The sequence below is a fragment of the Coffea arabica genome, chromosome 6c (genome assembly GCF_036785885.1).
Source record: "Coffea arabica cultivar ET-39 chromosome 6c, Coffea Arabica ET-39 HiFi, whole genome shotgun sequence".
NCBI classification, from domain to species: Eukaryota; Viridiplantae; Streptophyta; class Magnoliopsida; order Gentianales; family Rubiaceae; genus Coffea; species Coffea arabica.
The window spans coordinates 54558490-54702668 of NC_092320.1; the positions used below are offsets into that span (position 1 = coordinate 54558490).

Consider the following 144179-nt stretch of genomic DNA (forward strand, 5'->3'; position numbering starts at 1 on the left):
CCTCAATAACTAATTCGGAAGCAATTCCAGCCAAAACAACCAATTACAGGCGCAATTCTCCAATTCGGGTAAAACCAGAATAGCAATAATAATTTCGACTTATGTCATTCTACAGTACTCCGATTGACCTGAAATTTTGTAGGCACCTATAAAATGTCATTCCCTACAACTTTCATGTTTTAAGCCAAGGCCAATTCGGCCTCTATCTAGGACCTAAAATTTCGGACAGAATGCTCCCTCAAGAACCCTAGTTTTCTGAAATTTCTTCCAAACCAGAAATTGGTTGCAATTAATCACTTTTCCCACCTCCTTAAGTCATTATAAACCATTTCCAATCATCATAGATAGCCACACAATCATGCTTATATTAAAACAGAAAAATCCCCAAAAATAATAAAACTTGATCATTTCAACCACAAATCAAGAATTAATCCATAAACTTGCATCTTCTACTACCACTAAGCATGATTTAAGCATCAATTAAAGGAGGAGAGTGGTTCTTTACAACTTACCTTAAAACAAGAGAGAGAAAGAACTATTGGTCACCTTAGCTTTCCAAATAATTCCACGCAACAACTCACCAACACTTCCTTAAGTGGTTTTATGGAGCAAAATCAAGGTTGGATGGTTGAGTAAGTTGATTGAAGCAAGATGGAAGCCAAAATCTTCAAGAGTTTTCTTTCTTTCCTTGCTTAAGAGATTCAGCCAAGAGGAAGAGAAGAATGAGGGATTTTTGGTGAATTTTTAAGATATTTAAGTCAATTGGTAAGACATGCAATAGTAGTCAAATGGTTCAACCAATAGCCAAGTGACACTTGTCACCTTTTTATTAAATACCTACCTAACTTGTCTCTTTCATATCAATCCAAATTGCAACCTCTACTTATCTCTTAACACCCGATAAATTAACTCCAGTATCTAAAACTTAACCTAGTTGGTCGAATTTTTCCGAACTTTTCGCACTAGTGGGTCCCACGTCCGGTATACGCTCTTTATTTCTCAAAATCCATTCGATACTAGAAAAAGCATCTAAAAATTATATCTGCTCCTTAAAATTATCTAAAAAATTTTCTAATCACGAAAATGTAGAAAACAAGCCATAAAAATACGAGAAATCTAGAAAATGAAAATTATGGGTTCTCACATGGAGCTTATTTCCTTACATAGTCTACATGGCAATCTAAAACAGGAGATTGCATATGTTAGTGGAGCCATTGTGATGGCTTTTAGAAAAATTTCCTTTCCTATAGCACTCAGCAACTTATTTTTCCAATTTCCTATTCTTTTCTGACAGTTGTTCCTAATGAACCCAAAAACATGTTCCTTTGATCTAGTGATAACTATTGGTAATCCTAGGTACTTTCCTTGACTCACTCTCTGTATACTCCCAAGCTTGTTGCACCATTCTTCATGCTTATCCTCAGTGACATTTTTTGCAAAAGAAAACTAAGGATTTCTCAAAGTTAATCACCTATCCAGATCCTCTTCCATATTCTTCCAGGATTCTCATGAGTTCCTCAGCTTGAGTCAAGTCAGCTTTGCAGAAGATTAGAGTGTCATCTGCAAAGAACAAATGGCTTATAGATGGTCCCCTTCTACTTATCCTAATCCCTTATATCGATTTATCCTCCTGAGCTCTTTTCAAAAGGTTGGAGAGACCTTCTGAGCACAGCAAAAACAATTAGGGGGAGAGAGGGTCTCCCTGTCTAATGCTACTTTTAGGAATAACATAACCTTACTGTTCGCCATTGACTTTGAAGGAGTATGAGACAGTAGAGATGCATTTTCAAATTCAATTTATCCATGTCTCAGAAAAGCCCATCTTCTGCATTATGGCTTTTAGAAAACTCCACCTCATCCTATCATATGCTTTTGACATGTCCAACTTTAAAGTCATATTTCCTACTAGGCCTTGTCTTTTATTTTCAAAAAATGGAGTTCTATTTGGATTAGTTATTTTTAGAAGTGTTTTAAAAATATTTTATTATAGCAGTGTATATGAAAAACTTTTATGTAAATATATTTTTTTGATGTTTTTGAAAGGCTATTTGGAATATATTTTGGAGTAATTTCTAAAATTAATATATTTTAGGGACCTTCTAATTGCTATTTGGCCGTCACCAGATCGCGGCCTCTAGTCTTGACAAGATTGAGAGGGGGGAGGTGAGGGTCGGGGTGGGGGGAAGGGGAGGGGAGGGGAAGAGTAAGAGGGAAGGAGAGGGAGGAGGAAGAGAAAGGGGGTGGTGTCGGTGATGGGTGGTGGTGATAGATTGTAGAATTTATTTTTTTAATTTTTTGTGTATATTTGTGAGATGTTTTTGATATATTGTATGGATGATATATTTTTTGAGTTATTTTTGTTTGTGTATTATTGTAACATTGTATTTGAAAAACTAGTTTTTGAAAAATTAGCCAATCCAAATAGAGCGGAAGATACTCATGAGAAATTATGACATTGTCAATGATTTACCTTCCAGGAACAAAGGCAGCATGGTTTTTGCTAATGCAGTGGTCCAAAACTCTTTGAGTTTATTTTGTACACCACATTGCATAAGCTTATAGGTCTATAGTGTTTAAAATTGAAAGGCACTTCAATTTTTGGGATCAAGGAAATTTTATTGTGATTGATAGATTTGAGCATGAATCTTGAGGAAAAAAAGCTTTTGATGTCCTGAACAATATCAGATTTGACAATATTCCAGAATTTTTGAAAAAATGGGGGGAGGGTGTCGTCCCATCAAGACTAGGAGATTTGTTAGGATTCATGGAGAATAATGCAGTTTTTATCACCTCCTCAGTTATTGATCTAGTCAAGTTCTCATTCATTTGGTCACTAATTGTGTGTGATATACTATTCAATATTTCTTCTAGGTTCACCTCTCCCTGACTAAAAAATAACTGTTGATAATACTCAACCACCTCCTCCCCCAGATCCTGTTCATTAGTTGTCCATAACCCATATTCTCTTTGAATGTTCATCATTCTGTTTCTCTTCCTTTTCCCTTTCACATTCGCATGAAAGAACTGAGTATTCTTATCTCCTCCTCTTAGCCAAGAGATTCTTGATTTTTGACACCAGTATTTTTCCTCCTCTGAGTAAGCTCTCTTAGTTGTTGCTTCAACTCATTCATTTCTTCCTTACTGTGCTGAGAAAGTTGCTTGAGGTTCTCCATCTGGCTTTTATATTGTTGATTTCCTTCCTAGAATTTCCTTGGAAACTATTCCTCCATTTTAATAGTGTCACCCTGCATTGTGAGAATTTTTTGGTGACCCTATACATGTTGGATCCTGCTATCTCCAGCTCCCAGGCTTCTGCAATGACCTGCTCAATTCCTTCTCTTTGCAGCCACCTCTTGTCAAAAATGAAATTTCTCTTCCTTTTTTTTCCTCAGAATCGTTGTCCACCAAGATTATACAATGATCAAAGCTGTAATTGTCTAAATGGATATATCTTGTCTTATCATAGCTTTGGAACCATGTAGTGCTACATAATTGATCCAATCTCTGTTTTACTTCCCATCCATTATCCCAGTTATTACACCAAGTCCAAGGATTCCCATCAAAGCCAACATCCATAAGTTCATTATCAGTGATGAACTCCATAAAGTCCTTGAATGTCCACTTCTCCCTCATTCTTCCTTCCCATTTCTTCTCATTAGAGACAATGTCATTAAAATCCCCAACTATAATCCATCTAATCCCTCATAGTCTCTTTCTCTCCTTCACCACTTTCCATTGATTCCTTCTTATATGAGATTCACAGCTAGCATAGATACCAATAAACCACCAATCAATCTGTCTGTTTTGATCTACTAAATGAGCTTCCATAGTGAAAAGCTATCTTGAGTACCTTAATAACTTTAACATCTTGGTTCCACATTAAGGCCATTCCTCCGGATCTATTCATAGACTTCACCACAGTACTATTCTCAAAGTGCAACTTTTTCGACACATTTTTCATGACCATTTCACTATTCGTAGTTTCACATAAAAAAAACATACTAGGGGAGAGGAGGTTGCAAGTTTTCATCAATTGGAGAATTATCAAGGGGCTCCCTGCTCCTTGACAATTCCACACCAATACTTTCATTAGGAATGTGGAGACCGGGTAAGGCTAATCTCTTTCCTTCCCTTGATCTGTAAACTGTTTCGTGAAGAATCTGTCATCTTGTTTCTTTTTGGCTCCAGATCACTAATCACCACATCCAACATCTCAATGTCAGTTTGGTTACTCTTTCTCTTCCCCCTTAGTTCTGGTTTCCTAACATTACCATCTATTTCACTCAAAGGAAGTCTCTTGATGATAAGTGATTTGAGTTGCCTTGTTATCCTCTTATTCATTTTCTAAATAGCTTCTTGCTTCTTCTCTTGGCTTGCTTCCTCCACTTGTATCGCCTCTTCTATTTCTGCAACATTATTAACTTCACTCCCAACCTCTGTCTGCTGGCTAATATTCCCTTTTTCCTCTTGCATTTGTTCCTCTTGTATCTCAATTACTATCACAGGGGTGTTGCAGGGTGTCTTGTCCTGTCCTGAATTTGAACATGTTTTCTTTCCACCAATGTTCAAGTTTTCCATATTGAGATTCTTACTTTTTGGGGTTTCATTGAGCTAGTGCCTTCATTTACCTTTCTTATTCGCCTTCCTTCTATTCTAGCTCCACCAACCTCACTGCCTCTAGCTTTATCTTGTCCGTTTACTAGAGCTGAATTGGATGTCTATTTTGGTACCAGCCACCCATCTCTAAATCCCTAGAAAACCTTATCTTGCCTTCCTTTCCCTGTATTCTGCTCCTTTTGTAGTGATCCTTTTCCCTAGTTTGCTCTAAGCCAAGGTCCATATTGGTTAGTTTAAAATCCTTTCTCCATTGTGATGGTAGCCTTGCAGTTCCTCTCACTGTGGCCTATTACTCCACATCTATAGCAGAAACCTGGGCATCTTTCATATTTAAAACTGATCCATTTCATTGATTCTTTCATCTTAATGGTAGTGCCTCTTAGTAATGGTGCTGATATATCTACTAGTATCAATAGCTTCAGATGCCTTCCTTCTTTTCCTCTCACCTGAGGAACTATTACCTCCTTAACTTCCTTAAAGACTGGGCCTAATTTCCACCCCACTTCTTTGGAGATCTAGTGCACTGTCAGGTTCCATGCCTGTACCCATAAAGGGGCTGTCATGAAAGCACTTTCATCCTCTTCTATGCCTTCATACCACTCTTCCATCACTAGAACTTCACTATCAATTATCCAAGGCCCTCTTTCTAGAATTCTTTCTCTATCATCCACTTCCATATCTGGCGTGCTAGCTCGTTTTCAGAAAGGGCGAATTTTTGCATAATATCTGCTAGCTCTTCTGCCATGGTGAACCACAGAGATATACCAGTATACCACACATAGTTATTAACTAAACTAAGAGAATTTAACTAGAGGATTTGAAGGGGAGGTGAAAACCACACCTTCTCAAATAGAGCATAGTACTATGCTAGATAACTAAAGCAAAGGTTGACAGAAAAGAGATAAAAACAAACAACTTCCTATAGCTTTCAACAAGATTCAGTAGTGAAATAAGCTTCCTCCATACCTGTCACTAGCACTGATAAAATCGAGTGGAAAGTTATAGTTCAAGTCACCAATAAGCTTGTTATTTGATCCTTTTAAAAGCTGCACTATAGTTCCTTTTGCTCATGAGTGATAAACGTGTCATGATGAAGGTCAGATATGAGCACTACAAGATCCAGCACTTTAAATGCTTTCTTAATTTTTATCATGAGCTTCATATTTGAGAGTTTGGGCAGGCAAGGGTTCAGATTTTCAAAGTGTGAGTTTTTGAAAAGTTTGAACTTCCACATGTAAGGTATCATGTGAACTTCCATAGGAGGACAAGCTCGACTCTTGAGAGGGAGAAAGTGGACTCTTGGTGACAAGAGAACTTTTTTTGTTGTGTGAGGGTATCATGTAAGGTTTAATCTTGATCGTTAGAAAAGGTTTTTGAACTTGATTGAGTTTTTGATAGAAGTGATTAGAGCATCCACAGTGGATTATACTCTTGTAATCCATATGCCATATTAACATTTCACTATCTCCTTTTTTATTATGCTCTTACTCATAATGGATTATACTCCATATGGTATAATAGTATGGGTCCACAATCAAATCAAACAATTATTTTGATAATGCACGACTCATATCCCATAAATAAATAAAGTAATTCATTATTTTTAAAAAATAAATTATTAACTTTCATTAAATTTTTTACCTTTTGGATTTTTATTTTCTAAAAAATAATATTATTAATTCTGATTTTGAACAATATATCTTTTTATATCTCTCAAAAAATAATATATTGTTATTTTTTGAAAAATAATTATGTAATTATTAAACAAATATGTGATACCTCAAATGTGAAAATATCATAATAATCCATACTTAATTAATAATTCTTTATGTAATTAATTGAACTCCATAACATAATATTACATAATTTAAATCAACTAAAATACAAATAATAACATAATAACATAATTTAAACAAATTTATCCGTTGCAAAAAAAAGGGCCCACTATTTCCTCTTTTTCAGCAGCATTTACACGTATCATTCTGACGATGCATGTATTGAGTCCGTGTTATGGGATGTATCATATCTCATGAAACGCCATTGGAGTTGCTCTAAGACTCCTTATAGATATGTCTTCTTTTCAAAAACTGTTTTTATTTGTGGCGTTTATAGTTAGAACTCCAAAAATACACAATTTTGAATACACCTAAAAGATAAATAAATAAATAAATTCATACCCTCTTTCTTATTCCACCCATCACACATCACTACCACTCACCACCACCATTACCTACCACTGCCACCAACTCCTTCCTCCTTCTCTTTTCTCCATCTTCTTTTTTCTCCTTCTTCTGCCTCCTTCCTCCGCCTCCCTCTTCTTCCCTTGCCCTCTTTCCTTTTACTCACTCCAATCCACTCCCTTTCCTTCCTTTCCATTCCCCTCCCTCAAACCCCCTTCTCTCCCTCTCCATCTTCTTTTCCTTTTTTGGTTGCGACTAAAGGGTTTGCCAGAGGGAATTTTGGGCACGACCCTCTGGTTGTGACCTTTCTCTGGTGGTGTCACAAATAGATTTGACCTCTGATCGTGACCAGAAAGGAGAAAAGGGAAACGGAAGGGGGTTCCAACAGGGGAAGGGAAGAGAATGGAAGGAAAAGGAAGGAAGGGATGGACAGAGGAAGAGGAAGGGGAGGGAAGGAGAGTGGAAGAGAAAGAAGGGGAAGGGAGAAAGAGGAAAATAGGAGGAAGAGAGGAAGAAAGAGAGAGAGGCAGTGGTGGCGGTAGTAGGTGGGGTCATTTTTAATTTTCAAAAAATATTCTAAAAAATTTTTAAATTCTAAAATATTTCAAAAAATATCCTCAAAAATGTGCCCAAAAATACCCTAACCCCATTTACAGTAAAAGTTTTTTTTTACATATACTGTTATAGTAAAATTTTTTAAAATTCTCTCAAAAACACCTAATCCACATGGAATATAAAACTTGATACCCAAGACATAAAATAAAAGGAAAATGACCATTTTGGTGTTTCATATTTTGGATTTTGGCCAATTTAATTCCTTATCTACCAGCCTAACCATTTTATTCCTTTATCTTCATAAAGAAAAGCCAATTTAGGATCTCAAATGAAAAATTGAGAATTTATAACCAAACTAGTCAAGTGTGAGGCATGTGAATTGTTACAAATGATTGTTTTGATCCATTATCTTCACAATCGCATCCAAGTCTGTTCTTTCAGTAATTTAAACTCACATTTTCACAAAAAAAAAGTCAATATTAGACTTTTAATAAGCAATTAGAAAAATGGGATGGACATATAACGAGTAAAACTGACCATCACCCTGAAGATAATGGATCAAAATCATCATTTCTAACAGTGCAAATGCCGTGTACTTGACTAAGTCTGTTAAAAATTTTTATATTCTATTGAAGGTCCTAAATTGGTATTCTTTTGCAAAAGGGACTAGAATAGTCGCGATGATAGATAAGGGAATAAATTGATCAAAACCCAAAAGATAAAGGATCAAAATGGCCATTTTGGCTCAAAAAAAAGGTAATTTTTTTGAAATTCAAGATTATCAATTTACTGATCCAGATTCAAAAAAAAAAATAAAATGGTGGAAAATTGGTGTCTACAATATGGAAAACTCTAATATCTAATTTCTCTTCGAAAGTTAACCTTGTTTATCAAGAACCATCACACAAATTCTTAAAACAAATATACACTGGATATCTACTTTTAATAGATCAAAACAATTGAATATCCTATCCATTCAAAACTTTCAATTTCTTTTTTTTTTTAAGAAAATGTCTATACATCATAAACTATAAAATGAAATCATAAAACTATTGAAACTGTACTAAAAAAAGCCAAGATTATGTAATAATACATTTATTTAACATTTCAATCCCATAAATGTACGAGGGATTTACTGTACTAACACGGGAATTGTTAGTCTATATTAACTGATATTTGTTTGTCTTTCATGAAAATATATTAAAAAAATTAAGAACACTAATAAAAAAGCCATGATTCAAAGAGAATATAAACATGAGACATGAGAAAAAAAAAGAGATACAATCAGTGTAAGATCATAGGGTTATTGGTTAAAAATTTGTTATAGGAAAATTTAAAAAATTAAGAAATTATTATATGGATTGGATCATATATTTGTAGGTTGCAAGAGTTGCGATTTGCATAACTTTTTGATTAGCATGTGATTCGATTTGCATATGATCGTTTGATCTATATATTTATTAACAAATCGAATATCTACTCAAGTAAATTGAGTACAAACTTAATTACCCAGTATTCGGATTTTCATATGTTTGATCACACTCATGAAATACAACATAGAGGCTGTTAAAATCAAATTTGGATTAGTAAAAAGGTGCACTAGGATAATTCATAAGAGGGTGTTATTTTAAGTTAATTACTATGAAGGACATTTGTACTAAATTCACTACTTAATACACTATTTGTTATATGGAAAAAGTGTACATTTCATGATTAAATACAAATGCGCTATATAATAAACTCTTTAAACTTAAGACATCTTTATTTATAATTATCTTAGCTTGCCCTTTTAACAAATTTTGCCATCAGAACGTTTTATATGACAAATTAGAAAACCATTGATAAAAAAAAAATTAGAGAACACATGACATACTTGAAAAGAAAATTTCTAAAACGGTATCCTATTATAAGTATGCTCACAGATCTCATGAATTTTCGACCTTTACCGATATGAATATTAGTCCTAAAAAAAACCACAAAGTATTTCCAAAAAAAAAAACCACCCAGAAAATCGACATAATCTTTAAAAATTTCTTGAAAACCTCAACCAGGATTTTGTAATTACATGAAACCTCAGGATAGGCTAGTGTAATTAATCCTGTCCTTGTTTTTAAACTATTAGAAAAGGAAACTACAAGAAAACACCGACCCGCTTCCACAACCCGAAAGGAATCAAAATCGCCAGCTCTGCATTTGTAATTAATCTCCATCCCCATCAAAATCCAATCCAAGGAACCCGTTTTAAAAAAAAATTTATTTGGCGTATTCTCTTAATTGCTACCACTAGTATTTAAATAAAACCCTTTTTTAATTTACGAAAAAAATCGGACCTTCAAATTTCATGATTTCCTCTGGGTGATTGAAGAGAAGAACCCTAATTTTGTTGTTGTTCTTCTTCTGCGAGATTGGGATGCTTTTTTCGGGGATTTCCGCCGATTAAGCTGTGCGGATTTGCCGTACACGCGCAATTTAACCATTTCTGTGTATAGTTTGATATTGTGCGTGAAAGGATGAAATTTGGTGAAGTAAAGAAGGCGGGATTGTGAAATTTTGGAAGAAGAAGAAGGAGAAGAAGAAGATCATGTGGTTTTCGTTCTGGAAATCCAGAGATCGTTTCTCGTTGGATGAACTGAGGTTCGCAATTTTGGCACGACCTTCAATTGTATATTTCCGGGGTTTTGTTTGGGTTTATTTTGGAAATTTAGTTATGTTTTTTGGATGAATCGTCATTTAAGTTGGAAGTAGTAAATTTAAAATGAAAAGTTATATTTCAGCTTAATTGATTGATGGGGAGTTTATTTTGAATGAAAAAGTAGTTTTCAGCTTAATTTTCTGTTGTGGGATTCTGTTGGAGTAGAAAGATAGATTATTGTTTTTGAGTTTTGTACAGAGGTGATTTATTAAGTACGTGTAATGAATTCATTCCTGATGATTTTGGTCCTTATCAAAGTTTGTTCTTTGTCCTTTTGAATTCTGTATCTGTGCCTTTTCTTTTTAATTCTTTTATTGCTTTTTGTTGAAAAAATAGATCTAAAAATGACCAGGGATTAACTAAGGCGTGGAGGCTGTTGTTAGGATGAATTGATTCCGCCATGATTAAACTAGATGATCTAGAAATCTAGATGATCTTTTCAGATGCATAAGCTTAGCTCAGACTCTGGAAACAGAATCTATGTTTTTAATTTGAAGTTTCTTGTTTAGTAGAAGAGATATACAGATGGTATCTGAAATAAGCGCATAGTCAGACTCATAGTTACAGGTTGCGAGGAGACCAAGAGATTCAAGTTCATTTTTACTCTTTGGACTGTAGTCTCTTGTGTGAGCGAAGTAAAGTTTGATTCCCATGAATCTATAGGGAGGGGAGACAATGTGCTGATGCACTTGATAAGTTAAGAGTTCAATTTAAAGCCTACCACATTTTTTTTTTAATCAATATTTCGCATTTTGTTTGAGAAACTGTTACTAGCGGACACAATGAGTTTGGCAATTTGAAAGGCTATATAGCATGTGTATGTTATCAACTGTATAAGATTATATAAAATTTCTTTGCTGCCAAAAAAGGATAGAAAAAATAGCAGCGACTGATTCCATTCTGGACTTTAAAGTATTGCTTATGCCCCAAAGTATTGTTCATGACATGCTGTCCTCAAACGGGAAGTTAATTTTGATTTTGGCTTAGTTCTAGACCATTTTAAAAGTTGGATCAATAAGTTTGGGGTCACTTGTGCCACAAACCGAGGTGCAATATGTACTGAATTAAGTGAAAAACGTCATATGGGTGGTATTTGAGATGCCAATTCAACATGAGAGATAAAACTCTCATTGGTGCAATGAATCATTGGTATGTGGCAAATGAGAATCATGTGGTCTTGGTTTGTTTTGATAGATCTAGGATTGATTGGGCTGAAACCAAACAGTCATCTGATCTGAGAATTGTTCTTATAAAGTAGTCTGAACATGAATTCAGATTAAGATATAATTTAGATACATCTCTTATTAACAACTAGATGTTCCATGACAAATGCTCATTTATTGTTTAGTTGTTTAGCATGCTGAACCAAAATCAAACTTCTGAAACTCATTTCTCCTTTTGTGTCTTCTTTGTGTGGGTTTATACATGGATCTAGTTATCTGTACCTAGTTGTAGGCTATATATACATTGTATGCACAACATATTTGTCTGTTTGTTGTTGTTCATATGCATGTGTTTGTTGTTCAGATTTCTCACTGAGCAACTGATGAAGGTTCAGATTGTTAATGACGTTAATAAGGTGATTGATACTTTCCATCATTTCATGTCTGGACTGCTTTCATACTAAACCTTTCCTGTCAAAAGTTCCTGATATTTCATTTTCGTTTAAAGGATTTTGTCATTGAGGCATTGAGATCGATTGCGGAGCTCATAACTTATGGTGACCAACATGACCCAGCCTTTTTCGAGTGAGACTTTGGATTGCATTTTCTCTTTGAAGCAAAGACATTCCTCTGACAGTTCACATGATTATATTCATCTGTTTTGGTTCTGCAGGTTTTTCATGGAGAAGCAGGTCATGGGTGTTTTTGTTCGTATACTAAAAGTTAGTAGAACTTTGATTGTTGCACTCCAGATGTTGCAGACGATGAGCATTATGATCCAAAATTTAAGAAACGAGCACTCTATATGTAATTGTCATTGTTAATTTTTTTTTCCTTGGAAAAAGGCTTCCTCTTTCCTATTAAAAATCATTTACTTGGCTTATCTTATGCTATTGCCTTTGGTTAACTTTGCAGATTATATGTTCAGTAATGAGCACATTAACTACCTTATAACTTATTCCTTTGACTTCCAAAATGAAGAGTTATTGTCTTACTACATATCATTCCTAAGGTTTGTTGCACTACTTCTGTCCATTCTTGTGAATTTCAAATTTTTGTTGCCAGAAATTTCGTTTTATCAGTAATTTTCTTTCACTTCCTAACATTTATTTTCTTGTGATATGGCTTGTCTATTCAAGAGCAATAAGTGGAAAGTTGAACAAGAATACAATTTCATTGCTTGTTAAGACTCAAGATGTGAGTTCTTTTATCTTGTATGATACTGTTGCTGTTCCATTATTTTATCGTTTTCCAGTTTTTGATTTCTGTGAAATTCATCATTTCATTTTTGTTTGTATCTTAGTTCATGTGAAACAAGGATTATATTTTAGCCCCCAACTACCTGAACATAGATTAATATTAGTCATTTCTAGTCCTTTTTTTTTGAATGTGAGGGATCTGAATACTGTTTCATATGTTAAAATTACAACAATGTAACTTGTATGGTTTGTGGGTCTAGAGCTCACAAACTACAAGAAAAGCTTTAACATCCTTCAAGCATGCACTTCAACACTCCCCCCCCCCATTCTGCAACATGCCCTTGAGGTGCCTTGGAAGAATCAAATAGACTTCTTAAACTGACTTAGATGTTGGTAAATGTATCTGTTAATCTGCTTCCTTGACAAATGGGCCATAATTATTTCCTAGAGAACCTTTTTTTGAACAAAACTGCTGTCAAATAGAGTTCAACACTCTCCCCTATTCTGGAACATGTCCTTGAGGTGCCTTGCTTCTTGAACTGACTTTGATGTTGGTAAATGTATCTGTTAATCTGCTCCTTTGACATAGGGGCCAGAATTATTTTCTAAAGATTACTTTTTGAACCAAAGTGTGGTCAATGTATATCTTGTATACCCCCTTTTGTAGTTAGATTTTGCATATTGTAAAGAAGAAAATGAGAAAGGAAAGGGAATGAGCATCATTTGCAATTTACTTGGAAAGTACAATCATGATTACCATCACTTGGAAGGAATTGTTCCTTTTTGTTGTCTGTAAACCAGTTTCTTGCTTAGTGGATTTTTTTCAAGCTGTATAATTTATCCTTTAGGTTTGCGAGTTGCATCTGAATTGCTCGAGATTTCCAGAGCACTTCTGTTTATTGTAGATTGACAATGGTTGTTTTTATACAATTAACTAAGCTGATGCAGAGATGGAAAATCAAAAGTAGATTTTGGTGGAGCTAGTGAGTTTTCGACTTTGGAGTCTGGTCATTGTGGCGAATATAGTATTCGTGGAATTTCTTTGAGGTTTTGATTGTTGTCAATCAATTACCCTGCATTTTTGTTGGATATTTTTGAGAAGGCTTAATGTGACATCCATGTCCTTTATTGTTCTTTTACTTTCCTTTACTACTGTTTTTAAATTCTGGTGTTATTTTCTTTGTTTATTTGCAAAAGGTTTTGACATTTCATGCAACTGGAGTGGTCATTGTTTATCAATGATACCCAATTCCAGTTTCCTAAGCTATGAACTATAACACTAGAAGCTAAACTTAAAGAAAATGGCAATTTGTTTGTAGCGTTGAGAAAGATGATCTTTATCTTGCTACTGTAAGCGAATAGGATGAGTATTTGAATCACTGAATGAGATGGATTGATTATACTGTGGTGATGCACCTCTTCAGCAATGAATTGTGGTTTCAAGATAAAAATATTCCACTGTTTCTTATGAGATATCAATCTGGCAGCTTGACTGACGGTTTAATTTTCTGCCTTTAGCTTTCTTTTATTTCTTACATTAATTTTTCTGATTGATGATTTTTCTTTTTCGCATTTACATAGGATGAAGTAATTTCCTTCCCGCTTTATGTTGAAGCAATAAAATTTGCATTTCATGAGGAAGGAATGATTCGCACTGCAGTACGTGCTTTGACTCTAAATGTTTATCATGGTTAGTTGCTATCTCATGTTTGTGCCTCCTGTTTGCACATCTATGTTTTGCTAGCACAGATTAACTTTTGGCTGGTCTGCAGTTGGAGATGAAGCCATTAATAGATATCTTGCTAGTGCCCCGCATGCAGATTATTTCTTAAACTTGGTCAAATTTTTCCGTGACCACTGCATCAACTTGAGTGGATTGGTGTTAAATGATACAAAGTAAGAGTTCTCGTTTTACTTCAGTGAACTATAATTGGTATTGGCTAGTTGCTGAATTGAATTAGATTTACAGGAATCTAGGTTCAGAGTCCAGTACTCATATTCTTTCAGCTGTGGATGAGATTGAGGATAATCTTTACTACTTCAGCGATGTCATTTCTGCCGGGATTCCTGATGTTGGGAAGTTGATAACAGACAACATCTTAAAACTTTTGATATTTCCATCAATCCTTCCTTCTTTGAGAATGGTAAGGTCATTAATTTATAAACCTTAACCATTAAGCACTTACCTGCAGCATCTTGATATTTCTAGTTTCATTTTCCGGTTAGTGATCTTTGTTAGTCGACATTTCAGGGAACGGAAACTGGTGTTGCCTGTTCTTTATATTTGATTTGTTGCATCTTGCGCATCGTCAAGATCAAAGACCTGGCAAATACTGTTGCTGCCGCTCTTCTCTGTCGAGTGGAGACATTCAAATCAAGATCTGAAGCTAAGCTAAATGGCTACTCATCTGGACAAGGTTTTCCAGTTGAATGTCAGAAGGCAAACGAGGATGAAGGTTTACAAGTTAGAATTCCAAACTTATCTGATTCCTTGCAGAGTCTATCAGAAGATAAATTGCACCATGATAATTGTGGTTCTTATGCCTTAAGGTAATTACTAAGAATTTAACTGATGCTATCTTATGATATCTTCTCATGCATCCTATTTAGATTTGTTCATTAGTTGTTAGTATGTCCTGAGTATCCTGTTAATAACTGTCTCGCAGCATCTGCCTCTTACTTGTCTCCCCTTTATGAAAATTTTATCATATGTTATTGTTGGAAAATAAATGATTTTAATGCTCTCTCTCTCTCACACAAAAACACAACACACACAGCAAGGAAAGGAGTAAAAAAGATAATTGATAAAGCAAACAGGAATCAAAAGTTTAATTGTGGCTTAGTTCCGAACCACAAACAACAAAGTTTGTAACTTACATGTACCTAGTCAGAAGTCTGTCACGTTTGTTATTTGCACATATGGTATCTACCTACAAATTTACACAGAAACTGAACCTCTTAAGAACTAAAAATATGAAAATCATGCAAAACGGATCTTGGGTGACAGCAAGGATGAGTTTCTTAATCTTTATAATTAGATGCACATGAACAAAGTAGATGGTTGGGATTTTGGATGTTGAAGTTAGTGTGTAGTTAAGAAATAATCATGGATTACTAGTTAACATCTTGACAGCACACCTCTCCGCTGATGTAGTTCGGCATGCTTCTTTTAGATGGTTATATTACTAGTGTCTTGATATTCCAAGTGCTCGGTAAAAGAACATCAATTGTGCCTAGCCCTTCGGTCTTGTTGTCAACTTATAACTGCATCTCCAAGTTGTTTTTGCTGATGAAGTGATAATTAGCATGTAATCTCATCTTTGATTCCTTGTTAAAGAATGGCATTTTGCTACATTTATATGGTCAGATCTGTTCTAATATTTTTAGACTTGCATCAAGAGACAATTACTTTCTGTTGAATGAAATTTTGAAATATATGAAACAGAAAATTAAGATAGTTTTCTTTGTAGCACATAGGTATAATGCAGCGGTGTTTGATCTGTCAAATTATTGGTTCTATTTGTTTAGCAATTTCATTTGTGTTGTAGGGAGTCCTTGCTTTCTTTCATTACAAATGGAGATGATATTCAGGTGTCAGGTTCTCTCAGCGTGTTAGCAACGTTACTGCAAACTAAAGGTTTTATTTCTGACCCCCTATAAGAGTTACTTATTGATGCATATGCACTTCTTCTTATCCGAGTTTTAATATTCAGAATTGGATGAATCAATGCTAGATGCTCTTGGTATTCTTCCACAAAGAAAACAGCATAAAAGACTCTTGCTGGTATGGTTTCTTGTAGTTGCTTTTTTTTCCTACTGAGTATTGTTCTTTTTCATTTTACTCTTGAAACATTTCTGTTATGTTCTTTTTCTTTTTGGGTGAATTTGAGGTCTACCTGCTGGGTTGGAGCGTGAGAACAATTAACTGTTGGCTATACTTGTCTCTTCCCTTTTCTCTTCCAAATCCCTTGTTTTTTTGCCGGCGAGGCCATGTAGGAGTAATATTTCATCTTTGACCGATGGCTAATATTACTCTTTTAAAATTCTCTAAAGCGTCTATTGAGTCTTGGAGATCTGATGGGCATTGTTGAAGTTGAAGTTGTAGATTTAACTTAAAATTTGTTGAAAAGGCTTGTGGAGACCTTTTTCGAGTAGTCAATGTTTGATATTATGGACGAACCTTTCAACTCTGAGCCTAGTAATTATGCATAATACATAGTGAGATGATGGATCAAGACTTCTGCAGACTGGAATCATCGGTGATGCTTGCAAAGTAGGGAGGATATCTCAACATTGCTATGCGGAATTACCTCTTTTATGTCTATCATTTTACTTTCTTCGCTTTCTACTTTTTGGTTTTTGTTTTCCTAATCCACTGCTGAAATTCATTATTTTGTTTTTCCTTCTTGTTCCTGCCCCTTTTTTCCTTTTTGAAGTTTAGGTTCTGCCCCCATCTCCAATAACACTTTCTTTTTTTAATTCAGTTTTTGTTTGGGGTTTGGGGGAGGGGGTTTTACCATTTTTGAGTGATTCATAACTAATTCAGAAGTGAAAACCATCTCTTTTATTCAGTTCAGACAAAGCTTAGAGAGAGCCTCTTGGGTGCTTTTGCTGTCTTTATTTATCTGAAGCTTGTGGAAAAAATATTTGAAAGCTAATCTGGCTGTATTGAAATATCCAGAATTAATAAAGAATAGCTACTATTAATGTTGGTTGCTGATCATGTTATCCTGTTTGACCTTGGTATTATTGCTTGTAAAGGTTTCTTCAGTTTTTCCTGTTGCTATGATTTGTGTTATTCAGCTGGTGGAAAAAGTACTTGACATTCTTTAAGCTAATCTAGCTGTATTGAGTATCCAAAATTAATAAGCAATAGCTACTATTAATGTTGGTTGCTCATCACGTTATCCTGTTTGAGTTTGGTATTATTGCTTATAAAGATTTCTTCTGTTTGTCCTGTTTCTATTATTTGCATGATATCATATGGGCACCTTATTTGATATGCCCTTGAAGGATGGGAAAAATGATTATAATTGGTTCATTCTAAGGATAAAACCCTATTTTATTACTGCAGAAAGCATTAGTTGGTGAGGGATCTGGTGAAGAGCAACTTTTTTCCTCAGCAAATAATGTAACAAAAGATGTGATTAGTGGTGAACTTGATAGCTATGTGCAAAGGATAAAGGTGAGCTAATGCTGATGCACCTTGTTTGCTCCCATGTAACATTTGTCTTGGTTGTTTGTTATTAATTCTTTTTCTAACTACTAACGCAAAAAGATAAAAGATTTTAATTCCATGTCTCTCACTCGTTTCATAACACTCATGATTATTGCTACAAGGAACATCTAAAAGACTTTTGATGGATTCTTCAATAGACTTTTCATGAGGGTATAGCTGATGATTGCTCTGGCTAAAGATTTGATTGGACCAGAGCAACAGATTCTGAAGGATCAGTATATGATCCATGGTCATTTGTCTATAACGATAATGAGAATGTTATTCCTATGAGTCTACCTCTTTAAAAGTTCATTCTTAATGAGATGTCAAGCCATCTTAAAGTTCACCCTTTTCCTTCTGTTTGGTGTTTGTTAATGACATGTCAAGCCGTTTTAGAGATCAAAGGGAGGCTGATTAAGCTACTACCTCAGCATTAGGCTCTGCCTATCTTATTCATTTTCTATTGTTGTATACTGTTAATTGTTTCCTATCAGAAAGCAAGCATGAGAAGATTGATTATCTTGTGCTAAAAATATTGAAACAAAGCATATTAAGTTGAGTCCATTGAGGGGTTTCCTATGTTGCATGCCTTCTATTTATAGTGTGTTCCTCTGAAGCCAGAGGGGAAAATCATGGTGTCAAGAAAATTGTACATGTTAGAGTGCTCCAGGACATTAAAACCCTTTTTTCACTATGGTATCAAATTGAGATCAAGTGGTGTGCATCTAGGCCTGCTAGTGTATAAATTGTCAGTGTAGGAAAGATTAATCCATTAAATTACCGACAGAGGCAACATGACTTTAAAATGTTCAAGCATCCAAAATTCTGCTTCAATTTTACTTTTCTTGCACTCTTAAAGCAGCAAGAATACAGCATAGAATCATGTGATTGAGGCCCGAAACTATATAGGGTGATATCTTGTTGGTACCTGGAGAAACCATTGATGGATCAAGTGACTGGGGAGGCTTGTGAGAGTGTTGATTAATGTATTTTAAGATTCTGCTCTTTGTCATAGTTAGTAATTGGTTACATTGATGTGTAGCATTAGAAATAGCAGTCAGAATTGTAAAGCAGGCAATTTTACATGATCCTTCATTTGGTTTTAATCTCAAGTACCTGTTTCTGCAGCCTCAGAACATTTATTTGTATGTGGCTACGGAAGCTATTCACTGCACCTGCTCTCTGTAATTTACGAGATGGCTTTTGTTAAATGATCATTTACAAACATCAAAGTGCCTGTATGCTCCCAAAATTCGGAAATTGTTATTGGGAGACAAGTATAAAAGGATGCCTTTCCTTAAAGTTCCCATTGGTTATGCTAATTTATGAATGTTGGTTCGGACTTATCAGGCTCAATATATGCCACGTTGAACTTTTGAATTTAGAAAACTATCTTGACTGGAAAGATGTGTGCATTTTGAAACATTAATTTTGGTGTTGGTGAACTATGCCCTCCCAATACATGCTTGTTTATTAAGGTCATTTGCAGGAATTAAATTTTCTTTAATAAATTTCCCATAGTTTTTTGCTTTTCAAGTCATATTTGTTGGATTATTTAAAATACATTCTAATTTTTTTTACTTCCTAAGAAAGTATGAATCTTATGAATCACATCTAAGTTGTTTACTAGACATTCTCTCTGAAAATTGGAAATATTCTGCAGCATATAAGGAAAAGTCTGTCAGAGCTTATATGAATAGAACATTTGGATTGTTGATTTTAATGAAAATTCTATTAGAGCTTCTTGTAATTGAGTAGATAGATTAAATTACTATTTGTTGTCATTTGGGTGGTTGAGTTTAATCACAGATTACCATCTAGTTAACAGGTATTCTAGAACTGCAATTAATTTATGACAGTGCTCATTGTGCTTGAATTTTTTTGACAAGCTACTAAGTTTATAAGATGCGCCAAGAGGGTACAGCTCAAGATAAACAAGTAGTTATCTTCTGCAATGATGAGCCATATCAAGAAGCTCAATAAAAGCTAGGCTGTTGGTTCAGTAGTGGGCATTTATCCAAAAAAGTATAGTGTCTCACAATTGACATTTAAGTTGTTTTTGATTGAGGTTCTTTATTGAAATGTGTATTGTTACCCCCTTTCTATCCTTAGCGTACAAAAGATACACAATGGGGCACAAATCCCAAATCTCTTCTGCTTTCCTCAGAGTAAAACTTCCATCCTAACAGTAGGTTCTCCATGTGTAACGGCATAATTCAATCTACTCAAGTGGTAAAGAACAATGACCACTGATCTGCTGCAATTGTGCAAGAGAAAAGGGCTTCTTCTTCATATTTTAGGCAAAAGCAACTAATTGGATGACCTGTTTTATTTCAAGTTGTACCATGATAGGTTCCTATCATGGTGGTTTTTCAAGCAACAAATGCCAATTCTGTGCCCTTAAGTTACTGAGTAATACTTTTCGGTGGCATTATCTTTGGGGAACCTTTCTGTATTATTCGAGTTTCCAATGGAAGCTGGAAGTAATTTTTTCGATTTTATTTAACAGGAACATTATGGTGTTTCATGTGTGTGGCCGGAGGTTGGAACTAGCTCTCAATTACATAGGTCTCAGGTATCTATCTGTTGCCCCTTCTAGATTGTTAAACAGATGTGGTTTTTGACTTGATTCTTCCGTCATGTGGTTGCATCTTTGCTACTTAGATTGTGTATTGGTTTGTGTATGAATATCAACCTAAATATGTGTATTGATAAAAAATACAAGCTTAAAAAGTGAACTCTTTATCAGCTACCATTTTCTGTATTTATTGTAAATTTATTTAAATTTGTGGATGAACCATGTTGAATAAAAAAGATGAGGCTATGTGAGCTGCTTTTGATGGTAGAGCAAGCAGCCAGCATCTCATCCATATGTGCCCTGTGCATCTTAAACAGATTGGATCTGATCAAAACTGGAAGTACATTATATCTTCTATCATGTTGCTGGCATGAAACTCATTTAGCATGTAAGGATAGATATCTCTTCTGGCAATTCATTCATAGCTTGTACTGTCTTAGTGCAAGAAAATCTCTAAATTTCAGTATGCTGGCAACCCATTTTCTGACCTCTTAGTTTCTGTTATCATAACTTAGACATGTCAGTGGACTTCATTTCTGTGCATTCCATTTATTTGGGAGGTGCTTAGGGTTCTAATACTACGTAGATTGATTAGGTTCTAGCAAGAATTATGAGTATGTCCAATGGCAATTCCTGGAGTTATTTTCACTCTCATTTCTTCCTTTCCTGCTTACTAGCTGTAATAAAGAGCAGAAAACCATTTCCAAAATTGAAAAACCAAAACTTTTGTAGTCTAGTAGAAATTCTCTGTGGGCAACTCCTCAAAAAGTTCTGGAGACTCGTACAATTAGACCATCTAATTTGCTACTTGATTAAGTAAAAGAATGTGCTTTGATTTTGGAGGCATGTCTGTACAAATACTGTGATGAGAATGCTTGCTTGCTGGTTGAGGCCATGGATGACAATGTACTATTTTTGTAAACTACTTATGGGTCTTTCCTTTTTGAATATATGGGTAATTGAATCTTGGGCAAGTCAATATGGAGTGGATGAGGTTCTTTTGTGCCTTGGCTGATACTTACGGTGTGTTAGATTAGTGAATTTGCTTAAGCATGATAAAGCTATTTATCACTGCTTAAGTTGGCTTAAAGTTAAGGAAACCTGTAAATTATTTACTATTCAGATGATGGGTTTCTTTTGTTATTAGGTGCTCGATGCATTGGTCAGTCTTTTCTGCAGGTCAAGTATCTCTGCAGAAACCTTATGGGATGGTGGTTGGCTTTTGCGTCAGTTGCTTCCTTATAGCGAAACAGAATTTAACAGCCACCACCTTAAATCTCTAAGAGTAAGTTGATTTTAGACTAGATGATATTTTTCTAGACATTGGTTCTTTGCTTATTATGTGTACGTTGATCTTTTTCATTGAGAAGTGTACCTAAAACTGATCCATAATTCAAATGACTGGAATAAGATATGCTAGTGCTGGGACTTATGATCATCTTTAAAATCAAGACCCTATGCATTTCTTTCAGTGGGAACTGGATAGTTTCGATGCTGTTTTGCAACATGTATACAGTAGCCAAGCAGAGCCTTCCAATATATTCCTTCTTTGCCTTAAATCACATCCAAATGTTGTAAAGACTCCTTTTAGTGTTATAATTGGTTTAGTATTTCATCATGTGAACTGCAGATGTCATCGTGTAACTCAAAATGACAAGTTATACACTTTAATTTTTTTCATACATTGAATCATTGTATTATTTGATGACTTTGTAGATTTTGATGGCCAGGTGTCATTCCAGAATTGTTGTGGCCTGATTCTTGAGGAAGCAAGAGGGACCTGGCCTGATTTCTTGATAACCGTCCTTTGTGATGAGTGGAGAAAGTGCAAAAGAGGTATGTGTGAAAAAAAATGGTTTTGATTTCTGAGCAAAGGGGAAAAAATTTTCAATATGCTTTGGCCATGTGTAACACAAAATATCTGCTTGTAGCAATTGAGGCTTCATCCCCCCGCAAAGATCTGAAGTGCATGCTGCTGCCACCTTATGATTCAAGTTCTGAAGGTATATCAACCATTACTGACCTTTTTGTTTTCAAATGTTGTCCAAATGCCAATTTCCTATGCTCTTCTTGAATGTAACAAACATTACACACTAATCTTCAATGATTTCTCTTGTCCCAGCAGAGGGTTTTTCTAGCGAATCATCTTTTGCTGCTGGTGGAAAAATGTGTGAGGTGGTTAAGGTAAGACTTGTGCCTATTTTTTAAAGTAATTTTCTTGCAATAATTTAGAGTTCCAGAAGATTCCTTTTCAATTGTCCATCTATATAACACTGGTGTGTTAGCAGACTTGTACAAATTTCCAATTATTGAAGTTTTTAATCTTTGTGATCCTCTTCATAGGTGTTTGTACTATTACATCAACTCCACATTTTCTCTCTTGGCTATGTTTTGCCTGATCAACCTCCAGTACATCCACCAATTGATGCTTCAGCAAACTCACGAGCTAAGAAGGCTGGTGTGGATAGTTTGGGTCCAAAACCAAGCGCTGAACTGAACCTTGGTTAGATGCTTGGCTCCTTTATTTTTCTTCTATATCCTCTGCCTCCTCAAAGGAGCACTTTTCCTGCCACTAGTTTTTTTTATCTATATATGAATAAGTTGTGTATGTTGACATGTATACAAACAGACATCCACAAATGCATAAAGTTTGTAGCCTGTGCAGTTATTAATTAACAATTATTCAAAAAAAGGAGAAATAAAAAATAAACTAGTAATTCTGAAAGATATTTATGTTTGCTTCGTATCATTTTCAGTTGATGCAGTGCCTTGTAGAATAGCATTTGAGAGAGGCAAAGAGCGCCATTTTTGCTTTCTGGCTGTCTCTTTGGGAACTTCAGGTTGGCTTGTACTTGCAGAAGAACTACCCTTTAAACCAAGTCATGGTATTGTTCGAGTGGTTGCACCTTTAGCAGGATGTAATGTAAGTTTCATTGTTTTCTTTTTTGAATTTCTGCTACATGTTGAATTTCTGCTACTTGTTTTTAATTAATTGGCCATTTGCTCATTTGATATTTTGTTAACTGGAACCAAAGATATCCTAACTCTGACTATTCTGGGAGCCGTCTACATTTCATGTTTCCTTCCTTCAGATCTCAAAGACAAGCACTGGAAAAATATGAATGCATCATTAAAAAGCATTTGAGAATTCACCAAAAACTGGGAAGAATAAGAGAGAACTTCTGAACTAATTGTCTACCCATTTGTCTCATTTCAAGACGTAGCAATTCAACTATGGCTGTGGTCGAAACAAATTCGCTCATTTGACAACCATAACTGAAGTGATTATGTATAACTGTTGTGGGCCACTGTATTTCGGTCGGCCAATTGGCAATCTAACCAACTTATTTTAACATTTTGTGCACACAGAGACAGTTCTTTGGAGTCTTTGTTCAAATCCAGTAAGCCTCTTCCCAAACATACAAACCTAGGAACTAAATGAAGGGGTTTTGGACAAAGTTGATGGTTGCTAATTACAATGGCAATCAACTAATTGGCTTAGTGTAACTTGTTTAAACTATTTAGCACAAAAGGAGCCTATGTGGCAATTCTTTCTCGTCTTGCACGTGTTGGTGCTTTTGAAATGTTCTGGTTGATGTGACTTACTGTGTAACACTGTTCTGATTGCATTCCCTCCTTTCTCCCTTGATTCAGCCTAGAGTAGACGATAAACACTCAAGATGGTTGCACCTTCGAATCCGTCCTTCAGCTTTCCCCTTCACTGACTCTGCTAAATATGCTTCTGGTGGAAAAGTCAAAACAAAAGCTTTGGTTGATGGGAGGTGGACCCTGGCATTTCGAGATGAGGGAACTTGCAAAGCTGCTTTGTTAATGATTCTTGATGAGATGCATCTACAAAGTAACGAGGTTCAGAGAAGATTACAACCTTTATTAGACCTTGAGACAGCTTTAGATTCTTCAAGTAGTTCCTTGCTGCTGGAGGCTACCATATCCAGAACGCTACCGCCTAATTCCTTGTGAGATGTACTATTTGTTTTGCTTTTTTTTTTTTTTTTTTTTTTGGGGTTCCTCGGCAATAATATTGTGTATACAATGGGTGAAATATGTTTGTCCATCCATCCTTCTGCATATGTCCACAGGAAACCCTAGGTATAGCGTTGTAGAGTAGAACATATTCTTTGTAAATTAGGTCACTTTGATTGCCCTCTCTTTGTAAATGTTACTAAATTGCCCAATTTTTTGACTGGTTAGGCAGCCTTTGCTATCCTTTGTAATTGTAAGCTCTGTAGCCTCCTGTATACTTGCAGAAAGTCGAAGTAGATTTGACAGCGGAAAAAGAAAATAAAACCAAAGAATTGTGATTCTGTTACATGTTTTACAATTCTACCTTGGATTTGGTTTGTTTTACAATTCATCCTTCTCCATCAGTGTTCCAAGCAAGTTGAAAAATTTTGCTGCTTGTTTTTCTTCTATTCTGGTACTATCGAGTGTGTGCTTGATTTGCTATAGGTGAAATGTCTTGCGTTTTTAGCCTTTCCATATTGGTTATTTTTGCTTCATCTTTTTTTTTTTCGTTTCTTTATTTTTAAAGACAAATTTTGCATTTCAATTATGATATATGTATATATCTCCTTGCAAAAATACATTTTTGAATTGTGTTGTAATCCAAAAAGAGGAATGAGTTTTTTTTGGAAGGGGGGGGGGGGGGGTGAATAAGAGGACAGTGGAACTTTAGAGATTTTATGTTGACTTGTCCGATACATGGCATTCCTAGGACGGTTAGACTAAATTTTTTGTTTTTGGTAAAAAAATTGTGGGTGGGTTCAAATTCGGTCATCATCATGCTCCGGAATCATATGTTATGTACAAGATTTCTTACAGATCGTCCATCACATGTGATTTTTGAAAATAATATTATAGATTGCAATATTTTATTCTTTTGCTGTCAAATTATTAACAAAAAATAGATATATAGCAACCAGATACCTATAGGTATAATCATATCAAAAATGGGGCATATGGACTGGCTTGAATCACTATGGGATTATCATATTACGAAGTGTAAGCATAGGTAAGAGAGTCCCTTTGAGTTCAAGAATATTTGATAAAATTAAAATAATAAGAACTACCAATTTTATTGAGACGAGAATTCAAAGGAAGAGCATAGATTAATGAATGGAACAAAAGATTATTAGTTTAAATTCAAATTCTTTGAGCACGGGCATTATTAATAAAAAGAAAAAAATCAAGTATAATTTTCTTTAACACATAAATAATGTAAACTCATAACATGAGCTTTTTCATGACATAAATAAATTCGAACACTCAACAAATCTTAATTTTGGATCAAAGCAATAAACCTATTTAAAGTAGTTCATTATATATTGAGAAATTCTCCATGTGTGAATTATGGACGTGTTATGACCCCATTGCAAAGTATGGAACTTAGATGCCACATCGGAAGAAGTATGGGCTTTTGATGTGAGATTTATATGACTTTAGATCCTCTCACTTCGATAGCTAGCTTTTGAGGAGGGCTTTCACAAGGTTCATATCAAATTGATATTTGAGCCCGCCCCAAATGGTGACGCCGGCATTGCAATACTGCCCAAGACTAGGTAAACTAGTGCAAAACCAACCCTTGTGAGTGGGGGTGGTAAGATCTTGTGCAAAGCCAACCCGTCCTGGGACTGCAGAGCTTGGTGGATTGTCATGACCCAATTGCAAGGTATGTGACTTGGATTCCATATCGGAAGTATGGGATTGTAGTGTTGGGTTTATATGACTTTGGATACTCATACTTCAATAGCTAACTTTGGTTTTATTGGCACCTTTCCATACCTTTTAAAGGTATTTACCATGAATACTTTTGCGCAATGAATAAATAATTCATGTATTAATTTTTCTTACACTAACAGTGTATATACTATCAGCGTTGGATAAATGCTAATTATGCAAAATTTGAATTTGAAATTCAATTTTTGCACATATATTATGGATCTAACGATGATAGTGTTTGCACTATCAATGTATATAAGATTTATAGTTTCTTTTTCTTATAAATGGGTCTTGAAAAGAGATTGAAACCTAAAATGCCTATTGGCATATGTTATTGAATTCAGTTAACCAAAATTTAGGAATGTCCATTACCAAAGTAACAGGATGGCCACCTCGCCAATCCCTATGTTTTAGCTATTAGTAAATAAATGTAAAGATTTGATTTGATTACAACATCCAATATTAGAATGTTTTATTAGATTCTATATTGATTTGGACTAGATGCTCGAAGGTTTGATTAGATTTTAAATTGATTTAGATTAGTTTACACACACACACACATATATATACATATATATATGTATAATGTACACTCTTAATGGTATGATTTTTTTTTTTTTTTTTTGTCAAAAGCATCAAGTTTCATTGAATATAAACCAATATTTACAAGTGGACTATATCATTTGAGGCAAATACCACGTACAGACTTACTGTATTAACCATAGTGGTAGTCTATCCAGCCACTCCATATCATGTTTTAGTTAGGTAGCATAATTTGCTATTCTATTTGTGATTACATTCCTATTCTTTTTACACACTTCAAAAGAACATGTGATGCAGCTTTTCTTGAGAGCTAAGATGTCCTCTAGAGTTGTAGTCAAGATAGCATCTTCAACAATGTTATTTTTGAATTTCTTCACTATTCCTATATTCTGAGTTTTAAACAGTATGTTAGCCCACCCTTTTTTCATAACGTTGACTATTGCAAACTTAATTGCTTATGCTCATCTAGTCCTTGTTGGCTTTTCTTCTTTTCCACCATTGTCCATGCAGCTGCTATCATTCCATTGCTCTTGACTGCTGGTGCTCCATATCCCACACTCTTGAGTCTTGAGCCCCTATCTTGTGTTATTGCTACTGATATTTGTATTTGATTTGTTGTTTTAAAACTTCCACATGGTTCTTCATACAATGTTCCTCTCTTCTGGTATTGTTCTTGGGCTTATACTGCTATACTGCACAACTATATCACATTCATTCCATTCTTCCCAGGCATTTTGTCACATATCTGTGAAATTTTTCTTTTATCTTTCAATTGGAAATTGTCTCTCTTTTCACAAAATCGACAATATATTGGCAGTGAATGCTATATGATCTTGTTCTTTATCCCTATTAGTGGATTCCATGATTCACTTCCACCATTTCTAAAAAAAAATGCCTTTATATCCTTGTAATCCATCCCATTGTATATGTGATGTCCAAGCCTCTTCAGCTTTCTAACATGTCAGGAGTATATACTCCATAGTTTCAACTGCTCTCCACAAGATTTGCACCAAGGTTTTATATTTCCTATCGGCTTGAAAAGCAATTCATTAGTAGGTAGAGATTAATTAAGGCATTTTCCAAAATAAGTGCTAAATCCTATGTTTGGCCTTCAGCTTCCAAAGGCTTGTCCAGATTTTGTTACTTTGTCCAGCCAGGCTTGACTCTTCAAGTCTTATCTTCCCTTTTCAGATTTTTCACACTCTATGCGCAAGCTATATCCCGAACTGACAGTGTAAATTCTAGTTGAACTTTCCTTCCAATAAATATAATCTTTCTTCCTATTAGGCTTATTGGAATTGAAGCAGTTCTTTCAGTGTCCTCTTGCCAAAATAGTGCATTGATTGACAGTTTGTTCCACTTATAGTTGATTATGAGTTCACTCACTTTGTTTACCTTGCATCCTATTGGTTTTCTTTTTGTCACTTTTTCTCCAGCATTAAGTGGTGTCCAATTTGTCCTCCAAATTTTAATGCTTCTGCCAGTCCCAACTCTTTTCATCAATCCATTCTATGATAGATTTCTTGCACTCATCATGCTTTGCCAAATCCAAGAGGCATTTTTGGGAAGTCGGCAATAAGCAAAGCTTTGTTGTGCAGATACTTCTTTTTTAGGACTTCACTAACCAATAGGTTTGCATAGTCATGATCCTCCAAAGTTGCTTGTCTAGTAAAGCTAAGTTGTAGTGGTCCAGATCTTTAGAGCCTAGGCTTTTTTGTTCTTCAGTCTTGTCAGTTGGCTCCAACTTACCTAGTACATCTTTTTTTTTTTTTTTGGTCACCATCAACTCCCCACCAATAATCAGCCATTTTCTTACTAATGTCCTTACAGAGACTTTTAGATAATGTGACCAAGACATGCAATAGGATGGTGTCGAAGATATTATCTCCTATGATTATGGGAGATATTATCTTCCATAATTATCTCCCATGATTATGAGAGATATTACCTCCCATGATTATGGGATTTTATTGCTTATGATCAATCAAGTTTGAATAGATAGGATATGAGTTGATTATGTAATCCCTAAAATCATGGTTCTATTACCTTAAGTGGTGGCAGAACTATGATAGGATTGTCCTATAAATGCTTACCTTGTAAGCATATTTAGGGTGTGGGAAAATAAAGAAAAACAGAGTTTTTTGTTCATTTTTTCTTTTCTTTTCTTTTAAAATTTACATGGTATCAGAGCTCCGGCTCTGTACCAATTCCTGCCATGAACTACCGAGCAGTCGTGACTGGATCGACTGCTCACACAAGAGAAGACTCATCCTCGTCTTCAGTAGTTATCCAAACTACAGATTACTCCGCTTCAAATTCTTCTTCCCTACAAATAACCGTTATAAATTAAATGGTTCCAATTATCTGGAATGGGTTCAATCCGTAAAACTGGCTATCGATGGCAGAGGTAAACTCGGCCACCTTACTGGAGAAATTCAACAACCAGCTGCTGAAGATCCCAATTTGAAGAGATGGCATTCAGAGAACTCTCTAGTTATCGCTTGGTTGATAAACTCTATGAAACCAGCGATAGGAAAGCCACACTTATTTCTGCTCACAGCCAAGGATGTGTGGGATGCTGTCCGGGATATGTATTCCGATATAGAGAATTCGTCTCAAATTTTTAATCTCAAGATGAAATTGTGGAAATCAAGACAAGAAGAGAGAGATGTTACAACCTATTACAATCAGATGGTAACTTTATGGCAGAAATTGGATCTTTGTTATGAGGATGAATGAGACTGCCGTGCAGACAGTGTTCGATACAAGAAACGGGAGGAGAATGACAGAGTCTATGTCTTCTTGGCCGGACTAAATCAAGAACTTGATGAGGTGCAAGGTCGTATTTTGGGCAGGAAGCCTCTCCCCTCTATTCGTGAAGTATTTTCTGAGGTCAGAAGAGAAGAATCAAGGTGTAAGGTGATGCTAAAGTCCAAGGCAGAGGATGAAGTTGAGACTTCAGCATTGGTTTCTAAGGGGACAGATTTGGACGGAGATAAAAGAAGGAAGCCTTGGTGTGAACACTGTAAAAAGTCGTGGCACACAAAGGACACGTGCTGGAAATTACATGGGAAACCATCGAATTTCAAGAAGAAAAATGGAGGTGATAGCAAGGTGTTGCAGACTGTGAATGAGGATTCTCAAAAGCAACAAACTGACTCTGAGACACCAGCCTTCACAAAGGAACAATTAAGCCAATTGTACAAACTCTTTAAGTCTCCACAATTTTCAGTCACTGAGCCAAAAAGCTTCACTCCTTTCTGTTCTTTTGCTAAAAATGGTAAACCTTTTACTATTGCTCTTTCATGTAAAACATCAAATGCATCTTGTCCACGGATTGTATGGGTTATTGATTCTGGGACCACTGACCATATGACTAGTTTGTCACAATTATTTTCTACCTACAGTCCATGTGCAGGCAATAAAAGGATCAAGGTTGCTGACGGATCATTATCCGTCATAGCTGGCATAGGTTCCGTTGTCATCTCTCCTACTCTAACACTTCATAGAGTTCTTCATGTTCTAAAGTTATCATGCAATTTGTTGTCCATAAGTAAATTAACTAGGGATCTCATGTATCGGATTAATTTTTTCCCCTCTTTTTGTGAGTTTCAGGAACTGACTACGGGGAGGATGATTGGATGTGCTAGAGAAAATGGGGGACTTTACTTCCTTGAAGATGGATCAAATATGACAACACCAATCAAAAACACATGTTACGGGTCTGTCTCTATTACTAGTAATAAAGAGATTATGTTATGACACTTTAGACTAGGACATCCTAGTTTTTATTACATGAAATACTTATTTTCAGATTTGTTTAAGAATAAAGATTCATCTTTCTTTCAATGTGAAAGCTGCAAATTGGCTAAACATCATCGGTCTACATTTTCTATACATCCTTATCAACCCTCAAAACCGTTTTTTCTATTACATACTGATGTTTGGGGTCCCTCTAGAATTTCAACTTCATCTGGAAAAAAATGGTTTGTCACATTCATCGATGATCACACAAGAGTTTGTTGGGTGTATTTGTTAAGAGAGAAATCAGAGGTTGCAAGTGTGTTTCAAAAATTCTACAGCATGGTTTTGACACAATTTCAAGAAAAAATCAAAATTGTTCGGAGTGACAATGGAAAAGAATATTTCAATAAAATATTGGGAAGTTTTTTTCTTGAAAAAGGGATTGTGCATCAAAGCTCCTGCAATGATACCCCACAACAGAATGGGGTAGCTGAAAGAAAAAATAAACATCTTTTAGAAGTGGCGAGGGCATTACTTTTTTCAAGAAATGTTCCTAAATATCTATGGGGTGAAGCAATTTTAACTGCTACATATCTCATAAACAGAATGCCCTCAAGAACCTTGAATTTCCAAACTCCTCTGAATTTTTTCAAAACAATTTATCCCATGTCTCGATTAGCATATGAAGTCTTATTAAAGGTGTTTGGGTGCATAGCCTTTGTTCACAATCATGAACAAGGTCGAAGTAAGTTAGACCCTCGAGCAAGAAAATGCATTTTTGTTGGATATGCACCCACGCAAAAGGGGTATAAATGCTTTGACCCCATTTCGAAAAAATGTTTGTAACTATGGATGTAACATTTTTTTAAGATAAACCTTTCTTTGGAGATCCTCTTCAGGGGGGGACTCGGCATGTAAAAGAACTTGTAGAAGATGATGATGTTTTTCGTATTGAAAATCAAATTCCTGATCAAAATTTTGTTGATAGGAGAATTGATTTTTCTGATTTTTTAGAAGAATCTGCAGCACAATTTCCTCAACAAGAATATTTTCAAGATAATAATCCTGAAAAATCAAATGACACTCTTCAATTTGCCCGTCAAAAGGATTTTGAAAAACGTGAAAAATCAGGGATTAGAAGAGGATCTCTTGTCTTTAGTGCCAATAACAGAGTCGAATTCTCTTAGTGAAAGAGATGGGAATGTAATTGAAAAAACCTTGAAAACCTATGTCAGGAAAAATCATCGAGGAAAAGATAAAGCTCCTCCTTCTCTTCACAACAAGGAATCCGAACCTAGGGCAGAATTTGATATTTTTGAGTCATCAGATAAAGTTTCCTCTGATTCAAAGATTGCTGATTTGGATCTTCCTATTGCACTTCGAAAGGGAGTGCGTTCTTGTACCAAACACCCTATGACTAACTATGTCTCTTATGAAAAGTTATCCCCTACTTTCTTGACATTTACTTCACAACTTTCTTCTGTGGAAATTCCAAAGAATGTACAGGAAGCATTACAAGTTCCAGAGTGGAGAAAGACTATTGAAGAAGAGATGTATGCTCTTGAGAAGAATCAAACATGGGAAGTAACAAACCTGTCACAAGGGAAAAAGACAGTAGGGTGTAAATGGGTCTTTACCATCAAGTATAATTCCGATGGGACATTGGAACGGTACAAAGCTCGATTGGTGGCTAAAGGGTTTACTCAAACCTACGGGATCGATTATCTTGAAACTTTTGCTCCAGTGGCAAAATTAAACACTATTAGGGTGCTTCTCTCAATAGCAGTAAACCTTGATTGGCCGCTCCAACAACTTGATGTCAAGAATGCATTTTTAAATGGTGATCTGGAGGAAGAGGTGTACATAGAGTCTCCCCCTGGATTTGAAGGGAAGTTTCAGTCTTGGAGTTTGCAAGCTAAAAAAATCGTTATATGGTCTCAAACAATCTCCTAGGGCCTGATTTGAAAAATTTACTAGGTCGGTAAAGGATCAAGGCTATACCCAAGCTCAGAGTGATCACACCATGTTTGTTAAACACTCCAAGGACGGGAAGATAGCAGTACTCATTGTGTACGTGGATGATATCATCCTCACAGGATATGACTTAATTGAGATGGAACGGCTGAAGAAAAGTCTTGCTTCTAGCTTTGAAATCAAAGATTTGGGAACACTACGATATTTCTTAGGGATGGAGGTAACTCGGTCCAAGAAGGGCATTGTTGTGTCCCAACACAAGTATGTTTTGGATCTTTTAAAGGAAACAGGGATGAGTGGATGTCGACCTGCAGACACTCCTATGGATCCGAATCACAAGTTAGCAGATATAAAAGATGGAACACCAGTTGATACTGCTCGATACCAAAAGTTAGTAGGCAAGCTAATTTACTTGGCTCACACTCGTCCTGATATAGCTTTTTCAGTGAGTGTTGTGAGCCAGTTTATACATTCTCCATATGAAGAGTACCTTGATGCAGTATATCGAATTCTGAGGTACTTAAAAAGTACTCCAGCAAAGGGATTATTCTTTAAAAAAGGAGATCGAAAGACTATTGAAGCTTATACAGATGCTGATTGGGCAGGATCAGTCATTGATAGAAGATCAACCTCGGGGTATTGTACCTTTGTATGGGGCAATTTGGTTACTTGGAGAAGTAAGAAACAAAGTGTTGTAGCTCGTAGTAGTGCAGAGGCAGAGTACCGAGCTATGGCTCATGGTGTGTGTGAGATGTTATGGCTGAAGAGAGTTTTAGAGGAGCTGAAAAGACCTATTGAACTTCTAATGAGGCTCTATTGTGATAACCAGGCGGCAATTAGCATAGCTCATAATCCTGTGCAACATGATAGAACCAAACATATTGAGATTGACCGCCACTTCATAAAAGAGAAACTTGAAGGAGGAATTATCTGCATGCCATTCGTTCCATCAGCTCAGCAGATAGCTGACATTCTCACCAAAGGACTCCTCAGACCAAATTTTGAACTTCTTACAAGCAAGTTGGACATGATAAATATATATGCACCAACTTGAGGGGGGTGTCGAAGATATTATCTCCTATGATTATGGGAGATATTATCTTCCATAATTATCTCCCATGATTATGAGAGATATTACCTCCCATGATTATGAGATTTTATTGCTTATGATCAATCAAGTTTGAATCGATAGGATATGAGTTGATTATGTAATCCCTAAAATCATGGTTCTATTACCTTAAGTGGTGGCAGAACTATGATAGGGTTGTCCTATAAATGCCTACCTTGTAAGCATATTTAGGGTGTGGGAAAATAAAGAAAAGCAGAGTTTTTTGTTCATTTTTTCTTTTCTTTTCTTTTAAAATTTACAGATGGCATGGCTAATGTGACCAACTTCAAAAGCACGTCTTTTCCAGCTAGGTTTAGTAATTTGCTCTTCCAGTTTTTCAGCTATCATTCCAAATACTTCGTCTTTGGTTCAGGATATTACCATTGCTAGTCCCCCGGATATTTTCCTTGTGTTACCTCTTTCATACTCCCAAATCTCTAGCAAATCTCGACCTTATAAGTTTGGGACAACTTGTTGCTATAGAACAGTGATGACTTCTGCACATTAATTAACTGACCTGATGTTTTTCATATTTTCTCAAGATCTCCGCGATAGCATCTGCATCACCTATACTAGTCTTGCAAAACTCAATGAATTATCAGCAAAAAATAAATGTGTAATAGATTGGTCGTTTCTACAAATTTTCACACCAAAAATTCTTTTCTTTGGGCAGTCTAGTTAAGAAAATCCTTTAGAAATTAATAAGAACAAATATAGAGATACAGGTCTCCTTGCCTAATCCCTCTAGTGGATTTCCCAAATTCTCTTTTTTGACCATTAACATTGAAAGCATAGGACACAGAGAATACACATTCCATAATCCAATGGATCCATTTAGCACAAAAATCCATGTTACCCATTATAGCCTGAAGAAATGGCCATTCAACTCCATTTCACAAATTCTCTTAATGGTATGAAGGCGATTTTTCTCTCCTTCTTAGTTTTCATGGTATCAAAGCTCTAGGCTCTGTTATCAATTTTTCTTTTGACTAACCTTGTTTAGTCACTTTTATGTCCTCATTGTGTTTGCTACATTAAAATTTCTTTTGTGAATTATAATGGCTGACAAGACAGGCAGTAGTAGAGAGATCAAAGCAGTAACCTTTGATGCTAATCCCACAACATAAAAAATTATTGAGCACAAACTTAACGAAAAAAACTTTTTGGATTGGAGTAAAACTGTTTGGGTATATCGTTGCAGCATTAATAAAGATGATCATCTTTAGCGATGAAGCACCTATGGATAGTAAAGAGAAGAAGGTTTGGCTAAGAGAAGATGCAAAAATATTTTTGCAGATTCAAACTTTATTGACAACGAGAAAATTAGTTTGATTAATCGTTGTAAGTTCACTAAAGATCTCATGGATTTTTTGGGTTTCTTATATTTTGGTAAGGGTAATCTAAATCATATACATGATGTTTGCAAGGAATTGTATAGTCTAGAAAAGCAAAAAGATCTCTTGCCGAATATTTTATGAATTTTGAATGGGTGTATTAGGAGTTAAATTCTCTCCTTCCTTATAGTCTTGATGTAAAAACTTAACGGTCTCAATGAGAGCAAATGGCTGTTATGAGTTTTCTTGCAGGATTACCAATTGAACTTGATGTTGCTCGAGCAAAAATCCCCTCTAGTCCAGAGATTCTCTCTCATTGTGACACATTTACACGAGTGTTAAGAGCTGATGACAACTTTACATGAGTGTTAAGGGTTGAGGGATCTCGATCTTCCTCGAATGTTATTAGTGCCCTTGTGGGCTGCCATAACTTAATTCGATAGGAAATAATAGTGGTAGTGATGGTAGAAATATACATGGTGGATTTGCTACTCATGGACAACATGTCCAAATCAACGGGTCTGTTATCACTATAAAAAAATCAGGCCACACCAAACGTACATGTTAGTTGCTTCACAGCAAATCTCATTAGAATCCTAGTTTGCTAATTTTGCAACCTAAGAGAGCAACCACATGCCTTTATTTTCTGACAAATCCATACTTGTCTTTGCTGATGAGTTTGCCCTCTTTACTGAGTAAGCCTCACAAAAATTTGCTAACCCATCATCTAGTACTAGTCTATTTTCTGCTGACCATAAGTCTCATAAAAATATGCTAATCCATCATCTAGCACCAATCTTTCTTCTGTATTCTTTTAATTCTAACATAAGCCTTTTAATTCTTTTAATTCTAACTTCAATTATCGGTTCTGGTGCAGTCATTTCCGCATTATCGATCTCTTTATCTTTAGTTTTATGTTTGCGTAATTTTTCTTTCAATCTCCTCTCAATCAGTAAAATTATAAAAGTTCTTACGTGCTTTGTCTCATTTTTCCTTGTGTTATACAGGATCTTATGATGAGCAAAATTATTGGTAGAGAATGTGAGTCTGGCGACCTTCATATACTTCAAACTCTTTCAATGAAAGTGACGAGACCCATTACATGTTCATGTACCTTGACATCTCTTAAAGTTCATTGTTGTTTGGGTCATCCATATCTATCTACTTTGAAGAAGTTGTTTCCGAACTTTCAGAATTTATCTCATTTAGTTTATGAGTCATGCTAGTTTGCCAAGGATCATCATTTGCCTTATTTGTCTAGAATCAATAAACAGGCTGCATCCCCTTTGAATTAGGGTACTCTAATATTTGAAACCCTTATCCAACAATATTTAAATATGATATTTGGGGCCTTTTGTTGATGATCATTCTTGTGTTACTTGGTTATATTTAATGAAAAGTCATTCAAATCTATTTAATGTGTTTTATTCCTTTTGTGCTGAAATAAAAGCACAATTCAATGTGCCTGTCTGCATCTTGTGAAGTGATGATACTAAAACAATACTTTTCTAAACCTTTTGATTCATATATGCCAAAAAATGGAATTCTTCACTAATCTTCATGTCCTAACATACCACCACAAAATAGTGTTACTCAAAGGAAAAATAGACGCTTATTAGAAGTTGCTAGAGCCCTTCTATTTCACATGAAAGTCCCTAAATAGTTTTGGGTAGATGTTGTTTCCACATCTTGTTTCTTAATTAATCATATGCTGTCGTCTGTTATTGCTAATGAGACTCCTTATTTAGTTTTGTTTCCAACCCAATCTTTATTCCCCATTGAGCTGCGTATATTTAGGTGTACTTATTTTGTTTATGATATCTATCTTCAAGTGTCTAAATTAGATCCTAAATCTCTCAAGTATGTGTTTTTAGGTTACTCTTATCTTCAAAAAGGGTATAGGTGTTATTCTCCAACTTTATATCGATATTTAGTTTTTGCTGATAATATATTTTTTGAGACTAGTCTATTTTGTTTTCCTAAGTCTAATGTCTGCAGCCATAAGGGGAGAGAAAGATGATATTATAGTTTACAATGTTATAACTATAGTTAGTTCATCTATTCCTACAAGACCACCTATCACTCAAGTGTATTCTCGTCACATAGACTCACATCCCCCACCGATACCTTCATCTACAGATCCTAGTCTTGATCTGCCTATTATTTTTAGAAAAGGTACAAGATAGTAAATTTATGCAGTTTCTTCATTCGCTTCATATGAACATTTGTTTCCCTCTTTGCATTGTTTTATTGCTTCTTAGGATTTTGTATATGTTCCTATACACTAGTCTGAATCTTTGGCACACCCCGATTTTGATGAATTGCTATGGAAGAAGAAATGATAGCTCTAGACAATAATGGTACCTGGGATTTGGTCTATCTACCAATAGATAAAAAAGTTATTGGTTGTAAATGCATATTTGCTACTATTAAGTAAATCCTAATGGCTCTATTGCTTGTCTTAGAGCTCATCTTATTGCAAAGGGAGAGCTTAAACATATAGAGTGGATTACTCACACACTTTCTCTCCTATGGCAAAACTTTCCTCTATTTGATTATTTATCTCTCTTGTTATCACTAACAATTAGCCTTTATAGGAGTTAGATGTTAAAAATGCCTTCCTTTATGGAGATTTACAAGAGAAAGTTTATATGGAGCAACCGCTTGGGTTTGTTACTGAGGTGAAGTCTAGTAAGATTTATAAACTTTGAAAATGATTATATAGTTTAAAACAAAGTCCTCGTACTTAAGGTGGGAGATTCAATGAGGTGGTTTAAGAGTTTAGCATGAAGAGGAATAATTTTGACCATTCTATTTTTGATTAGCAATCTGATGCTAGTCTAATCTTGCTTTTTTGTTTATATTAATGATATTGTTATTGCTGGTAGCAATAATACAGGTTTTATAGCCCTTGAAAATTTTCTTCAATCATGCTCTCAGGCAAAGGATTTAGGCATGTTGAAATACTTTTTAGGCATTGAGGTTATGAGATGTAAAAAAATGTATCTTTCTGTATCAAAAGAAGTATATCTTTGATCTTTCGAAAACAACAAGGAAGTTAGGTACTAAACCTTGCAGTGCGCTAATAATTCCCAACATGCAATACAATAGGTGATGGGGAGTTGCTTTAAGATCCTAAAAGTAGTGGAGATTAATGGGAAAGTTGAATTATTTTACTGTGACTCATCCAGATATTGCATATCTAGTTAGTATTATTAGTCAGCTTATATCTTCACTAAGGATTATCCATTGAGTAGCCTTAGAGCAAATCTTATACTATCTTAAAGGAGCTCCAGGACATGGTATATTATATAGTAATCATGGTCATTCTTGTATTAAATGTTTTTTATATGCAAATTGGGTAGGCCCTAAAATGGATCAAAGATCTACAACTGGATATTGTGTTTTTATTGGAGGTAATTTGGTGTTATGGAAAAGTAAGAAACAGAATATAAATCTCGTTTTAGTGTAGAATCAGAATACAGATCCATGGTACAATTGATTTGTGAGTTTATGTGGATACATCAATTATTAAGTGAGGTTGGAATTGATAATTCACTTTTCAATAAAATTATGGTATGACAATCATTCTGCCCTTCATATTACATGAAATCCGATTTTTCATGAGAGAACTAAACACATTGAAGTTGATTGTCATTTTGTTCATGAAAAGATTCAACAAAACTTGATCTCAACCAATTATATGAGAACTAAAGAGCAATAAAATGGCATTTTTACTAAATCTTTAAATGGTCCAAGAATTGATTATATTTGTAACAAAATAGACATGATTAACATCTATACTCCATTTTGAGGGAGAGTTTTATAGATATTAGTAAATAAACGTAAATGTTTGATTTGATTATAGTATTCTGATACTAGACATTAGATTCTAGATTGATTTAAATTTGATCCTACAAGATTTTATTAGATTTTAGATTGATTTATATTAATTTACACTTACACAAATGTTTATATTTACATTTAGATGAAGCAGGGGATTCATTTATACCATCGATAAAGTTTGAAAGACCACGACTGATCCTGAAAGGGAATGAATGGAAAAAACAGCATGTCGAATTGAGGGAGAGTTCTGAGAATGTTTCATTTTTACCGGATCAGTAGAAAAGAAAAACCCGGTTCGAATTTTTGGAATAGAAGGAAATAAAATTGGGTTGAATGAATAAATGAATAGGGCCTCACGGCTTCAATTAATTATAGGGAAAGATAAAGAAAGATATTGGGCATTCTCGAAAAACAATTGGTCTTTTTTTAACCAAAAAAATAAGTTTTAAATCTATTGAATTTCTTTCATCTTTTTTTTTTTTTTAGATGAAGTGCATCCACCGTTTCTTGTACTAATTTCTCTGGCATAAATGTTTATATACCGTACACTCTTGATAGTACGAAGAAGGCGATTTTTCTCCCCTTAGCCTTCACCCTAGATTATGTAATACCTTATTTGCTTGGTTATGTTATGAGCTGCATTTTACCATAGGTGTTAAATACAAGTTGAAGCACAATCTTGGGAGATAAGTGTAGGGCAAAGCAGAATCTCCATTCATCAGATGGAGAAGATCATTTGAAAATATATTCAAATTGGTTGTTATCGAACTTAAAAAGGAATGTATTTAAAATACATAAGAGATATTAATATATATATATATATATATATATATATATATATATATATATATATATATATATATAATCCAAAATGTCCCAAGATACAATTTAACTAATAGAGACATCAACCAATTAATTGCGAGGTCCTAGTTCAATTCTCAGTCCATCTCACCATCAATGCCTTCGGAAAATTGCTCTTTCCAAAGTCTCCACCATGTTATCAGTTTCATCATTGTCTCCTGTACAACATCTGTAGTCTTCTATCTTCATATATCTTTTGGCTCAACTTATCACAAACTTTTTCATCTCTGAGGGCAACCGTAAAAGAAACAGAGATTAAATATCACAAACTAAAAAAACAAGTATATCCTTAGTGATGTTGCTATCTTCCAGAAGAAAGAGACTAGAAAATGGAAAATGAAACTGCAGGTCCAAGAGTTGCTTGTCACCTAAGTACAGTCTTACTTTCCTTTGCACTTCCGATTAGATAGAAGATTTCTTCTCAGAGGGAGAGAGAGACTTCTGAGTAGATAGAATACTTAGTCTCAGAGAGAGAGAGAGAGAGAGAGAGAGAGAGAGAGAGAGAGAGACAGCTGCACAAGCCTTCCTAAAGAACTTTGCAGCACATCAGCCTTCATAAATAACTTTACTAATGTGTTGCTTAGCAACATGAAGTATTTGCATGCAAGAACATTCCAACAACAAAAAATATATAAATTGGTAAGAGTACCATAGCCATATTTGCTCAAAATCTGGCAATACCTTCTAATCTTAGTTTTATATTTTCCAACTTGCTACATTCTCTGTCCAGTTCCATCTGCAAGTCCTTTACTTCTAACTGACGACTTGCTTGAAATTGTTGTAATTAAATCATAAAATTGATACCAAGAGTTGTTTTGAGCTGAAAAAAGGCTCAAGTTTCTCATTAAGTAGCTCTCCTTCGGTACAGAGTACAACACCAAACTCAACATAATTCTTAAAAAACTTAAACTGAACAAAAGCAAAATATCCGGAATTACTTTTAACAAGTAACTTGACTTATTCTAGAGCTAAAAATCTGCAATAGAAGTAACATATAGATTGTTTCACATTTCTCACAATAATCATTTTGCGTGCTGCAAGTTACACTTCAATTTCATATGTTTGTAAGGGAATTCAACTTTGAAATTGCAAAGATGTTTTTATTTGGATGCATCAAAGTCATTGCTAGTTTTGGAGTTTGGCTCAAAATCAGTAGTAAAGGCAGCAAGGAGGAGTGTTGAGCAATGCAATTGTACTGCAAATTTTAAGCTCTACAAGAAGTAAAATTAGCCGGAATTGGTTCCAAAATTCAGTCTTTTGACTAGTTCAAGTTGTTTTGAATTCCAAGTATTGTTGTTGAGAATCTTTATGAGAGAATTATGTTGAGTTTCCTCTTGTACTCTTTATAAAATGAGAGTTGATTAATGCAACTTGAGTTTTTTTTCAGCCCTCAATACAAGTCTTGGTATCAATTTTATGCTTTAATTCCAACAGAAATGCTGTCAAACGCTAGAAGCATGTTGAGCTCCTAGAAGCATGTATACATCTATTATCCAGTTTATTCATTACCAACAGATAATGAAGGGCAGAAATGGGAAGCTAAATATCTGAACAGTGATATTAGAATAATGTAAGAAAGGACAATTAGTTCTACAGACAAATAGATGGCAAGTTGACAAACTTTCCCCACACCTCAGCTCCTGTACGTATTCACGACAGGTTCAATTATTATTCCTCTTAGCAAGCCAAAAAGAATTGCAAGGAGAGTCAAGTAACAATAAATTGTCAAAGTTGTAAAATTGCGTCTGTGAATTAGATGGTATGGCTAATACTTAATCAGGGCATCCAATTCCATTTTTTTGTCCATCTTGTTTAGGATACGACCATTCTGCAATATGCTTCCAGTTGCATGATTTTTCACCATGACTTACTTTGGTGGTTGGTGACTGCTAGTTCCTCGAACAGTTGAACATAACATCAGTCACAACAAAAGGCAGGTAAGAAGTTCCTCTTGACAACATTTTTAAGCATAAAACAAAACAAGGATAATAGGTATATAACAAAAAAAGGAATAAATAAGAAACTGGCACAAAGAGTCTACTGATTCAATGCAGTCATGTCCACTAATTAACAGTTAACAAGAAGACACACATACAGAAGGTGTTTGCAACTTCTAAAGATAATGAAACAATATGAACTCCATCATTGTAGGCATGGGAGGACCACCAGTTACAGTTTCACGTGCATCAGCTCAAAAAATAAAGGAAAAATTCATATATTCCAGGTAATCTGTCATGAAAATTATTATAAATGCTTAATACCTACCTCTGCAATACTGTCAACCAAAAGGATTACTGGATTTCAAACAGTACCCTGGCAGCCACCATAACTGGATGAACTGACATCATTCGTGTTATTAATGGTGACAATAAGTCGTACTAATTCCATTAGCAACACTCAGTTCCCATATGACCAAGAAAGATTAAAAAAAAAATCACTTACATAAATTTCACAAGTTTTCAGGTTTCCAAAATTGTACTCATTCAATTGTTCCCTGCTATATATTCCCTCTGGATATCAACACTCACCTTTGTGCTTCTAGATGCATTTACAGCAGCATTGTTGCACAGAGATTTTGCTTCAGTATTCCATATCTTCATTAAGCCTCATAATTCTATCCTGTCAAATGAAATCTTTTAGATGTAACCAACTGAAAAGTGCGTGTATATCCACCCTCCAAAACCATGATACTAGGAAACAAGGTAACATAACTTACAAACCCATACTGGAAAAAGCCAATCACCATAGCCTCAACCTATTAAGACCGTGAAGTATCTAACCACAGAATATCAATATTAACTTAATGACATAACAGTGACTAACTCCAAATAAGAAAGGCGCCATCTAGCTCGGGTAGGAAGCAGCCTAAAAGTTTCCCTTGACATGGGCATGAATATTTAAAAAGTTTCAAACACAGGGAACCCAGGACTAAAGAAAAAGTTAAAGAAACTGAAAAACAAGAGAGAGAGCAAAGCCAAGGAAATTGTAAATTATCAAACTGTTTTGCAAAAGAAACAGAACTTTGAATAAATCAGATTAAGGAAAATACTACAGCATGGTCATCGGAAAATTCTTGAATTGAACCTTCAGTTTCAATACAAAGTCAAATTCTCAATAGGACTCTCATGTTAATATAGAGCCTACCATCCAAAATGGCCAATTATCAGAACAAGAAGATTCAACAATTGAACAAAATTTGCTTCCTTAAACATTCTAACAATTGGACATTAAAATCGCAGAGCATGACTGTAAATGAGGTTGCCATAAACCCCTTAACTATGCACCAATCAACATTTTAATTCCAGTTTTTCCCCCAAGTCTGTGAAGAAGTTGGGGAGTGGGGTTGTCAAGGGCAAGGGAAAGGGAAAGATTCACTGAGGGTACAAGATAGAAGGTTTAAGAGTAAAGAATAAATTGTATAAAGAGAGAGGAGAGAGAAAAAAAATCTCTCAGCAATGCAGCATAATCATTGGACAAAGCTTTAATTTCTGCTTGAAACTGATCAATCTGCATTAAGAGTATAAAAGAAAACTTCTTTAAGCCACTGAATTATGTCAAGCCATCTTATTTTATCATAATATAAAACAAGAAATTCCAAATTATGATAGCAACATGTCTATATATCCCCACAAGATAAAAAAGAAGTTCTCTAATTCTGCCCCCAATTTCAGAATAAGGTTAAATAGTGGTAAGAAAAAAGAACGATGGCATAATTGGTCACAAAATTAATCTAACACTATAAGCAAGTTACTCAGTACCTAGCATGCAAAATTGTAAGCTGCATGCACGAAGAAACATTCCTGGAATCAATATCTACAACACTGTTCAAAATATGTAAATTGCAAATTTTAATGCCTGTTGCTTAAAAAGCTTCTCAAGCTAGTGTTTATTTAAGAGAGTTCCTGTTCTATTGGCAAAGCAAATGCAAATTGTGCCAGTGTATATTGGGACAGTTTCTCACATTGAGACTGCCATGTGAGTGGAATGGTAAATTTTGAAAAGGAAGAATTAATCTGATGATATAAAACAAATTCGCAAGAGTTTGAAGATATGAAGTCATGTTGATCACTGAGGTTCACACGCTACAACAAATTTGCCCCAATCAGTTAAAATTCTGCATCGAATCTTTAGCACTGGTTATCCATCGCCTAACTAAAAGTGCTGCATATTGACTCGCAACAGTTTGAACTTGCAACTAAAACACAAACGAAAATTAGAGAAACAGACGTTCCTTTATACAGAAACAATATATCATCTATTGATAATGCACATAAAAATGTTGCACAAGCTATTCATTTGAGTCTTCTAGCTCACGTCATTTAGGTTTCACCAGGTAGGATGCCCATGTTTCATCTGATGGGGGAGGCGGCTGAACCCAGTGCCCTGGTATTCGGCTGCATTGAAGTTTTCCAAAAGACACATAAGATGAGCTTTCAGGTTCTAAACAAAGACAAAAGCATATCAAACTTTCTGCTCAAAAACCAAAAACCATGAGCCCAAAAAAAAAAAAAAAATCATGGCACCAAAGGTAATACAAAGTCTTTGTGTGCCGCTTTTCCTCCCAGTAAATGATTAAGTGTTGGAGGAAATCCATCCACAACCAAACCACGAACCCCAATAACCCATCCTCCTCCATCACACCAAATGCACAAAAGTAGTGAATAGACCCCCCAGACAAAATCTACTTGTGTGTTAGTAGACACCCCTCCTGCCCAAATCCCTTCCCGAATACACGGAATTCTGAAACCCCGCCACCACCTGCCCCAATTTCAAAAACCAAGGCAGCTGACAATTCACAGTTGTTTCAGAGAATCATCGCACTTACCTTCCACCAGGTCTGATGTATGCATCCCATGTTCTCCTAACCTACATGGGATGAAACAACTAGTCAGCAAATCATATTGATGAATCTTTCAAATTGTATTTAATAATAAGCCTAGCGGCCTTTTCCATCATGGATATTCAAGAGATTTTAGCAATTATAAAACTAGGAAAGTTTATGTGTAGTTATCCTTATCTATGTTCAAACATACTTATGCTAATAGAAATGTATTCAAGGATGACATTATGCTCAATAACAGGTTTCAAAAAGTCTAGTTGAAAAAATTTGCCTAACTAGTGCTCAGATCACTCATTACAGGCCAGAGACTATCTCTTAACATATAAGATATCCAACAAGAATGCTGTGAGGTAAAGGGAAAGGAAAATGAAAATTACTTCAATGAGGGTGCCCATATCAGTTTTGCTGCCGTAATAGTAGTGATAAAATTCCATTGGCAAGTTTGCCATAGAATCATATGCAACAGTCGAACTTTGTCCTTCTGTTCCTCTTGGTCTGGAGGCATTGCCAGTGACTACAGTTGAATCTCTTCTATCTTCACTTTCCAGCATCATGTCTACAGTTTTGTTGTTTTTGCTTGGTTTTTCCGAGTCAGGTCCACGATTTTGAATTCTAGATTCCTCGGCAGTTGCAATAGCATCTTTTGCAGCTTCCGTATCTGCTGCAGCCATAGCTTGTCGTTCCTCTTCCTCAACAGCAGCTCTAACTCTTTCAAGAAACTTGTCATCCTCTTCGGGGAGAAAATGACCTGCACAACAGAGAACATGGAAATTTCTTACATCAGTAACGAGATAATTCATTATCTGAGCATTTCAAAACCTTTAAAAGAGAATATTGCAAAACCTTCGAGCCGAGACAGATTATTACTTGTCTCAGCAGCATAACCCAGAAAAAATATGCAATCAGAATGTGTTAAGAAGACTGAGAGTAAAACAATGGTTTTAGCATGTGCTGCACACTCTATATCATTAAGAAATGTTCATTAGATAGTCAGATAATGAAACTTCGGCACATTTTCTGCATAGAAATTGTTCGACTCCTTTCCCTCTATTGCACCTACCTCCAAATGTATGTAGAACAAAAGAGGAAAATGCTATCTACTTTTGTAAATGAAATTGTCATTACCACATAACAGTACCAAAGTCAAGAATCACTGAGACATCACCTTGTTTTTTCAGTTTTTGAATCCTAAGGGACCGCAACTCTTGCAGCTTCTCCACGATCAGCATCAGCTCAAGCTGAAATTTGAAACTTGTGAGCTGAAGATCTTGGAGCAAGGGCAGAGGTAATAAGAGAAACAAGACAATGAGCAAGGAGAAAAGTTAAAAGCCATGCAAACCAAACATCCTCATCCTGTATGGCTGTACACTACCAGGGGTACACATGACTAACAACTACGAGCTTTGACATTTTCTTCCTCCACTCCCTAATTATACTCCAATAGTAAAACTGAATCCAGTGTCCTTCCTAATTCTTATTGATGAAATGTTCTTGTGCTAAACAACATAGCTTCATAAGCAAGATCTGTTTATTCAACCAAGAGACAGGAAAAAGAAAATTATTGTTTCAGTAGCAGTTGCAGCCGCAGCAGGGCTAAAATATGGAGCCAAATGTTCTCAAGCCTGAAAATGAACACAAGCATATGGATTTAAGCAAATGACTAGCCAATGTTCTATTGATCTTCACCTTCAACCTGTAATGCAATTGTAGGAACAATTGCAAGCATTGCTTTTGTCAAAAAGGAAAATATAGACCAAATGATAAGCAAATTAATGTACACTTGACTCTTGAGAACAGTAGCCAAGATATTTACAATTAAATACAGAAATGGACTGAATTAATAATTTAGAGAATAGAATGGACTAAATCTAAATAATTTAGAGAATGGATTGCTAACATTTGAGTAAAAGAGAAGATGTTTATAGAAGATATTTCCTGAAAAAATAAGGTTTATATACTAGATATATTAGCCCCTATTTGATAACCCAATAACCCAATTCAGCACTTAAACTTAATAGGTTCAGATCTTAATATGTTCAGACGCGTTTGATAACAAAAAATAGAACATCTCAATTAATTAAATAGCATTGAGTTTTCTAGGCAAAACTTGCTCCAAAAATAAGTGATAAGCTGTTCACTTATCACTTAATTTGATATATACTCAAATGTATCAGATTTAGTACTTGACAATTCAATAACTTAACGGATTTAGATGTTAGTCTTCAGATTTGAGTTTTATCAAATGCACCCTTAGACACTCCTTTAATTTTAACCAAAAAGCCAGAGGACATGTCATCAGTCAAGGTGGAATTTTGCAATTTGAAGCATGTCAATAAGCGAATGCTTACCTCAGACTCTAATGTTTTCTTCTCCTCTTTTGCCTTAAGTTTTGCAATTTCCTTCAGCTTTTCTACCTGAATTCAATACCCATCTGTTAGCAAGAACACATTTAAAGATGTAACAGTACGAAAACAACTCTATAGAAGCTACAACTTCATCCACTTTTACAACACAATCAAGCCAAGACAAGGCAATATTAATTATACAAAAAAGGAGAAAGAAATTAGTCTTGAATTGAATGGTGCTTGCTTTCTGCCAAAAATTGAATTATATTAAAAAAAATGCGGCTTGTATCATAGCCATCCATCGAGTAATACCATGGTAAAAGCCATACACTAAATAAGTGACCAACAACTCAAAGTTGTAAGAAAATCAACTTCAATATATAAAGGAATTTAGTGTGTTAAGAGATACACAAATATCATTGATGGAACGAGATTATTGATATTTTGTGCCTCAAATTGTTCATATTGTTTCATTGGTCCCAGGAGAAGGCTGATAGAAAAGGTTTGTCTGAAAGTTTATATTCAGCCATTGAATTATTCCAAATGCGCATTAAGGTTGCGTCATAAAGATCCAGGTACAACAAGGATATTCCACAACGCCCAAAGAAAATGCTAAAAGTTTGAAAAAAAAAAGCATCTTATGACCTGAAGAGTCAATATACAAGGATGAACTACATTGGCTCAGGCTTTTTCAACTGCTTCAGGTTTTTTACCGCCTTACTACTGTTATCCAAGAGGAGATTTAAGGCAGCCGATAATTTGAAAGACCAAGAAAAAACAACAAAAATTACAAATAGGAAAACACCCAAGTTGCATAAGAAAAATTATGTCCTGCAACATCGGTACCTTACGCTTAGCAATTTCCTTTGCAATCTCTCCAGCCCTCCACTCATCAGCTTCTTTGTCAATCCGGTCAAATTGCTCACGCTCCTGAACTCATAAAAAGAGAAATGCACCAACAAAAATAAAAATATAATCAAAAAAGTACTGGTGATATAAGATATTTGGCTTCCTACTCAATGACAAAGTCATGGCACAATCAACAATAATGCAGGCACTCGTCATAAACCATAACCACCTTTGCCAGGTTCTCAGCAACCTGCATCCTCTTTCTTTTCCGCCAACGCTTATTCCTCTTATACTTGCGCAATTTATCTGACAGTTTTACCGCAGCAGATTTTTCCTCCCACGGAGCTTTCACATCAGCTACAACTCTAAATGGTTCAAGCTGAACTCTCAATCTTGATGTTAAAGCATTAGCAGCTTCCAATGCTATCATTTCTTGAGAATCTAAATCAAACCTATTCTCCTCCATCAACTTATGAAACCTGTCAATTGAACTATCACCCTCACTAGATTCTTCCTCATTTTTCATCATAATCAACATCTCTAACTCCTTTCCCCTGCTCACCAATCAAAATTTTAGATCAATAATATGTCAATCATTATTTTTCCCAAGTCTAGGGCTTTAAAGCAAGGATTACTTACAATGCTTTAGCTAGATTAACAGTGTCATGCAAATCTTTGAGGCAATCACGGACGTTACTGCTTTTCCAGAAGGCACTGGATGGTGGTGGAAACGGCGGCAGCACTGGAGCCCAATTCGGAGGCGCCGTAGGGTTGAATGGACCCGGAATCATTGGATTCATTTCAAATTAAAACTGTAAAAGAAGCGTGGAATAGTTGGATTCATATCATTTGTTTGAAAGACAGTAGTAAATAAAATGAAAAAAATTTAGCCCTACATACAGGTAAACCAGAATATAAAGACCAAAAAATACCTTGAATACTGGGTGTAGATTGGGGAGGAGTGGGGATGGAATCAACTTGACTTTTGGTTAGCTGGGTGTTTGGTATCTGCCAAACAATTTTGGATTGAGGAGTGGATGGGTCTGGCTTTGGCTTTGAAACGCACATTCAGTTCTTGTAACTTGGCAGCTGATTTGTATGGGAGCAGCTCTCCACCCTATACTTTCTGTCGACTCTCTCACCACCAAAAAAAAAAAAAAAAAAGCTGGTGTGTTTGCATTGAAAAGATTTGAAATAAAATAATTTGCTTTACAAATTTCAATCACCTTTTTATCTTCTCAACCATCTTTTTATCTCATATACATCACATCACAAAAAGTATTACAGTAATGATCTCAAATAAATCATCCAAATAACTTTCAGTAGCTCAAACATCACTTTTAGCAGTGTTTTGTAACTCGAACGGGAGAGTAAATCAAAAACCTTTTCATTTGCAGTTCGGCCGATTTAACTCTCGTTCAAAAGTTTAATATTTTTTAATTTATTTTAGTACTAAAAATTTTGGATAAAACTAAAATATTTATTTTTGAAAATAAAAACTTAATAAAAACCGATTGAACCTCCCGATTTTTACTAGTTTTTATCGATTTAACTGGTTCTTGACCGGATTTAATCAGTTCAATTGATTCTTAGAATTTTTTATTAAATTAGATAGGAGGTATGGCATGTTTGCAATTTAACTGGTTGAACCAGCTGGTCAGATCCGATATTCAAACCATTGACTTTTAGTAGGAATATTAATGAATAAAGTCATATGACCAAATCCACTCCAAATTTCGATGTGCCTTTAAAGTTTTAATCTATTAGTAAGTAATTTTGATTTTTATGATTTCTGGGTACATATGAACTTGGGTATGTTTTGTGAAGATTCGAAAATTTGTTTTTATATTTTTCTTATAATTTCCCTTATTTCGGAATAAGTTAATTTATACTTTCTTTTGGTTTCATTCACTTGCCCTATTTTCTTGAATACTTAACGATTGTGTTAAGAGTTTATCTTTTATACTTTGGTACATGTTAAGTTTCACAGTATTAGCGAGGTTGTAGCGATTTTTAGTGGGGTGTGTGAGGAATTTAGTGGGAGAAAAGGAGTTTAGTGTAATTGAAGAGAATTAAGCTAAATGAAGATAGACATTAAGGGAAAACTTGACAAGTGTCATCATTGGAACCAAGAGTTATTAGTTAAAGACTTCAAGGGCTAAGTTGACCTTATCATTTCTATTTCTTGTCTTGCAAAAAAGAAAACAAAAACACACAAGGGAGAGAGAGAGGGGGGCCGAAATTGAGGAGGAAAAGGGGAAGAAAACTTCATCCAAACTAGCTTCCATCTTTCTTAGTTTTGTGGGGGAAAGGAAGGAGATATCTTGGAGTGGGCAACAATCTTGGTATAAGTTTGGAAGGGTAGAAGACTTGGTTGGTTTGCATCTTGTTTTGGAGGCAAAAGAGGTAACAAAATGCTAGTTTTTCCTTCTTTCTTTGTCTTATGTTTAAGATAAGAGAATCTTGTGGTGAATCTTGAGAGTTTTCCAAGTTGATGATTCATGAACTTGATGTTTGAGTTCTTAGGGTTTGGATATTATATGCAAGTATGGTGGTTTTCTTGTTGAAATTTTAGCTATAGATATCTCTTGTTATGTAGGTGATAACACCTTATGGATTTACTTGGTAGGTTTGGTTAAACTTGAAAAATTGGTTGAAGGAATGATTGGAAAAACAATTGAGAAACCATGTGCTTGCTGGCCGAAAACAGGGGCTGGATGTTTAGCCTTGATTTCTAAAATTTCATGATGATTTTAAGTTCAATTTTACTCAAAACACCCTATGAGACTTTATACTATAAGTGTATATTGAACTTGAGTCAAGAGAGTGAGGTTTTGTTAGTGAAAGTAGCATTTTCTCACCATTATCAGCAATATGAAAATTTCTTAGGAAGCTCTGCGCAGTTTTGAAAAATTTGCTATAATTTTGTATAAAAAAGTCAAAATTGAGTTCCGTTTATTGCGTTTGAAACCAGACTCATAGAACTTTCTACTGGTATAAAATATGAGTTGTGGTTCATTTTATATACACACCAGAAAATCGATAAAGTTGACTAAAAATTCTGTTTTGCACAAGTAAAAACTGGAATATTGCAGTAGCTTGTGGCTCAATTTGGACCATTTTATGAACTGAATCTCTTTGAGATATCTTCTATCTTTTAAAGATTATTAGTGCTTCAAGTCTAGATTTTAATGGGGCAAGTTGTATGCTTTTTTGACACTTATAAATCAAGTTATGATTTTTCAAAGGAATGATGCTTGCTGGAATTTTTTTTATTGGAACTCGTGGGAGCTGAGATGTTTCCAACTTTACATCTAAAACTTTGGCTGTAAATTTACATATCTTGACTCCATATATCTTAAAACACTTCAATCTTAGTAGGCATGTGAGTTTTTATGGTGAAAATCTTGACTTTTGTGGCTTGACTTCTTATTTGGAGGACCGTATGGTTGCTGGAAATTTTCAGCAATAGAATGTAATGTGGAACTCTTTGGTTATTCATGTTTCTTGGGTCCAAATTCTTTCCTTTTACTTCAAAACCATAGTTGAATCATTGCCCTAATATTTATTTGGATTTTTCCTTGATTTGCACCTTCAAATTTGTCTTTGAACCCTTGTGAATTTAGGAGGCTAAATTGGATAAGTGTATGACTCATAGTTGACTCTAAAATGTGAACTTAGTTCACCTAAACTTTGGATGGTTGGACAATAATATTTTTGTCCTAGTTGCTCTTAGGGTTTGGCAGTGAACATGAGCATAACTCGGAAACAAATGTTTAACGTTCCTCTGCTTTGACTCAGTGGGTGTTTCAACTACTTGTTGCTAAAATTGCTAGGCACTTGATTTGTCATTTCTTAGGCGAGTGTGTATTTTATCGCATTTGACATAACTGGACTAACCTTTTGATATCTTGTTCATGCATATACAAGCAATTTGATTTACAAGTGACCTGTATCTTGATTTGAAATACTTGATCTTGCGTGCGGACTTGCATGTACATATGCATGATTGTAGACCGGCTGTATATTTTCTTGCAGCAGCTGAACTGGGTCTTTGAACCCTTATCTGAGACGTCGGGTAAATGGGAATTTGGGTTACTCTTATGTATGCGTGAATATAGGTCAATAACGGCTGAACTGAGCCCTCGTTAGACTTCTTACTTGAGACCAACTTTAGAGCGGGCGGGTAAGTTAGGTAACCTTGGGTAAATGATGAAATTCATAACCTGTTTACTCGTGACATACTTGAATATGGAATGTTAGGTAACAGCTAACGTCTCTAATCTTTACTTGCGTGAGCGTTGGGTCACAGCCAACGACTCCACTCGTAAATACTTGAATACTTGGGGCTCAAATCATAAATATTTGAATACTTGGGGCCCATATCATGAATACTTGAATATTTAGGACTATAAACCCAACCCATGACTAGTTGGTCGAATCGAACCGGCAAGGATTTGGTCGAGGAGATTAGCGAACCTTGGGTACTTGATTGGTGTTTGGGTCTGGTAGGGGGATGATTGGTGGACGGAAATTGACGTTTAGTGGTGATCTACGGACATTATAATTCCATGTTTGACACAGAGTTAATAGACTCTGGACAAGCTGCCGTGATACCTGCTCTTGAGAGCAGACTATATCCTTTGATAAGAATTTACTCTTTACTGTATATTATTGCATGATCTATCTGGTCACCTGTTTTGCTGTATATTATATCATGCATAATAGTTAACTTGCATGTTTTCTTGGAATCTTATTGGGCTTCTATCTCATTCCATAAATTTGTTTTTCTTATTGGGGCTAGAACGTGAGAGTGGGAATTGGAGAAGACATAAACTTTGTCTAAGTTTTGTTAGTTGCTCACGTAGGCACTCCTTAACTCTCTAGTGAGCTTGTTTGGTTTTATTTTGTAAGTTTAACTCCTCGGTTGTATTTAGAGATTGTATGGGCATTTGATGTTCACGATTGTATATGTCTAGGGTTGTAATTGATGTTGCTCTTATTGTTGAGATTGTTATTTTGTAAATTTCGTGACGGCGTGAGTGAGTCCTGGCGAAAGTTGGGCAGACGGTTCGCCAAACCCTTGGGTACGCCCTAGGAAGATGTGGGGTCATCACATGTTTTCCATCGGGTTAACATTTGGCGCTAATTGTTCTCGTATTGACCATAAGAATTTCCAGTCTATAGACATTTGTCTGCTATACTTATACCATCACAATATTAGACTTTGTTGGTGCATTTTCAACTATACTTTCTCTAATCAAGATTTTAATTTGGCAAAATGAAGGCTACTTCAACTAATTATTGACTAATCTAATACAATGACCTACTTGGAAACATCCAATAAAAAATTATTTAATAGAAAGGCTGGGGTTAATTACAACCAAAAAACATTTCAGCGAATGAAATTGCAACTTCCACAAAAATTTGTCTTTAAGGACTAATTGAAAACTTCTTAAACAAGGCTATGGGATCAAATGGTGAACCTTAGAAAATGAAGAATTGAAATTGAAGACAATGCAAAGTTTAGAGACTAAAGTTTCAATCTCTAAAACGTGTCTTGTTCTCCATTCCAATAGAATGTTGAGTCTGTATTTTTTCACTGGTAACCATTACTAGTTAGCTACGGCATTGAACTACCACCTCTATTCTTTTCCAAACACGCATACACAGCGGGCAAACATTACAATCTAAAAAATGTAATGGTACAGAACCATTTGTAGATAAATTTAAAAGTTGGTAATAATGAACAATCAAATTGTAACTTCAATTAGAAAATAAAAGGGTATCTCCATTTCCATTGACGAATATTTAGTAACACTTATAGGAGTAGAAAATATGAATTTAGCTAAGAAGGGAAAAGAAATAAAGGAAGCTTGGGGAAGGGGAAAACAACAGGGGTAATCTCCTATTCTCTCACAAGCAAAATCTGGAAAATGATCAAAAAGTTGCCTATAACAAAAGAGGCTCTATTTCTTATATTACTATTACTCTAACTAACTTTCAATTTGGCTAATAAAACTTGAACACATGACTATCTAGACTCATTAGCTGAAGTGGTCCATGGCTTAGGAGAACAATGTGAATTCCCAGTAAAGGCGTGTTTCTCTAATCGCGTCTTCATTCTGACTCCGTTGCTAATCTTCACACCTTCTCCTCCATCTTTCACGCCTTCTTCATTTCTCTTCCTAATTGTCACCTCAGAGCTATGGATTAGCCCTCCTACTCTATCACAGTGCCTTCCCTTTTAGGAAATATTGTCCTCAAGATTGAAATTGAGGGAATTGTTTTTCAATCTCTTCTCCATTCTTCCAAGTGGGTTTTGTAGGATCAATGCCCCACCAATGAATCAACCACTAAACTGCAGCAATATTCCTCCTCTTGAGTATCCTTCTGTCTAGTACAGCCACTGGTTCCACCCTCAAATGCCTTTCTCGTCCACATCAAGTAGTTGGAGGACGGGAGTAACCTTATCTCCTATCTTCTTCTTCATTAGTGAGACATGAAAAACTGGATGTATTTAGAGGTTGTTGGCAGCCTCAACTTGTGAACGACCTTCCTAATTTTTTCCCCCACCACATATGACCCATAGTATTTGGTAGACAATTTGGTGTTGTTTCTTTTGGCTACTGAACTTTGTCTATAAGGTTGCAACATTAGATACACCTAATTGCCCACTTCAAACTCCCACTCACTTCTTTTCTCATCAACATATTTTTCATCCATTCTTGAGCTTGTTTCAAGTTCTACTTCAAGGTGACATCCATCCTCTACTTGTCCCTCACATAATCTCTAATAGTAGCAACTCTAACTTGCAAGTATGGACCCATTGCAAGCTGTGGAGGTTGCATGCCATATAGAGCTTTGAAAGGTGTCATCTGTATTGCTGCTTGGTGAGTGGTGTTACACCACTATTTAACTAAAGATAACTATTGCTTCCAAGTGGAAAAAACACTTGAGATATATTTTCAAAACTTGGTTGACCCTTTTAGTTTGGCCATATGATTGAGGGTGATAAGCTGTGTTGAGATCTAGTTTAGTCTCCAATAAGGTGAGTAGCTCACTCTAGAATTGGTTGATAAAGATTCTGTCTTTGTCTGATAGCATGTTTCATGGAATCCCATGCAGTTTGGTAACATAGTCAATGAAGACCCTAGCTATTATTGGGGCATCAAAAAGGCTGTGACAAACTGATGAAATAAGCATATTTGGTGTACCTATCCACCACCACTATTATGGTATTTTTTCCCTCTAAGTTTGGTAGACCCTTAATGAAATCCATAGAAACATGGCTCCATGGATATTGGGGAATAGGAAGGGGTTGTAGTAGTCTAGGGTATGCAACATGTTCATCCTTGCATTTTCTACATACATCACATTCCAATACTACTGCTTTGATTTCGTTATACATCCCTAACCCATAAAACAACTGTTTGGCTATCATGAAGCTGGCTTGGATTCCACAGTGACCCCCCAGTTGTGAGTCATGCAGTGTGGGGATGAGTTTTTTTCCTTATATCTCCTCCTTTCTCAATGACCACATTGGCTCTATATCTCAATACGCCATTTTGGTTGCTGTAGTTAGGAATTTGTCTAGGTGCCATCACTATTTCCTTGATGGTGTTTTGTGCCCAATCATCTCTCTTATAGCTCTCCACTACTTCATTCATCCATTTAGGATTCACACTTGTCACAACTGCACACTCTATATCATCTCCATTCCTTCTGGACAATGCATTTGCCATTGTATTCTCTTTGTCCTTCATGTAGTGAATCTCATAACTCAGTCCTATAAGTCTGGTTAGCCATTTTTATTGCAGAAAAGTAGTTATTCTTTGTTCCATTAAATACTTAAAGCTCAGGTGATCAGTGTTGATAATGAAATGATAGCCTTCTAAGTAGTATTTCCATTTGGTAATAGCTGTAGCTAGAGCTAGTAATTCCTTCTCATATATAGATTGGCCAAGGTTTTTTGGCCCAAACTCTGACTAAGAAAAGCCAATGGCCTTTTGTTCTACATAAGGACATCCCCTATTCTATTAGAACTGGTGTCAGTTTCTATCACAAAAAGGTTGAGTGAAAATTGGGTGAGCTCCCACCTAAGGACATCCCCTATCCTATTACATGGCTATTTTTGCACTTTTGGAATGCTTTCTCAGCATCTAGCCCTCACCTAAAATTGTCTTTATTCAATAGCATAGTTAATGGTTTGGTTATGATCTTATATCCTTTGACAGATTTTCTGTGATAACCATTTAAACCAAGGAACCCTTTCAACTTCTTCACATTTTCTAGCCTAGGCCAATTCATCATGATTTCTATCTTCTTAGGATCAGCCTTCACCCCTTTTGCTAAGATGATATATCCCATGTACTCCACCTGTAGCTGAGCAAATGAGTATTTAATCCTTTTTGTATATAACTAGTGTTGTCTTAGGATGTTTAGAACCTTAGTGACATGATTTAAGTGACTCTCCATGGTTGGACTACACACCAAGATATCGTCAAAGAACACCAGTACATACTTCCTCAAATAGTCTTTAAACACCTGATTTATTAAACTTGGAATATGGAAGGGGCATTGGCTAGCCCAAATGGCATGACGTTAAATTCATTAAGGTTTTAGTGAGTTCTGAATACAGTCTTTGGTATATTTTCCACCTTGACTCTAATTTGAAAGTAACTAGCCCTCAAGTCTATTTTGGTGAAATATTTAGAACCATATAGTTCATCCAAAATCTCATTGATAAGACGCATAGGACATTTGTTCTTTACTATCAGTTCATTTAGCTGTCTATAATCCACACAGAACTTCTAAGAGCCATCCTTTTCTTTACTAACAACATAGGTGATGCAAAAGGGCTATTGCTAAGCCGGATTATCCCATTTTGCTACATTTCATGTACCAGTCTCTCAATCTCAAATTTCTGCACATAGGGGAATTTGTAAGGCCTTATTTGGAAGGTCTTGGCTCCGTTTTTAAGGGTGATAGTATGGTCTTGACTCATCTCAAGTAGTAAACCCTGTGGTTCTTTAAAAACATCCTCAAATTCCCAAACGCTTCTTTCATTTTTGGAGGTATTGCTTCTTGTTCCCTTTTATTTTCATCCATAGCATTCACTTGTGTCACAATCCCATAAGCTTGTTTTTTGACCCACTTATGCAGTTTGCTTCCTCTAATGAGTTTCAATTGCACCTTATTGTTCTCTCCATTCAATTCCACTTACTGATTCCCTTTCTAAAATTTCATGCTTAGCTTCTTGATGTCAAATTCTAGTGGGCTATATCTGGCCAACCAATCTACTCCTAACACCAGATCATAGCCACCTAATTTCAAGGCATAAAATTGATGCTGGAATTCATATCCTTGCATTTTCCATAACACCTGTTTAATCAACTCTTAGACTGTAGTTTCTCTCCATTAGCTACATGAACAGTCAATGTTGGGCCATTGGTACTCAACCTCGGACTCTTAGCCACCTACTCATGCATGAAACAGTAGGTGTTGCCACTATCAATCAGCGCAAAAACATCTTCCCTTTGATTAACCTTTTTAGCCTGATGGTTCTGTGATTACTACCTCCTGCTAGTGCATGTACAGAGACTTCCATTTGTTCATTCATCAATTCACCACTCACACAATCATGGAAAATATCAGATTCTTTCTCTTTCTTTCTTCTTCTTCATTTACTAATATGAAGTGTATGTGAGATTGTCAGCAAGTATGGCCCAGGGTATGTGATTCAACATGCTTGAAGTAGGGGTGATTTTTCTTAATTGGTTTTGATTACTTGTGGGATTTTTATGAGCCTTGGGAGAATTTTATATGGGGATTTGGAGCGAGATTAGTTCCACTTGGGGCTATTTTGGGGTTTAGATGGGGTCTTTTGACTGTAGGAAGAGATAGGTGGGGACTTATGTATTTTCTGCAGAGCTTTTAGATTCTTTTCCTACAATTTAGCTGCCTCTATGGCATCAGCTAAGCTCACTAGCTTGCCCATCTTAACCATGTTCACTATCTCCTCTTTCAATCCATTGAGAAAACATGCTTTGTAGTATGAATCAGTCAAATTAGGAAGAGAGGGAATTACCAATGCTTTGATCATCACAAACTTCTCCAAGTAATTTGCTATAGGGCCTATCTGCAGCAGTTTGTTGAATTCCTTAATAGCCTTTTCTAAGGTCCTATCTCTAAATCTTTCACACAATGCAGTAGAAAGCTCACTCGATGGGATTGAAACTCTACCACCGAACACCCCATGGAACCAAGTATTAGTTCTATCCCTGCAGTACAGTTCTGCAATTTCTAATTTCATGTCCTCTTCCACTCCATGCATCCTAAAATACTTGTTCACCTTTCTAATCCATTCCCTTGGGTTTTCCCCATCAAAATTTGGTAGCTCTATTTTGGGTAATTTGGTTACAGCTTTTGATTCTGTCTTGCCATGAATACCCTTTTGTACCTCTTATTTTTAATCCCCATCTTTTGATCCCATTGTAGAGCTCTTACCCTCTACTATTTTGCCCTTATCATTCAATTTGGCCATCATCTAGGCCATCAGGGATATCATACTCTCATTTTTTTTATCCAAGTTTTTGAAAGCCTTCTCAGTATTCTCCTGCCTATGCTCCATTACCCTCACTGCCTATTTCTCAACATTTCATCTTGTGATTTAGCCATCCCAATGGCTTGTAACTAAGCTATGATACCACTGTAATGGTACAAAACTAATTGTAGATAAATTTAAAAGCTAGTGATAATGAACAATCAAATTATAACGTCAACAAGAAAATAAAAGGGTAACCTCCATTTTCATTGATGAATATTCAGTAACAAGTACAGGAACAGAACATATATATTTAGCTAAGAAGGGAGAAGGAATGAATGAAGCTTGGGAAAGGGGAAAGCAAGAGGGGGAATATCCCTATTCTCTCGCAAGCAAAATCTAGAATGATCAAAAAGTTGCCCATTACAAAAGAGGCCCTACTTCTTATATTACTACTGCTCTAACTTTCAATTTGGCTCATAAAACTCGAACATATGGCTATCTAGAATCATCAGTTGAAGTGGTCCATGGCTCAGGCAAACAATGTGAATTCCTAGTAAATGTGTGCTTCTCTGATTGCACCTTCACTTTGATTCCATTTGCTAATCTTCAGGCCTTTTCCTCCTTCTTTTATGCATTCTTAATTTCTCTTCATATTTTTCACCTTAGAGATATGGACTAGTCCTCCTACTCCATCACAAGAAAAATTAAAAAGAAAAAGCAAAAAATAAAAGAGAAATAAACCAAAAAATCTCTCAACCTTTCTCTCTCATGTCCAACCAGCCTTGCTCTCTTACACACGCACATGAAGGATTTCAAGAACCCATCTTTCTTTTTCATTTTTTTAGTTAAGCATTTTATAAAAGTCTACTTTTCCTTTACCCAAATACGTTAATTGCTAGACCTAATAGCATATAAATCTTGAAACATTCAGCAAGAAAATAAAAATAGATGGAAAAACATGAATGATACAATAAAAAAGCAGTGGTGAATTGCTAAGTTAAAGTTAAAATCAAGGGAACAGAAGGAGAGCTTACAAGTGCTTCGCTGATGAAGATTTAGGTGGTAGTGGTGTTGAAATCGGGGTGTAGGTAGATAGCAAAGGCTCTTACTCTTCTTATTGGTCTTCTATTATTATGATGATGATCATTATCATCATCATCATCATCATCTTCTTGGCTCTTCTATTATGATGACGATGATGATCATCATCATTATTATTATTTTCCTTCTTGCTTTTTAAAAGGTTTAGGAAAGAGATCTTACATTGGCTAAAACATTAATGGGAAAATTGTAGGCCTTGGATTGCCCTCTTTTTAATAGACTAGAAAATTCCTATTGTGCATTGCGCGATAGTAGAAAATTTGTGCCTACTCATCTATGCAAAAATTATATGCCATTTTGCTATATTTATAGTATAATGTGGAAGTTATAACAAAAATTTTGGAAATGGGAAGATTGGGAAGAAATTTTAGTAGTATTCGATTGAAAATGAATGCGCAAAATTTGTATAATAGTACAATGGGTGTATAATTTTTTTACACCATATATTATAAGTATGCATAACTTTATATGATAAAAACAAAGAATTGTCAGTATACAAAATAAATGAATAAACTTCACTTATAATGAAAATTGGGTTTATCAAATTTTAGGCACATTTGGGATAATTGACGGGAAATCAATAATGACTAACGGTAAAAGTTAAATTGTCATTAGTTGATGGCTTTGGATTGTTATAATCCTTTAGATTTGAAATAGTTTTAATTAGCAATATTTAGATTAAATAAGATTGTGAATCTTTATTGCAAACTATCATTTTAGCATTTGAAACTTTAGTATTTGTCATATTTACATTTTACAAAATATTAACTTCATCACAAACCCCCTATGAAAGATATATTTAATTGAGTGTTTAGTTATCAATACAAGAGGAAAAAATGATTGAACTCATTGTTAATTAATTATTCATAATAAAAAACAATAAATATTTAAATTCCAAAATTTGAGATGATTTATGCAATAGAGAGCAAGATTATGAGAATTTAGTGGAATGAGTAAATGAAATACAAAAAAATGAGTTTAACTAGACTTTGCATGTTTTCTAACACAGATTCGCCTCCGGTATCACCATTATAATTTAGATCTCTTTTCATTTTAGTTAGCATCCATAGCGGAAATTAATTGAGTATGATTAATTATTATAAAAGTAGAGTATACATTTTTTGAAATGTAAGAACAGGGAAATTGTTTAGAGCAAAATTAAGAATAAATGCTAGACAATTACTAAGAATATCCAAAACTAATGCAGCACACCTTTCTCCTATCTCTTTTACTTTTGATTTAGTCACAAACAATTGCTAAGAATATAAAAAAATAGAATTTTAAGTAAAACAAATACTAAATTGAGGTATAAATTTTGAGGTCAATAAAAAACGAAGAGTTAAGACAAAAGCTTACAACTATATCATAACCATAGATATCTCTTTTTCAAAAAATTTAAATATCAGAAATTTGTCCGTGACTAATTTGGTTGGGCATACCAGCTCCTAACTAAACACTTGTTTCTGGTTTGCCTGCAAAATTTTGTGGGTTGAGATTTGTTGTATAGCTTTATGCAGTGTAGTCACATGGTAGTAATAGTTTGTATTTAAGGTTCACATGCATACACTAGGGTTTTGTTTGCTTCAAACTTTGGCAATGCAAGCGGTTTTCTGATGGGTTTATATAGGTGCAGGGCACTTTGGGTATGTGATGTTAACTTTGGAATAGAGGTAAGGTTTTGTTGGTTATATGCTTAGTCTCTTGTTGATAAGTGCTACTTTCTCTGAATTAGGCCTCGTTTGACAAATAAGTTTTTTGAGTGTTTGTTTAAAATTTTATTATAACTTATTGTAAAAATTGAAAAAAAAATTTTAAGTTGTAAAACTTTTTTTTGGTTTTTTCTTCTCTTCTCCCTCTTCCTCTCCTTCCCTACCCTCTCCCCCGCTACTTCTCTTCCCTCCTCCCTCCTCCTTCCTCCGCCATCCTGCCCCCTCCCCCTCCCCGAGTCGCAATCTTGTTGCGTGACTGGGGGAGGGGGAGAGGGGAGGAAAGGGGAAAGGAGGAGACGGAAACGGAGAAGAGAAAAAAAAAGAAACCTCTGCCGATGTCAGAAGAGGTGGCTAGCATTGGAACCGACACTGGAAGAGGTGCCGATCGACGACAGAGGTGGTGGTATGTTGAGGTGGGGTAGGAAGAAGAAGAAAGGAAGAAGAGAAAATATTTTGTGTGTTTTTGGGTATTTTGAAGTGTGTATTTTAAAAATTTTGAAATTTTTTTGAGATTATTGTAGTTAAAGTTGTTAAAAAACTTGTAGGAGAAAAACTAGACAAAAAACTCCCTTGCCAAACAGGGCCTTAGTTTTCTTTATGGTATATTTTGCTTAGATGGCAGCTGCTAATCGGAGGTTTTCGAATGTTCAAGACAATTATCTAGACTTGGAGGAAGAATTGAATTGATTGATGATTGGTGGTGCTTGTTTTTCTGTGGAGAATAATTGTTGGAATCATCCTACCAAACCTCCTGCTTGTGCTCAAGTGAATAGTATTTTGCTGATAAATGAGAACGATGACTTGTTTAAGCAGTTTTACAGCATGAAAGTTGAGGGACTATTTTTTAGAGTGTTCTGAGAAATGGTAGAAGTTGAAAGCTACATTTACCTAGTTCGCCTTCTTTTGATAGCTTTGATAGCCAGAATGACTAAGAAGTTTGTTGTTGTTGGCCTGCAATAGACTTGGAACTCTTTGTCTTGAAGTGTGGTACTAGTAATTGGTGTTATTAGTATGTACATTGTTACTCTATTTTTCAATGATTTGTTGCTAATATTCGTGTGTGGCTAAATAGATTGCTGAATAAATTTTTTATGTTTGTTGCGCTAGATTTTTTCATGAATTTAAAGTTGAGAAACTAAGGTTGTAATATTTGTAGCTTCTATTTAATGAAGAGCAAAAAGTAGGATCAATGAGATTTTTAAAACCTGAAACTTTCTAGCACTTGAGCTATGTAAAAGGATGAAAAGATCTTTTATTGTATAGATATATAGTATCCTAAACTGAATCAAGCGAAAATTTTCACATTTTCTAGGCATTATTTTATTTCTCTACGTACATTTTATACTTTCCTTTAAAATATTAATTTTCTATACATTTTTCTAAGTAAGTACAATTTTTAAATCATTTTTCTGGTATAAGTTAGTATATGTTAAATTTGAAGTGCATTATGGATATGGGACCCGCTAGTGCGATAAAATTTTTATGATTAGGTGAAAAGATATTAAAAAATATTATTTTACAAGGTGTTAGGAGATGATTAAAGGTTAGATAGATAGATTAATCATTGGGAGAAAGAAGATAGGTTTAAAACATTCAAGGTGCCACGTGTCGCGAACTCATTGAAAGTTGGACTTGACCAAGTTTTACCTAGCTTTACTAAAACCAATTTTTGACCAATTTCTTCCCATCTTTCCTTTGTCTTGGCCGGCCACTTTGAGGAGAAAACAAGGAGAGAGTTCTTCATTTTCTACTTCAATTCTTGCTCAAATCTTGAGTTTTAGCCAACCAAATTGGAAACTACTCCATACAAGTGTTCACTAAGAAAGTTTAAAGAATTTGGTGGAGTTATTTTGGAGGAGGAAAGGCTAAACTACCATTTTCTTTGAGGTTTTAAGGTAATTTGATAAGAACATCTCTCTTTGCTTCTAATAGTTGTAAATTAGTGGCTTGTGGTTGCCACTTTGGTAGATTTATGCAATATTTCGTGGTTAGAAGTGGTGATATGTGGATTTTCAGTTTTATAATAAATTTTTGCCATCATGTGATGACTAATGGTTGGCAATGATTTACTAGTTTTGATATGTGAAAAATCTAGTGTTTTGGTGTTAGTTTAATTTGCCTAAAAGAATTTCCAGCTTATGTGCTTCAATTTCAATTTTAGGGTTCCTAATTTGAGCATGATTAGGGTTAGTTTTAGGATTACCAATTGGTTGTATTTTAAGGGTGTTTAATAGCCTATGATATGTATGTGCAATTCTGGTCGATTGTTATGAGATTGGTGGTTGATTTTAGGATGGAAAAGTAAAGGAATTCAAGGGAAATGCTGTCCGTTTATTTTCTTGAAGTTTGAGTGAGTAAAAATGAGATTTGGAAATGTGATTTTATGACGCATTGGATTTACTTTGTTTAGACATACTTAGGTCCACTCTAGTGGTGTTAGATGAGCTACATTTTACTTGAACTTATACATTTTCGCTTGAACCATGATGTTTAGTTACAAATGTCAAGTTTTGAATTTCAAATATTTGCTCATTTTCTTCCCAAAACAAAGAGAAGTGGTATAGGGTTTTCTTGACCACAAAATCTATTTTTAACAAGCGAGGCTTTAGGTTTGAATTTAGGGTATTGTGTTTTCCTCTTGCATGTGATTTTTCCAAGATACTTGTTACACGTTATTTCTTTGCATATGTGTTATTTTCAAGCTAAACAAAGAACTTTACGAAAAATTAGAAAATGGTTTTTCATATCCGACCGTGTATCCAGCCAAATCTTGGCCGAATTGCTGGCCAGATTGACAGGGGAAGATGAAAAAAAATGGGGTTGCTCACTGCCTTGAATTCGGCCAGACATCCGGCCAAGTTCGGCTAGATTCTGACATGGCTTCCGTTTCAGTTGTTTTCGACGGAATTTTGTAAACCCTTTTGAGTTTAAATTTATGTTTGGTTTGGGAAACTCTTAGTTACTCATGTCATTTGGTCTAAATGTACTATTTTCACTTCCAAAATCATACTTATACCTTGTACTAGTAGTTATCCGGATTTTCTTTGGTTCATCTAAACTTTGGATGGTTGAACCGTAATATTTTCTTTTGGTTATTCTTAGGGTTTCTTGGTGATTAAGGGTGTTATCTGGAAGGAAACTTTGGACGTTATTTTGTTTAAATAGGTGAGTGGTCTTTGTACGTTATGCTATCAATGACTATGTGGATTGTTGTTTAAATAGGTGATTGATGTACGTTATATTTCCAATGTTTGCTAAAAATGAATTTTGCTAGGCAAGTGTATACTTTATCGCACTCGACCTAAATGAATGTGAAACTTTCGATGATTAAATGATTAAATACTACTTGTGCATGAATGTAAGCCTTTTGGCTTAATTGGACCCCTACCCTTTGTTGCCGGTCGACTTGAGTTAAAAGCGGACTTGGTTGGGGGACTGGTAACCCTGGAAAAATGTTTGGTATACTCGAGTATGACCATGAAGATTGGTGGAGACTGGCTAGTGAATTGGCTAGTAGGGGGAAATGAAATGAATGGATGAATGACAAGAACAATGAAGGGGTTTTCACTTGCAAATGTGTTTTTAATGATTGGAGGAATAAGGAAATGGTTGGTGAATGAATGAACAAATGGCTCCATGTGAGCATGTATTCTTTTAATGAATGTGTTACCATTGCTTTCATATTGGAAATGTTTTGTTTTCAATGATTAATGTCTTGGACTTAATTCTTTGATTATGTGTATGGAACCTCACTGGATTTTTAGCTCATTCTGTTAGCTTTGTTTTCCTTACAGGGGATGCGATCGAGGGCGCGAAACCTATACAGACTAACATGGTCTAGTTCTTTTGAAATTTTGCGATTTTACTCGCGCTAGTGATTGGATAGGGTTGAATGTGTTAGGAACTAAGAACTTTTGTCTTATTTGGGATTGTATTACTATTTGAGATAGAAATGTATGTAAGGATACGTTCTAAGTTTGGGAACTGTTATTTCACTTATTCTTGAGATTCTATCTTATTTTGTTTGATGAGAATGAAAGAATCCTAATGAGAGTTGGGCAGGCAGTTCGCCAAACCCTTTGATTCGCCTTAGGAGAAGGTGGGGCTGTCACAGATGATATCAGAGCTGTTTCGCGTGGTCTCTGCGCGGAGTGAGATTGAGCCAAGTGGTGTTATGGTCCTGATTTCGTGAATAAGTGTGAAGGACTAAGTTATCTTTTGAGCATAAGTTATGAATCATGAATTGTGATAGGTCTTAAATCCTTATCATGGTACTTGAGGACAATAGATATGTACGTCAGGTAGGAATCTCAATTGTAGATAATTTACTTTTGGAACTGGCCTGTTCGAGTGGTAAATTATCTTATTTCGTATTCTTGTACCTGAGTACACAGGAGTTGAGGGCAATACTAAGGACTTGAGATCTCTATCACGGGAAACGTGAACGGGCTAATGTTTGGTGAGAGCAAGTGCAGGAGGTCAACGGACGTCTAGTTTAGGGTAATAAGAAAAGTAAGAGATTGAATGGAGAATATTTTAACCGAGTATAGAACGACATGTTGTTTTGTCTTCTTGTTTTACCCCTGTATTGTTACTGTATGAATTTTGTTTGTGGCATGTCCATACCCATATGTATAGTACTTGCTGCATTTGATTTTGTCTAACTTGATATGTCTTTTGTGCATTTGAAGTGTTATATCTTGCCGTTTTAGTCAATTTATTTTGTTTGCATACTAAATCACCTTTTGAAAAAAAAGAGAGAAAATGATATGGAGGGGAGACGTAGTCGCGGACGTGGAGCTAGTCGTGGCCGTGGTGCTAGGCAAGTTCAAGAACCAAGAAAAGATAGAGAAACAGTAGTTGAGCAAGATTGTGGAGCAAGGGTTGAGGCAGGAGACCAAGTAGCGATGGCGATACAACAAATGACAAATATCTTAGCGCGATTGGTAGATCAACAAGGCCAAATGCCAGTGAATCAACCTCAGAATCCCGAAATAGGAGAGGATAGAGCTTTGGAGCGGTTTCAAAAGTTTGTTCCTCCGAAATTCCTTGGAGGGCCTGATCCGGAGATAGTTGAACAGTGGTTAGAGGCAATGATTAACATTTTCGCAACTTTGAACTACACGGAGCAATGACAAGTGAATTTTGCTGTATTTTAATTCGAAAGACTGACCCGAACATGGTGGAATATTATTTGGGTAAAGTGGGAGAGAGAACTGTGAGGACTTGCAAATTCCTTATATTTTTCTCAAAAATACCCTTTTATTTGGAAATTATTCATTTATTATAACCCTACTACCCAATCATTTCACAATAAGTGTAAATGAACCTAAAAAGTAGGGTTTCACTTTTCGTTTTCAAGTTGGAGCAAGTTAGGATTTTCACGTGTATCCGTAGTGTAATTATCCGGTACGAAGCGATGATCAAATTTGGTGCTTAAGAGTGACTTTTAGGTGAGAAATAATATTTGATTAGAAGCAATGATATAAAGTTAGTGAATAGGAAGTAAAAACCCTAGTACGTGTGATTTAAGGAAAAACGTTGCGAACCGACGGGTACCGTGCACTATCGATTGAACGCACCACTTGACTACCACTTTCTTACCATATAAGCTCATTAATACTTGAGCAAAATATCCTCATATTTCCAGCTGGCTTTGACCGAAATTTAGGGCCAAAAATGCAAGGAAAGAAAAAGAAATTTTGGTTGGCTTTGGTGGTGACAAGTGTCACTCACCTATGGTCACTTAACCAAGCCAAAAGTCCAACCTTCTTATCCTCCATTTTGCTCCATTCCCCTTCATTTTTCTGCTGGCTGGCCGAGACAAGAGAGGAGAAAGAGAGAGCAAGAAACAACCTTCCTTCATCTTGATTTTGAGCCATCCAAGTGAGGAAACAAAATTCTAAACCGATTAATTTGTGAGTTGTGACTTTGGGAAGTTAGGGGAACCAAAAATTTCAAGAGAAGGTGAAGTATTACTCTTGCAAGCTTCTTTTGTTGAGGTATAAGGTCTAACCATGGCTTTGGTCCTTTTATTTTTGCTTAAGTTGTTATATAACTCATATTTTGGTTAGATTAGTAGTTATCCAAGTTGTTGGGATGAATTTGAGGTGATGAATGTAAGTTAGGGTTTGATGATTTTCTGCCTAAACTTGTTGTATGGATAATATATGTTGTATCTAAGCTTATATAAGAGGTTGTGGTGATGATTGGAGCAAGAAATGAAGAAAGTTTCCATTAAAAACGAAAAATTCCAGATTTCTGGAAAATTGGACTTCAGTTCTGTCCGGTTCCAGTTCATGATGTTAGAGGCCGAATTAAGATTGGCACAAAGCATGAAAGTTGTAGAGAATGATATTTTATAGCTTCCTACAAAATTTCATTTCGATCGGAGCAACGTACCCTATAAAAAGACCAAAATACCCTCGCTGCCCTAGGATGTTTCCAGTGATCCGTTTTAGACAGATTCATCCAATTAACCGTGCCTATTCACTATGATCCATGCTGATTTAGCCATTTTCCAAAACATAAAAGTTTTATTACTCTGTCTTAGCTTTTTAATGCCTCCAAGAACACCTCAAACGGATTTCGGTAGCCTGAGATATGTCCATTTAAATGTAGTACGGTTAACTAGCCGGTTAGTTGGAAGTTGGTTCTGTGAATTGGGAATTTGATTAGGTTACACTGGAAATTTGACTAAGTGATCTTCAAGAAAGTTGTAGGCCTTCGTCTTAGCTTCGAAATGGTATAAGTTGTACACCAATCTGATAAGCGTAGCCTCGGATGTGTCCATTCCGTAAAAACACATCAAATCTGTCTTTTGTTAAGTTTCATTCCCGCACTTGTTATTGACTTGATTTTTATCCTTGTATTGTCTTGAGCCTATTGAACGGCTATTGAAATTAGATTGTTGTAGGTGTAACTTGGGTTTGATAAGGAAAATAATGAAGCCATTAATGGTTGGAAATAGGAAAATACAAAGGGCATGCTGCCCAAATTTACGCTCGAAAACTAGAGATATACACTTGCGACTTGGGTAAAGTTGATAAATGAATATCACTTGAACCATCTAGGACTTTTGCTCCTTTGGTTATCGAGGGTTAGACGTCAAAACCTAGCCGAACTTGTACCCTTACGAAAAGCGGTAATAATCACAATAAATCCGTTTTCCTTGCACTTTCGACTCAAAAAGTTATTTTCAAGCAAGCATGTTATCAAATTTTTCAGTTGGAAAAGCGAGCAACTGTTTCACGACTATTCTTCAAGTGAATTTCAATTTCTTGATTCTTATTGAACGAAACGTCTAAGTTTCGAACCTTAGTCAATTTTCAAAGTTTTTAAGTCAAGTTTTATCGCAGATGACTCCAACCCCGGAGTACCACCCGGACGTGAACACTAGAGGCACTACTTTTGGTGAGTGCTTCCAAATATCTGATTGAACTTGATATTTGTGATTTATCTTTTACCAACGTGATTACATGATATATAAGTGATTTGACAGGGTAAGGGTGTACTTTATCGCACTTGCCCTAATGAAACTTGTACTTGTTCATCAATTTCAATTGACTGGCTTTACATGTGTATGAATTATATCTTGCCTGGAATTCCAGAAACCCTGTGGTTAGTTAATCAAGTCAAGCTGGCAAGGGTCTGGTCGATTAGATAACGAACCCTGGGTAACTAGTATTGTGGAGTGGAGTGTTATCTTCTCGACTAATCGGTATACTCGAGTATTGCCACCCGTGTTTTATATGGCGTGCGGGTTCGGAAAAGGGGGTTGAGTGGTGGACGGAGACTGGCGTGAAGTGTGGTTTTCTTTCTGGACTAGTTGTTACTTGAAAGTTGACGGAGTGTCAACTATCAATCGATCAAGTTGGGATGGAGCCGAGACATGAGCCACTGTATCCTTACATGTGAATTTGACCCATATATTTCTTGACTACCTGAAGTATTATCTCTCTGATTGGACTTGTTTGCTCGTTATTTCATTATCACACTGTTATTATTTTGTTTGATGGTCAATTTGATATTTGGAACTTCACTGAGCTTTGGCTCACCCCGTTAGTTTTGTTTTCCTTGCAGGGGTACGAGCGAGGCGTGAGACGTGTAAAGACTAGCGTAGTCTAGTTGTTTTGACTTTTGACTTGTACTCGCGCTATTTCTCGAATAGAATATTTTGTATCTGGATTGTATATATTTTGAACCAGTTTGGGTATACTGAGGCTTTGTATCTTGATTGTTCATTAATGTAAATTATAAGCTTGAATTGCGATGTTATTTCTGGTCCATGGATGTATGCACGTGATACGAGTGAGTGAGTCCTGGCAAGAGTTGGGCAGGCGGTCCGCCAAACCCTTTGGTACGCCTTAGGGGGAGGTGGGGTCGTCACAGGTGGTATCAGAGCCTTGGTTGTGAATTGGTTTGGATAGATTGAGTGCTTGATACGATAGGCTAGGGTTTTATTCTTGAGATTAACCTTTAGCATTGTTTTCTACATGTTGTGTACTTACTTTTGTAATGTTACTTACAAACCTAGGTTATGGCGGGTACTAACGCCTCTGGGAGTGCTGGACCGTCTCTGCTCGTGTCCACTGATGTGCCTACCGACATACCTACTGACGCTCCTATTGACGAGCCACATCTAGAGGGGCCTGTTTGTCGCGTGATCACGTACCAGGAGAGCCCCGGTGGACCTGTGCAGCGGTGGTCCCCAGTGCGCAAGATCCGACGCTGCGACTGCTAGAAGACCTACTCCTACCCTGATCGAGTAGTGCTTGTCGTGGACGACGAGCGGAGAAGATTGGGTAGCGCCAATCGTAGGTGCCAGTCGGAGATTGAGCGTCTCCAGACTACTCTCCGAGTCCAGGGAGCTAGGATCCGAGAGTTGGAGGCTTCGGTGTTGGAGGAGCAGCAGCGGACTGATGCCTTCCGCGAGCAGGCTCTGGAGACGACTAGACACCTCATGCGAGTAGTTGAGGATATCAGAGATCGGACCGGCCATATCCTGACTGAGTGCGAGGCACTAGTAGAGGGTGTGATACAGGACTTGGCCGAGGAGGGTCAAGCGCCTGCAGCCCCCGACGTTCCTGGTGCTCCGGAGGAGGATCCTGAGGAGGATCCGGAGGAGGAGCCGAGTGCATCCTCGGAGTCGGTTGGGTCGGTGTCTAGCCGGACGACTTGTTAGAGTTGAAGAGGTTTCTTTTGTGGAATAGTTAGGAATATAGTAGGACGACACGTTTTCTTTTGTTTTTGACTTTGACGTGTCACGGTGGTTGTAAATAGGGTTTCTTTTGTTCTATGTTCCTTGGCTAGTATAGCTTTTGACTTGCCTAAATTGGCATGTATATGTGACTTGTTTGCTATGTATATCAAGTACCTGTTTATTATGTGTTCTGTTGCCTCTATTTATCCTTTTGCAACGAGTTATACGAGCCATACCTTACTTTGTTTATGTATTTATAGTTGCTTAAATCCGAAACATGAAGGGTAGAAGAAGTCAAATCAGGGGAACTAACTGAGGACGCGGTCGTAGTCGGGGTCGTGGGGGTAGACAAGTGTAGGAATCGGTACCAGAACCGAAAGAGGAAAGAGAGGCAACGATTGAGCTACAACCTGAACCACAAGCTGTAGGGGGAGATCAAGTGGCAACTGCCATCTAGCAGATGACTAATATTTTGGCCCGTTTAGTGGAACAACAGGGTCAATCCCCTGTAAATCAACCTAGGGATCCCGATAATGGGCAAGATATGGCCTTAGAGAGATTCCAAAAATTCTCTCCACCTAAATTCCTGGGAGGACCAGACCCGGACGGAGCCGAGAAATGGCTGGAGGCCATGATTAACATCTTTGCCGCCTTAAACTATACAGAGGAGAGGCAAGTACAATTCGCTGTTTTCCAGTTAGAGGGGCCAGCTAGACCTTGGTGGAATGTAGTAAGGGCCAAATGGGAGAGAGAAGGAACTGCATGGACTTGGTTAAACTTTGTACGGGAGTTTAATGAGAAATACCTTCCGCCTATCGTCCAGGAGAAGAGAGAGGACGAGTTTATCAAGCTCCGACAGGGAACTTCTAGTGTAGCTGAGTATGAGATTCAGTTTACGAAACTGTCAAAATTTGGTCCTGAACTGATCGCTACGGAGCAAAGAAGAGTACGAAAATTCGTGCAAGGGCTTAATGTGGAGTTACAAGAGGCCTTGACGGCAGCCCAAATTAATACGTTTACGGAGGTGTTGGAGAAGGCCCAAAGGATAGAGACTGCCAGGGCACATGTGAGAAATTTCCACGCTAAACGGAAAGGGGTACCTAGTGGAAGCCAAAGATCAGTGCGGAGTGATCGGAGCATGCCACCTGCCAAGTCCGGTCGTGGGGCTGGAGGTGGACGGTTTTTGAGTGCATCTGGGGGAGGTGCTTAGAGAGGAGGTGCGTAGAGGGAAGGCCAAAGTGGTAGGGGGCAAGGTAGAGGAATGCCACAGGGAGGCCAGACCTCCACTCCCTGAGTAACATTAGGGTATTGTGGAAAATCGAACCATACAGAGGATGAATGCTGGAGAAAGGCTCGGAAGTGCCTAAGATGTGGAAGTGTGGAACACCAGATAGTCAACTGTCCGTTGATTAGTGATACTCAGTCGACTGCCAGGTCAAATCCAAAGCCGACCAATGTTGGAGGGACCAGGTCGAGGGTACCGGCCAGAGTGTATTCGCTGGACCAACAATCCGTGCCTGAACCAACGAAGGTAGTAGAAGGTACGATCCCTGTTTTTCACCGGTTAGCCAAAATTTTGATAGATCCCGGTGCTACTCATTCTTTCGTTAACCCTACATTTTTGCTTGGAGTTGACATGAAAGTTAAAAGGCTACCTTATGATTTAGAAGTACGAACACCTAGTGGTAATCAAATTTTGCTTGCAAATGAGGTGTACAGAAATTGTGATATTTGGGTTGGTGAACGGAAGTTAGTAGCCGACCTCATTACCCTAGCCATTAAGGGGTACGATGTTATCTTAGGTATGGATTCACTAGCTCATTACCATGCTCGGGTAGATTGTATAATGAAGGTGGTAGAGTTTTGCATACCAAGTGAGGTAACTTTGAAGTTAGACGTAGAGGGTATGTTAGCCTCATCTGCGCTTATTTCGGGAATAAGGGATAGGAAATTGCTTAGTCGGGGGGCACGCAGTTATCTAGCTTTTCTAATTAACAATTCGGGAGAAAAGATTAAGTTGGAGGACATGCCGGTAATCAGTGAATACCCAGACGTATTTCCAGAGGAGTTGGAGTTTCTGTCACCCGAAAGGGAAATTGAATTTAAAATTGATCTAGTACCCGGAACTACTCCCATCTCTAAAACCCCTTATCGAATGGCACCTGCTGAGCTTAAGGAGTTAAAGGTGCAATTGCAGGATTTGTTAGAACGGGGGTTCATACATGAGAGCGAGTCCCCGTGGGGAGCTCCAGTGTTATTTGTTAAAAAGAAGACCGGGAGTTTAAGGTTATGCATTGATTATCGAGGGTTGAATGCAGTAACTGTTAAGAATAAATATCCTTTACCCCACATCGATGAGTTGTTTGATCAGTTACAAGGGGCTGTGGTGTTTTCGAAATTGGATCTCCGACAGGGGTACTACCAGTTGAGAATCAGAAAGGAGGATGTACCAAAAACGGCGTTTAACACTCGGTATGGCCATTTTGAGTTTGCGGTAATGTTTTTTGGTTTAATCAATGCCCTGGCGGCATTCATGGATTTAATGCATCGAGTGTTTAAACCTTACTTGGATAGGTTTGTGGTGGTGTTCATTGATGATATCTTAGTATATTCAAAATCAAGGGAGGAGCATGAACAACACTTGTGAATAGTGCTGCAAATCCTAAGAGAACACCAATTGTTCGCTAAATTCAGCAAGTGTGAATTTTGGCTGGAAAAAGTGGCGTTCCTAGGTTATATAATTTCGAAAGATGGGCTTGCTGTAGACCCGGCGAAAGTAGAAGCTGTAGCCAAATGGAAGCGACCAGAAAATCCTACAGAGGTGCGAAGTTTTCTAGGTCTAGCAAGGTACTACCGCCGATTTATAAAGAATTTCTTTAGAAATGCGGGACCCTTGACTAACTTGACCAAGAAACAATGAAAGTACATTTGGAATGTTAAGTGTGAGAGTAGTTTTCAAGAGCTTAAGAAACAATTGACTAGGGCTCCAGTGTTAGCTTTGTTCAATGGGAACGATAGCTATACGGTTTATACCGATGCTTCAAAAGAGGGGTTAGGGTGCGTGTTGATGCAAAATAGGAATGTGATTGCCTATTCGTCTCAAAAGTTAAAGTCTCATGAGCAGAACTATCCAACCCATGACTTAGAACTTGCAGCTGTTGTGTTTGCCTTGAAAAAATGGCGACATTATCTATACGGTGTGACTTTCGAGGTATATACGGATCATAAGAGTCTTAAATATCTGTTTTCTCAGAAGGAGCTAAATCTAAAACAACGTCGGTGGGTGAAATTCTTAGAAAATTACGATTGTACGATTAACTATCGCCCCGGAAAGGCCAACGTTGTAGCCGATACTTTAAGTCGAAAGGCTCAGGTAGCAAGTTCCATTGGTAAGAGAGTGGAGCTTGTTGGAAGATGTATGTGAGTGGAAACCTCGTCTGGAACCGAAAAAGATGATATTTGGAAATATTGAGGTGAAATCGACACTGTTGGATCGGATCAAAGAGGGCCAAGTGAAAGACCCAATGGTGCAAAAGTGGGTGGAAAAAGTGAAGAAAGGGGAATTGCCTAACTTTAACCTAGGTCCTGATGAAATCTTAAGGTTCCGAAATCGGGTCGTCGTACCTGGGGATGAGGAGTTAAAGAGGGAGATTTTGGAGGAATCACACCGCACTAGGTATACGGTGCACCTAGGGAATAATAAGATGTATCAAGATCTCAAAAGTCTGTATTGGTGGAAAAATATGAAGGCGGAAATTGCCCAATTTGTACAAAAGTGTCTTACGTGCCAACAAGTGAAAGATGAGCATAAAAAACCGTCAGGTTTGTTACAGCCTTTAGAGATCCCTGAATGAAAATGGGAACACATAACGATGGATTTTGTATTAGGGTTGCCACGAACACAAAAGGGGCATGATGCGATTTGGGTAATAGTGGATCGATTAACTAAGACTGCACATTTTCTACCAGTAAATATGAAATATTCTTTGGAAAAACTTGCTAAACTTTATATGGATGAAGTGGTAAGACTACACGGGGTACCAGTAAGCATTGTATCCGATAGAGATCCTAGATTTGTATCTCGATTCTGGCATAAATTACAAGAGACTCTAGGAACTAAGTTGAACTATAGTACAACATATCACTCGCAAACGGATGGACAATCTGAGAGAACTATTCAAACTCTTGAGGATATGCTGAGAGCCTGTATTGTGGATTTTGGAGGAAGTTGGAGTCAATACTTAACCTTGGTTGAATTTGCATATAACAATAGTTATCATTCCTCTATTCAAATGGCCCTGTATGAAACCTTGTATGGACGACGATGTCGATCCCCAATCCATTGGGATGAAGTAGGAGAGAAAAAGATTATAGATCCGGTTACAATACCATGGGTTGAGGAAGCCTATGAAAGGGTAAAGGTGATCTGCCAGAGACTTCAAACAGCCCAAAGCCGACAGAAACGTTATGCCGATCATCGGAGGAAGAATTTAGGGTTTGAAATAAGGGATAAGGTGTTTCTTCGGATTACCCCGTTAAAAGGAAAGATTAGAGCAGGAAAAGGAAAAAAGTTGCAACCACGATACATAGGACCTTTCAATATACTTCAGCAAATAGGAAAGGTGGCTTATAGACTTGAATTACCAGTTAGTTTGTCTCGGATCCATGACGTTTTCTATGTTTCTCTGCTTAAGAAATACCATCCGGATCCGACTCACATTTTGCCACCCGAAAATGTTGAACTAGACGAGTCCTTAAACTATGAAGAACGACCTATTCAAATATTGGATCGAAAGGTGAAAGACCTGAGAAGCAAGCAGATTCCATTAGTAAAGGTTCTATGGAAGCATCACGAAGTGGAAGAAGCAACTTGGGAACTAGAAAAAGACATGCAAGAGAAATATCCTGACCTGTTCACGACAAAAGATATGAATTTCGAGATCGAAATTCTTTTAAGGGGGAGAGAGTGTGAGGACTTTCAAATTCCTTATATTTTTCTCAAAAATACCCTTTTATTTGGAAATTATTCATTTATTATAACCCTACTACCCAATTATTCCACAATAAGTGCAAATGAACCTAGAAAGTAGGGTTTCACTTTTCGTTTTCAAATTGGAGCAAGTTAGGGTTTTCACGTGTATCCGTAGTGTAATTATCCGGTACGAAGTGATGATCAAATTTGGTGTTTAAGAGTAACTTTTAGGTGAGAAATAATATGTGATTAGAAGTAATGATATAAAGTTAGTGAATAGGAAGTAAAAACTCTAGTACATGTGATTTAAGGAAAAACGTTGTGAACCGACGGGTACCGTGCACTATCGATTGAACGCACCACTTGACCACCACTTTCTTACCATACAAGCTCATTAATACTTGAGCAAAATATCCTCATATTTCCAGCTGGCTTTGACCGAAATTTAGGGCCAAAAATGCAAGGAAAGAAAAAGAAATTTTGGTTGGCTTTGGTGGTGACAAGTGTCACTCACCTATGGTCACTTAACCAAGCCAAAAGTCCAACCTTCTTATCCTCCATTTTGCTCCATTCCCCTTCATTTTTCTGCTGGCTGGCAGAGACAAGAGAGGAGAAAGAGAGAGCAAGAAACAACCTTCCTTCATCTTGATTTTGAGCCATTCAAGTGAGGAAACAAAATTCTAAACCGATTAATTTGTGAGTTGTGACTTTGGGAAGTTAGGGGAACCAAAAATTTCAAGAGAAGGTGAAGTATTACTCTTGCAAGCTTCTTTTGTTGAGGTATAAGGTCTAACCATGGCTTTGGTCCTTTTATTTTTGCTTAAGTTGTTATATAACTCATATTTTGGTTAGATTAGTAGTTATCCAAGTTGTTGGGATGAATTTGAGGTGATGAATGTAAGTTAGGGTTTGATGATTTTCTGCCTAAACTTGTTGTATGGATAATATATGTTGTATCTAAGCTTATATAAGAGGTTGTGGTGATGATTGGAGCAAGAAATGAAGAAAGTTTCCATTAAAAACGAAAAATTCCAGATTTCTGGAAAATTGGACTTCAGTTCTGTCCGGTTCCAGTTCATGATGTTAGAGGCCGAATTAAGATTGGCACAAAGCATTAAAGTTGTAGAGAATGATATGTTATAGCTTCCTACAAAATTTCATTTCGATCGGAGCAACGTACCCTATAAAAAGACCAAAATACCCTCGCTGCCCTAGGATGTTTCCAGTGATCCGTTTTAGACAGATTCATCCAATTAACCGTGCCTATTCACTATGATCCATGCTGATTTAGCCATTTTCCAAAACATAAAAGTTTTATTATTCTGTCTTAGCTTTTTAACACCTCTAAGAACACCTCAAACGGACTTCGGTAGCCTGAGATATGTCCATTTAAATGTAGTACGGTTAACTAGCCGGTTAGTTGGAAGTTGGTTCTGTGAATTGGGAATTTGATTAGGTTACACTGGAAATTTGACTATGTGATCTTCATGAAAGTTGTAGGCCTTCGTCTTAGCTTCGAAACGATATAAGTTGCATACCAATCTGATAAGCGTAGCCTCGGATGTGTCCATTCCGTAAAAACACATCAAATCTGTCTTTTGTTAAGTTTCATTCCCGCACTTGTTATTGACTTGATTTTTATCCTTGTATTGTCTTGAGCCTATTGAACGGCTATTGAAATTAGATTGTTGTAGGTGTAACTTGGGTTTGATAAGGAAAATAATGAAGCCATTAATGGTTGGAAATAGGAAAATACAAAGGGCATGCTGCCCAAATTTACGCTCGAAAACTAGAGATATACACTTGCGACTTGGGTAAAGTTGATAAATGAATATCACTTGAACCATCTAGGACTTTTGCTCCTTTGGTTATCGAGGGTTAGACGTCAAAACCTAGCCGAACTTGTACCCTTACGAAAAGCGGTAATAATCACAATAAATCCGTTTTCCTTACACTTTCGACTCAAAAAGTTATTTTCAAGCAAGCATGTTATCAAATTTTTCAGTTGGAAAAGCGAGCAACTGTTTCACGACTATTCTTCAAGTGAATTTCAATTTCTTGATTCTTATTGAACGAAACGTCTAAGTTTCGAATCTTAGTCGATTTTCAAAATTCTTAAGTCAAGTTTTATCGCAGATTTAGACTCCAAACCCGGAGTACCACCCGGACGTGAACACTAGAGGCACTACTTTTGGTGAGTGCTTCCAAATATCTGATTGAACTTGATATTTATGATTTATTTTTTACCAACGTGATTACATGATATATAAGTGATTTGATAGGGTAAGGGTGTACTTTATCGCACTTGCCCTAATGAGACTTGTACTTGTTCATCAATTTCAATTGACTGGCTTTACATGTGTATGAATTATATCTTGCTTGGAATTCCAGAAATCCTGTGGTTAGTTAATCAAATCGAACTGGCAAGGGTCTGGTCGATTAGATAACGAACCCTGGGTAACTAATAATGTCGAGTGGAGTGCTATCTTCTCGACTAATCGGTATACTCGAGTACTACCACCCGTGTTTTATTTGGCGTGCGGGTCTGGAAAAGGGGGTTGAGTGGTGGACGGAGACTAGCGTGAAGTGAGGTTTTCTTTCTGGACTAGTTATTACTTGAAAGTTGACGGAGTGTCAATTACCAATCGATCAACCTGGGATGGAGCCGAGACATGAGCCACTGTATCCTTACATGTGAATCTGACCCATATATTTCTTGACTACCTGAAGTATTATCTCTCTGATTTGACTTGTTTGCTCGCTATTTCATTATCACACTGTTATTACTTTATTTGATGGCCAATTTGATAGTTGGAACTTCACTGAAGTTTGACTCACCCCGTTAGTTTTGTTTTCCTTACAAGGGTACGAGCGAGGCGTGAGACGTGTAAAGACTAGTGTAGTCTAGTTGCTTTGACTTTTGACTTGTACTCGCGCTATTCCTCGAATAGAATGTTTTGTATCTGGATTATATACATTTTGAACCAGTTTGGGTATATTGAGGTTTTGTATCTTGATTGTTCATCAATGTAAATTATAAGCTTGAATTGCGATGTTATTTCTGGTCCATGGATGTATGCACGTGATGCGAGTGAGTGAGTCCTGACGAGAGTTGGACAAGCGGTCCGCCAAACCCTTTAGTACGCCTTAGGGGGAGGTGGGGTCGTCACAAGAACAGACTCAATGGACATGGGCGAACTTTATGAGGGAGTTTAATGAGAAATACCTCTCACCTTTGGTTGAGGATAGGATAGAGGATGAGTTTATTAAATTGCCTTAGGGAACCCAAAGTGTAGCCGAATATGAGACGCAATTCACTAAATTGTTTAAGTTTGCTTCCAAATTTGTAGTTACGGAGCGGAGGAGGGTGAGACGATTTATACAAGAATTAAATTTGGAAATCCAGGAAACTTTAGCGGCGGTTCAAATTAATACTTTTACGAAGGCTCTTAAGAAAACTCAAAGAATTGATGATGCGAAAACACAGGTAAAAGCTTTTCAAACACAGAAAAGAGGTACTTCTAGTAGTGTACCTGAGGAATCTAGAGAAAAGATAATGCCTTCCAAAGTACAAAAAGTGAACCATTTTCCTCAACCATCATCGACAGTAGGAGCACTAGATGAAGGATCTACAAAAGAAAGTCAAATAAGACAAGAGAAAATTTCTCGAGAAAGCAAAAAAGTGGCTTCTCACTTAGCCTGTGGATACTGTGGGAAGGCAAATCACACTGAAAATGAATGTTGGAAGAAAGGATGAAAGTGTTTGATTTGTGGGAATAACAATCATCAAATTAGCAATTATCCGAAAAAACAACCACGAGAGAATAGTACTCAACAAGTGGATGGAACCAAATCGAAACAAGCTAATGAAAAAGGGAACCGAACAAGAGTACCAGCACAGATATATGCCGTAGACAAACCATAAGCTCCGGAGTCATCCGAGGCAACGGAAGGTAAAAATTTCGATAACGAAATTTCTTAAGGGGGAGAGAGTATGAGAACCCGAAAATTTTCACATTTTCTAGGTATTATTTTATTTCTATGCATACATTTTTATACTTTCCCTTAAAATATTAATTTTCTATACATTTTTCTAAGTAAGTACAGTTTTAAATCATTTTTCTGGTATAAATTAGTGTACATTAAATTTGAAGTGCATTATGGATGTGGGACCCGCTAGTGCGATAAAAATTTTACGATTAGGTGAAAAGGTATTAAGGAATATTATTTTACAAACTGCTAGGAGATGATTAGAGGTTATCTAGACAGATTAACCATTGAGAGAAAAAAAATAAGTTTAAAACATTCAAGGTGCCACGTGTCGCGAACCCATTGGAAGTTGGACTTTACCAAGTTTTACCTAGCTTTACTAAAACCAATTTTTGACCAATTTTTTCCCATTTTTCCTTTGTCTTGGCCGGCCACTTTGAGGAGAAAACAAGGAGAGAGTTCTTCATTTTCTACTTCAATTCTTGCTCAAATCTTGAGTTTTAACCAACCAAATTGGAAACTACTCCATACAAGTGCTCACTAAGGAAGTTTAAAGGATTTTGTGATACCCCGAATTTTAGGACAATGTTTTTCCCCCGTTCTTTTAAAATTTTGAAACTGGACATTTTAAATTTAAATCAAAACTCTAGTTTTACTTGTAACTAAAAGGTTATTATGTAATTGAGTTTAGGTATGACAAGGCATATTTTATTATTGGTAATTATAATGGTTGGGTGGTTAGTAGATTAATGTGGTGTAATTAAGCTTGTGAGTTAGTGATCTATGGAGTTAATTACAAAGATAAAAAGTTGTTGGGATCATAGTGTGAGAATTAGCAAAGGAAGTGTATTAGTAACCTTGAAGCTTCTAAGGTCTTCCTAAACTTAAATTTGATTGGTGGAGGAAAAGCAACCTTTGACCTTAGTTTAAATATCTAAGTTGTCAGTAAATGAGAAGGAAAACAAAGCAAAAACTAAGAGAAAATATAGAGAGAGGGCCGAGAGCTTCTTGGAGAGAAGAAGAGAAATGCCTCAACTTTGGGGTCTTGATTTCTTGCTCAATCTTGCAAACTAATCAAATGATTCACCAAATAATTCATGAAAATTGCTTAGGAAGGTGGGGTGCTATCTTGGAGTGGAGAGTTTTGGTAGTTCAAGTTTCCTAGGGGTTGTTGTGCTTCTCCAATTCTAGGTAAGGTTAGTCTTAGTTCATGGTTGTGCTTATTAGTATACAAGCGAAAGTTATGGCTTGTTTAGATAGATTTCATGATTTTAGTAGTGGTTATAGTAAATTCCAGATTTCTAGTGTAATTTTCAGTTTTGGTTGTTGAAATGGATGGTTGTTCTTGGTGTTCATATTGTAGTAATGCTTATGCTTAGTGTATGGAAGTAAATTCATGGTTAAAAATTGTTGGGTTGTAGCATATAAAATTTCGGTCAGCAAGAAAGGTGATTTGTAAGAATTGATTTCCAGTTTTAATGCTGCAATTGTCCTGTTTCTGACCGTGTCTTTTAGTCCATGTTAGAGGCTGAAGTAGGCCTAAATTAAAATATAAAAGTTGTAGGAAATGATGTTTTATAGCTGCCTGTAAAATTTCAATTCAATCCGATTATTGTAGCATGTGAAATGATAAAAATACCCTTGATTGCCATAGGAATAGTTTTGCGGACAGTTTTGACATTTCACCATTCTGGCTTCATTTTTTCACCTTGATCGGTATCAAATTAGCCTTTGGCCAAAACACAAAAGTTGTAGTCCTTTGTCTTATCTTTCCAACACATCTGAAAACACCCCAATCAGATTTTTGTAGCCTACGTTACTATCATTTGAATTCAGTGCTGACAACCAGACTGACAATAAGATTCTGGTTCTGTAATCCACAAATTCGACCTAGATTAGTTGTGAACTAGGTCGAGTTGTCTTCATAAAAATTGTAACTCTTTGTCTTAGCTTCGAAATAGTATAAATTTTACCCCAATCCGATACACGTAGCTCTAGTTGTGACCAAAATACTATAAGATGTCGAATCTATCATTTAGCCTTTTGGTTTCAAAACTTGATTTCCGATTGTATTATTAAACTTGTGTTGTATCTGGATGATTTTGGAGCCTCTTGAATGGCTATTGTGATAAGATTATTTGTATGTGTTTTGGGACTGAATTGAGAAAAATAATGAAGTCATAAATGGCTGAAAAATAGGTAAACACAAAGGGCGTGCTGCCCAAATTTACACTCAAGGGTCAGGTAAAGGTACTTACGACTTGAGTACGAATTCGGGAACGAATATCACTTGAATCGTCTAGAATATTCAAGTTTTCTCTCATAGAGGTATATAAGTTAGAATTTGGCCGAAACTTGTACCCTTGGAGACTGAAAGTAGTAATCAATAGAAATACGTTTTTCTCGTCCTTTCGACTCAAATGGGAGCTCTAAAGTTTTAACCGATTCCTTACCGAAACTAAACGAGCGAGCATGAATTTTTCGATGTTTGATAAGTATCTTGAATACTTCTTAAACGAGTTGCATTTACTTGATTTTCTTGAAGCGAAACTCCTAAGTTTCGAACTCTAGAGAGTTTTACATTCGTCAATGTTATTCTATAGCAGATTTGAACTCCAACCAAAGAGTTGGACCTGAACGTGATGTTTGAGAGGCGCTAGACCTTTGGTGAGTGCTTCCAAATACCTGGATGAACTGGACATTTGTTTTCAATACTTGACCAATGTGATTAAATGTTATATGATTGGTTTGATCGGGCAAGAGTGTACTTTATCGCACTTGTCCTAATATGATATATACTTATTTATTGTTGCAATTGATTTGATATACTTGTTTATGATGTGCACACTTCCTGAAATTTCAGAAACCCTGTGGCGCGTTACTCGAGTCGAGCCGGCAAGGGTTTGGTCGATTGGATAACGAACCCTGGGTCTCTTGTTTTGTCGAGTGGAGTGATATCTCATCGACTAATCGGTATACTCGAGTATTACCACCAGTGTTTATTGAGGATTTTGGGCCCAGTAGGGGGTTTGAATGGTGGACGGAGAGTAGTTTAAGTGGTGCTCTACTAGATTGGTTCCTTTACTTGAAAGTTGACAGAGTGTCAACTATTACGTGATTAAGCTCCAGTGATGCAAAGGGGATTTGGCTCCTGAGAGCCATTCGTATCCTTATACTTTGGAATGATTAGTACTTATCGTGCTATTGTTTCGTTTTGAAAAAAAAACTTTACACTCGCTCATTTTGAGATTTACTACTTGAAGTGTTATTCCTCATTTTTATGAACTTTGCTACGTGATACTTGCACTTTTAAATAATGGTCAACTTGCTATTTGAAATCTCACTGGATTTTTAGTTCATTCCACGCTATTTGTTTTCCTTACAGGGGTACGAGCGAGGCGTGAGACTATTACAGAATAGTCTAGTTTTGAAGTTTTGAAATAGTACTCGCGCTAGCACTTGCCTAGGGTTGATTGTATTCGAATTGTAAACACTTTGAAATATTTTGGTGTGTAGGAGCTTCGTATTTGAATTTGAGTATCAATGTATATATTAAGTTGAAGCGGATGTGTTATTCATTTTCTATGAATGTACGTTATTTTTTTTCATCATCCATGAGTGAGTGAGTCCTAGCGAGAGTTGGGAAGGCAACCCACCGAACCTTGGGGTACACCCTATGGAGAAATAGGGGCGTCATATTTTTGGTGGAGTTATTTTGGAGGAGGAAAGACGAAGCTACCATTTTCTTTGAGGTTTTAAGGTAATTTGGTAAGAACATCTCTCTTTGCTTCTAATAGTTGCAAATTAGTGGCTTGTGGTTGCCACTTTGGTAGTTTTATGCAATATTTCTTGGTTAGAATTGGTCATATGTGGATTTTTAGTTTTATAATAAATTTCTGCCCTCATGTGATGACTAATGGTTGGCAATGATGTACTAGTTTTGATATGTGAAAAATCTAGTGTTTTGGTGTTAGTTTAATTTGCCTAAAGGAATTTCCAGCTTATGTGCTTCAATTTCAGTTTTAGGGTTCTTAATTTGAGCATGATTAGGGTTAGTTTTGGAGTTACCAATTGGTTGTATTTTAAGAGTGTTTAATAGCCAATGATGTGTATGTACAATTGTGGTTGATTGTTATGAGATTGGTAGTTGATTCTAGGATGGAAAAGTAAAGGAATTCAAGGGAAATGCTATCCGTTTATTTTCTTGAAGTTTGAGTGAGTAAAAATGAGATTTGGAAATGTGATTTTATGACGCATTGGATTTACTTTGTTTAGACATACTTAGGTCCACTCTAGTGGTGTTAGATGAGCTACATTTTACTTGAACTTATACATTTCCGCTTTAACCATGATGTTTAGTTACAAATGTCAAGTTTTGAACTTAAAAAATTTACTCAATTTCTTCCCAAAATAATGAGAAGTGGTATAGGGTTTTCTCAGCCACAAAATATATTTTTAACAAGCCAGACTTTAGGTTTAAATTTAGGGTATTGTGTCTTCCTTTTGCATGTGATTTTTCCAAGATACTTGTTACACGTTATTTCTTTGCATATGTGTTATACTCAAGCCAAACAAAGAGCTTTACGAAAAATTAGAAACTGCTTTTTCATATCTGGCCGTGTATCCAGCCAAATCTTGGCCAGGTTGCTGGCAGGATTGACGGGAGAAGATGAAAAAAAATGGGGTTACTTACTGCCTTGAATCTGGCCGAAAATTCGGCCAACTTCTGGCCGGATTCTAACGTGGCTTCCGTTTCAGTTGTTTTTTGACGAAATTTTCTAAACCCTTTTGAGTTTAAATTTATGTTTGGTTTGGGAAACTCTTAGTTACTCATGTACTTTGGTCTAAATGTACTCTTTTCACTTCCAAAATCATACTTATACCTTGTACTAATAGTTATTCGGATTTTCTTTGGTTCACCTAAAATTTGTATGGTTGAACCGTAATATTTTCTGTTGGTTATTCTTAGGGTTTCTGGTGATTAAGGGTGTTATTCGGAAGGAAACTTTGGACGTTATTTTGCTTAAATAGATTAGTGTTCTTTGTACGTTATGCTATCAATGACTATGTAGATTATTATGACAATGTGGATTGTTGCTTAAATAGGTGATTGATGTACATTATATTTCCAACGTTTGCTAAAAATGAATTTTGCTAGGCGAGTGTGTACTTTATCGCACTCGACCTAAATGAATGTGAAATTTTCAATGATTAAATGATTAAATGCTACTTGTGCATGAATGTAAGTCTTTTGGCTGAACTGAGCCCCTACCCTTCGTTGCCGGTCAACTCGACTCAGAAACGGATTTGGTAGGGCGACTGGTAACCCTGAAAAAATGTTTGGTATACTTGAGTATGACCACGAAAATTGGTGGAGACTGGCCAGTGAATTGGCTAGTAGAGGGAAATGAAATGAATGAACGAATGACAAGAACAATAAAGGGGTTTTCACTTACAAATGTGTTTTTAATGTTTGGAGGAATAAGGAATGGTTGGTGAATGAATGAACGAATGGCTTTATGTGAACATGTATTCTTTTAATGAATGTGTTACCATTGCTTTCATATTGGAAATGTTTTGTTTTCAATGATTAATGTCTTGGACTTAATTCTTTGATTATGTGTATGGAACCACACTGGGCTTTTAACTCCTTCCGTTAGTTTTGTTTTCTTTACAGGGGATGCGAGCGAGGGTCTGAAACCTGTACAGACTAGCATGGTCTAGTTCTTTTGAAATTTTGTGATTTTACTCGCTCTAGTGCTTGGATAGGGTTGAATGTATTGGGAACTAAGAACTTTTGTTTTATTTGGGATTGTATTACTATTTGAGATAGAAATGTATGTAAGGATACGTTCTAAGTTTGGGAACTGTTATTTCACTTATTCTTGAGGTTCTATCTTATTTTGTTTGATGAGAATGAATGAGTCCTGGCGAGAGTTGGGCAGACGGTCTGCCAAACCCTTTGGTTCACCTTAGGGGAAGGTGGGGCTGTTACAGGTGGTATCAGAGCTGCTTTGCGTGGTCTCTGCGCGGAGTGAACTCGGGCCAAGTGGTGTTATGGTCCTGATTTCGTGAATAAGTGTGAAGGATTAAGTTCTCTTTTGAGCAAAAGTTATGAATCATGAATTATGATAGGTCTTAAATCCTTTTCATGGTACTTGAGGACAACAGATATGTACGGCAGGTAGGAATCTCAATTGCAGATAATTTACTCATGGAGCTGGCCAGCTCGAGTGGTGAATTATCTTATTTTGGATTCTTGTACCCGAATACGCAGGAGTTGATGGCAATACTAAGGACTTGAGAACTCCATCGTGGGGAACATGAACAGGCTAATGTTTGGTGAGAGCAAGTGCAAGAAATCAATAGACGTCTAGTTTGGGGTAGTAAGAAAAGTGAGAGATCGAATGGAGAATATTTTAACCGAGTATAGAACGGCATGTCGCGTTTTCTTCTTGTTTTACCCCTGTATTGTTACTGTATGAATTTTGCTTGTGGCATGTCCATACCCATATGTATAGTACTTGCTGCACTAGATTTTGTCTAACTTGATATATCTTTTTGTGCATTTGGTGTGTTATATCTTGCCATTTTAGTCAATTTACTTTGTTTGCATACTAAATCACTTTTTGAAAAAAAAAAGTGAGAAATGAATATGGAGGGGAGACGTAGTCGCGGATGTGGAGCTAGTCGTGGCCGTGGGGTTGGGTAAGCTCAAGAACCAAGAAAAAAAAGAAAAACAAAAGTTGAGCAAGATCATGGACCGAGGTTGAGGCAGGAGACCAAATAGCGACAGCGCTACAACAACTAACAAATATCTTAGCGCGAGAAGATAGGGTTCTGGAGCGGTTCCAAAAGTTTGTTCCTCCGAAATTTCTTGGAGGGTCTGATCCGAAGATAGTTGAACAGTGGTTAGAGGCAATGATTAACTTTTTCGCAGCTTTGAATTACACGGAGCAAAGACAAGTGAACTTTGCTGTATTTCAATTCGAAAGACCGGCCCGAGTATGGTGGAATGTTATTAGGGCAGAGTGGGAGAGAGAACAGACTGCATGGACATGGGCGATTTTTATAAGAAAATTTAATGAAAAATACCTCCCACATTTGGTCCAAGAAATGAGAGATGATGGGTTTATTAAATTGCGTCAGGGAACCTAGAGTGTTGCCGAATATGAGACGCAATTCACCAAACTGTCTAAGTTTGCTTCCGAATTAGTAGTTACAGAGCGGAGGAGGGTGAGATGTTTTATACAAGGATTAAATTTGAAAATTTAGGAAACTTTAGCGGCGGTTCAAGTTAATACTTTTACGGAGGCTCTTGAGAAAATTCAAAGAATTGAGGATGCGAAAGCACAGGTAAAAACTTTTCAAACACGAAAAAGAGATACTTCTAGTATTGTACCTGAGGAATCTAGTGAAAAGATAATGCCTTCCAAAATACAAAAAGTAAACCGTTTACCTCAACCACCACGGACAGTTGGAACACTAGATGAAGGGTCTACAAAAGAAAGTCAAATAGGACAAGAGAAAATTTCTCGAGAAGGCCAAAAAGTGGCTTCTCACTTAGCTTGTGGATACTGTGGGAAGGCAAATCACATTGAGAATGATTGTTGGAGGAAAGGGCGAAAGTGTTTGATTTATGGAAGTAACAATCATCAAATTAGCAATTGCCCGAAGAAACAGCCACGAGAGAATAGTGCTCAACAAGTGGATAGAACCAAACCGAAACAAACTAATGAAAGAGGAAACCGAACAAGAGTACCGACACAGGTATATGCCATAGACAAGCCACAAGCTTCGGAGTCATCTGAGGCAACGGAAGACAAAAATTTCAATTTCTTAAGGGGGAGAGAGTGTGAGAACCCAAAAATTTTCACGTTTTCTAGATATGATTTTATTTGTTTGCATACATTTTTATACTTTCCTTTAAAATATTAATTTTCTGTACATTTTTCTAAGTAAGTACAGTTTTTAAATCAATTTTTTGGAATAGTATACGTTAAATTTGAAGTGCATTATGGATGTGGGACCCGTTAGTGCGATAAAATTTTTACGATTAGGAAAAAAGATATTTGGGAATATTATTTTACAAGGTACTAGGAGCTGATTAGAGGTTAGCTAGACAGATTAACCATTGGGAGAAAGAAGATAAGCTTAAAATATTCAAGGTGCCACGTGTCGCGAACCCATTGGAAGTTGGACTTGACCAAGTTTTACCTAGCTTTACTAAAATCAATTTTTGATCAATTTCTTCCCATTTTTCCTTTGTCTTGGCCGGCCACTTTGAGGAGAAAACAAAGAGAGAATTCTTCATTTTCTACTTCAATTTTTACTCAAATCTTGAGTTTTAGCCAACCAAATTGGAAACTACTCCATACAAATGCTCACTAAGGAATTTTAAAGAATTTGGTGGAGTTATTTTGGAGGAGGAATGACTAAGCTACCATTTTCTTTGAGGTTTTAAAGTAATTTGGTAAGAACATCTCTCTTTGCTTCTAATAGTTGTAAATTAGTGGCTTGTGGTTGTCACTTTGGTAGTTTTATGCAATATTTCTTGGTTAGAATTGGTGATATGTGGATTTTCAGTTTTATAATAAATTTCTGCCCTCATGTGATAATTAATGGTTGGCCATGATTTACTAGTTTTGATATGTGAAAAATCTAATGTTTTGGTGTTAGTTTAATTTGCCTAAAAGAATTTCCAGTTTATGTGCTTCAATTTCAGTTTTAGGGTTCCTAATTTGATCATGATTAGGGTTAGTTTTTGGGTTACCGAGTGGTTGTATTTTAAGGGTGTTTAATAGCCTATGATGTGTATGTACAATTGTGGTTGATTGTTATGAGATTGGTGGTTGATTTTAGGATGGAAAAGTAAAGGAATTCAAGGGAAATGCTGTCCGTTTATTTTCTTGAAATTTGAGTGAGTAAAAATGAGAATTGGAATTATGATTTTATGACGCATTGGATTTAATTTGCTTAGACATACTTAGGTCCACTCTAGTGGTGTTAGATGAGCTGCATTTTACTTGAACTTATACATTTCCGCTTTAACCATGATGTTTAGTTACAAATGTCAAGTTTTGAACTTCAAATTTTTACTCATTTTCTTCCTAAAACAAAGAGGAGTGCTATAGGGTTTTCTTGGCCACAAAATCTATTTTTAACAAGCGAGGCTTTAGGTTTGAATTTAGGGTATTGTGTCTTCTTCTTGCACGTGATTTTTCCAAGATACTTGTTACACGTTATTTCTTTACATATATGTTATTTTCAAACAAAACAAAGAGCTTTATGAAAAATTAGAAACTGCTTTTTCATATCCGGCCGTGTATCCGGCCAAATCTTAGCCGAATTGACAGGGAAAGATGAAAAAAAATAGGTTTGCTCACTGCCTTGAATCCGGCTGGATATCCAGCCAACTTCAGGCCGGATTCTGACGTGGCTTCAGTTTCAGTTGTTTTCCGACAGAATTTTCTGAACCCTTTTGAGTTTAAATTTATGTTTGGTTTGGGAAACTCTTAGTTACTTATGTCTTTTGGTCTAAATGTACTTTTTTCACTTCCAAAATCATACTTATATCTTGTACTAGTAGTTATTCGGATTTTCTTTGGATTACCTAAAATTTGGATGGTTGAACCATAATGTTTTCTCTTGGTAATTCTTAGGGTTTCTTGGTGATTAAGGGTGTTATCCAGAAGGAAACTTTGAACGTTATTTTGCTTAAATAGGTGAGTGTTCTTTGTATGTTATGCTATCAATGACTATGTGGATTGTTGCTTAAATAGGTGATTGATGTACGTTATATTTCTAACGTTTGCTAAAAATGAATTTTGCTTGGCGAGTGTGTATTTTATCGCACTCGACCTACATGAATGTGAAATTTTTAATGATTAAATACGACTTGTGCATGAATGTAAGCCTTTTAGCTGAATGGGCCCCTGCCCTTCGTTGATGGTCGACTCGAGACAGAAACGGACTCGGTCGGGCAACGGGTAACCCTGAGAAAATATTTGGCATACTTGAGTATGACCACGAAGATTGGTGGAGACTGGCCAGTAAATTGGCTAGTAGGGGAAACGAAATGAATGAACGAATGACAAGAACAATGAAGGGGGTTTTCACTTAAACATGTGTTTTTAATGATTGGAGGAATAAGGAATGGTTGGTGAATGAATGAACGAATGGTTTCATGTGAACATGTATTCTTTTAATGAATGTGTTACCATTACTTTCATATTGGAAATGTTTTGTTTTCAATGATTAATGTCTTGGACTTAATTCTTTGATTATGTGTACGGAACCTCACTGAGTTTTTAACTCATTCCGTTAGTTTTATTTTCCTTACAGGGGATGCGAGCGAGGGCCAAAAACCTGTACAGACTAGGATGGTCTAGTTCTTTTGAAATTTTGCGATTTTACTCGCACTAGTGCTTGGATGGGGTTTAATGTATTGGGAACTAAAAACTTTTGTTTTATTTGAGATTATATTACTATTTGAGATAGAAATGTATGTACGGATACGTTTTAAGTTTGGGAACTGTTATTTCACTTATTCTTGAGGTTCTATCTTATTTTGTTTGATGAGAATGAATGAGTCCTGATGAGAGTTGGGCAGGCGGTCCGCCAAACCTTTTGGTTCCCCTTAGGAAAGGTGGGGCTGTCACATGTGGTATCAGAGCTGCTTCACGTGGTCTCTGCGCAGAGTGAGTTTGGGTCAAGTGGTGTTATGGTCCTGATTTTGTGAATAAGTATAAAGGACTAAGTTCTCTTTTGAGCAGAAGTTATGAACCATGAATTGTGATAGGTCTTAAATCCTTATCATGGTACTTGAGAACAATAGATATGTACGTTAGATAGGAATCTCAATTGCAGATAATTTATTCTTGAGACTGGCCAACTCGAGTGGTGAATTATCTTATTTCGGATTCTTGTACCTGAGTATGCAGGAGTTGAGGCAGTGCTAAGGACTTGAAATCTCTATCATGGGGAACATGAACGGGCTAATGTTTGGTGAGAGCACGTGCAAGAGATCAACGGACGTTTAGTTTGGGATAATAAGAAAAGTGAGAGATCGAATGGAGAATATTGTAACCGAGTATAGAACGGCATGTCATGTTTTCTTCTTGTTTTACCCCTGTATTGTTACAGTATGAATTTTGCTTTTGGCATGTCCATACCTATATGTATAGTACTTGATGCACTTGATTTTGTCTAACTTGATATGTCTTTTTGATCATTTGGTGTGTTATATCTTGCCGTTTTAGTCAATTTACTTTACTTGCATACTAAATCATCTTTTGAAAAAAAAAAGAGAGAAAAAGATATGGAGGGGATACGTAGTCGCGAACGTGGAGGGGAGACGTAATCGCGGATATGGAGCTAGTCGTGGCCGTGGTGTTAGGTAAGCTCAAGAACCGAGAAAAGAAAGAAAAACAATAGTTGAGCAAGATCGTGGACCGAGAGTTGAGGCAGGAGACCAAGTAGCGACGGTGATACAGCAAATGACAAATATCTTAGCGCGATTGGTAGATCAATAAGGCCAAATGCCAGTGAATCAACCCCAGAATCCCGAGATAGGAGAGGATAGGGTTCTGGAGCAGTTTCATTCTTGGAGAACCTGATCCGGAGATAGCTGAACAGGGGTTAGAGGCAATGATTAACATCTTCGCAGCTTTGAACTACACGGAATAAAGACAAGTGAACTTTACTGTATTTCAATTTGAAGCACCGGCCCGAGTATGGTGAAATATTATTTGGGCAAAATGGGAGAGAGAACAGACTGCATGGACATGTGCGAACTTTATAAGGGAGTTTAACGAGAAATACCTCTCACCCTTCGTCCAAGAAAGGAGAGATGATGAGTTTATTAAATTGCGTTGGGGAATCCAGAGTGTGGTCGAATATGAGACGCAATTCACCAAACTATCTAACTTTGCTTTCAAATTAGTATTTACGGAGCGGAGGAGGGTGAGACGATTTATACAAGGATTACATTTGGAAATCCAGGAAGCTTTAGCGGCGGTTCAAATGAATACTTTTACGGAAGCTCTTGAGAAAACTAAAAGAATTGAGGATGCGAAAACACAGGTAAAAGTTTTTCAAACATGGAAAAGAGGTACTTCTAGTAGTGTACCTGAGGAATCTAGAGAAAAAATAATGCCTTCCAAAGTGCAAAATGTGAACCATTTACCTCAACCACCATGGACGGTAGAAGCACTATATGAAGGGTCTACAAAAGAAAGTCAAATAGGACAAGAGGAAATTTCTCGAGAAAGCCAAAAAGTGGCTTCTCACTTAGCCTGTGAATACTGTGGGAAGGCAAATCACATTCAGAATGACTGTTGGAGGAAAGGGCGAAAGTATTTGATTTGTGGGAATAACAATCATCAAATGAGCAATTATCCGAAGAAACAACCACGAGAGAATAGTGCTCAACAAGTGGATGGAACCAAATCGAAACAAGCTAATGAAAGAGGGAACCGAACAAGAGTACCAGCACAGATATATGCCGTAGACAAGCCACAAGCTTCGGAGTCATCCGAGGCAACGGAAGGTAAAATTTCGATGACGAAATTTCTTATGGGAGAGAGTGTGTGAGAACCCGAAAATTTTCACATTTTCTAGGTATTATTTTATTTCTCTGCATACATTTTTATACTTTCCTTTAAAATATTAAATTTCTATACATTTTTCTAAGTAAGTACAATTTTTAAATTAATTTTTTGGTATAAGTTAGTATATGTTAAATTTGAAGTGAATTATGGATGTGGGACCCGCTAGTGCGATAAAAATTTTACGATTAGGTGAAAAGGTATTAAGGAATATTATTTTACAAGGTATTAGGAGATGATTAGAGGTTAGTTAGACAGATTAACCATTGGGAGAAAGAAGATAAGTTTAAAACATTCAAGGTGCCACGTGTCGCGAACCCATTGGAAGTTGGACTTGACCAAGTTTTACCTAGCTTTACTAAAACCAATTTTTGACCAATTTCTTCCCATTTTTCCTTTGTCTTGGCCGGCCACTTTGAGAAGAAAACAAGGAGAGAGTTCTTCATTTTCTACTTCAATTCTTGCTCAAATCTTGAGTTTTAGCTAACCAAATTGGAAACTACTCCATATAAGTACTCACTAAGGAAGTTTAAAGGATTTTGTGATACTCCGAATTTTAGGACAATGTTTTTCCCCCGTTCTTTTAAAATTTTGGATTATTTCTTTTGTTTTGTTTTAAAAACATTGTTTTTAAAACTGGACACTTTAAATTTAAATCAAAACTCTAGTTTTACTTGTGACTAAAAGGTTATTATGTAATTGAGTTTATGTATGACAAGACATATTTTATTATAGGTAATTATGATGATTGGGTGGTTAGTAGATTAATATGGTGTAATTAAGCTTGTGAGTTAGTGATCTATGGAGTTAATTGCAAAGATTAAAGTTGTTGGGGTCATAGTGTGAGGATTAACAAAAGAAGTGTATTAGTAACTTTGAAACTTCTAAAGTCTTCCTAAGCTTAAATTTGATTGGTGGAGGAAAAGCAACATTTGACCTTAGTTTAAATATCTAAGTTGGTAGTAAATGAGAAGGAAAACAAAGCAAAAACTAAGAGAAAATAGAGAGAGAGGGTCGAGAGCTTCTTGGAGAGAAGAAGAGAAAAGCCTCAACTTTGGGGTCTTGATTTCTTGCTCAATCTTGCAAACTAATTAAAAGATTCACCAAATAATTCATAGAAATTGCTTAGGAAGGTGGAGTGCTATCTTGGAGTGGTGAGTTTTGGTGGTTCAAGCTTCCTAGGGATTGTTGTGCTACTCCAATTCTAGGTAAGGTTGGTCATAGTTCATGGTTGTTCTTATTAGTTTACAAGTGAAAGTTGTGACTTGTTTAGATAGATTTCATGATTTTAGTAGTGGTTATAGTAAATTCCAGACTTCTAGTGTAATTTTTAGCTTTGGTTGTTGAAATGGATGGTTGTTCTTGGTGTTCATATTGTAGTAATGCTTATGCTTAGTGTATGGAAGTGAATTCATCACTAAAAATTGTTGGGTTGTAGCATATAAAATTTCGGTCAGCAAGAAAGGTGTTTTGTAAGAATTGATTTCCAGTTTTAATGTTGCAATTGTCCTGTTTCTGACTGTGTCTTTTAGTCCATGTTGGAGGCCGAATTAGGCCTAGATTAAAACATAAAAGTTGTAGAAAATGATGTTTTATAGCTGCTTGTAAAATTTCAACTCAATCCGAGCATTGTAGCTTATGAAATGACAAAAATACCCTTAACTGCCATAGGTATAGTTTTGCGAACAGTTTTGACATTTCACCATTCTGGCTTCATTTTTTCACCTCGATCCGTATCAAATTAGAATTTGGCCAAAACATGAAAGTTGTAGTTCTTTGTCTTAGCTTTCCAACACATCTGAAAGCACCCCAATCAGATTTTTGTAGCTTGAGTTATTATTATTTGAATTCAATGCTGACAACCAAACTGACAATGAGATTCTGGTTCTGTAATCCGCAAATTCGACCTAGATTAGTTGTGAATTTGGTGAAGTTGTTTTCATAAAAGTTGTAATCCTTTGTCTTAGATTCGAAACGGTATAAGGTTTACCCAAATCTGATAAATGTAGCTCTAGTTGTGATCAAAATACTATAAGATGTCGAATCTGTCATTTAGCCTTTTGGCTTCAAAACTTGATTTCCAATTGTACTATTAAACTTGTGTTGTACTTGGATGATTTTGGAGCCTCTTGAATGGCTATTGTGATGAGATTATTTGTATGTGTTTTGGGACTGAATTGAGAAAAATAATGAAGTCATAAATGGCTGGAAAATAGGTAAACACAAAGGGCGTGCTGTCCAAATTTACACTCAAGGGTCAGGTAAAGGTACTCGCAACTTGAGTACGAATTCGGAAACGAATAACACTTGAATCGTCTAGAATATTCAAGTTTTATCTCATAGAGGATATAAGTTAGAATTCGGGCGAAACTTGTACCCTTGGAAAATAAAAGTAATGATCAATAGAAATACGTTTTCCTCGTTCTTTTGACTCAAATGGGAGCTCTAAAGTTTTAACGCTTCCTTACCAAAACTAAATGAGCGAGCATGAATTTTTGGGATTCGATAACTATCTTGAATACTTCTTAAATGAGTTGCATTTACTTGATTTTCTTGAAGCGAAACTCTTAAGTTTCGAACTCTAGAGAGTTTTACATTCGTAAATGATATTCTATCGCAGATTTGAACTCCAACCAATGAGTTGGACCTGAACGTGATGTTTGAGAGGCGCTAGACCTTTGGTGAGTGCTTCCAAATATTTGGATGAACTGGACACTTGTTTCAATACTTGACCAATATGATTAAATGATATATGATTGGTTTGATCGGCAAGAGTGTACTTTATCCTTGTCCTAATATGATATATATTTGTTTATTGTTGCAATTGATTTGATATACTTGTTTATGATGTGCGCACTTCCTGAAATTCCTGAAATCTTATGGCGAGTTACTCGAGTCGAGCCGGCAAGGGCTTGGTCGATTGGATAACGAACCCTGGGTCTCTTGTTTTGTCGAGTGGAGTGATATCTCATCGACTAATCGGTATACTCGAGTATTACCACCAGTGTTTATTGAGGATTTTAGGCCTGATTGTATTCAAATTGTAAATAGTTTGAAGTATTTTGGTGTGTAGAAGCTTTGTTTTTGGATTTGAGTATCAATATATATATTAAGTTGAAGTGGATGTGTTATTCATTTTCTGTGGATACACGTTATTTTTTTCTTCAGCCATGAGTGAGTGAGTCCCGGCGAGAGTTGGGCAGGCGACCCGCCGAACCTTGGGGCATGCCTTAGGGAGAGGTGGGGGCGTCACAGATTTGGTGGAGTAATTTTGGAGGAGGAAAGACTAAACTACCATTTTCTTTGAGGTTTTAAGGTAATTTGGTAAGAACATTTCTCTTTACTTCTAATAGTTGTAAATTAGTGGCTTGTGGTTGCCACTTTGGTAGTTTTATGCAATATTTCTTGGTTAGAATTGGTGATATGTGGATTTTCAGTTTTATAATAAATTTCTGCCCTCATGTGATGACTAATGGTTGGTCATGATTTACTAGTTTTGATATGTGAAAAATCTAGTATTTTGGTGTTAGTTTAATTTGCCTAAAGGAATTTCCAACTTAAGTACTTCAATTTCAGTTTTAGGGTTCCTAATTTGAGGATGATTAGGCTTAGTTTTGGGGTTACCAATTGGTTGTATTTTAAGGGTGTTTAATAGCCTATGATGTGTATGTACAATTGTGGTTGATTGTTATGAGATTGGTAGTTGATTCTAGGATGGAAAAGTAAAGGAATTCAAGAGAAATGTTGTCCGTTTATTTTCTTGAAGTTTGAGTGAGTAAAAATGAGATTTGGAAATGTGATTTTATGACGCATTGGATTTACTTTGCTTAGACATACTTAGATCCACTCTAGTGGTGTTAGATGAGCTATATTTTACTTGAACTTATACATTTCCGCTTTAACCATGATGTTTAGTTACAAATGTCAAGTTTTAAATTTCAAATATTTACTCATTTTCTTCCCAAAATAAAGAGGAGTGGTATAGGGTTTTCTCAGCCACAAAATCTATTTTTAACAAGCGAGGCTTTAGGTTTGAATTTAGGGTATTGTGTCTTCCTCTTGCATGTGATTTTTTCAAGATACTTGTTACACGTTATTTCTTTGCATATGTATTATTTTCAAGCCAAACAAAGAGTTTTATGAAAAATTAGAAACTGCTTTTTCATATCCGGCCGTGTATCCGACCAAATCTTGGCCGGATTGATAGGGGAAGAAGAAAAAAAAATGGGGTTACTCACTGCCTTGAATCCGGCCGAATATCCGTCCAGATTTCCGGCCAACTTCTGGCCGGATTCTGATGTGGCTGTCGTTTCAGTTGTTTTCCGACGAAATTTTGTAAACCCTTTTCAGTTTAAATTTATGTTTGGTTTGGGAAACTCTTAGTTACTCATGTGTTTTGGTCTAAATGTGCTCTTTTCACTTCCAAAATCATACTTATACCTTGTACTAATAGTTATTCGGATTTTCTTTGGTTCACCTAAACTTTGGATGGTTGAACCATAATATTTTCTCTTGGTTATTCTTAGGGTTTCTTGGTGATTAAGGGTATTATTCGGAAGGAAACTTTGGACGTTATTTTGCTCAAATAGGTTAGTGTTCTTTGTATGTTATGCTATCAATGACTATGTGGATTGTTATGACTATGTGGATTGTTGCTTAAAAAGGTGATTGATGTACGTTATATTTCCAACGTTTGCTAAAAATGAATTTTGCTTGGCGAGTGTGTATTTTATCGCACTCGGCCTACATGAATGTGAAATTTTTAATGATTAAATGATTAAATACGACTTGTGCATGAATGTAAGCCTTTTAGTTGAATGGACCCCTGCCCTTCGTTGCCGGTCGACTCGAGACAGAAACGGACTCGGTGGGGTGACGGGTATCTCTGAGAAAATATTTAGCATACTCGAGTATGACCACGAAGATTGGTGGAGACTGGCCAGTGAATTGGCTAGTAGGGGGAAATGAAATGAATGAACGAATGACAAGAACAATGAAGGGGATTTTCACTTAAAAATGTGTTTTTAATGATTGGAGGAATAAGGAATGGTTGGTGAATGAATGAACGAATGGCTTCATGTGAACATGTATTCTTTTAATGAATGTGTTACCATTGCTTTCACATTGGAAATGTTTTGTTTTCAATGATTAATGTCTTGGACTTAATTCTTTGATTATGTGTACGGAACCTCACTGAGCTTTTAGCTCATTCCGTTAGTTTTGTTTTCCTTACAGGGGATGCGAGCGAGGGCCTAAAACCTGTACAGACTAGCATGGTCTAGCTCTTTTGAAATTTTGCGATTTTACTCGCGCTAGTGCTTGGATGGGGTTTAAGGTATTGGGAACTAAAAACTTTTATTTTATTTGAGATTGTATTACTAGTTGAGATAGAAATGTATGTAAGGATATGTTCTAAGTTTGGGAACTGTTATTTCACTTATTCTTGAGGTTCTATCTTATTTTGTTTGATAAGAATGAATGAATCTTGGCGAAAGCTAGGCAGGCGATCCGCCAAATCCTTTGGTTCACCTTAGGGGAAGGTGGGACTGTCACAGGTGGTATCAGAGCTGCTTCGCGTGGTTTCTGCGCTGAGTGAGATCGGGCCAAGTGGTGTTATGGTCCTGATTTCGTGAATAAGTGTGAAGGACTATGTTCTCTTTTGAGCAAAAATTATGAATCATGAATTATGATAGGTCTTAAATCCTTATCATGGTATTTGAGGACAATAGATATGTACGTCAGGTAGGAATCTCAATTGTAGATAATTTACTTTTGGGACTGGCCAGCTCGAATAGTGAATTATCTTATTTTGGATTCTTGTACCCGAATACGCAGGAGTTGATGGCAATACTAAGGACTTGAGAACTCCATCGTGGGGAACATGAACAGGCTAATGTTTGGTGAGAGCAAGTGCAAGAAATCAATAGACGTCTAGTTTGGGGAAGTAAGAAAAGTGAGAGATCGAATGGAGAATATTTTAACTGAGTATAGAACAGCATGTCGCGTTTTCTTCTTGTTTTACCCCGGTATTGTTACTGTATGAATTTTGCTTGTGGCATGTCCATACCCATATGTATAGTATTTGCTGCACTAGATTTTGTCTAACTTGATATGTCTTTTTGTGCATTTGGTGTGTTATATCTTGCCGTTTTAGTCAATTTACTTTGTTTGCATACTAAATCACCATTTAAAAAGAAAAGAGGGAAAAGGATATGAAGGGGAGACGTAGTCGCGGATATGGAGCTAGTCGTGGCCGTGGTGTTAGGTAAGCTCAAGAACCAAGAAAAGAAAGAAAAATAATAGTTGAGTAAGATCGTGGACCGAGAGTTGAGGCAGGAGACCAAGTAGCGACAGCAATATAGCAAATGACAAATATCTCAGTGCGATTAGTAGATCAACAAGGCCAAATGCCAGTGAATCAACCCCAGAATCCCAAGATAGGAGAGGATAGGGCTCTGGAGCGGTTTCAAAAATTTGTTCCTCCGAAATTCCTTGAAGGGCCTGATCCGGAGATAGCTGAACAGTGGTTAGAGGCAATGATTAACATCTTTGCAGCTTTGAACTACACGGGGCAAAGACAATTGAACTTTGTTGTATTTCAATTCGAAGGACCGACACGAGTATGATGGAATATTATTAGGGTAAAGTGGAAGAGAGAATAGACTGCATAGACATGGGTGATTTTATAAGGGAGTTTAACGAGAAATATCTCCCATCTTTGGTCCAAGAAAGGAGAGAAGATGAGTTTATTAAATTGCGTCAGGGAACCCAGAGTGTGGTCAAATATGAGACGCAATTCACCAAACTGTCTAAGTTTGCTTCCGAATTAGTAGTTACGGAGCGGAAGAGGGTGAGATGATTTATACAAGGATTAAATTTGGAAATCTAGGAAGCTTTAGCGGCTGTTCAAGTTAATACTTTTACGGAGGCTCTTGAGAAAGTTCATGAAATTGAGGATGCGAAAGCACGGAAAAAAACTTTTTAAACACGAAAAAGAAATACTTCTAGTAGTGTACCTGAGGAATCTAGTGAAAAGATAATGCCTTTTAAAGTGCAAAAAGTGAACCATTTACCTCAACCACCATGGACAGTAGGAGCACTAGATGAAGGGTCTACAAAAGAAAGTCAAATTGGACAAGAAGAAATTTATCGAGAAGGCCAAAAAGTGGCTTCTTACTTAGCCTGTGGATACTATGGGAAGGCAAATCACACTGAGAATGATTGTTGGAGCAAAGGGCGAAAGTGTTTGATTTGTGGGAGTAGTAATCATCAAATTAGCAATTGCCCGAGGAAACAGCCATGAGACAATAGTGCTCAAAAAGTGGATGGAACCAAACCGAAACAAGCTAATGAAAGAGGAAATCGAACAAGAGTACCGGCACGGGTATATGCCGTAGACATGCCACAAGCTCCGGAGTCATCTGAGGCAACGGAAGATAAAAATTTCGAGAACGAAATTTCTTAAGGAGGGAGAGAGTGTGAAAACCCGAAAATTTTAATGTTTTCTAGGTATTATTTTATTTCTCTACATTTTTATACTATCCTTTAAAATATTAATTTTCTATACATTTTTCTAAGTAAGTACAGTTTTTAAATCATTTTTCTGGTATAAGTTAGTATACGTTAAATTTGAAGTGCATTATGGATGTCGGACCCGCTAGTGCGATAAAATTTTTACGATTAGGTAAAAAGGTGTTAAGGAATATTATTTTACAAGATGTTAGGAGATGATTAGAGGTTAGTTAGACAGATTAACCATTGGGAGAAAGAAGATAATTTTAAAACATTCAAGGTGCCACGTTTCGCAAACCCATTGGAAGTTGGACTTGACCAAGTTTTACCTAGTTTTACTAAAACCAATTTTTGATCAATTTCTTCCCATTTTTCCTTTGTCTTGGCCAGCCACTTTGAGGAGAAAACAAGGAGAGAGTTCTTCATTTTCTACTTCAATTCTTGCTCAAATCTTGGGTTTTAGCCAACCAAATTGGAAACTATTTCATACAAGTGCTCACTAAGGAAGTTTAAAGGATTTGGTGGAGTTATTTATATATGGGCATTTTGACTTCGCGGTCATGCTCTTTGGACTGACTAATACCCCTGCTGCCTTCATGGATTTGATGTATAGAATTTTTAAACCCTATTTGGATCGATTTGTGGTAGTATTTTATCGATGACATTTTGGTTTATTCAAAAACTCGAGAGGAGCATGAACAACACTTAAAACTTGTCTTACAAACCCTAAGAGAGCACCAGTTGTACGTCAAGTTTAGTAAGTGTGAATTTTGGCTGAAAAAAATTTCTTTCTTAGGGTATATAATTTCACGAGAGGGCATCACTGTCGATCCAGCGAAAGTAGAGGCCGTGACTGAATTGAAGAGGCCAGAAAATTTCACTGAAATTCGTAACTTTTTAGGTTTGGTTGGGTACTATAGGCGTTTTATTAAGGACTTTTCCAAACTTGCTGGTCCTTTAACCGATTTGACAATGAAAAATGGCCGTTTTGTGTGGGATGTTAGGTATGAAACTAGTTTTCAAGAATTGAAGAGAAAATTAACCATGACACCAATTCTAACTTTGCCAAATGGAAAAGATAGTTTCACCATTTATACCGATGCCTCGAGGGAAGGATTGGGGTGCGTGTTGATGCAAAATAAGAATGTGATATCCTTTGCCTCTAGCAAATTGAAACCTCACGAGCAGAACTACCCAACCCATAACCTGGAGCTAGCCGCCGTTGTTTTTACTCTGAAAAAGTGGAGACACTATCTATACGGGGCAACTTTCGAGGTTTACTCTGACCATAAGAGGCTTAGATACCTCTTCTCGCAAAAGGAACTGAGCATGAGGCAGCGGTGATGGATGAAATTTCTGGAAGACTATGACTGCACCATCAACTACCAACCGGGAAAGGCTAACATGGTGGCTGATACCTTAAGTCGAAAGGCTCAAGTGGCGGGGTTAATGATTAAGGAGTGAGACATGTTAGAATCGGTTATTGAATGGAACCTTTGTCTTGGCAATCAAAAGGTGATTTTTGATAACATTAGAGTAACATCCACTTTACTGTAACGAATTAAAGAGGCCCAAAAGGAAGACTTGATGGTACGGAAGTGGAGGGAGAAGGCGGAGAAAGAAGAAACGCCTGATTTCAATCTAAATCCCGAGGGAGTTTTGAAATATCAAAACCGAGTGGTAGTGCCCAAAGATGAAACATTAAAAAAGAAAATCTTGGAGGAACCCCATCGATCGAAGTATACAATCCATCCGAATAGTAGTAAGATGTATCAGGATTTAAAAGGGGCATATTAGTGAGACAACATGAAAAAGGAAATTGCCCAATACATGCAAACTTGTCTCATCTGTCAACAAGTTAAGGCAGAATATAAAAAATCATCTGGATTGTTACAACCCCTTGAGATAGCTGAATAGAAATGGAAAAACATTATGATGGATTTCATCTCAGGTTACCATGGACACAACAGGGACATGATGTCATTTGGGTGATCGTCGATCGATTGATCAAATCGGCCCATTTCTTGCCTGTAAACATGAAGTATTCCATAGACAAGTTGGTTCAGTTGTATATGGATGAGATTGTGAGATTATATGGAGTTCCAATAAGTATAGTTTCGGACAGAGACCCTCGTTTTGTGTCTAGATTTTGGCAAAAATTTCAAGAAATCCTAGGGATCAAACTCAACTTTAGTACCACTTATCACGCCCAGACGGATGGACAATCCGAACGAACCATTCAGACCCTTGAAGATATGTTACGAACTTGTATCTTAGATTATAGGGATAGTTGGAGCCAGCATATGACGTTAGTGGAGTTCGCTTACAATAACAGTTACCATTTATAAATTCAAATGGCACCGTACGAAACTCTTTATGGGAGAAAATACCGATCACCAATCTAATAGGATGAAGTGGGAAAAAAGAGAATTCTAGATCCAACAACCATTCTATGGATGGAGGATGCGCAAGAAAATGTTAAGTTGATACGTTAAAGACTTCAAACAACTCAGAGCTGACAAAAGAGCTACGCGGACAATCGAATGAAAGACTTGAAGTTCGAAATTGGAGATCGTGTTTTTCTTAAGATTATGCCATTACGAAATGTCACGGTGAGAAAAGGAAAGAAACTTCAACCAAAATTCGTAGGACCCTTCAAAATTCTCCAAAGAATTGGAAAGGTGGCGTACCGACTCGAATTACCCTCAAGCTTGTATAGAATTCACAATGCCTTCCACGTCTCGATACTCAAGAAATACCATCCTGATTCGGCTCACATCCTACAACCAGAAGAAATTGAAATCGATGAGTCACTCACCTATGAGGAGAAATCAGTACAGTTACTTGATCGGAAGATTAAGGAACTGAAAAATAAACAAATTCCATTGGTGAAGATCTTGTTGAAAAACCACGGAGTAGAAGAGGCGATTTGGGAGGTGGAGGAAGAGATGTAAAAGAAGTACCCTGAGCTATTTGATAATCAAGGTGAGAAATTTCGAGAACGAAATTCTTTTAAGGAGCATTATTTTATTTCCTTGCACACATTTTCTGTACTTTATTTACTAGACCAATTTCCTGGATACTTTTATAGGTGAGTATAGGTTTTAAATCATTTAGTGGTACTTATGAGACGTGGGACCTGCTAGTGCGTAAAGTGCGATAAATTTTGATGATTAGGTGGAGTTTTGCAGAAAAAAATATTACTGTACACAGTGCTAGGGGATAATTGGTGGTTAGGTAGGTTAATTAGTATTGGAGACAAAAGAATGAGATTAAACATTAAAGGTGCCAAGTGTCGCGACATGAGTGGATGTTAGACTTTGACCACTTTCTTCCATCTTTACCAAATATCAATTTGACCCAAAAATCATCTTCATTTCCTAGCATCTTGGCCGGCCATTGAGAGAGAAAAATCAAGAGAGAGACTTCACTTGTTCTTCAAATGCAAACCCAAATTTTGAGTTCCAACCATTAACATCTCAAATTACTCCATAAAAACTCCTTATTAGGAAAGATTTAAGAGGTTGATGGAGTTGTTTTGAAAAGAGAAGCACTAAGCTACCAATTTTCTTGGGGGTTTGAAGGTATCTTGTCAAGAACTTCCTCTTTACTTCAATAAATTGTTAATTAGTGGTTTTTAGTGGCTAAATATGCTATTGTATAGAAGATTTTATAGTTTGAGATAGAGTTAGCTAAATTTCAGATTTATTGGGAATTTTTCTGTCCTTATATGATAATTCTTGGTTGGCTTTGGAATGATAACTTGATATGGTGCAAAATGGAACTTTTATATGTTATTTATGGTTGTTTGCGAAAAATTTCAGTTTCTAGAGTAAAATTTCAGTTTAGGGTTTTGATTTTTGGGCTTTATTACGGTTAGATTTAAAACTTTTAATTGGCTAAGATTGAAGGGTATTGTGACCCTATTGAAGTGTGTTAACTAGCCTAGCAAGTCTATGTGCAATTGTGGTGGAATTGGGTTCACGTTGGTGTTTGATTGTAGGGTGGAAAAAGTAAGGAACGTCTAAGGGAAATGCTATCCAATTTTTAAGTTTATGTGATTTCTTGAGTTGGGATGATTGTGAGTAGAAATGAGAGACTTTGGGGTTGTCTAAACTTTTGACACACATTGTTCTTTATTTTCACTTCCGAGTTCTATTGGGCCTTGCATTAGTAGTTTATTAAATAGGTAAACAACATGTAATCTAGTCTCAATTGTTTTCTTGGTTGTTCGTAGGACGCGCCGGTAACTCAAGGCGTACCTCGGGTGGAAACGCTTAAAGTGCATTTTATTTGAATTGGTGAGTGTACTACTCACAGGATTGTTGTTTCTTTACTCTATTTGTACTTGAAATCTGTGACTAGAATGTCTGTGATTACTGTTTATGCTAGATGAGAATAGAGTGTATTTTATCACTCTCGTTCTCTATTGCTTATTTGACTGTGTACTGTATCACTTGAAAATTCTCTTGGTTGTGCCAGAATTGGCGTCGTTTGGATATTTATCCAACGACCTTTACAGTTAAATATGAGTTCAATCTCATTGGTAGTCGTTTGAATTGAGCTAGCAAGGGCTTGGTCGAGGATGATTGATAAGCCATGGAGACTGTTCCTGAGGAATCTTTGGGTATTGAGACTCTTGATTCCGGTATACTTGAGTATTACCATCTCTGTTCTGTTTGGTGTTCGGGGCAGGTAAGGGGTATGTGTGGTAGACGGAAATTTGGGTAAAGTGGAGTCTACGGTCATGTTTGCACTTTAAGTGTTGACGGAGAGCCAACGAGGTGGGATCAATTATTGCAAAAGAGGAAAAGGGCTCTTGAGTGTCGTCTGTATCCTTTTACTCCCTGTTTACATGCGATGTTTCTTACTCTTATTTGATGGCTATATTTGGATTGAGTGCTATTGTACTTTCGTGATCCTTGAATAATTGGTGTGATGGTACCTCATTGGGCAAAAGTTTACTTCGTTACCTTTGTTTTTCTTACAAGGAACAACCTTTTGGAACTATGATGTTTTGAAGAGAGAGTTGAGCTAGCGTAGATATTCTTTTGTATAGCTCCTTTGTAGTTGGAAAATCCTAAATGTACCTTGAATCAATGTTTTCTTTTGAATTGTAAATGTATCAAAATGTGTATATATAAAAGTGTTTAGTCATGTCTATGTGTTATATTTGACTTGAGAATGTTCATTCTCTAGGATGGTATGAAGTTACTTGTACTTGATTGGGATTCGGATAAGTACGGAGTTCGAACGAGGAAAGAAAAAATTTTGGCAGGAAACTATGCACCAGAATTCGGCCAGTTCTTGGCCAAATATGTGGCCGGATTGACAGGGGATTTTGAAAAAATTTCAAGTTGCTCTCTGCCTCAAATCCAACCGTCTTGGTCGAATTGTGACGTGGCAGTCACTGTTCACTTCCATTTTCGTTTTCGTTCTTTATTATTTGATGTCTTTTAATCGAGTGGTTGCTGTGATATCTTTCGAGATAGTTTGTCTTTCGAGATAGTCCTGACGACAGTTGGACAAGCAATTCGCTAACCCTTAGGGTACGCCCTAGAGGAAGGTAGGGCTGTCACAACTTTACACCAAATTTCGTCCACCAAACATCCCCCTTACCGGGCCAGAACACCAAGTAGAAACAGTGATTGTATACTTGAGTATACCAAATATCAGAGGGTTTCAGTATTCAGATCATCAGTAACAGTATTCTCATGGTTCGTCAATCTACCTCGACCAAATCCCTTGCTGGCTCGATTCGATTAACTACCAATAAGGTTGAACTCAAATTTTCACAGTAAGGTCGTTGGATGCAAACCTTCAAATGATATCAAATCATGCACAAGTAACTGATCCAAATTTATACTGTAACCAATCAAATAGGCAAGAGAGAGACGAGTGTGATAAAGTACACACTCGTCTTATCCAGAATAAACGGAAATCACAATCTTTCAAGTAATAACTTTCAAGCATAGATAAATCAATTAAGCAATAAGTCATGCGAGTGGTACACTCACCAGTTCAAATAAAAATAACTTCAAAAGTTTTCTCCCGGTTTATGCCCTTGGTCACCGGCACGTCCTAAGAACAACTAAGATAAAACAATTATGGTTTTCACATCCAAAACCTAGTGAATGGAATTCACAATTGAGACTCGACTACGAGTCATATGCCTATCCAAGTTAACCACTAATGCAAGGATGCAAAATGTAACTTTAGAGTGAAAAGGAAACATTGAACCTAAGGACACGAACAACCCAAAAGTCCTTCATTTCAATCAAAATTCAACTCAAACTCGAAGGAACCAAATGGCCTAAAAAATTGGACAGCACCCCCCTTAATTTCTTTACTTTTCCATCGTAAAATCAATCACCAATCTTATCTCAAACAACCTCAATTGCACATACAAATCATAAGCTATTAAACACACTTAATTAAGGCCACAACACCCTTCAAATATAGCCAATTGATAACTCTAAAATCCAAGCACAATCAAGTTAAATTTGGAAACCCTAAACTGAAATTTATGCACACAAGTTGGAATTTTTTTTAGGCAAGTCAAACTAGAACATAGAAGTTAGATAATTCACATGGCAAAACTACCATAACATGGAAAAACTCAAACATCATATGAGGGCAGAAATTTCACCATAAAAACTGAAAATTTCCATATCACTACTTCAACCATGAAATTTTCTCAGAAACCTACCAAAAATTAGAACGCTAAACCATTAGTTTACACATATATGAAGTAGAGAGAAGTTTCTTGCCAAAGTTACCTTGTAACGTCAAGAAAGATGGAAACTTAATACTTCTTCCTCCAAAATCACTCCACCAACACCTTTAAACTTCCTTAGTTAGCACTTTTATGGAGTAGTTTGCAAAGCTGTTGGCTAAAACTCAAGATTCAAGCAAGAATTGAGATGGAAGATGAAGTGCTCTCTCTTGTTTTTCCTCTCACAAGTTTCGGCCAAGCAAGGAGAAAAATGAAGACAATTTTGGTCAAAATTGGTTTTTAGTAAAGTTAAGAAAAGTTGGTCAAAGTCCAACTTCCAAGGGTTTCATAACACTTGGCCCTTCCTAGATTTATTCTCATCTCTTGTCTTCTAATGGTTAAACTATATAGCTAACCTCTAATTATCCCTTAACACCTTATAAACTAAAATTCCTTTATGCAAAACTGCACCTATTCGTCAAAATTTTATCGCACTTACCGCACTAGCGGGCCCCACGTCCATAATGCGCTACTAACGTAACATGATCTAACTTATACAAGAAAAATAATTTAAAAACTTAACTCGCTTATAAAAATATCTAGAAAATTAAGGTAATAAAGTAAAGTAAGAAAAATGTATGCAAGGAAATAAAATAAATAATATAAAATAAGAAAAATTTTCGGGTCCTTACATTGGTAATCTGTGACAGCCCCACCTTCCCCTAAGACAAACCAAAAGGTTCGGTAGACTGTCGCTCAGCTCTCGTTGGGACTCAGTCGTTCACTACAATTCTCAAATAAATTACAATATCAGTCTCAAATATACATCAGATGTTCCACAAATTTACATATCATAAGCGAAGCGGAAACTAGTTCCCAAGCGTGGAATGTATACATACATCCGATCGATTCCAAACATTCATACAATCCTTGATACCAACTATTATACAAGAGGAATTCCAAATTCAAACTATACATGAGATAATCCATCCGATCACATGAATAAGTACTACAAGCCCTTCCTTCGCCTCGAGCCCTGTGGAGGGAAATAAAATAGCTTTGGGATAAGCTAAAAACTCAGTGAGTAACCAATAAAATCAGTAATCAAATATATTTCACAATCGTTCATTTCAATTATGTCATGAATCAGTAATCAAATGTACGTTTATTACTCTCATGAGCCAGTGAAATCAATGTACTTAAACACCCAACGCTCAAATAGATTACTTAACGTTAAACAATAAGGGTGAGCAACGTTGGTGCTCCAGATCATGTCATGAACAATAAACAGGAGTGGAGACGTTGGTGTTCAGCACAAGACTCCCCAAGAACTCATTTAAGCCAAATCATGTCAGGAGCGTTGGGTGTCAATCGTTCATTTCAATGATGTCATGAATCAGTAATCAAATGTACGTTTATTACTCTCATGAGCCAGTGAAATCATTGTACTTAAACACCCAACGCTCAAATAGATTACTTAATGTTAAACAATAAGGGTGAGCAACGTTGGTGCTCCAGATCATGTCATGAACAATAAACAGGAGTGGAGACGTTGGTGTTCAGCACAAGACTCTCCAAGAACTCATTTAAGCCAAATCATGTCATGAACTCACATGCGCGCACACATGATCTGCAGTCGAGTAAATAATGCAAGAAACATTTCAAAAGTACTTTGGAAACAGTTTAGGGTCACTCACCTCCACGGCTCAGAAACCATCCATCATATATCATTACCTTGCCCGAGTCCAAGCCCTAAATCACAAACTCAAAGCAATCATATATTCTCAAAGTTTGGACAGCATTTCCGCAACGATCGCAGTTAACGTATAAAAGTTCCATTTAACACCTTTCGGCACAATATCCATAACTGAAACTACCCTTATCGGATTGAAATGAATCTTATGGCATTTCGAAGCCAAGACATATACCTACATTCCTTATGAAGACCTCCAATGCCAAATTATACATTTTCATGATCAAAAATGGAAATTTTCACGAAAACAGAAATCTGGGTGCGGAATAGGGTTCATGGGCAGTCAAGGGTATTTCGGTCATTTCATATGCTACAGTGCTCGGATCGAGGTGAAAATTTTCAGGCAGCTAGCTAACACCATTTACTACAACTTTCATGTTTTAACCTAAGCTTGATTCGGCCTCTAACATGCTCGAATAAATCCGGTCAGAACAGGGCAGATTTGAAACCCTAACTTGAAATTTCCGCACAAAACTGAAATTTTCCGCAACCAATCGTAACTAACATATACAAGCTTCATTTTACACCATTACAAGCCATCATACCATGATTAAACCATAATCATCATATAAAACAGAAAAATAACAATAATAAATCAAAATCCATCAAACCTTCACTTCCAACCATAAACAAACCATAATCACACCATATGTCATCATATTAAACCACTAAAGCCACCAATTGAACATTATCAAAGCCAAAGGGAATAATTCTTAACAACTCACCTTGTAACCTCAAGACAAAAAGCAACTTAGCACCTTTGCTTCTCAAACCACTTCACCACTCACCTTAATCCTACCAAGAGAAAGGTTTTTATGGAGCAAATCAAAGTTTTAATGGTTGGTTTGTGAGATCAAGGCAAGAAATGGAGGAAACAAGTTGAGAGCTTTTTTTTCTTTTCTTGTTGAGAGGGCCGGCCAAAGGAGCTAAAAATGAAGAAATATTTTGATCAAAATTAGATTTAAGATGGTAAAATATCTTGGTCAAAAGTCCAAGGGTGAATTGAATGGTGACACTTGTCACCTTTTGCTTAAAACTTATCTCTTTGTCTCTCTAATACTAATCCATATAGGTAATTTCTAATTATCTCTTAGCACCTTGTAAAATAATATCACTTAATACAAAACTCTAACAAGTTGTCAAAAAATTTATCGCATTTACCGCACTAGCGGGTCCCACGTTGATAATACACTTCAAACTTAACGTGGACTAACTTGTATCAAGGAAATGATTTGAAAACTATATTCCCTTATAAAAATGTATAAGAAATTAATATATTGAAGAAAGACATAAAATTATAGACAAGGAAACAAAATAATGTCTCGAAAATATATAAAAATTTTCTCGTTCTCACACTCATTCTTTCGGGGCGTCACATAATCAAAAAAACATGAAGAATCACTATATACACAATGATTATCCCGGCCATAAATATAAGAATTACTCCAATTAGGTCCATTTTGATCAAAATAAGGATTGTAATGCAGTAATGCCTCAATTCATAATAATAGCGTTCATTTTGTGCTTGCCTACATAGATAAATAGCATGATCACCTCCACACAAGTCACAAATCTCATGATAAGAATCGAAAGTATTAAAATTCCTCTTTTGTTCAAGTATATTTGTAATGGTATCCAATTAAACTTTAATGTTATAAAATCGAGTTTAGTTTTTAAGCTCCGTAAACCATTTTCAAAAGACATACCTTCGAACACATCTTGATTACCTCTATTGAAGGAGTTTTGTATTTAGTAACCATTCATTACCGAACTTCCACTTCTCATACATTATTTTTCAAATTGACCTACCCTCCTCATTACCTAAAATTGCTTTTAAACAACTTAAGAATAAGATTAGTAAAAAGAATAGGTGATAAAACCCATACACACATTAAACACAAAAATAAAAGAAAATAAAATTCAAGACTAACTCGACAAACACACAACAAACTAGACTCAATTAATGCATAAGAAAAACTATTAAAATATCTAAACTAATAAAGTTGGTCTACACACCGATATTGCCACAAATCTTTCCCGAAAACCATGCCAAACTTAACGAGCGCGGGGTAAGTATATAATAATTAAGTTCAATCCACAGTCAAGTTCTAGATTTATAAATTCTAAATAGCCTACACGTGATTTTTCGCAAGTATACGAGTCGTTTATTGAGTATAGGGGTATCAAGTGTTGATCCCTCAAAGAAGATGGGCAAGTACCGGTACTACTAAAACTTCTCTATTATTTAGATATCAATGAATTAAAATAAATAAACTAACATATAAATGGATAGATAAATACAAATAAAAGCTCCTTGGGTAATGGAATTCCTACCTATTCATGTTAGTGCAACTTCCTAACCAAATGAGTACCAAAATTTTGGTTAAGTTCTGGCATAATTTCCTAATATATGTGATACCCCCTTTCATCAGCGTACCAACTATACCTATAGTTAATTCATACCTACTTTCGTGGTTATGAATTCAACTACAAGTTCATTAATTTCTATGAAATTATATGGAACAATGCCACAAAATCCACAAAGGTGTACCTCTACTTTCGTAAGTGTACTCCTGAGATTTAACACTTCTATAAGCTAGTGTCAAATTTCAATTCTCATTGCAAATCTAACACTTTTATATGATCATAATCAATGGCCAGTTAATCATGATTATAAGAGCAAAAGTGCTAAATAACACAATCACGATAATAGCATCAATTAGCAAAGAAATCAACACCAAACAATCATAGAAAGTTCAACCAAATATCCAAAGCATATACTTTAAAATAACATCACAAACACAAATTCTAAATCTTGCATTAACAAATTTGGAGTTCAATACAAAGACAAAGATATGGAAAGAAGAGAACTGTTGTCACTAGAGCTTCTTGGTCCTCTCCTTCTTCATCTCCCTTGACCTCCTTGTTGAACCAATACAAGAATGGATAGCCACAACTAGTTTATACTACACTAACCTACACTAAAACAAGAGAAAATAAATAGAGTTACATTTGTTAAGAGTTTGTGTCTTGCCTCAAAGGGCAAGACACAACCCTTTGGTTGTCCTTTTTCTTTCTCCAAACTCTCTTTTTTCTCTCAAGCTAAATTGAACCAACACCCCCTACTCCTCAAATTAGAAAAACTAGATAGTATATATTCTTCGTTTTCAAAAGCCAATCTCTCTCCTCAATAATGTGTTTCTTTGTTGTTAAGAGTCAACAAAAGAAGCTCTTAGATCCTTCAAAAGTTGGTACAAATTATCCTTTTTATGTATTGTCCAAGAAAAAGAAAGAAGCAAGAAGCATGCAAGTTGACAAGTTGCAGCCACCATGAATCACTGGATAGGGATTCTCCAAGGGATTGAGCAGAGCAACACGAATTTAAGTTCTAGCCACAAACTGCGGGAGTAACCGCGGACGGTTTCTACCACAGATTCATCTTCTCTCCTTTTGTTTCCTTTTTACCTTTGTACCACTTCACATAGCATTTGTTGTGACTCCTCAGCTTCATATCCTTGCTCATTTCACTTCCAATTCCATTTAACTTTGATCATTTCATCTACAAAAATAAAGAAGCTTTGCAAGTAAAATGATAAAAATCACATATAATTCATTTATCAAGTGAAGATGCAATTTAGTGACATAAAATGGACAATTCATACCAAATATCTTACAAGTCAATTCAAGAATAATACGAAACAATTAAAAAAGATAGCAAATTTAACCATTATCATTTCTCAATTGGGCTTTTTGTCCTACTATTATTTTTGCTCTGTTATTACTATCCAACTCCTATGCCATTTTTATTTCCTGTTTGAGCCTTCAGATGTCCTAGTTAGCATTGCCTTTAATCTTCTTGTTCCAACCTCTTAGTGCCAATTTGTATTCCTTTATTTTTTTTTATCAAGTTGAAGACTCTGGTCCTTGCTATTCTTTATCCGATGTAGTTTTGATTACATTTTTTAATTTCTGAGAACTGTAGCCGTCGCTAGTCAAATTGGAACCCACTTATATTGCCCCTATACTTTTGAGGTTGAGTGTATAGGGGGAGCATAGTATGGTCTGATGCCTGGTCCTCCAAAAGAATTATTTTTGTTGAATGATGTTCATTGATCCATCCTGCACTTGCCATTGCTCTATCCAATCTTTACTTTATCTTACTACTATCATTTTATAGACATTTCCAAATCCATTGGAGTCTCTTATACCCTAAGTCAATGAGTTCATCTCTTTGTATAAAATCACTAAAGTCCCTAAAGCTCCAATTGCCTCTAACTCTTCCTCCCCACTTTTCTCCATTCAAGATCAGGTCATTGAAGTCACTTATATAAACAAAACTATTTCTCCACTAACCTTTCCTCTTGGCAAGCATGCCTCATTATTGTTTCCTTATTTTTTTCATTAGCATTACCATAGAGACAGATGCATCACTAATGTTTTACATTATCATTATTCTTAACCTTTATTTCAATAGAGTAATCCGTGAACATGATTTGCTCAAATTTCTGATGGTTTCTTCATAGAATAGCCGAGCCACTGGAATTTTCAATTGGACCTACTCCAACTAATTCATCATAACTTTTTTTTAATTTCCCCATAAAATGGGACAATACATTTAATCTGGCAACGAAAGCCAGCATCAGGAGAGTGGAGTCAAATTACCTCCTTGAGTTGGGGAATTGTCAAGGAGCTCATTACGCCTCGAAAATTCCATGCCACTCTTATTAGTAATAGGGAGACCCGTTCAGGTTGGTCCCCTCCACCTCTATATCTATCTTGAAGTTGGTCTTTTTTCCATTCCTTGATCTTTTTCAATTGCTTGGTTCATCTAGTTCTTCTCTCAATTTGAATTTCCTTTGCTATTATCTTCATAGTGCATTGAGGTCCAAGATTGCTAAAGGTTTCCAAGTAGTATTTAACTTATATTATTGATGGAATATTTTTGTAATTTTTTTTTGTTTTGATTGTAGCTTCTTAGTTGTTTCCTCATCTCTTCTCCTAGAGTCAACTTCCAAGTCGGTGCTTACATGTCTTCATAAGGTGTATTTGTTGTTTTCAGTTCTGGATTGTTATCCCTTTCTATGATTTCCATCATAATTGACGTTTTTCCTCCATTTTCGTCTATCATTCTAGCCTACTGATATGTCCTAGATGGATTGGTCCTTGATCATTAAATTATAATCAGTAGAAGCTGCCTATTCTGTTTGGTTCTGCTGTATCCCACTGTACCTCTAAACCTCTCCAAGCTCTCTGATTTTGCTTCTATATTCCTCTTGAATTTGATTAGGTTCCTCACCATCCTATACCCTTGATATGCTTGCACTCTTCTTTGCTGCTGGCAAACTTAGTTTCCTCTGTATTTAAAGCTCCTTTGGGTACCTTAGTCTGATTGTAATGGGCGTTGGCTTGCATCTTCCGTGGTGAAATTCAAATGCCCTAAACTCTCATCCATACCCCATATTGTTTTATCCTCTATTGTTGTCTAACAATTTCCTTCCCCCGGCCTATAATGCCACGATTGTAATAAAATTTGGGTGCCTTTTCATATATAAATTCAACCCAGTTGATCTTGCTATTCAGGTTCAATATCATACCTCTAAGGAGTGGTTGACTTGTGTTGACCTCACATGGTATCTTTATGTACTTCCCCTCTTTATTGCTCCCTTAAGGTATGATAGTATTTATCACCTTTACAAATATAATTCCAATTTTCCTACTAAATATGAACCCATAGGGGTGTTATAATGAAGATATATGGGTCTTTATCTTTACCTATTTTCCACCTTTTAAGATTCAAAATTTGGTTGTCAATTAGGTATAGCTTTCCCCCTAAGACCCTTAGAAGATGTACCTCATCCATGAAAGTGAATTGGAAAATGTTCGATCCTATTTCCACCACTTCTAGTTTTCTTGGGTAATTCCATAGGTGGTTTGTGACAATCCAGACCCACGTATAGTTAGTCTTTTTTTTCACCCAATACCTTCCAACATAAGCTTAGCTTGCATTCCTCAAGTCCCACCAATTAGATCTTTCCTTGCTATCTGAGCTTCGCTACACTCCTTGGACAGTGTGAATCTTTTTAAAACTTTAGCCAATTCATCTGCCATGATGATCGAGAGTTTAAGTGGAGTTCCTAGAATTTAATTATTGGATTGAATAAATCCTTTACAGATCTACAAGAGAAGACAACAAAAAGAAGTTAATTCAATGCTCTAATAGAAATGGTAACAGAAAAGGACTGGAAAACTATGGCTAGGTTATAAATCTCCCTCTCTCTCTTTTGGATGTTATGGTTTGGGTGGGTTAACAAATAGTGGTCAAGGAATGATGATATGGATTCATAATTCTAGTTTTGTTGATTTGTGGTGGTTTGATGGAGTGCGCAGTAACAGAGATTTAGTAGGTTTGTATCTGTTGAATGTATAGCTCCTACAAGAAAGAGATAATGCTTTAGTTATTTGCAAATAGAGAGAGAAGCTCTCGATTGATGAAACTAGTGAGAGATTGATACGAACTGTGTTCTGTCTCACACACAACCCATAACATATAGACACACGAATCTAGAAGTTGTATCAAAGTTTGGAACGGAAGATCTTAACCAGTTGATCACACAGTCAACGAACTTTGATATGGTAGCAAATGCCACAATCAAACGCATTCTTTGATTAATAAGTTATGAACACTTAAAGAAATTCTCTAAGTTGTTCTGTGAGGACCCGTAAATTTTCCTTATTTATTTTATTTTTCGCGTGCATTTTTCTTACTTCATTTTATTATCGTAATTTTCCAGAGACTTTTATAAATGAGTATAGTTTTTTAATCATTTTTCTAGTATAAGTTAGTTCATGAGAAATTAGGAGTGTATATTGGACGTGGGACCCGCTAGTGCGCTAAGTGCGATAAATTTTTGGCAATTAATTGAAGTTTGGTATTGATGGGTATTATTTTACAGGGTGCTAGGAGATAATTAGAGATTACCTAGATAGATTAACCATTGGAAGAAAGAAGATAAGGTTGAACCATTAAAAGTGCCATGTGTCGCGACTCGATTGGATGGTGGACTTACCTAACTTTCTTACCTTTACTAAAACCCCAATTTTGACCAAGAAGCCATCTTCATTTCCAACCTCTTGGCCGAACCTCTCAAGGAGAGAAAAGAAAAGAAAGCTTCAACTACTTCTTCCATTTCTTGCTTAAATCTTGAAATCCAACCAATTAAATCTTGAATTTGTCCACCAAAGTGACTTGCTAAGGGAGTTTCAAGGTATTGGTGGAGTTGATTTGGAGGAGAAACCCCTAAACTGCTACCTTTTTTGAGGTGTCAAGGTTTTTTGTTTGGAAACTCACTTTTGTTCCTAATAATGGTCAATTAATAGTTTGCAGTGGCTAAATATGCTATTTTATGGAAGATTTTGTGGTTTGAGGTAGGGTTAGTTAAATTTCAGATTTTATTGGTGATTTTTCTCATTTTATATGATAGTTATTGATTGGTCATGAATGATGGCTTAATATGGTGTAAAATGAAGCTTTTATATGTTAATTGTGGTTGTTTGCGGAAAATTTCAGTTTTGTGCGGAAATTTCAGTTTTAGGGTTCTAATCTGCCCTGTTCTGACCGGCTTTCTTCATGCATGTTAGAGGCCGAATCAGGCTTAGGTTAAAACATGAAAGTTGTAGAAAATGGTGTTAAATAGCTTCCTGCAAAATTTCAACTCAATCCGAGCACTGTAGCATATAAAATGACTGAAATACCCTTGACTGCCCATGAGCCCTGTTTCGCGGACAGATTTCTATTTTCGTGACGAATTCCATTTTTGACCATGAAAATGCATGATTTGGCTTTGGAGGTCTCATAAGAAATGTAGGCATATGTTTTGGTTTCGAAACGCCATAAGATTCGTTTCAATCCGATAAGTGTAGCTTCAGCTGTGCTTATTGTGCCAAAAGGTGTATTTGATAGTCTATGATGTATATGTGGTTGATTTGAGATGAATTGGTGTTACTTGTAGGATGAAAAAGTAAGGAAATGTAGGGGATATGCTGTCCAAATTTTGGGAGTGTTGGATTTCTTCGAGTTTGGTTGGGTTTGGGATATATATAAGAAAGCCTTTTGGGGTTGTTTGAGCCCTAGGTCTTCATGTTACCTTTTCGTTCCCAAAAATCATGTTTTGCACCCTTGCATTAGTAATTATTTGGCGAGGCATACGACTAGTAGTCGAATCTCACTTGTGCATTCCGTTTACTCGATTTTGGGATGTGGAACCTTCAATTGTTTTACTTTGGTTATTTTAGGGTTTCTTGGCGATTAAAGTCACTATGGCGTGAAAACTTTTGAAGTATCTGTACTTGAACCGGTGAGTGTACTACTCCCCTGAATTATTGCTAAAATGGTTATCTATACTTGCAAATTACTATTTGAACGTCTTTATCGACTGTTTATTTTGTACGAAACGAGTGTGTACTTTTATCACACTCGTTCTCTGGCCTGTGTGGCTTGTTTCCTGTATATACTTGAATTTGTTACCTGTGCCTGTTATAATGTCGTTTGGAAGTGTATCCAACGACCTTCCTGTTACATCTGAACTCAACCTCATGGGGAGTTAATTAAATCGAGCTAGCAAGGGTTTGGTCGAGAAAATTGACAATCCATGGATGCCTGTTCCTAGGGAATCTATGGGTATTAGAGACTCTGGATTTCCGGTATACTCGAGTATTACCATTCCTGTTCCTGTTTGGCATTCGAGACCGGTAAGGGGTGTGTTTGGTGAATGGAATTTTAGCATTAAAGTGGTGTTCTATTGGACTGGTTCCTTTATTTGAACGTTGACGGAGGGTCAACGAGTCTGTATCAAGTATTGCAACTGGGATTTGGCTCATGAGAGCCACCTATATCCTTTACATTGTGGTGTTCATTCATCTCTCGTATTTGATGTGAATATATGCCTTAAAAGTGATTTCTCATGAGCTCTACTGTTTCTACTGTTTATACTTTTGGTACCTCATTGAGCTTTTAGCTCACCCTTTCCTGTTATCCTTATTTTCCTTACAGGGAACCATCTTTTGGAATTTCGATGTTTTGAAGAATGAGTGGAGTTAGTTAGAAATTCTTTTGTTCTTTTGGTATAGCTCCTCGACAATTTGGAAACCCAAAATATATCTTACTAAAATGTTTCTTTTGGTGTGTAAACTTACTAATATGTATATTGTAAAATGTTTCCTCATGGTTATGTGGCATATGTCTTTGGGAATGTACATTCTCTCATGTCAAACAATGGTTACTTGCACTAGGTTGGATTGTGACGTGGCAGCGGCCCTTCCATTTCGTTTTGATTTTCGTGGGAACGTCATACTAAAGATTGATCGTATCTTTTAGCTCGGCTCAATTGAGTTCTGAATGTTATCTTCTCGAAATTCTTTTGAGCGGTTGGTAGGGTTTACGTTTGTTCCGGATCCGTAGTCCCAGCGAGAGTTGGGTAGGTGGTCCGCCGAACCCTTTGGTTCGCTTTAGGATGAGGTGGGGCTGTCACATGTTCAAAGTGCTTTCATAAAAGCCAAGATATAGATTCTCATTATTTGTTCTAAAAAAATGCTCTGTCTTTTTTTGTTCCAATGAGTTAGGCGTTTAATAACCTTTACAAGCCACAAAAGTCCTACAAATACTTGGAAACTACAAACAACACTTACTCCTACCACTAATCTGTCTCACAATAGTCTTGATTTGACCAATTGGCTAGACTAAATACTATTAATGACAACTAAGACAACTAAGCAATTGAACCATTTAATCACACTTTGGACCACTAAGGCTCAGTAATCTGAACTGGCTTCATTTGAACGATCCAAACCCTCCATGACTTGAATTAGGTTAACAAATGATAAAGCGTCACCCTCAAGACCTTCAATATCTCTTGAAACAATCTCTTGATCTTGGACAGCACGAACTAACACTTGAAGTGCATCATGAAACTTCTTAACTCAAGCTCTTGGAATAGATCCCAAAGGTACATGAACCTTCTCAACTTGTATGGTTAGTTGTTGACCATGATCTCATCATTCCCCTTCTCTTGAAAAGGATTTGCCCTCAAATCGTCTTCAACATCTCTAAGCATCTCCAAGAAAAGGAAAAAGATCAAACATATTAAACATTGCACTTACATTGTAGTCACCAGGAAGGTCAACTTGTAATCATTATCATTGATGCGTTCCATAACTTGAAATAGTCCATTTGCACGTGGAAGTAGTTTGTTACGCTAGTGGATAGGAAACCTCTCCTTACGCGAGTGCAGCCACACTTAGTATCTAGGCTCGAAAACCATATTTTATCGACCCTTGTTTGCTTACTTAGCAAATTGTGCATTCCGGTGCTCAATATTCAAACAGACTTTTTCATGCAACTTCTTCACATAATCAGCCTTTTTAGCACCATCTAAATTAACACACTCAAACAAAAGTAAAGGTAACAAATCTAATAGTGTTAAAGGATTAAAACCGTAAACAATTTCAAATGATGAATAGTGAGTAGAACTATGCATAAAACGGTTATATACAAACTCAACATGTGGTAAACACTCTTTCCATATTTTAATATTTTCATAATAATAGAACGTAAGAGTGCAGATACAGTTCTATTAATGACCACAATTTATCTAACAGTTTGGGGATGACTGGAAGTAGAAAAGAGCAGTTTAGTGCATAACTTACCCTACAAAGTTTTTCAAAAATAGTTCAAAAAGTTTACATCCCTATCAGAAACAATTGTCCTCAGCACGTCATGTAATCTAATGGTCTTTTTAAAAATTAATTTGCAACATGAGATGCATCATTAGTTTTATAATAAGGAATGAAGTGTGCCATTTTCTAAAACCTATCAACAACAACAAAAATACTATCATTCCTTTTCTTAGACCTAGATAGTCCTAAAATAAAGTTTATAAAAATATCAGACCAAGAAACACTAGGAATTGATAAAGGCGTATAAAGACCATAGGATTGAAGATTAGATTTAACTTTATGACAAATGATGCATTTGGCCACAACTCATTCCACATTCTGTTTCATCTTGGACTAATAGAAATACTCTTGAAGGGCTACTAGAGTCTTGAAAACTCCAAAATGCCTTATCAACCCACCTCTATGTAATTTCCTAATAAGCAAAAATCAAATAAAACAATTAGGAACACACAACCTAGTGAGATCGAATAGAAAATCATCATGGATGAAGAACTTACCATGTTCGGTTGCACCACATGTAGAATAAATTTTAGCAAAATCTAAGTCATTAGTATACAATTCCTTAACTAGTTCAAAATCAAGCAATTTAACAGCAAACACAGCAAATAAGGAATGTCAACGTGAAAGTGCATCAACAACTACATTGATTTTTTCTACTTTGTACTTAATCACATAAGAAAATGTATCTATGGAAGTTATCTACCTAAAATGATGCTTACTCAACTTCTGTTGTGACTTAATGATCTCAAGTGACTCATGGTCAATGTGGATAACAAATTCTCTTAACCTTAAATAGTGTTGCTAAGTTTCTAAAACTCTAACTAATGAAAACAGTTCTTTATCATAAGTTGAATAATTTAATGCTACCCTATTTAGTTTTTCACTAAAATATGTAATAGGTTTACCCTCTTGTATCAAAATAACTCCAACACCAACACCTGAACTATTACACTCAATTTCAAAAATTTTATCAAAACTTGATAGTGCAAGTAGTGGTGCGTATGTAAACTTGTGTTTAAATAATTGAAAGGTTTTCTATTGGGCTTTACCACATGCAAACTTTTCATTCTTTCTAACAATAGTGGTTAAAAGTGCAGCAATAGTATTAAAGTCTCTAACAAATCACCTATAGAAAACTTGCTAAACCATAAAAGTTGTGTACCCCTCCTACCGAATTAAGTGTTAGCCACTATTGAATGGCCTTTACCTTAGCTTCATCCACTTTAATACCCTACTCATTCACAACAAACTTTATAAATACAAGATGGTTAGTACAAAAAGAGCCCTTTTTGACATTAGCATATAGTTTTTCTCTTCGAAGTATTTCAAGAATAGATTTCAAATATTCAACATGCTCCTCTAAAGTTCAACTATATACTAGAATGTCATCAAAAGAGACAACTACAAATTTTCTTAGGAATCGATGAAATACATGATTCATTAACTGCATGAATATGTTAGGTGCATTAGTTAACCCAATTGGCATTACTAACCATTCATACAGTCCATATTTAGTTTTAAAGGCAGTTTTTCATTCGTCACCCTCTTTCATCATAATTGGATGATAACCACTTTTTAAATCTATTTTTGTAAAAATAACAGCATCATAAAACTCATCTAGCATGTCAACTAATCAAGGAATAAGGTGTTGATATTTTACTGTTATCGCATTCATAGCCCTGCAATTGATGCACATCTTCCAACTTCCATCTTTCTTGGGAATGAAGATAACAGGTACCACGCATGGATTTAAACTTTCCAGCACCCATCCTTTAGCCAAGAGATCATCAACTTGCCATTGAATCTTCTTGGTCTCTTCTGGTGACATTCGATATGGTAGTTTATTCGGAAATGCAATATTATGTACCAAATCTATCTAATGTTTGATCCCTCTAATTGGTGGTAGTCCACTTGAAATTTTTTTTAAGGAAGACATCTTTGAATTCCTGCAAGAGAGAAGCAACACCAGAAGGTAAAGTGTTAGTGAGTTCACTAGTAATTAACATTACCTCTTTGCACAAAAGTACAAATAAAGGCGTGTTGTTGCTAAAGCTCACCTTACTTCTTTAGTTCTCACTATCATAGTGTGTTTCCTACTCTTTTCTCATTTGGCTGACTTATTTAACACTTTTTTCCTCTCATTTTGTTCGGTCTTTTCACTCTATGATTTTTTTTCTTTTTCTTCTTGGCCTCACACTCTCTTTGAAGTTTTTCTTGATTTTCATGAAGTTGACTCGGCGTTAATGGTACAAAGAATGACTTTTTGGTTATCATGCTCGAAAGAGTATTTGTTGCTGATGCCATCCAAGCTGGCTCCTTTGTCGAATTGCCACGATCTACCCAACAAAACATGACACGCCTGCATCGAACCACATCACACAAGACCACATCTTTATATCATCCAATGCAAAAAGAGACTTGAACTTGCTTGGTTACTCTGACATCCCCACTATCATTCAACCATTGCAATATGTATGGTTCAAATGTCATAATGTGAGGAGTGCTAACTTATCTATCATCAAAAGGCTTGCGACATTAGCAAAGCTTTCCCCACTAACTATCAAGCTACACACTTTGTCGTTAAGGTGGCATCGAGTGTAGAAGATGTTTTCTCTCTACAAGTCATTCACTTCCTTTGCTTGAGTAGCTAAGGCTCATCTGATAACAAGGCCGACTTGTTCATCGACTGGGAATTCTTCCCCATCCACCTCTTCAGTGAGTGGGGCATATTCTCATACTCCACTTCATCATCCATGACTATTTCTCTATTAGGTAGAATAATCATGATCGGTTTTGTACTGGCTGGCGATATGTCCTCTACCCTGACATCTAAAAACTTCGGTGTCACAATTTCTGCCCCTAATTGAATCCACAAGAGGTCTAGATGCTAATTTCAAATCTCCTTTTGGACCTTCTTGTCTTGGCTTTGGAATATGCAAACTAACCGATCCTTTGTCTTCTTTCTTTGGCTATGAAAATCGTGTAAAAGAAGGTGAGGACTGACTGTAATTTCTTGATTGACCCCTCCTCTTATTTCTCCTCTCGATTTTGATGGCCTTCTCCACAAAATCTCCAAGCCCTACGTAGTGTTGTAGTTCCATTTGTTCTGCAATTTCGGTAAACCTCCAAGAAATCGAGCCATTGTTGCTTCCCTGTCTTCCACAACATTAGTACACAACATTAATACTTCCATCTCCTTGTGGTAGTCCTCAACACTTTGATCCCCCTACTGAAGATGTTGAAGCTTATGGAACAAGTCATGTAGTAGTAACTTGGGACAAAACTGTTCCTCATAAGATGTTTCAACTCAGCCGACATTTGAATAGGTAGTCCCCCACATCATCTTTGACTGGTTAAAACTTGGTCTGATACGAACCTACCCGAAGATATGAATTTGTATCCCACAAAACCCCAAATCTAAACGAAACCCCAACTTTATGAATTGAGATAAATTTTCAACCTACAAACTACCGATTTAGTGAACCAAGGTGTTTGGTAGATGACACCACAACCAATGATGATTTATTGGTTGATAAGTCGCGAATACTTAAGAAGAAATCTCAAGTATTCAAGTGAAGATCTCTTGGGCAAGAGAGATGCAAAAACACAAGTTTTCGACTGCAAATTTCATTATTCATAAGCTGAAATAACGTTCACTTTGGCTATATTTACAGCTTTTACAAGACTCAAGTAACCTAATCAAATTTGGAAACAACTTACTACCTTCCAAAAGAAATCCTAATCAGCTATAGTCTTCTTCAATACGACCTGGATTTTATTTCCTAATTCAAATGACGAACTTAACTCTTAAAATAACTCCTAGTTAACGACTAACAACTTGGAACTCAAACTAAACAAAACGCCATAAAAGAATGAAACTTGAAATTGGTTCGATTCTTCATTAATCATGCAACCCGTTTTTTGTACTTCACCATCTTGAGACTAAGTAAATGAAATCTTCATGGAGTTGAATGGAGATCTCGGATCTTCATTTTCATATTCTCATCATTCCCCTCCTCTTGAAAGTGATTTATTCGCAAATCGATGGTGCGCTTATAGGACAGCAACATTAGAAATAGGTGAAAGACCACGAGCCATGTTACATGTTCTTCGGACAACTTCATGATGCTTTCGAACAAAGACATTCTCCAATATAAGAAATAGCTCGTCCAAAGCTTGTGAAAATTCTAGATTGCACTCCAAAACTCCCTAATCAACCCTTAATCATTGAATGTCAAATTAGGACCTACATAACAAATCACACAATTAGTATATGTAGGTTTAAAACTATTCGACCACTTACGATTCACATTCACAAGACAGGGATCCTCATAATGATGCTCAATAAGACTAGAAGAATCCCGAATCTGGTTGTGCAAGATTACAAAATTCTCCATAAATTATTGTTGGTGTGGCCTATCTTGCATGGATGGAATAAGACCAGAATATGCAACTTGAATACCTTTAACTTGAACAACAAAATCAGCATGTAATGAACCAGAAAATTCACAAAGAAAGGTCGGAACATTATTATCAAAATAATAAAGATGGTTAGAACAAGTTTCAAGTGTTGAAACTCCCGTTGGAATGGTACTTGGCTGCTCAACAAGTAAACTATCTTTAACTTGAAGTGTGAGCATATGTTGATAGGAACAGGGTACCACACTTAAGACACAAATACCATGAAAACTCTTAAATTCTCCAATGGATGTAGGAAGGGAACAACTCAACAAGGCAATTGCACTTTGCTTTACTTGCACAAGATAAGAAACACTAAACAAGGCAAACTTAAGTGCATTAGTACAACCATAACCTCTTCTATCATCATTGGCTTTGGCAATAAGTGATTGTTTTCCCATAATAGCCGATTCACTCATAGGCTTGACTTCAGCCTCATTTTTTTCCTAAACTCTTGAATTTTTTCCTTTCTCATTCTCACTCAATTCTAGCTCGAGTTCACTCAACTCTTTTGATTGTTTACTCTCATTTTTCACTTCACACTTCTCAACTTGCTTTACCTTGTAGCCATTTTGCTCAAATTGATGTTTCAGATATGCTAGGTCAACACAAAGTTGCTCAGAATTAAGCAGCACAAGTCTGGTACGATGGCAATTAAATGTGAAGGAATACTTATTAGTATATCCATCACATTTGATTTCTCGATTAAACATCCACCATTGTCCCAACAGCACATGCATCACTTGAATGGGAACTACATCAACAATACTCCATCCACCTGTTGGCTAATATGAAAAGGAACAATTGTTTATTTAATAACCCAAATATCACCACTAGTACTTTGCAACTTGTAAGGTCGAAGATAATCAATGGTTGGAAGATTCAATTTCTCAACTAAAATAGTACTTGCGAGGTTGATTTCACAACTCTTATCAATGGCTAAGCTTCAAACTCTATCCTTGGCATGGCAATGGTATAGAACTAGTCATTTTGTTGAGCTTTGACAATTTTCAATTGCTCAGTTATATCACGCAATGCCACAGCATTTACTCCTTTAGGCACAAGATGGTGAAACTCCAGATGAGCATTCATTTGTTTCATACTTATATTACCTGCAGAGAATGAAAGTTAGTGGTAAAATACCTCACTTTACTCCCTTATGTGTTTCACTCACTCTCATGTTTCATTCAAGTATTTAAAACACTCTAATGATCTCACCTAGCAACTCTCAAAGTCGTTGATCTCCTCACTTGAAGAAATCAGAAATTTCTCAAGTGGTTCAATGACTTATAACCAATAATTCACAAAGACCAGTGACGTTTATGATGTGGTCCACTTGGCTTAAGATGGACACGAAGTTGGGTTGATTTTAATGACTCAAATTTGCAGAAACTTGCAGGAAATTTTCCAGGTTTAGTTTGAACAATAATGGAACTCGAAAACCCTAGCAAAATTTTGATGGAACCCGAAAAATTTGGTGATGTTTAGGCTCGGGTTTTGGACCAGATTTGACTCACTTTAGCATGCAAATAACTTTTAGAATTAACAGAAGGAAAATCTAGTTTGACTGGGACTAAGCTGATGCAAGAATAGGAAGTATTCAATTTAAACAAAGAGACTCGGTTTTGGGAACTATTGACTCGTCAAAGTCCAAGACTGATTTGGATTGACTTTAAGCTAACAATACTTGACTAGAATCTGGAAATGAGACTCCAAATTATGTGACTTGTGGCTGGACAGCAAATAGAATTAAAATATGGAAACAAGATGCAATGGCAAAAATTTTTTTGGGAACCTAGAAAACTCTCTACCTGATACTTTGTGGCTGGAATTTGGAAACTGGTTTGAGGAAGTTTTGGGACTCACGTTTTGGAAAGCTGGACGTGGTTTCAAGACTTTCCTATGTGAAGGTTGTGCGGCAAAAACCAGATTGATCAAGGAGTTAAGTGACCAGAAATTGGCAACTCTCCCAGTCAACTGGGTTTCCTATTTACAGTTACTTCTTGATTCTGTGATCTATTTGCTTTCTTCTTTCTTTCTTTTTTTTTTACTCACGGACTAGGGTTCTTTCGTTCCCCCCCCCCTCTTTTTTTTATTCAATCTTGCCAGTCAAACACAATCGCAAGTTCAAGAGGGTTGCAATTGGTTAACAAGTCGGAAACTTTTTGTGTCAAGATTTTTTTCAAGAGCCAAATAATAACCTAAGAACTTCAAGAATTGCTAGAAAAATATTCAAGTCCAAGAACTTAAGATCCTTGTCAAGAAATTTCAAGAATTTCAAGCACTTTCCAAGATATCAATGCAACCAGCCACAGATAACTTCAAGAACAAAACTTCAGCCACGGATTTTTTGTCCAACAAGTAATGACCAGATTTTTTTTATTTGACTCGATGGATGCCACACCAAAACAACAAGACAAGACCAACAACAACTCAAACAAGAAAAAAGAGACCGGCAGCTAGGAATTAATTTGGATGACAAGGAGAAAAGAAAAACACGAACAGCAAGGAATAGTAAAAAAAATTAGTGTTTCTACTAGATGAAGCACAACCAGAATTGAGACATGGACAAACAGATTTGAAAAATAAGAAAACTCATGAAGAAAAAACACAAGAAAAGATGTACTTAATACCGTCAACTAACTCTGATGCCAAGCTGATACGAACCCGCTCGAAGGTATGAACTCGTATCCCATGAAACCCCGGATCTAAATGAAAAATCAAATTGTAGGCCGGAAACTCTTGAACCCTCTAAACCCCGAGTTTACGAACTGAGATGAATCCACAACCCACAAACTAGTGATTTACCGAACCAAGGTGATTTATTGGTAGATGACGCCACAACCAATGATGATTTATTGGTTGATAAGTCGCGAACACTTAAGAAGAAATCTCAAGCATTCAAGTGAAGATCTCTTGAACAAGAGAGATGGAAAAAACACAAGTTTTCTGCTGCTCATAAGCTGAAATAACGTTCACTTTGGCTATATTTATAGCTTTTACAAGAATCAAGTAACCTAATCAAATTTGGAAACAACTTACTACTTTCCTCAAGTAACCCCAATCGGCTATAGTCTTGGTCAATATGACCTGGAAGTTATTTCCTAATTCAAATGACTAACTTAACTCTTAAAATAACTCCTAATTAACGACTAACAAGCTGGAACTCAAACTAAACAAGACGACATAAAAGAATGAAACTTGAAATTGGTTCAGTTCTTCATTAATCATGCAATCCGATTGCACTTCACCATCTTGAGACTAAGTAAATGAAATCTGCATGGAGTTGAATCGGGATCTCGGATCTTCATCTTTATGTTCTCATCATGGTCCCACCAGACAACTACATAATCTGTAAACTCCACCATTGCCAATTTTACTTGTTGCTCCTTAGAGTAGGTGTTGTAGTTGAGTACCAGCTTGATTTGTTTTTCCTATTCTAGGTACAAATCCGGATCCGACCTACCCTAGAACATTGGAATCTTCATTTTGATGCCTTTTATGGAATCACCAACTGGTTTAGTGTTGCACCTAGGTCTCCTTTGCCTCGACTCATATCCACCCTCAGAATTAGAATCACTTGATTCTTGCTCATTGGTTTTCCGACAGCTACCTTTAGTTCGAGTCGGTGAGAGGTCCTATCAATTCACTCATGTATGGTTTCAAGGGAATTGTTGAATTTTCTAAAAAATCACTAAATAAAGCCTCGAGCTTAAGTGTAAGATAAGCTTATTGTTCACCTTCTGCCATGCTTAGGTAACCTGTAAAATGTTAGTACAAATGAAAAGGAAAATTTTTCTTGCTCGCTCCCTCACGTGTATCCACTCACGCTCGTGTGTCACTCAAGTACTTTTAAATTACTCTAATGAACTCACCACAATATTCTCAAAGGTATTTCGAATTGCTCCTTGAAGAAATTAGAGACCCTTCATAATGTTGACCAACTTATCAACTTGAGTCATGTAGGATTGTGGTAATTTATGAGCACGAATAACACGATTGATTTGGGATGACTTTATGACTTAAAATGACTTGATTTTGATTTGTAAACCTACAGGACAGATTTGTTTATGAAGGCTGGAATCAAGGAGTCAAAACTGGAACTAATGCCTCCTAGATGAAAATTTCCTACCCGAAGTACACTTGGCAACTTTGACTCAAAATCTGATTGATGTTAATGCAAACAATGCTAGAAAAAATTAATGGAATTTATGTCTAAAGACTACTGGAAAAGACAGCTAACTAATGACACAAAGAAAGATGGAAATTAGCTCAAACAAGACTGGAGTTTTGACACTTAGAAGAAAATTCTGGAATTTTGGTGTCAAACTTAGGGCCTAAACCACTGTAATTTGGATGTGATTTCTACAATTTCTGTACTTGATTTTACGATTAAAACTACTAGAAAAGAAAAGGAACCTAACTAAGGACACAACAAAAACTAAAGATTTGACACAAGATCAATCGAAAATGAAGTGACTCGATTCTAATTTCTGGACTTGTTCATGGCTGGTGTGTTCTAGAATTTTAATTGGGACATAATGGCTTGGAACAAATCTGGAAGTAGTCCCCTTTCCCAAAGAAATGAGGAGTTCGAAGTTAGATTCAATGAGTTTTCCCAAAAGGAATAGGTTTAAAGGCTGTCGGATTCACTAGGGCAAATTCAAATGGGATTTGGATTCTCTGATACGGCTGGTTTCTTGTTTTTCTGTTCAGCAAACTTCGCAAGGACACAAATCAGGTGTGATTTTGGGCCTTTAATGGATCATAATTCGTGGCTATATCACCTGATTCGGGGTTCATACTCTGGTCAATATCATCAGCCAAGAACGACTCAATAAACAAGAACTTAACTACTGGAATTTGCAGCTTTGGTTTGTTCAAGATTTTCGGTTCCCAAAACCCAGAAAAACTTCAAGATTCTGATCAAGGATGTTCGAAGGTATTTCCAGAATCAAGAAACAACAAAACTTGACGAATTTTCCCTCCCAAACAACTCAAGGTATCTCGGTTTTGCATAAAACAGGTTTTAGAGTTGAGTAACTTCAGGAATCGTGAACAACAGCTTCAAGAACTTCAAGATTGACACCTGAACAATCAAGAACTTCAAGAAGTTGGATTTTTTACTCTGGTTCCAAGAATTTTTTATGCATGAATAGTCCAATTTGATGACAACTTCCAAAATCACAAACGAAAAGCCGACAAGAACCCTAGACAAAGTTTGGATTCCTCAAGAAAACCCATAAACAGCAATTTGTTTAAAAAACTAACGACTGGTATGTTGTTTTCTTGAGTCAAATGTCAATGAAATCATGAAACAACTTTCACACGAGTGTTGGAAACAAGAAACAAAGGTAAACAATCAACACTTAATTCGAATAGCCAGGACTAAGATGAAACCCTAATTTTGGTCGCGACTAGAGAGACCTAGGGGCTGGCACTTTTTCTGAGTTTTCCTGGACTATGTTATTACCAAAACGACACAAATTTGACACTATAATCTAGACATAAACCAATGGAAGTAACGACTGAAATTTCTGGATAGTTGCAATAAAAAAAGTAGAAAGCAAAAACGAATACTCGATGACTAAGAAACCCTAGCAGCTGTATTTTTTTTTTTTTTGAAATTTTCTAGACAAATTCCAACCAAAACAACACAATTTAACGCAAAGTTCTGGACTAGAAACACAAGGAGACAAACAACAAAAGATACAGATAGATTATCACAAGAAACAATGCCACAACAGCAAACGCGAAGAACAAGAACAAGAAACTCGATGAAAACAAACAGCAATGGATTGACTCTAACCACAATAACGATTAACAAAGTGAATTAAAACAAGGATATAATGATGATACCTTCAACTAACTCTGATATTAGTTGATACGAACTGCTTTCTATCTTACACACAACTCGTAACACACAAACCCAAAGACCTAGAAGTTGTATCAAAGTTTGGAATGGAAGGCTTTAACCAATTGATCACGCAGTCAATGAACCTTGGTACGGTAGAATACGCCACAATCGAATGCGTTCTTTGATTGATAAGTCATGAACACTCAAAGAAATTCTCTAAATTGTTCAAAGTGCTTTCGTAAAAACCAAGAGAGAGACTCTCATTATTTTTTCTAAAAAAAATGTTCTATCTTTTTTCATTCCAATGAGTTAGGCGTTTAATAGCTTTTACAAGCCACAAAAGTCCTACCAATACTTGGAAACTACTAACGACACTTATTCCTACCACTAATCGGTCTCACAACAGTCTTGACTTGACCAATTGGTTAAACAAATACTACTAATGACAAGTTTGACAACTAAGACAACTAAGCAATTGAACCATTTAATCACACTTTGGACCACTAAGGCTCAGTAATCCGAGCTTGCTCCACTTGAACCATCTGAACCCTTCATGACTTGAATTAGGTGAACAAATGATAAAACATCACCCTCAAGGCCTTCAATATCCCTTGGAACAATCTCTTGATCTTGGACAACACGAACTAACACTTGAAGTGCATCACGAAACTTCTTAGCTCAAGCTCTTGTAATCGGTCCCAAAGGTACGCAAACCTTCTCAACTTGTATGGTTGGCTGTTGACCTTGATCTTCATCAGAGATCCAACAGACCCCCACTAACTCAATATGGAAGGAAAAACTCAATCGCCAACCTTGTACCAGCTTGCCTCTACTTTTATAACTGTAACATCACTTTTGGTCATCCAATAAATTCACTCTTTAAAAGAAAGCAATATGCTAGACGATTTCAATCCATTGCCTTTTGACATTCTTCTTTGTGACTATAAGCATAAGCATTTCGCTCTCAAAATAAGACCAATAGATATGGGAAAAGGCAAAAAAAAGAAAGAAAAAGATAACAACTGCAACAATTTGTTTCTTCTCCAACAATGGTATAGAGAAGCTTTTGTACTCTTATGTATAAGTACACAAATCAAACACTCATACCTTATCACTAAATTAATCGAACTTCCATAAAGTGACAATAGTAGATAAGTAGAAATGTCAATCAAGAAGCCCTCTAATAAGAATAACTAAGAATAAATAAAATTATCCATTAGGATCATTATGTGCATATATATATATACTGAATAGTTTTTACTTACATGAATATGGAGGGGAAAAATCAATAGTTGTTCGACATGATTTCACTTACTAGCATAAATTGATTCACTATGTGCTCTTTAGCAAATAAAAATATGCATAACATTTCAAAAACATTACACACTTAGAATGACATAACTCCAAATTTAAATGTGGAGTCACTCATAGATGTGCACTTCAACAAATAAAATTGTGCACTTTACATAATTGATTCATGCAATTTAATGGGAAAAGATGAAAATGAAAAATTGATACCCTAAAAATGCTTATTTTGTAATAAGTAAATACATCTCTTACATTAGATAGGGAAGGTAATGGGGCAGGTTTAGGATAGGATAAGCCTTAGTCTTCCTACGCACCCCCATAACTAGCTTCTACACTAACCTCATCTCGCTATCCTCCAGGTACTTCTACCTCCCCTACAATCATTTTAATTTTTATGTGATCTTATTTTTTATGTGTATAACATTATACAAACAAACATACACACACATCCACACACACATGCACGCACGCACGCACACACACCCACACATATATATTAAATTATAGGTGAGAGCCTCCTCTTTCCTCTCCCAAGCCCCCATCCCGCCTTTACCCCGTTGCTTCCCTTTGGGGCTTTATTACCATCCCTAATATTGGTGGACCTGTTTAGATTATCAATTATTTAAGAATTGCATAGATGTTGTGTATAAAGTAGGGTAAGTGTAGATCTGTTAAACGAGCCGAGTCGAGCTCGAGCATATGACAATGGAGCTCGACTCGAACCTCTAATCGAGCTAGTTCGAGCTTGCTCGATTAGTAATTCGAGCTTCACAATGTGCTCGAGATCGACTCGATATATTGGTAGAGAACTCGAGCTCGAGCTCGAACTTGAGTTTGAAATCGAGCCGAGCTTATCGAGCTCGAACTCGAGTCGAGTTTTTTGAGCTCGAAGCTCGAGCTCATTTACGGGAGAGAGCATATCAGCTCCGGATGATGATAATGTTTGCACGCTAAAAGAAAAAAAAGATTTCTTTTAAAGATAAAGCAAGAACGGACAGCAAAAAGGATTGAGCAACTACCACTACTAGCACTCATCAACGCTCGTCTGTCAGTCTGCTAAATAGAAACATTTCAGTCACACCTCTAAAACAGAAATTTGAGCAACTAGTACTCAAAACGAGTGTTTTCAATTTCGGCCATAGTCATGAGTAGAAAATAATACTCCATAATAATAATAATAATAATAATAATAATAATAATGATCTTTTCACCAAAATGGCTGATCATAAATTCCGTCTCATCTTCATAAGGGCAATGACTTTGGCTGTGCCATGTGATTAGCATTAACTCTTTCGTTTTTCTAAGACATTAAAGTGTACTTTGAAAAATTTACTACTACTTAACCCGCTTTCCCCCCCCCCCTTTTAAGAAAAAAATGAAGCCTACGCACAAAAATTAGATCGTAGTAAAACTGAGGCTAGTAGCCTCACCATCGGGCTCAGGAGTATATAAAGAATTGTTTGAACTCTGTTTAGTTTTTTAATGCACCAAAAAAGGAAAAAGGGAAGAAGAATTTAGCACTGCTCTTTTTTCTACTGGGTACTTTCTCCTCAGTGCTCTGCGTTCCTCCTCAAGCACTGCTCACGGAGTCATGAGAAGGAGGGTGCGGCTGCTCCGTATGGTGAGTCGGTGATGGTGGTGAGAATGGAGGGTACGGCTGCGGCTGTGGAACTAGAAGAGAGTTGACAGAAAGAGGAAACAGAAAAGGTTAGGGATGGTGCCTGGCAGTGAGAATGGAGGGTGCGTGTGGCTACGGCTACGGCTGCGGCTGCGGGGTGAGAAACTAAGAATGGAGGGTGACAGCTGCGGGACGGGAAAAGGTTAGAGTAAAAGAGGAAAGAAAAATTAGGGCTATAGAGTACAGACATGAGATGACTCAGGTTTAGTACCACATATACAATGAAATGATGAAAATGCCCCTACCCTTCAAGCCTCACGAGCTATGCTCGGCTCGTTTATTAAATGAGTACTTAGTAGAGCTCGAGCTCGGATCGTTTCTCTTTGTAAACGAGTCGAGCCAAGCTCTTATCGAGCCAGGTCGAGCTCGACCCGCGAGCTACCCGGTTTGATTAACAGTTCTAGGTAAGTGTTTCTATAATGCCAAAATTTAGATCATTTACTAGTTATTATCAAGATAGTCTTTTATGAAATTATCATTTCTTACAATATACCACATTTTTAACGTTTCAACTATCTCTTTCCATTTTACTAATCAAAGGGTTAAATTTTCTTTCATTAAAGTGCACATTTTTATTCAATAAAGTGAACATGATGACTAGTACCATGGAAATGATTGTTGAATTACTTCACAACTATCATAAAATTATATTAAAATGCTAAGAAAAGTACCATTACATGTGAGCAAAGGATTCAAAATTTGACTGATAAGTTTACAACTAACCTACGTTACTTTAAAACCAGATGACATTTACTTCAAGTTGTAAGACAAGCATAATAAAAAGTGACAAAAATATATGAAAATTCACGTTTTTACATTTTGTATAAAGATAGTTTGCGACACACACACACACACACACACATATATATATATATATATATATATATATATATTAAATTATAGGTGAGAGCCTCCCCTTTCCTCTCCCAAGCCCCCATCCCGCCTCTACCCCGTTGCTTCTCTTTGGGGCTTTATTATCATCCCTAATATTGGTGGACCAGTTTAGATTATCAATTACTTAAGAATTGCATAGATGTTGTATATAAAGTAGAGTAAGTGTTTCTATAATGCCAAAATTTAGATATCATTTACTAGTTATTATCAAGATAGTCTATTATGAAATTATCATTTCTTACGATATACCACATTTTTAACGTTTCAACTATCTCTTTCCATTTTACTAATCAAAGTGTCAAATTTTCATTCATTAAAGTGCACATTTTTATTCAATAAAGTGAACATGATGACTAGTACCATGGAAATGATTGTCGAATCACTTTACAACTATCATAAAATTATATTAAAATGCTAAGAAAAGTACCATTACATGTGAGCAAAGGACTCAAAATTTGACTGATAAGTTTACAACTAACCTCCATTACTTTAAAACCATATGACATTTACTTCAAGTTGTAAGACAAGCACCACCACATGTAATAAAAAGTGACAAAAATATATGAAAATTCACCTTTTTACATTTTGTGTAAAGATAGTTTGCGAATTTTTCATACAATTTCTTCACTTTTTCTTACAAGAAGTGGTTCTTTTCTTGCAACTTAAAGTAACTTTCTTCCAGTTTTAAAGTAATTCAGGTCAGTCATAATCTTTTTATAAGAATTTTGGGTATTTTGCTTAGACGTAATAGTATTTTTTTAGAGCTTTGATTCATGATAGTTATGAAGCAATTTAACAATCATTTCTTAGTACTAATTTATCATGTTCACTGTATCTAATAAATTTGTGCATTTTAATAGATGAAAATGTGCAATTTATTTCATAAAAAGATAAAATAAAAATAAAAATCAATACATTTAAAATGTGGTATATTGTCAATTTGATAATTTTATAAGAAATTAACCGATTATAATCGGTAACTTAATTTTAAGGAAGAAATGCAATTTCGTTCCTTAAAGTTTGATTACTAAGTGATTCTAGTCCCTGAAGTTTTAGCAAAAGCAAATGTGGTCCTCAATATTTTCAATTTGGAAAAAATTTAGGACTATTAGTTGATATTTTGTCACCTCTCCAATAACTCTAATTAATAAATTTGAGGGTCATCTGATTGTTATCATCACTGACATAGCAACTGTATTTTACCATTTGCTATTCAAGCTATTATTTACTAATAGGGAGGCAAATATATTTCTAACTAACATCAAATATTCATTGGTTATAATTAGCTAGACCCATCATGTGATTTGTCAAGCCCTAATTAAATCTGATCACTCAAGAAATGGTATTTTGAGTCCCACGTCATGCCCTAATTAAATTTGATCACTCAAGAATGGTATTTTGAGTTCAAGCAATGAACCTATTTGAAATGACTCATTTCATGCCAAAAAGGCCTGTGTGGTGAACAAAAATTTATTTCACTTCCTCACGTAGCTCCTTTATGTCAGGGGCTAGGTCCAGGTTTGGAAGTAGTAGACACTACTCATATTTGTGTCTAAAGTATTTTATTTAATTTTCTCTACGGTTTCGATTGTAAAGGTATTAACTATTCACTTCTGTGTCCAACAAACAACTGGTTCACACTAGTTTATTTCCTTCCTTTTCTTAAAGGTCTTGAAAGAGCCCAAAAATGGCAATGTGCGCCTATTATTGGATTCATCTTACACAATAGCACCAATTTTGGGAATTTGTCGAATTCCAAACTCGCTGAAAAGATAAGTCGCCAATCCTTGAACTTTGTAACTTACTTTATTAGCTTGGATACATCATCGGTAGGCATTTTATTAAAGGTTTTGAATTCATAATTCTTCTTGAAACACATACATTGTATGTGGGTGCAGGACGAAGTGAACTCCCCATTCAAGAGATAGAAAAGATTATTCAAAAGACATATTCAAAGCGTTAATTTAGTTGATTGAGATTGAATTTAAGGGAATTAAAATACACAAGAGTTACAAAGAAAAAGAATCCACTTTTGTTTAGTTTCTTTGTATTTTTTGCCAAACTAGATTGTCATTCCTACAGTACTTTCTATAACCGTTATATAGACTATTACAAAATAATTCTATCCGATAGCATCTATGTTAGCTTTCATCTGAGTAGAGTTAAAATGAATAAATTTCAGATGATCCTTCTCGAAAAGAGTGATAACAATAACCCGTCTCTTTAGTTATTTCATTTGCTACGTTATTTTTAGTTGCGAAGATGTAATACAAATTTTAACTTTAGAAAATTGAATAAAATTATTCCTCATCAACTATGTGCATCTAGTTTCTTGTGAGAATTACAAAATTAGGAGGTTTTCTAGAGTTCAAAAATTAAACAATCCAATTCGAATCTAAGCTTGACATGGTTCAAGGGTACTTAGTGTAATCCAGAGATTATTAACTGTGGTCCTCGTAGTTGTTAAAATTACAATGTTGCTTGGTGGGATTGCACAATCCCGTGATCTAAGATTACCAAACCGACTAGGATTACATGCAAAATAAAAGAAAAAAAAATTAGAATAAGGTGGAATAGTTGTATCTTTTCTCAGCATCCTAGTCTAATATTTTGGACCCATTGAATGTTTTAACTTTGTTACCTGAGGGAAGCCTTTTGGGCTTATTGAAGAATGTCTTTAAACCCTTTCAAGTGGCTAGCTCATCTTCTAGGTGGATTGCTTTTATTATTCTGCTTAAATTCTAGCTCATCTTCTAGGTGGATTGCTTCAATTATTTGGCTTAAATTCTGCAGTTTGTCATCAAAATTGCAATATGTGTAGCTTTCTCTTTTAAGTTCATGAATATAATTAAACACAAGACATTTATTCTCAGGACCTAACTTAGCTAATAGGGATATTGATTAATTAATCATGAAGTTTCTAGTTTTGACTTTTAACTCCTTCCCTTTCTCCTCCTATACAAGCTTAGAGTCTATCTTGAATTGAGGGTTAAAAAAAAAAAGGGAAGAAGAAGAAGATGAAGGGAAAAATGGGGAAAAAAAAAAACCAATCTTGGATCATATGATCATGCTAGCATCTCAGAATGAGGTGGACTGGTAAGATAGTTATGTTGGACCTTTTAGACGTGTTCTTGTTTGTGACTTGCAAGAAGCCTTTTGAAGTGATCTTTCAATTTCGTCAAACTTTTTAGTGGTTAGCCCATCTTTGTGTGTGGAAAATTAAATTTTGGCAAATTTTGTACACTCCTTGACGTTCCATAGTACAACAGCCAAAATCACCTAAGATTATTTATTTATTTATTTCAGAACTCCTCCATTTGCATTTGCTGCTCTCTTTAGATGTGTTTGTAACCTTTACTGTTAATCGCCTGCTTTGGGACTTTTTTAAATCTTTCTGGCCTGAGGGCTTTTATTTCACCAGGTTTTTGTTGAACCCCTTTCGTTCGTTTTGAGGGTAACGTACTAGAGAGAAATGGCTGCATTTTGCTTTGAAGCCAAGATAAGTTGGAAAGGGGGAGAGTTGAGTTATATCCCATGCTATTTAATTAGTCCAAGGACTCTCGTACGCTTTCTCTGATTGAATCCTTATTCCTAGTAGTCTCAGAGATTCACTACTTAAATATATTTTTAAAAAGATCTTTCAATCAGGTATTTTTGTGGTGTTTTTACTTTTTTCAAAACTTTTCGCACTTTCTGCATAGGAAAATTCATCAACGATGCAAAACCAAATTCGGAATAAGTTTTTCGAAACAGATACTTTTCTACCTTCAGATTTAGTTAAAAAAATGACAAGTGACAAATCATGTCGTGAATAATGACGTGAAGTAAAGGTGTGGATGAGAGTAAGAGAGAAAAGGGAAATTAGATAATAGGTGCCCGTGACATTTTACTCCACTTCTTTATATTAAATTCCTATGTTTTGGATCCGTAATTAGTTAAAATGTCATTCCTAACACTTTCTTTTGACAGATCTCACAATCCTATGATTCAACTCCGCAACTTAAAAGAGCTATCCTAATTTCGATTTCATGTTTAGAACTACAGACATTCTTCATATCCCAAGAGGGAAAAAAGAAAGGAAAAGGGCCTATGCCTTCTTTAAGCAATTTTTTAATGAAGTACCTTCAATTGAATAAAAGATTGGCAAACGAAGTGGGATTAGGTCCAAGAAATATGAGAGAACAAGTGGTTCCTTAATCATGATACTGGCATTACAGAAAGGTGCCATTTTACATGGCCAGTAGGCTGAACAACTATTGTTTAACAATCATTTCCGTATCATAATGTGAGCTTTTGGCTAATAGTTGATCATTGGTATTTCAATTGGAAGAAATTGGACAAAAAGATAATTCACTTGCATAAAGACTCAATCATATTAGTCTTCCATAGCAGGGAGACATACCCCACATCCGCCGCTTCTAGTAATCATTGTGTATATGTTGTGGATGTCAAAAGTGACACTAACACACCGTATAAAATAGTACTAGAAATTTTGAACTTGAAACTGCCATTTTCATGTAGTGGGAGGTATTCGTTAAGACTTAGATACCATTTTTTTTTTTTTTTTTTGCTGAGAGGTATCCTTACTTTTCGCTTAAACTAATCCCATAAGACTGTATAGAGTCTTGCACCAAAGATACACGGTGAGACAGCATACGAGAGGTTAATCACGAGACTGATGATAACTATCAGGTTACAGAATCAGTCGGACTACTAGTGAAGACACTTAGGTACCATTCGGATTGCTATTTTTTTATTTTTTTTAAAAAAAAATGTAGTATAATAGTTTGATGCATATGAAATAAAAAAGTGATTGAAAGATATATTTATAGAAAATGTAAAATTTTTTCCTTAAAAAACTATAGACAAATGAGGTAATTTTTCATACGTTGAAAGTTCAAGTTGTGCATATATATATACATTTGTCATTGTGATTCTTGAATAGGTCACTCAATTTGTGAATTTTGTTAGATTTTTTTTAAGTTTTTACTTTGACTTGTGGTATTTTTTCTTTTTTCTTTTTTGGGTTCTATTTCTATGATGTCTCACAAGTAAAATATATTATCTCAATGGTTGAAAACTTTTCACCACATGAATATTCAAGTAACAGCAAATACAAGCACAACAAATGTTGCCATTTCCTTAAAAAAAGAAAAAAAAAATGAGAAGGCACAATGGTATTTGGCATCTGAACATTTCAGCTTTAATTACTGGACCGTTTATAATAGTTTTCTTGAACTATTAGACATGGATAAAAGAACCTACTTTTGACTTGGAAATAAAAGAACCAAGCATGTGATAAAATGTTCTAAAGCTAGTAAGACCCCAACTCCAGCATGAGTAGCATTGATTGGTCCTTTCTCTTGTATGATGACAAATATGTTTGGCTATTGATTGCAGTCAAAAGTGCTTCATAAGGTTCACAAAGAACTTATTTTCCAAAAATAGGAATGAATAAGGCTCAGATTGTACCTTTTCTACACACTACTAAGGAGGATAATATTTTCTACCCAAAAGTTTTAGGTGGGGAAATCCACCTGCACCATGCATATCATTATTTCATCTAAACTCTATCTGATAATGCAGCCACATAGCATTACAACACCATTTAAAGATTGACGGGAGAATCTATAATGGTCCCTCATTGAAAAATTTTCATATGTTGTTTCCTTCAAAGAGGATTATTTCATCTTAGTCCTCGAAGTTAGATGTCTCGAAGTTAGATGTCAAGCATTTTTGTGCCTCAGGTTCGATATATGTCCCATATTAGTCAGTAAAGATGTAGAATTAACTTTCGATCATTTTATGCAAAATAAGAAACTGAATCACATAAACAATGCATTGATCATAAGCTGCTGAGAAAGGATGGAGGAATGTCAAAATAGAATGCTTCAACAAGATGCTAGTTAATCTAATTCATTCTCACAGGCCAGGGGAAAATGCTTCAGTAGCAGTAGTGCAGGATACCCTAACACTGAGATCTTTGTTTAACATATGTACATTTTGCTTAATGGATAACTACAATGATAATACTTGTCTGAGTCGTAGTAAAATTGTTTTAGACAGATTTTGTGATGTGGAATCGTCTCCCACCAATTCCACGTTCTTGAATCCACAGATGTAAAGATGATTGGACCTTTGTCCTCACACTGCATAGTTTTTAAAGGCATGTATAAAACGTCTACTGTTTCGGGGAAAATAAAAAAGAATCACCAAAACAATAACACATTAAATAAAAAAGGGGATTAATGAAATTAAAGCAAAACATCTGCTATTACACAAGTTATAGTTACAACTTACAAAAGGATATGAGATAATGCGGATTTGAAGATCAGAAAATCTAGTCCAAATACGAAACTGGAACACTCTTTGGAAGACAAGACCCTTTGAAGCCACTGTTAAGTTCATTGCCCTTCGCATTTCCTCTAAGACTAAGTCTCATGCTAATCCCCTCCTTGCCAATAGTGTTAACCATTTTCAAGGTAGGCTGGAAAATGTTTTTAAGCCATTCTTCAAACAAGCTGTTAAGAAATGTAGCAGAACCAAGTGAAATCTGTTCCAGGACATTATGTTCCACCGTGAAACAATCCAAGTTTTTACTCCCAAAAATCTTCTCAAAGGAAGCTCTGATCTTGTTCAGAAACATTTCTGTCATCTGCCTACCCTGAGTCAAATCCCGATTGAGAATGAAATGATTCTCAATCAAGTCAAGGAATCCAAGGGGATTCTGTTGATCATTTGAAGTCAAGTCACTTGAAATGGGGCTGAACTCTTTTGTCTGGTCATCACTTTCTTCCTCATCCGCTTTCATGTTGAGATCAAGCGTGTTTGAACTTAATTGCGGAGTGAGTTCTTTCTCGCCGTTCTCCACTGGGATTTTGAAGCCAGATTCCATCTCACTCTTTCTTGGAATCTTATTGTTGTCTGGAAAATCCCAATCGGTTTTACGCTTGTGATCAGGGCCAAATACTGTGGAATTGGAAGTTCTTTCAGTCACCAAAATTTCCATCTGAATTACAGGATCCATCTTTTTGCTCTCATTGTCGTAACATGAAAGATCAGCCTTTGTCAAGATGAAAATGGGCTCGCAAGAGCTTCCATCTTTCTTATAGAATGATCCCATTTTACCAGCTCTGATGCTATCAGCAAGAAATTCAAGAAAATCAGGATCAGCACAATCAATATCTTCCAGTACAGCAACTAGTCTCCCATGATTTCTTACGACATTTTGAAGCACTTCCGAGCACTTCCCAGGTGTGTTCTGTCTTGTTCTCAGATTGATGTAAAACAGCAAATCAGCAGAACCAATAAGCGATTCAGCTATCCCCAATGCAATTCTTCTTTTCCCTATCAAGTCATTGCCCTGAATGACTAACCAAGTATCTTTCTTCAATTCTTTTGAGTTCATCAATGCTTCTACAATTGCAGGAATGATCCCCGAGTGCCAAGGCACATTTTCTTGCAACAACTTGCATAGATCAGCGTCTTCATTTGCTTTCTCTGTTGAGTTTACAGCATCAGAGATTTGAGAATTTCCCAGAGCCAAGGTGATTTTTTCATCTTTATCTTCCTTAAGCCTGAGAGAATCCAAATTTGGTTCTTCTGTACATTTAGAATTTCCGCTGCCAAAATTGAACTCAATATGGCAAGACTGCTGCCTTCTGAATCGAGGTACTGAATTTGAATTTTGATTAGGCTTCAAGCTTGTATGAGCAAATGAGATCGACTTCGAATCCACGAACATACTGTTGTAACTTGGCCACCATGGATACGAATTATAAGATTGGTTCTTTCCAGGGGAGCACTGTTTGCTGAATGCAGATCTTGTATGATTTTGGTTCTGCCTCACCTGGTGCAGGTTTTGACATAGTTTGATCCATTTTCTCTTCAATTCCACTGTATCATCCTGAAAAAATCAAAATGATGATTCTTGAGAGAAATGAGAAAAGTAAACAAGCGTAATATGATATTTACTTCTGGTTTGCACTTCTCCACAAAATTCAATCTGTGGCTTAAATGTTTGAATATTATGAAGTAAAATCAATTGTCAAAGACTACATCTTGTACCTTCTCTGCTACATTCCTCCCAGGTGGTTTGAGCCAATATGCCAGGTCACTGTCCTTGGTGTTGCAAGAATTCTGGTTAGAGTTGAAGCTAACTTCTTTCTCATAATTGGAGGTGCAATCTGGACAACAAATAAATGCTTCTATTTGTTCCTCTTTGGCAACGTTTGGCTTTTGCTCAATTACTTCAAAGGTGCTTTTTGATAAGCTGGCGAGACTTGTGTCTTGAACACTGAAAAAAAAAAAAAAAGAAGACATTCAATTGACTTTCTTGGAGAGTTGAAGGGTAAATCAATTCAAGAATCATATTTTTAGTCAAATATTGGCCAAACAAAAGAACAACATACAAACTTTGCTGCACCTGGATGTGTAAAGTTTAAACAAAAGTAGTTAACATCATGACAAAATGAAAAATTTAAAAAAAAAATGGACGGGAAAGAGAGGAGATTTGGGAGAAAACAATTTTAAATAGATTAATTGGCTTTGATAGATTACCCAATAATACTCATTTATTGGGTTTGATGGATTAAATGGGTATTATTGGGTAATCCATTTATACCCATATGCAAAAATTTAAAATACTCATGCCCATCTATTCATGGACGGGTATGAGTAAACTTAATTAAATGGGTTTGTTTGAAGCTGTAGTGTAACCAAATCATAATTGGTCAGCATTTTATTGCTTAAAGCCATAAAATCCGTTTAACAAAGTTTTAGCATTAAATAATGTACTTGCCACTGAGTTGTGAACACAATTCAGACAACTGATTTTTTTTTCCTAACATATTTTTTTTTTTTTTGAAGCAACGGCTCTGCACAAGTCCAACAAGACTAAGACAAAAACGAAATCACATTTCAGTACAAGTCAAACAAGATTTTAGATCAATTTCTTGCACTGATGTTCATATGCAAATAAGTCAAATAAAAGATATGGTGGCAGAATACATTTACAGCTAGAAGCAATGATCTGAGCAACCATGAAATCCATTCATTTACTCGAGCGTAATTAATATATAATTATTACCTTCAGAAAGTTTACACCATTCCATTTCTATGTAATTTCTTTTTCCTTTTAGGTAAAAATCCAGTCAAGACTGTCAACAGACAAGAAAAGCGAGAAACAGGAGGGACAGAATTTCTGTATTTCTTAGTTTTACTTTTTTAAAGTGGCACGGACTCCTGGCATTGTTCAGACCATCAAGGCAACCAAAAGGACTGACCACATAATATGATGGTTCCTTTTCGGAGAACACAAAAACCATAAATTCAAAAATCTTCCAACATTTTGCTGACCAAACAACAAAAGAGTAATGAATACATGATTGAAGATTCAACAAAATGCAAAAACTAAAATAAATTAAAAAAATAAAGGGTGAAAAAACTAACGTTGAAGTTCCACAGTACAAATTCAGCAAGAGTACTAATAATCATGGCCTTTATCATAGACGTGATGATGTGATGATGTTGAGAATAGATTATTTGGCTTACCTCGTAGCCTTGAGACTCAGCCCTAATCCACCTGAAGGAACTGAAACAGCTTGAAGAGCCCACTGAACGTCAAGAGGGGGTTGCTTCATTTGGCTTCTCATATATGTTTGGTAATTTGCAGTTGCCACTAACCAAACCTTTGTGTTTGAGTTATTATAGCAAGAAAGTAACCTTCCTATCTCCCCAACAAGATGATCGACTGGGCTATAACCAGAATATTCTTTAGAACAGAATCCTCCAGTATCCTCTCCTTCACTCATGGTATTCTCAACTGTCCATCTCAAGTCACCTGTATAGATAATCACTCCCTTACCTCCTGATGCTAGAGTTTCCACCTTTCTCTTGAGGTCTGATACATTTAATTCAACTTCTTCTCTCTTCATGAACTTTAAGGGTGCTGCTGAGAAATGGAATTTGATGAAATGGGCAGATTTTAATTCCTCGGGAACATCTCCTTTTTCTACTTTTCCCATCAATTCTGTAACAAGACCTTCAGTTATAGACGCTGAGTCACCAACTATGACAGTATTCTTCCTTTTCTTCCTCAACAGAACCTCTACAACCAACTTGATATCTTCTTTAACAGAAACTGCGGGAGCATCTGTTATGTTAATGGGATTTCTTGGAAGTATCTTTTGAGGTGAAAATACAAGAGGGTTTTGCTCAGAAGTGTAAGACAAGAAATGAGAATGCCAAATGCTATTAGGATTTTCAGAGGGAGGAGAACTTGGAGTAGAGTAAATCCCACCAGAGCTATTATAGCACTGAAAAACTGAAGAAACTGAACAATCTTCCAAGTTTTTCTTCACAGCAGTGCTAGAGAAACCAGCTTCTCTCATAACCCTGCTAACACTTGGATCATCTAAGATTGATAAAACAAGCTGCTCCAACTCAACCTTAATGGCCAAAAGAGGCTGCTGTTGCTGCTGTTCTATGCAACCTCTCCTCTGATGAGCTTGAGCTCTCTTGAGTGCAGCGATCAGGGCATTGGACAAAGAAGGCTGGCCATGCAAAATAGGACCAGGAGTTGTTGGAAGCCTGTTTAAAGCAACATTGAAGCAAAGCTCAAGTGCTCTGCACTGAAGAGGATGTGAAGAAGCTTGACGAGGTTGAGATTTGAGGCAAGCCCTTCTCAGCAAACTCACTCTTGGGCTCAGTAAAGTTGCAGCCACATGAAGAGGTGTGATCTGTGCGTGGCCTCTCCTCCTCGCTAAGCTTAGAGAGTGCTTCAGAACAGAAGCAGCCTCTGATGTGAGGGTCTGTTGAACTGCACAAGAAGCTCCTGCACGCATAACTTTGCTAAAACCCCACCCCCCTACACCACCCTCTTGTTGAGGAACCCTTATGAATTATTCAAGAACTGGTAAACTTCTCTTCTTGCTTTGTCTTATGACACTTCTGACCCTTTCCACCACCCTCTCTCAGCCCCTTTTTTTCTGGTTGTTCCTTCTGCTTCTTTTTTGAACAGGTTATGGTTTTCTTCACCGTAAACTAGGTTCAGTGGATTCACAATATATTGAGAGGAAATGGTAACTTTCCCTTGTTTGTAGTAGAAAAGAAAGAGAGAAGGAGAGCTTTATAGAGAAGCCTGCCCATCATATCACCTTTATAGTATCAGCAGAGACTGGAGAGAGGCCTATGCAACTTTTCTTACCCTCTTTAGTCTTTTCAGTTTTTTTTTTTTTATAGAAGTGTGAGAAAGATAATAAAGAACTTAGTCATCAGTAGTAGTTAATTAGCATTAATTAGAGTTCGCAGAAATGCTGATACGAGTGTTTAAGGTTACTTAATTGCTAAATGTCGGAGATTATAGAATAACTTAGTCGAAATCCCAGTTGTTTAATCATTAATGAACTATAAGTATCAAATGAAATTTCTTGGTACCAAGCATAACTTCAGATTAATATAACCTCACATGTTACTTTCACGTCTACATCCATGGTAAAGATTTCCATTTTATCTTCACAAGTGTTCTTCTTTTTAAGAAATAAATAAAGACAAAAAAAATAAGGCAAACGTATTTATAGGCTTAAATGAGAGGAAAAAAAGTTGGTAGCCATCCTATCAAAAAGAGGGAAAAAAAATTCACGATGCACTGCAATAGTGTTACCATTCTCATCCAAGGAAAATAAGATGAAACAAAATTATGTGCTTTAATATATTCAATAAATTTGGTTGTCAATATCTCTCCTAATTTCTTTTCAT

At 36.2% G+C, this 144179-nt stretch overlaps 5 protein-coding genes across 7 annotated transcripts; 2 read left to right on the plus strand and 3 right to left on the minus strand.

The window, feature by feature from the left end:
• Positions 1-9576: 9576 nt before the first annotated feature.
• On the plus strand, positions 9577-24532 carry LOC113693796 (protein TRANSPARENT TESTA 9-like). 3 transcript variants are annotated; one of them, XM_027212492.2, is made up of 21 exons: positions 9577-9986; positions 11572-11623; positions 11716-11792; positions 11881-12014; positions 12123-12219; positions 12347-12404; positions 13988-14096; positions 14179-14302; positions 14376-14550; positions 14658-14956; positions 15955-16043; positions 16120-16190; positions 17481-17591; positions 20134-20199; positions 21350-21487; positions 21933-22038; positions 22134-22205; positions 22328-22386; positions 22546-22705; positions 22959-23125; positions 23857-24532. In XM_027212492.2, exons 1-21 carry the CDS (start codon positions 9934-9936, stop codon positions 24181-24183), a joined length of 2544 nt encoding a protein of 847 aa, XP_027068293.1. In that variant the 5' UTR covers positions 9577-9933; the 3' UTR covers positions 24184-24532. The 3 variants fall into 3 exon arrangements, with proteins under 3 accessions (XP_027068293.1, XP_071910012.1, XP_071910013.1); XM_072053911.1 differs by having other exon boundaries at positions 22325-22386; positions 23857-24427; XM_072053912.1 differs by having other exon boundaries at positions 16141-16190; positions 22325-22386; positions 23857-24427.
• Positions 24533-32251: 7719 nt separating this feature from the next.
• LOC140008800 (uncharacterized mitochondrial protein AtMg00810-like) lies at positions 32252-33256 on the plus strand. The gene has a single exon (XM_072053681.1). The coding sequence runs from the start codon at positions 32252-32254 to the stop codon at positions 33254-33256; it is 1005 nt and encodes a 334-aa protein (XP_071909782.1).
• Positions 33257-39545: 6289 nt separating this feature from the next.
• On the minus strand, positions 39546-48510 carry LOC113692594 (U11/U12 small nuclear ribonucleoprotein 59 kDa protein-like). The gene is made up of 9 exons (XM_072053913.1): positions 48318-48510; positions 48025-48197; positions 47615-47939; positions 47383-47466; positions 46540-46605; positions 45357-45429; positions 44569-44939; positions 44177-44217; positions 39546-43745 (listed from the first exon to the last, which is right to left on the minus strand). The coding sequence occupies exons 2-9, from the start codon at positions 48183-48185 to the stop codon at positions 43667-43669; spliced, it is 1200 nt and encodes a 399-aa protein (XP_071910014.1). The 5' UTR covers positions 48186-48197; positions 48318-48510; the 3' UTR covers positions 39546-43666.
• An 8824-nt stretch (positions 48511-57334) lies between these two features.
• LOC140008801 (uncharacterized) lies at positions 57335-57721 on the minus strand. Its single transcript, XM_072053682.1, has one exon. It carries the CDS (start codon positions 57719-57721, stop codon positions 57335-57337), a length of 387 nt encoding a protein of 128 aa, XP_071909783.1.
• Positions 57722-138650: 80929 nt separating this feature from the next.
• LOC113694306 (protein SMAX1-LIKE 4) lies at positions 138651-143556 on the minus strand. Its single transcript, XM_027213223.2, has 3 exons — positions 141975-143556; positions 140490-140718; positions 138651-140328 (listed from the first exon to the last, which is right to left on the minus strand). The coding sequence occupies exons 1-3, from the start codon at positions 143264-143266 to the stop codon at positions 138763-138765; spliced, it is 3087 nt and encodes a 1028-aa protein (XP_027069024.2). The 5' UTR covers positions 143267-143556; the 3' UTR covers positions 138651-138762.
• Positions 143557-144179: the final 623 nt, after the last annotated feature.

What these genes read in the sequence shown, in the direction of transcription:
- LOC113693796 (XM_072053911.1), top strand. Translation starts at nt 9,934, where the DNA reads ATGTGGTTTTCGTTCTGGAAATCCAGAGATCGTTTCTCGTTGGATGAA. An exon ending in TTGTTAATGACGTTAATAAG is followed by an intron (nt 11,624 to 11,715) that starts GTGATTGATACT and finishes TTTCGTTTAAAG; the next exon opens with GATTTTGTCATTGAGGCATT. An exon ending in AGCATAAAAGACTCTTGCTG is followed by an intron (nt 16,191 to 17,480) that starts GTATGGTTTCTT and finishes TTATTACTGCAG; the next exon opens with AAAGCATTAGTTGGTGAGGG.
- LOC140008800 (XM_072053681.1), top strand. Translation starts at nt 32,252, where the DNA reads ATGTTTGTTAAACACTCCAAGGACGGGAAGATAGCAGTACTCATTGTG.
- LOC113692594 (XM_072053913.1), bottom strand. Translation starts at nt 48,185, where the DNA reads ATGAATCCAATGATTCCGGGTCCATTCAACCCTACGGCGCCTCCGAAT. An exon ending in AGGAAATTGCTAAGCGTAAG is followed by an intron (nt 46,606 to 47,382) that starts GTACCGATGTTG and finishes TATTGAATTCAG; the next exon opens with GTAGAAAAGCTGAAGGAAAT. An exon ending in TCAAAAACTGAAAAAACAAG is followed by an intron (nt 44,940 to 45,356) that starts GTGATGTCTCAG and finishes TCTGTTGTGCAG; the next exon opens with GTCATTTTCTCCCCGAAGAG.
- LOC140008801 (XM_072053682.1), bottom strand. Translation starts at nt 57,721, where the DNA reads ATGCATGGAGTGGAAGAGGACATGAAATTAGAAATTGCAGAACTGTAC.
- LOC113694306 (XM_027213223.2), bottom strand. Translation starts at nt 143,266, where the DNA reads ATGCGTGCAGGAGCTTCTTGTGCAGTTCAACAGACCCTCACATCAGAG. An exon ending in CTGAGTCTCAAGGCTACGAG is followed by an intron (nt 140,719 to 141,974) that starts GTAAGCCAAATA and finishes TTTTTTTTTCAG; the next exon opens with TGTTCAAGACACAAGTCTCG. An exon ending in GGAGGAATGTAGCAGAGAAG is followed by an intron (nt 140,329 to 140,489) that starts GTACAAGATGTA and finishes TGATTTTTTCAG; the next exon opens with GATGATACAGTGGAATTGAA.